Consider the following 144,179-nt stretch of genomic DNA (forward strand, 5'->3'; position numbering starts at 1 on the left):
TGATTTATCCATGGTTGGCCTTTTGGGGGTTAAAAAGCTCAATAAATTGTGTGCCAGTGGATGTCACACGTTGGTGGCTGTGATGCATAGTTTGAGCAACAGGGAGCCACAGCAGAGGGATGAAAGAGCCGCAGGTTGCTGACCCCTGTTCTAGAATGTTTTAATTATGGTTCCCCTTCCTCTTACAGTGAGGATTTGTTTGACAATGAAAGCTGCTTGGGGCGGGGGGATTAATTTACAGAGTGGGATATTATAAATTAGTTTAACCATTCTCTTGACTACAATTTTAATAACTATTAGAACATGCCACTGTTCATGAGAATGCTTTTGTCAGCAGTGTCTGTACACCCTGCCCATTTTTTGGTCCCAGATAACTGCTTCCTTTTACATTCCTTATTCGAAGAACTTATAAAGCCCTTCATGGTATTGGATCTGGGTACTTGAGAGACCGCCTGCTGCCAATTACCTCCCACAGACCCATTAGATCTCACAGGGTTGGCCTCCTCCGGGTGCCATCTACCAGCCAATGCCACCTGGCTATTACCTGGGGGAGGGCCTTCTCTGTGGCAGCTCCGGCCCTCTGGAATGAACTCCCTGCAGGGATTCGGACCCTCACCTCTCTCCAGGCCTTCCAAAAAGCCGTCAAAACCTGGCTTTGCCGGCAGGCCTGGGGGTGATGGGTTCCCTCCCCTCTCGACATGTATGGTTGTGCGACTGTTGTTTACTTTTATTATTTGTATTTTGTCTTTTTATGTTCCCCTTTTTCCCCCTTGAATTGTTCGCCGCCCTGAGTCCTCCCGGAGAAGGGCGGCATACAAATAATAAAATACAAATACAAGTCTTCTACTGCAGAATGCATTTGATGAGGGGGATAACTCAGTTTACTATTTATTGTTGATTTAGGCTGCCCTGGGTTGTGTGCCACTTAGGTAGCTATATAAATGGATTACATAAAATAAACTTTGTTTTTATAGTGTTTCAATGATTAATTCTCCCAATAAGAATAAACTCACTATCCTTGCTAATTAAAGCACAGTTTGAAATAACTATTTTTAATTTTAAATCTCTTTTGGCATATGAATTTCCTTTATTCATAAAATTATAAATTTCATGGCCCAGGAGGGAGGGGAAAATAACCAAAATTGCTTAAGATCTCTTTGTGTGTGTGTATTGCTCAAGGAGGTTTTCTTTAGCCATGATTTGATCTGGGAAAGGAAAAGTTACAAAGAGCAATATGTTGCAGCAATAACAACACCACCACCAAAGTGAAATGTGTTAGCATTTAAAAAGTTTTAGTCAAAGGTTCATCCTGTATTGGCTTTATAATGTAGAGTTGCAAAACTTCCTCATACCTGTGTGCCTTTAAAATGTGGCTGAAATGAACATAAGATTGTAGATTAGTGAAGGTGAATGCCACTTTCTTGTATTAATAACATTGTGTGTGACTAATCAACATGTAAAGTCAGATTAAAATAAGATGTATGAAAATAATTGTACGTTACTTAGCATGCAGAATCAGATTTCCTGTGCTGAATAAAAATTTTCTACCTCTCTTGCTTAAATGTATTTTTTTCACTCTTCACCAAAATGCTTCAGCCTAGTCTAATGTAGAAAATTCTTTTTCCTCACCTTAGTTTTAATTATATTGCTTCAGTTGGCTGTTTTCTACCATTAATTTCTTAACTTCCTTTACCTTTGTTCCTTGCAAAGTCACTATAAACCAGGGGCAAAACCTACTTACCTTCGCTACCGTTTTGCAAATGTGGGTGCACATGCCACCTCTGCACATGTGCAGAGCATCAAAAACGATAAAAATGGACATGGTGGGCGGAGCCTGCTACTGAGCACCCCTGCAAAGGTAAGTAGAAGAGCAAGGGGAGGAATCCGCTGTGCCACACGATTTAGATTAGCTAGAGAGCAGGAAATCCTGCTTTCTAGCTAATATTAATCATGCATCACAGCTGATCATTGGAAATACCAATTCGCCCAAACAGAACGTTGGTCCTTACCTGAATGGGAGGGGCTAAGCATGAGATATCAACACAGCCTGATTGGTCCAGAGACTGAGGGAAATTCTTTGCCATGCCTCCTCCTTCCCTTGGTTCCCCAGTTTCCGTAAGGGTGTGGAAAGGCAGTCCACCTGAAAGGTACAATTGAAACAACCAGGGCACCCCCAGCCCTTCACCTGACTGACTACGTCTTGCTAGGGAGGGATGTAACCCCTCCCACATCCACACAGGAAATTAACGCTCAGGTAAGGACCAACATTCTTTTTCCAATATGAGATGTGGGAGGGGCTATGCATGGGATGTCGTCCCTAGGGAGGGAAACCTAGGACGTAGAAGCTGTGGTGGCTACTACCTGTTGGAGAACCCTGCGACCAAAAGACGGCTCAGCGGATGTGAAGGCATCCAGCTGGTAATGGCGAATAAATGGCAACAGGGCAGACCGCAGGGCCAGCCTGCAAATGTCCTCAAACGAAGCCCTAGTTGAACGGGGGCTGTTGAATTGTCCAGCCCCACCCTAGGTTGTGATTGTTGTTGTAATTTTAAACTGCTGTTTTATTTTTGTATCCCCCTTCCCTTTTTTATTGTAAGCCGCCCGGAGTCTTCCGAGAGTGGGCGGCATACAAAACTAATAAACTAAACTAACTAAACTAGTTGACCACGCTGCTGTTGCCACGCTCCACGTGGAGTGGGCAGTAATCCCTAGGGGAGGGGCCTAACCCAAAACTTCGTAACCATGGCAATGGCCTGTGTAATCCACCTCCCGATGGCTGAAGGGGTAACTCTAGCTTTCAAGGTAGCAGGTAGGAAAGACACAACACCTCAGACCTGCGGGTCGAGGCTGTGCCCTGGAAGTAGATCCAAAGCGCCTGTGAGGGGGACTGGGCCTGCACCACAGTGTCATCAAGGTAGCATTGGAGCCTCACTGGAATAGACCAGTGGTTCCCAAACTTGGCAACTTTAAGACTTGTGGACTTCAACTCCCAGAATTGGTGGCTGGAGAATTCTGGGAGTTGAAGTCCACAAGTCTTAAAGTTGCCAAGTTTGGGAACCACTGGAATAGACCGTAGGTTTCCTCAAGCAGGAGCCAAAACACAATCTGCTTGGACCAAAGACTGAAGGAAACTGGGGAGCCAAGGGAAGAAGGAGGCATGGTGAAGAATTTCCCTCAGTCTCTGGACCCATCAGGCTGTGTTGATATCCCACGGGTAGCCCCTCCCACATCACACACTGGAAAACGGTAGCATTTTTTTACTAACAGTTTGAGCAAAATGGTCTGAGCCAGTTGCATTTCACCTCTGCTATAAACCTTTTAAAAAGAAGCATCTTCCCTTTCCATTTTCTCTGTGGTTACTATCAATCAAATCTTTATTTGGTTATAGAACAGAAATCACAATTTATTAAAATAAAATGGAAAGTGTGTGTGTGTATGTGTGTGCTGTGCAAAAAGTGTTAGGCAGTTGTGCAAAAATACTGTAAATTAAACCTTTTTGAAATAGAAGTGTTAATAGTTTATTTTTAACAATTAGCTAAATGGAAAATACCAGAAGAGAAATCCAAATCAAATCAATATTTGGGGTGACTATCCTTTGCTTTTAATAACTGCATGAATTCATCTAAGTACACTTGCACACAGTTTTTGAAGAAACTTGGCAAGGTTCCTTCAAGGTTGTTCCAAACATCTTGGAGAACCTAACCACAGATCTATGGATGTAGGCCTGGGGTGTCAAATTCAAGGCCTGCGAGCCAGATCCAGCTCACCAGGTGCTTAGATCTGGCCCTCAGGGCTGCCCTGGAAACACCGAAAGACCAATCAACAGTGCCTCTACCAGCGAAAATGGAGTTGGAAGGACTGCGTGCAGCCCCCGTCCTCAGTTTTAGGCTGCGACGACTTCCTGCAACCCTCTGCCAGCGACAACTGAGCTCCAGAGGACCACGAGCGCTCGGGCCACAAGCCCCCAATACAAATTATGTCAAGCTGGCCATGCCCATCCAGGCCATATCCTCCCGGCCTTACAAGGTCAAATACAACCGTGATGTGGCCCTCAATGAAATCAAGTTTGACACCCCTGGTGTAGGCTGTCAAATTCTTGTGTTTCATCATATAATCTCAAACAGACTTGATGTTGAGGTCAGGACTCTAGAGGGGGACAAAACATTACTTCCAGAACTTCTTGATCTTGTTTACATTGAAGATAGTTAATTACATTGGCTATATGTTTGGAGCCATTGTCCTGCTTTAGAATAAATTTGGGGCCAATCAAACGGCTCCCTGATGGATAAGTGCCTGCCTGTATTTCTCAACATTGAGGACACCATGGATCCTGACTCAATCTCCAACTCCATTTGCAGAAATGCAGCCCCAAACTTGCAAGGAACCTCCACCATGCTTCACTGCTGCCTGCAGATACTCATTGTTATACCGCTCTCCAGCCCTTTAGCAAATAAACTGCCTCCTGCTATAGTCAAATATTTCAAATTTGACTCATCTGTCCAGAGCAGGGTGGATAAAAAATGTTTTTTAACGTTTAAGAAAATGATTTATTTTTATCAAATTTATTTTAATAAAATGCTTTTGGAGTAAAAATCTATCTAAAGATAGTTTTCTATTTAAGAGACACTAATAATTGTTTATTCAGCATGAAATGGGGCTTAGTTGTGTAGCATGAGGCTGTTTATTCTGCAATATTTACATTTTTTGTAAACTCATTCAATAAATCCAAGCTCTGCAAGCTGGGAGAACATGAACTGCATTGATTCATTCACACAATTTCACACTAATCATGAGATATAAATCATAAATCAAAGTTCAGGAATATTCCTTTATCCCATTGTTTTGCAAATCTATGTACACTACAAACGGTATGATTGTTCGAAGAGAAATGCACCTGTACCACCAGGCTCTAAGCGTGAGGAGGAAGGGAAAGCAGTAAAAATGAAAGTGAAACCTTCTAAGCAGCTTATAAATGTAATATTAAAGAGCACCTGTCATTTCAGATACATCATGGCAGCACCTGTTAGCAGGCATCCAATCACCTGCTGCCTGCCATGTCCCTTACCTTGTTGTATCACTGCCGCATCACCAGCCGTCCCATTAAAGTGAATGGGATGGTCGGTGAGTCAACAGCAGGTCAGAGAAGGAACTGCCGTGGGACAGAGATGACAGCTGCTCTTTAAAAATTATGATTTAAATCCAGTTGATTTAAATAAAATCCATCCTGGTCCACATCACCTGCTGCCATTTTTCCACACCCCGGTTCCTATCCTATCTTTTTATGCAGCGTCAAGATGCTTAGCCTTGTTTTCACATAGGTATAGCTTTTTGGCCATAATTCTTCCATGACGACCACTTCTGGCCAGAGTTCTTTGGACAGTAGATGGGTGTACCTGGGTCCTACTGGATTCTGATGATTTTCTGCTGATGGCACTGCTGGAAATCATCCAATGTTGAAGGGAAGGAAGCATGATGTGTTGTTCATATACTGCATTAAGTTTCCTTGACCGACCACTGTCAATGGTCCTCAATGTCACCTGTTTCTTTGTGCTTCTTCAAAAGAGATTAAACAGCACATTTTGAAAGCAGAGTCTGCTTTAAAATCTGCCTGAGAGAGAACTTGCTGATGCAGTATAACAATTGTTTTGTTCCTGTGCTGTTTTTCCATGGCGTATGATGTGAACTGGGGACACGGTGGCTCAATGGCTAAGATGCTGAGCTTGTCGATCAGAAAGTTCAGCGGTTCAAATACTTAGCGCCGCGTAATGGAGTGAACTCCCATTACTTGTCCCAGCTTCTGCCAACCTAGCAGTTCGAAAACATATAAAAATGCAAATAGAAAAATAGGAACCACCTTTGGTGGGAAGATAACAGTGTTCCATGCACCTTCAGTGGTTAGTCATGCCGGCCACATGACCATGGAGATCTCTTCAGACAGCACTGGCTCTTCGGCTTAGAAACAGAGATGAGCACTGGACCCTAGAGTTGGGAACGACCAGTACATATGTGCGAGGGGAATCTTTACCTTATGATGTGAATTGATGGTGGTTTGAAGGCAAAGGCACACCAAATATTGATTTGGAATTCTTTTATTCATTTACTATTTTGTTGATTGATTAAACTACTACTATTTCTGAAAACATTCCTAGTTTATAGCATTTTTGCACAATTGCATAATACTTGTACAGTATTTTCTCCCTCTGTGTATTCTGAAATATCTACAAATATTTAAGATGGGTTAGAGCAGGGGTATCAAACTCAAAGCCTGGGAGGTGGAGCCTGCCTGCAGGGTGCTTAGATCTGGCCCGTGGGGCCACCCTGGACTGGAAACAGTGAAGGACCAGCCCACAGTATCTCTGCCAGTGAAAATGAAGCTTAAGAGGGCTGCGTGCAGGCCTTCCAAGCTCTGTTTTTGCTGGCAGACGGTTGCAGAAGGATGTCACAGCTGAAAACGGAGCTTGAGAGCCCGTTTTGCTGGCAGAGTGCTCAGGCCACCACAGGCTCCCCCAACACCAGTGACGTCGAGCTGGCCACACACCCCCAAAGGTCAGAAACAACCAGAGGTGGTATTCATCAGGTTCTGATCAGTTCTGAAAAACCAGTAGCGGAAATTTTGAGTAGTTCAGAGAACCAGTAAATATCACCACTGGCTGGCCCTACCCCCATCTATTCTCTGCCTCCCGAATCCCAGATGATCGGGAGGGAATGGAGATTTTACAGTATCCTTCCCTTGCCATGTGCACCAAACCACGCCCACCAAGCCATGCCATGCCCTTTTTACCGGTAGTAAAAAAAAATTGAATCCCACCACTGAACACAATTCTGATGTGGTCCTCAATGAAATCGAGTTTGACACCCCTATGGCATAAAGTGCAGACTATTCAGCAGTACTTCAGGGTAGAATGAGTCGACAGGTCCAATAATAGCATTTTAAGATAAAATGAATGAGAATGACTTAGGTAGAATGACTTTAAAAATGGAAATGATAGCTTCTGGCATGTTCACATGTCCTGTCAATTCAATCATTCTACTACTGCATGGCATAGTCTTTGTTTGAAGGGATTTTTTTTTTGTAACTTCTTTCAGTAACAGCTGTTGGAAGGGCATTGAATCTGGCTAAAGAGAAGGCCCTTCTTAATTTTGGGACCATCACACAAACAGTATATCATAGGAGTGAATACACCTCTCAGAGTTTGTAAATATTTAAGTACATCTTTTCATGTGACAACACTGAAGAAATGACACTTGGCTACAATGTAAAGTAGTGAGTATACAGCTTGTATAACAGTGTAAATGTGCTGACCCCTCAAAATAACGCAACACACAGCTATTAATGTCTAAGCTGCTGGCAACAAAAGTGAGTACACCTCTAAATGATAATATCCAAAGGTGTACTCACTTCTGTAATATACTGTATATGTGTCTCTTCCCCCCCTTTCTCTCCCTCTTTCCCCTTTCCCACCCTCCCTCTCTTCCCCTCCTTCCCTCCCTCTCTCTTTCTTTCCCTCATTCACCCCTTTCTGTCTCTTTCCCTCCCTCTGTCTCCCCCGCTTTTCCCTCTGCTGGGTGATGGGATCTGGCATCTGGAGGTCGATGAGCCCAGGAGCAGCTCACCAAAGACCAGCAGGGAGGCTGGATCATCACAACATTGGCGGCTCTGCAGGAAAAGCAACTGACATCCTGGAGGCGAGAGCGAGCTAATGATGGTGCTCTGAGAAGAGGGGGACCCCATCTTCCCCATTGGGAAGCACGATGAATTTCACTGTGCAGTGGGCAGGCCATGTAGGCAGCAACAGCAAATGAACCGCGCCGAAAGCAGAATGCTGTTTCGGCAAGTGAATGGGAGCTTTGCTTCTGCAATGGCCATCACCACTCCCACAACAGGGTGACAACTCTTTCATCCCTCTGCTACAACAGGGTGCCAGGAGCCACAGCAGAAGGATGAAAAAGCCATATGCAGCTCTGGAGCCGCAGGTTGCTAACACCCGACTTAGAACAATTGATATTGTTATGAAGGCAAAGAGTGGCCACACCAAATATTGATTTGATTTGGACTTTTTTTCTGTTCATTTACTTTCCGTTTTGTTAATGGTTAAAAGTGAATTATATACACATACATTCGTACTGCAAATTGTCAGACATGAGGTCCTGTAAGATCCAGGACAACAATCTTAGGTTGCCACATAGAGGACTTTGGCATGCTTAAAGGAGACTCCCCTCCACTTAATGTTCCACAAGGAGTTAGATCACAATGAGTACTGTGGCGTGTTCACCCATTTCAGAATCTTGTTACATTTGCTTTCCAACACTGATTTTCTTAGAATACTTCATTCACTTGCTTGATGCCTGAAGAGTATTAACTTTTTATAGAATCATAGGGCTTAAAAGGACTTTGGAAGTCTACTAGTCCAACCCTCTGCCCAAGGGATTTTATTGCATCCCAGACAAAATGGCTGTCTAATCTTTTCTTGAAAACCTCCAGCAATGGAGCACCCACAACTTATGTCAATCAAATAACTGCCCTATGCCACTCTTAAGGATTCTACTATAGGTCCCATAAAGGCCTCCATCATACTATACCCCCAATTTTACAATGGTTCAGATTGGAACTAGAAGGAAGTGGAAATCACACCACTCAAATTCCATGAGAAGTCTCTTCTCTTACAGATTTCTCCTTCAAACAGCTGCAGTTTTATCCCAATTAGTCATCTCTAATAATTACTGCCACATAAAGCCAGCATGTGTAGTATTGAGAAACAGCTTTACACAAGTTCTATCTGTTATGTAGGATATGCATAGACCATGATTGTCATCTGTATTTGGGGTTGCTTAACTGAGTATTGACACAAATTGCCCTCCTTTCCCCTCATACTTTTAAATAATGTACATGTTCTAGCCTAGGCTTCCCCAAATCCCGAAGCAGACTCCTTGTCCCGACAAAACCCCTTTTTATTAAGTTACTATGAATTCCTCTCATTCACATCCAGCAAAGTCTTTCAAAGGTGAATCACAGACCTTATCTGGCTTGGAGAGCTGCCAGGCCGATATCTTCAAAATGCAAAACTGTACTTGGCAAGGAGTCTTTGAGAGTCACGAACCAATTAAGTGAACTAATTGTCTCCTGAAAACTCCACTCCCCTTTCACTCCTCTTTATTCCCTGTGGAAGGGGCCATCTACCGACCACTCCCTAGCCGGCCCTTGTTCCTTAGCTGTTCCCTTCTTCTGGCAGCTCTGAGCATGCACACATCAGGAACAGGCTTCAGCTGTTCTGCCTCACTGATCTCTGACTCCAAAGGCAGTTGATAACTGTTGGATGGCTCTTGTCCTATCTCTGCCTCTGATACAGAGCCCTCATCAGAACCTTCCCCAGACTCCAGGACTGGCCTATGTTCCTCCCCAACCTCCTCACTGTCTGAGTCTGACACTAACTCCGCTGTTGGGTCACACTACAGGAATACATGTAGGAAATAATGGCTTCCCTCAATGCCACCATTAAATCCTTGGCATTACAAGGCTCCAAACGACACTTTTGTGTAAATGACAAAAGCTACATGTGTGAATGCACAACTGATCACAGTTACAAGTAAACAATCAGACCTTTTTATTCGGTGTAAAACATGTAATTCCTGGGTTACATTGCTGGTACCTTGACAAGGAATGGGAATTCTTTTTCTAGGAACCGCCCCACTTTGGGGGGGATTATTAAGGTGTTTTTTCTTAATGGCCATTTCAGAACAAGTGCTTGTGTGCATGTGCATAATCCAGCATCTAAGACAGGCTCTCCAACATCTGAAAGATTTTTGAGAAAAAAATATGGTGCTTTCCACTCATTCATATTGAGGTGGTCAGTTATCTGTGTTTGAATCAGGCAACTGAAGCTGTGGGTCCTGATTTATGGCATTCACAGTAACACATTCTTTATCCTATTTCTGTAATACAGAGTTTGAAGGAGAACTGTAGATATTTGAGCTGGTTTACTTCAGTAACTGAAGAAGAAACTGTAGAAGTAACTGAAGAAGAAACTGTACAATTGGTGTTTTGTTTTTTTTACACTCCGCATAGAACAGAAGAAATCTGACATATTTTCAGATCCAGTACTGGATCTCTGGAAGTGGTGTTTTATCTCTCGGGTATTACCCTGCAATATCCCACCATATAGGTAGTTATACCCCTTCTCCAGAATTTTATGTGGTTTATAGTTCAGCCCCAATGATCAGCTTGGTCCTTTTATCTTTCACGGCATACATAACATTGTCATCAAGCTTTGAGTCGCATCTTAAAAGCCTTTTGAGATTATAAATTAAGGGACCAGATTATCTATACAGCTGTTAGGACCATACTAATGCAACCAATTGTTTGGGAGTTGGGAATGCTCCTGGACATCTGGAATCCCCCCCCCCCCATCCCTCTGAATAGGCCCCCATCAGGCTCAGGCAATAGACTGGCCAGTTTTTCCTACTACATAATCAGCCTATTTTGTTCTGGTCACTCAAATTCATAAATTACTTGCAGAATCTAATTAGGCCTAAGACCAGCAGGCCCACAACGGTGTTTTGCTGTGGAACAGGAGAATGGGAGACAGCCACGAGCCCTGATTTTACCTGTTAATGATAGTTCCTTTGAAGCATATGCAACCTCTGCCGTTTTGTAAGAGGTGAACAACTAGCAGGATAAGTCGTGATCCAGCTTGTGCTGATGAGAAAATAACTGAACCACTCCAAGAGAGCTGCTGGTGGTGGAAGATTTGGGCTTCCAGGAAGAAGGAGCTTCCAACTCCTGCAGGTTGACGGTGCTGCATTGTATCTGCAAGGGAGATGATGAAGAACCTCTGCCCCCAGCATTCTTATGTAAAAGTATTACTCGGCATCATGTCTGTCTTATGCATGCCAAAATTATCTTTTCTACCCCAGTGTGATTCAGCGCTATCCGGTACTAAAAACTGTAAAATATATATCACAAAAATTGTAAGAAAAGGAAAGGAAGTAGTCTCCTTTCTTCCACTTTCCTATCCTTGGTTTTGCAAGAGATAGAAAAAAGTTGGTACAGTGAAGCACTGATTAAGAATGCAGATCTGTTACTTAACCGTGAAGTTTAGTACTTTCATCCATAAACTATAGCCTGATTATACTGGGAAGGCCGTATAATGTAGGACTGTAGTCACATTTTCCCACTGGTAAAGTTGATACAGAATTAGGCCCATTTATAATGTCTTCCCTTCCCTCCTGACCATGAGCAATGACAATTTGCAAATTTCTAGGACAGGAATGCCATTTTCTTTGCCAAGAGCGATCATCTATCATCTTTGTTCTTTACTAGTAGCTTACTGATTGTTGCATTTTATCTTGGAACCTGTGCCAGCTGGCTCCTGGTTCAGGGGAAGGCTGGACTGGGACTCCTTGAAGCTGTCTTCTGAGCTACCCACTGTAACAAACAGGGTGGCTTCCAAAGCGGCCAGATCCTCAGAGCCAGTCTTCAACTTGGTGCGCATTAGTGTAGCATAAATGCCATAGCGTAATTTCTGCAGAAAGCAAGAAACAACAGGTTTGGTGCCCCACTTGGTTGATGTGTTAATTAACAGCTATTGACTAAAGAAAAGGCAAGAAGTAACCCATAATGAGTAATCTGAATAAGATAACATTACGTTTATGTTCTAGGGATAACATGGGCATTGGAGGTAACATGGTAACTTCTGGATGTTTTGGACTACAATGTCTCACAACTGACCATGCTGATTTCAGATTATGAGAACGGAATATCTGGAGGATACAGATTCGATTATAAATGTGTTGCTTTAAATCATAAAATCTTATTTTATTCCCATTAAATCAACAAAAGGGTTACCGTCAGGGGTGAAATTCAGCAGGTTCTGGAGAACCAGTAGCAGAAATTTTCAGTAGTTTGGAGAACTGCCAAATACTTCCTCTGGCTGGCCCCAAAGTGGGGTGGGAATGGAGATTTAGCAGGATCCTTCCCCTGCCACGCCCACAGAACCGGTAGTAAAAAAAATGAATTTCACCAACAGTTACCATGTTTCCCCAAAAATAAGACCCGGTCTTATTTTCTTTGGGGCCCCAAAATAAGCACTCAGGCTTATTTTGGGGGAGATCTTTTTTTTTTCATCACAAGGCCTGGCCAATCCGGGTGCCCTGCCTCCCCATGTGCACACAGGAGGTGCCGACCACGTGGAGGCTACCTACAGCAAGAGGTAGAGGGAGGTAGGCACCCAAAAAGCATAGGCCTGTGCACCTCTGATCAGCTGCAGGCCATGATGGAGAGCATGGCTGGTGCACCGCCATGAGATGAGAGCGAGAGAATAATCTGATCCAACCTCTGTGTGTATGTGTGTGTGTCAGTGGTGAGTTCTGGCCGGTACGCCCAGGTACAGGCATACCGGTGCCTGCTGGGAGCAGTAGGCACCGTACCGGAACCCAACCGGGCCATTTGCGCACTCACACACAGCACACGGCGCCTGTGCGAGGCTCTGCTAAGCAGCGTGGTGGATGCCTGGCCCTGTCGCAGTGTACCGGTTGCGACGGGATCTGGAATCCACCACTAGTGTGTGTGTATGTGTGTGTGTGAGAGAGAGAGAGAGAGAAAGGGAGGGAGGCAGAGGGAGATCTCTCACACACACATATACACACACACAAACACACATATACACACACACAAACACACAGAGAGGTTGAATTAGATTTCTCTCTCCCTCTCCCTCTCTCTCCCTCCCTCCCCCTCTCCCTCCCTCCCTCTCTCTCTCTTGGCAGTGGCACTTCAGTGCCTGGCCGGCGGGGCGTTTGTTACTTGGCCTCTTTCCCTCTTTCTTTTCGCCACTCTTCCTCCTCCTTCAGACAAAAGCTATGCTTTTGTCTGTCCATTACAGCGCAGTGCCTGGGATTTACTTTGGCAGCGGCGGGGGTTGGGGGATAGCCAATCTCTGTTCGTTCGTGGTGTGGCAGAGAAGCCAATTCCCCACCCCCCCACCCCCACCAGACCAGGTGAGCCTGGTGGGGCTGGGGTGGGAAACTGGCACCGAAAGCAACTGAAAGTGTGGCGTTCAAGCCATGAAAGATTGTAGGAAGTGTGTGCTTAGAAGCAGCGAATAATGAGAACTGCAGGGAACGCTGTCCCTTTAAACTATCATATCTTCCAGAGCTTGAGCATTCACCAACTGCTTCTCCAAATATCTTTGGTATCAGCAAATTACTATTGGTGGCTTTAGATCAGTCCTGATGGAAGGGCTGGTAAATGAAAACATTTTCCCTATCACTCTTCCGCTACCATCTCCAACATTGCTTTGCGAATTGTGTTTGGATCTCACTCTTAATGACTTCCTACTTACTTCAAATATCAGATACTCCTCTTTCTGCTTCAGTTCCTCATACTCCTTGCCTTTCACCTTCTTCTCAGGGAGGGAGGAACGATGCTCCAAGAGTTCTGCTGCCATGGCTTTAAATTTGATTTCATGACTCTTCAGTTGCTCTTCCTATGAAAGAAAGGGGGGGGAAAAGCTGCTTGATCTCTATTGTAGGCCCCAACAGGCATTCACAACATGTCTTCATTTTCCTCTTTGCCATCTGTGGTAATGTTACCAATCTTGCCAGCTCTTTGAATCTAGATTTTTGCACAGAAACATAGACACACAACTGCCTCTTCCTGATTTCAAGGCAGTTTATTCATCTCTGGGAGTTTCATTATTTCTGAGCCCTTTCTTTGCATTAGAACTTATGATCTTAACCCCATTCAATTTTTCTCCAGAATAATACTAGAATCACTAAAGAATGAAGAATAAAGATGCCCCACTTACCTGTGATAATCTTGTGGAAGAACTGGGCAGTAACGGGCGAGTGAATTTTTTTTGGGATCCAATGGCTGCTGGAAATGGTGGTGCAGAGAACATAGCTGCTACCACATTAATCCGTGTGATCCAGGAGTGCATTTGTTCTGTGTTCCTGGAGTAAGATGTAAAAGAGATATCATTCTCTAAATCATATCATGGGCCAAAACACTTACCAAAATTATTTCTTTCAAAAAATAACTTGTTCTTATAACTGTACACAAAAGAAATCCCAATTTCTCTGTAGAAAACCATAAAACAATCCCAACCTCTCACCATGCATTGTGTTATTCCTGAAGGCTATATGTTTAAAAATAAAACTTAGAAATGATTAAAACGATACTAAAACAGGAGTGTCAAACTGGATTTCTTTGGAGGACAGGAAGTTCTCCAGCTGGACAGATGTGGGGGATGTGAGCTCTGAAGAGCTTGTCTGGCAAACCAACTCCGTGGATCCTTTTTTGGATCAGAACCCCCTCGAGAGGGGGGGCGAAGAAGGGGCAGCACCTCATCAGACCCAGGGGGAGGCAACAGGTCCCTCATAGGTCAGAGATTTGCCCTTTGAATCGGAGTAGGGGCGGCCGCGGCAGCATGGCAACATGGCTGCACAAGCTGGCTTCTAGCCAAAGCAACTGAACAGGAGTGTGAGGTCAAGATGAAAGACCAGTAAGAAAATTAATTTAACCCACAGTCATAAATCAAAACTTGGAAAAGGCAAAGAATCTTGAGAGTACAAATAATATTAATAGACAGATCTGGATTTTGGCAAAAGGAAAGAAAGAAAGGAAAATAAAGGGTTGAAACACTAGCCCCCACAAAAAGACATTAGTTTGAAACAATTCAGACAGAAAGGGAGAAAGCAGAGAAGTGACAAACTCACTCAAATACAAACTCTAAATTTGGATTTGGATTTGAAATAGAAACCAAACATTCCAAAGGAATTACTTCGTCTGAATGTCTTCCAACTAATATATCTTAAGCAACTCCAATTAATGAAAAGTGGAATGCAACGATGGAGAATGATCAAGAAAAAAGCACTATTTTCTCGCTGACAACTGATAACCTAATCTTGCCTGTGTGGGAAGTTTTAATTAACCAACTGTCATAAATCAGAACTTAGAAAAGCAGGAGGCGAAAGAAACATACCCTGGGTTGTCTGTATGCAAGTGTGTTCCAATTAATATATTTTGAGCAACTGTGGTGAACAAGAGGTGGAGAGTGGCAAGGGAAAAAATAATAACAAGGTCAAGGGCTGGGAAAATACGAAGGTTTTTTTTCTTTTTTTTTCTGCAAAAGATCAAGATAGCTCCAGCTTCTCTTCCATTTTTATGTTAGTTGAATTAGCTAAATTTAAGGTGGACCAGGACTTTGAAATAAGATCTGTATAAGTAACTGTAACTTTGGAACTGGACATCATGGAAAGCCGTGGATTTAAAGAACTACTTGAAATTATAAAAAATATGCATAAATCATTAAAATCAAGCCTAAAAAGAATTCTGAATTCAGAGAAGCAGTTATTTAAAGAAGAAGGGAAGGAAGAAGGGGGGGAGAGATAATGAAGATACGGTTGGAAATATAAAGCAGACAAAAAACTCCATTGGGCTTGCCAGTGATATAGGGAAAATTGAAATGAAAGGATGTGTCCCAACAAAAGAAATAAATAGCAGACAAAAGATGTTTCGGTGGTTGACAGTGACATAAGGAAAACTGAAGAAGGAGGTTACGCTCCAACAAAGGGAAATATAAAAGATTTCTTTGATGGTGTTTTGGGGAAAATTAAAGAGGGTGGACATGTCAAAACAAAGAAAAGGGGGAAGGCAGGAATAGAAAAGTGGGACAAAAGATTTACTAGGAAAAAAATCAGACAACTAGAAATTGTTATATGGGAAAAAACAAAGCTGAGATAAGGGGTTTACTCCTAAATATGACAATAAAATTAAGTTGCTAACTGATTATTATAATGGAAAGATATTAAATAAAGGTTAAAATATATGGAATATGGACAGATATGAAATTGATATGGGGAGATTGTAAAGCAGAGGTTTGTGATTCACTTTTATACATGATAATTAAATGGAGTTGCTAATTGATTGAACATGAGAATAGAAGGACAATTAAGCATGGGTCAAAATATACGAAACATGGGCATATATAGAACTTCTAAGATGATGAATAAAATGAGATATGTACCACTTGTTATTCTATATACTAGATTAAGGGAATTGTAATGAACATTGAACAGTAAGTATTGCCATTTATAGATAATTAAGGGTAAGCTAAACCAAGATATGGAAAAACGGAGAGGTAACATGAAATATACTTACAATGGGAAACTATTGAGATTTAAAGACAGAATCACAAAGTGGGGGGTGTAAGGATGCATAATTATATAAATATAATGATGAAAATAGCTGGGAATTGTAACCAGGTTTACATCTCAGCCAAAATGAGGCTGGGGGGAGGTGGGTGGGTTTAAAAGCACAATAACTATATATGTATACTTTTTTCTCTTTAAAAAAAGGAGGAAGATATATGTTAAAATTAAATATGTATATTGAAAAGGAATTATAAATACCATCAACATAACATGGAGCTCGCTCAGAAGCTGAAATACACCAAATAAATGAGCTGAAGAGTGTGAAGTAGAGGGGAGAGATAAGGGAAGAAGAGAGGGATAGGAGAGAGGGCAGGGGAGAGCAGGAGAGAAAGGAGGAGTGGAAAGGGGAGAGAGAAGGAGAGAGGAAGGGGAAGTAGAGAAGAGAAGGGCGACAGAGGGAAGAAAGGAGATAGGAGGGGGAGGAGAGTGGGAGAAGAAAGGGATGGATAAGGCACAATTATGGTGTATGGAGAGCAGAAGAGCCAATAATTGTTTTTGGGAGTTGATGGCAAGACGAACTGATGTAAACATTTAATAATACAATATGATGTTGACTATGTAATAGTATACATGTGGTAATATGTTAAGAAAATGAAAAAATAAAAAACTTTTTTAAAAACTTAAAAAAAACCTGGATTTCTTTGAAGGCCTGATCAGCTTTGTAGTTGTCCTCTACATGCTTGGCAGAGGTTTGGGTGGGGTAGTGACTGGACGGATGCCTTCTGCAGCACCCTGCCAGCCAAATGGGGCGCGGAAGAGCATGTGCAACCTCTCTGTCTTGTTTTTGGCCTGAAAGGCCTCCTACAGCAATTTACCATCCAAAACAGGGCATGGAGGGCCTGTGCGTGTCTCCCCTATGCCTCGTTTTTGCTCTCCATGGCCTCCTGCTGCACCCTGCTGGCTGAAAATGGGCCAAAAAGGGGGTGCCCATGTGGTCCATTTTCAGCTGGCAGAGGCACCATGGGCCGGTCCTTTGATATTTCCAGGCCAGCCCCGTGGGCCAGATTTAAGCATCCGGCCGACTGAATTCAGCCCGCGGGCCTTGAGTTTGACACCCCCTGAAGTAAGCTAAGGTGAAGAACCAAAGCCAAAATCCATATGATATCCCAACATGTGTAAGGGGTGGCAAAATAATGTATCTTATGCTAATATGCTGCTTACCATAAAGGGTTTTTGGCTATTGTTGCAGTGATCGAGGGAAAATGGTAACGTTCCAAATGGCCCTTAGTATGAATGTGAAGCTTTATATAGTTTTTTGTTCTTAAACCTGGAATTTTAAGGAATATGAAGGAGATGCAGTGCTGCTTTGTTAAAATCTTTTGTTTGAAAGTTGAGAAAGGAAAGGATGTAACCAGGAAGGCTGCATTCATTGATAGCAATAGCAATAGCACTTAGACTTATATACCGCTTTACAGTGCTTTTACAGCCCTCGCTAAGCGGTTTACAAAGTCATCATATTGCCCCAACAATTTGGTTCCTCATTTTACCCACCTCGGGAGGCTGAGTCAACCTTGAGCCAGTGAGATTTGAATGGCTGAACTGCAGCTAGAAGTCAGCTAAAGCAGCCTGCAGTACTGCACTCTAACTACTGCACCACTGGGGCTCATATATAGACAAAACGTAGCTGTATTTCTTTTTCTTTTTCTGATATTACCTATTGTGATATGTCTAAGCAACCAAATATCCTTCTAATAATGTAATAAATAAAATTTCTAATTTTACTTCTAGAATTTTCCTTCTAATGAATAAAATTGATCTGCCGATAAATCACTCTCCGTCCCCCGGCATTAGAGGCATCTGATTTACATTCTGTGCCCTCCTGCTTACTGGGCTTGGAAGAGGAAGACTCTCCAGTCAGCTGTCCTGAGGTAGAAAACGTTGGGTCTTTTGCTGTAATCTGATGCCTGGGTGGCCAGTGAATGATGGATGCTGATGGCATTTTTCAGATCTTCCTCAGCCAGGGCTTGACCAGGTTTATATTCCTCCTGAAATACAGGTAGAGGATACATGTCCGTTATATTGCTTTCCTGATTGGTCCTGTTGTTGCTTTCTGTTATCTATCTATCTATCTATCTATCTATCTATCTATCTATCTATCTATCTATCTATCTATCTATCTATCTATCTATAAATAAATGGCTCGGTGTGTGTGTCTGCAATGCTTCAAGCAATTTCAACCAAACTTGGTACATGGATGACTTATTCTCTCGAAACAAATACTGTGGGGGTAAGACAATCCTAAAACCCCTCGGGGTGTACTGCTAACTAGAGCATACAAAACATTTGCTAGACCAATTCTTGAATACAGCTCATCTGTCTGGAACCCGCATTGCATATCAGACATTAATACAATCAAGCAAGTCCAGAGATATTTCGCAAGAAGAGTCCTCCACTCCTCTGCTTGCAACAGAATAACTTAAGCCACCAGGATTGAAATTTTGGGCTTCGACAACTTCGAGAACTACGCTGCCTTCGGTCTGACCTAAAAGCATACTACATAAAATTATCTGCTACAATGTCCTGCCAGTCAATGACTACTTCAGTTTCAACCACACAATATATGAGCACACAATAGATATAAACAGAAGGTAAACTACTCCAAACTCGATTGCAGAAAATACAACTTCAGCAACAGAGTGGTCAATGCCTGGAATGCACTACCTGACTCTCTGGTTTTCTCCCCAAACCCCCAAAACTTTTAACCTTAGACTGTCTACCGTTGACCTCACCCCATTCCTAAAAGGTCTGTAAGGGGCATGCGTAAGTGTACCAAAGAGCTTACCATCCCTGTCATAATGTCCCCATTTATTCGTATCCATTTCATGTATTCATAATCATATTTATACTTATAGCTGTTATCTTATACATGCTTGACAAATAATAATAAATAAAAATAAATAAAAAATAAAAGATACAGTCTGCTGTGTCTTAAAATGGCTTCTACTGTACTGCCATAAAATGACTTATCATATGCAGCGCAGTGGTGTTGCCATGGTAACAGCTTCACAGTACTCTACAAGGTGGCTCCCTCAGTTAAGGGGGAAAATCCAACATTAGAAATTACGTTTGCTCTGGACATTTCCCCCCTATAAATAAATACAGCTGATCGTCAGAACTACTGGTTCGCCTGAACCAGTAGCATTTTTTTACTACTGGTTCAGGCGAACTGATAGCATTTCACCCCTGCTCGAACTGTGATATTCAGCCATATGTAATCAAATTATTGAGGAATGAACAAAATAAAGAATAACGTGAGGGAATGTATGCCAACATTTTAATAAGGGCTTATTTCAGAAAATGTCAATGGATTTTTTTACTATGATTTGAATGGTTATTTTAAGATCTTTATATATTTTTCCACAGCAGAATTTATATAAATACTGCAATGTGTGAATATTTTAAGGAAGTTGGGTATATCCTTTTCACATAATATGGCAACTGAGATTCCATTCCTTATGATGTGGAAGTGTGTGTATACTTATGAGAGGCAGAGACACAGAATGAGCAAGCAAGCAATACCTTCTGTAGATACAAGATCATTCCCTTTAGTATCCCATGGAAAGTCTTCCATCCACGTTTTCCTCTTGGAGCTGTCAAGCAAAAGAGAATGTTTGGTAAAATTTTACTTTGGCAAACATGATAGATTCTGCTGATACCTGAACTGTCTTTGATGGTGCCAGGGAAAAATATGTTTATAGAATATCCACTCTTATTGTATTCTAGAGCTATGACAGTTGCAAAAGAAAGTTGCTTAAGATTTGTGCTTACTAGTTGGTAGAAGCAGATTTGTAAAAAACAACAACTGTGTATGAACCATATCCCACATATGTTTGAAGAAAAGCAATTATTGCTTCCTCTATTTCCAGCCCATAAGCAGGAAAATGCTATCACTTGGCAGATGAGACATATCCTTTTCCAATTTCCATTTTTCCTTCTACTGCTGACCCTGAAACGGTTGCTCTGGCTTAAGTTTTTATCTGTATTAAGATTCCCCATAGATGCCTGCCCCATAAATAAATAAATATTTTTCTGAATTTTTGTAACTTGAAAATTGAAATCCTTGATATGTTAACAATCTTACTGGGAGATTAATACAATCTTAAAATAAGCCACATCATGTTACATCATTGTAATGTAATGTATTGTTTTCATCAACTGTATTTTTGTCTGTCGTGTCCAGAATAATTTGGCAATCGCTTTGTAGTATTCATTACATGAATCTGCACAGCATGGATCTTACTATAGATAGGTATATCATCTAAATAAACACCACACTTTGACCTAGTAGAATTTTATTCATTAGCCTCCTAATGAATAAAAAGATCGCGTGGGTGCCATGTAGACTAAATGGTAGTTTTTAAAAAAAACAAACAAACTGAAAGAGGTCCTGTGGAGTGGCAAATGCCATATTCTCCCTGGATTGGTGTTCCAATGGGATTTGCCAATATCATTCGTTAAATCCAAAAAGGATGCATACTTGGCTCTCCCTAGCCTAGACCATCCAGGAGGTCATCCATCCTGGGCATCAAGTATCCATCAAACTCAATGAAATTTGCAAGCTCTGGTATGCAAATTTGAGTTTCTCAGCTAGAATGATGGCTAGTTTTTGCAGTCTGCGAAGGAGAAACTCTCTTCCTTTTACACCCTCCTTTTTAACCAAGGCTTCCTTTCTTTTGATAGTGTGTTCACTGAATGGCTTGAGTTAAAGCTATCTCCACATGTGTGGCTGCCCCTTTGTGTAGGGTAGCTCACCTGGTTTTATGAGTAATCCCTCATTTTGGATAGCCATCTTTTTAACTATCCCATGGTTAACATTACTTTGTCATGGGTTCTTTTCTGTATACCCGTTAGTGGGCTCCAAAATTTCAAGAGAGCCAACACAACCCCACCTAATCTCTAGACAACATAAACACACTCAAAGTACTGAAAGACTGGTATTCAGTTTACTATAGCACTCTTCTTCTATTCCACTACAACTTATTTCTTCACTACTTTTCTTTGTGAGCCCAATTTCTTTAGAACAGTAACACTAAAGTAAATTTGCCCTAGGCTGCTGCTGTAGGCTGTTTTAGTTTTCCAAACTAACACAATCCACCTTTCCTGTCACTCCCACGCCAACAACCCAACACCTCCACTCCCAGTTGCTTCTCTGCTCAGCTTTGATAGATAGCAATTAATAGGCTGACTAGGGAGAGGTCTTAAAGAGACAGTACAGGTGCTGGCCATTTTGCAGGCAGCCTGTCCATCCTTTGAGCCAGTGGTTTTCTTCTAAAATACTTGGTTCCCACATTGGGTCTTAATCTTCTATCAGAAGTACAGTTGAAAACACTATCTGTGTTCCTAATTTTTTTTGCCTTCCTGCCTAGCCCTCATAGTCCCATGATTTTTTTTTCAGACTTTCTCCTACCATTCTTTTCAATATGAAAAAAATAGAAGGGATAATAATCGATTGGCTTCATTATTTTGGTAAGCCTCTCTGTCACATCTTTCATTTTTGGATCTGGGAGACAACATACCTCCCTTAAAAGATTGATCACTCTGCTCTTCTGAGAAATGAGACACCAATTACCACCATACCCATTTTTTTCTTTGAGGATCTTAGTGGACTATTCTTCTTTGTGACAGCCTGAGCTATTTTTCTTCCTGTCACTGAGACACTTGAAGAAGACTCTTCTCCAGATGTCTGTCAGGCCTGCAGCCATCTTTTCTTTTGGATCTTTGGCCTGCCACACTTTCTATTATTCTACTCTGCATTTTCTATTGTAGGAAAATGGGAGGGGGAATTGTACTGAGTTAGATGCTTTGTAGCCATAACAAAATTCTTTCTAGAAAGCCAAGGTCATCCTTTCTCTTTGCACCTCTGCACCTGACCGGAACTGGATGGGTGGAACTGCCAGTATGGCAGTGGAGGATTGCACCATGTGATGGACTTGTGGGTGTGCGGGCAAGATCTTGAACTTTCAACTGGGAGGGAAAACCGGGAAGCCTTCAGATTCAGATTTTCCCAGATGTGCCAACATGACTGAATAAATTGGAACTTTGAGGAATGTTTTGCCTCAGACTCTGATTTAATTTTGGATGCTATTTGGAACCCTGACAATGTCTGCATGTTTTCTTCTGTAGAGGGATATGAAATCAATTGTTCAGCTCTAGCATCAGGGACAGTCATCGCAAGTTTTTTGTCCCGACATGCTACCATCCTTTTTCCTGATGATTGTTTTTTCCTTGGTGTGTTCAGTTTGGATACAGACTTCTGCCCTTACCAGGAGTTCCTCATTTTCATGGATGAGTTTCAAAGTGGCTAGTCATGCCTCAAGACCCTCTACTTCTTCCTTCAGCAACCCAATCAGTATGTACTTGATGTAGATATAATTTGAGTCCTCCATGGGCAGGAATATGAAATAGATGCATATTTTGGAACAGAGTAAACCATGCTATACCAGACTTGAAATGCAGATACAGTATCAACCATATTTGTGGAAAAAGAATGCCACAAAATGTCAGAAAAGCCATATTTCCAAGTGCCAGGAGAGATGTATGTAAAATCAATGTAAAACACATAATTTTGTGTGTGTGTGTGGGGGGGTCTGCTAAACATATTTTTTCTGTCTGTCTCTCTCTCCTCTTCTATCTTTATAGCATTCTTTGTCTCTCTCCCCCCCTCTCTTTCCCCTTTCTGTGGCTGCTGCCCTGCATCTTCATCTTACACAGAATCCTGTTCATAGAGAAAGGGCTGCTGTTCTTTTCTTGCATCACAATTTGCAACTGAAGAAAAAGGAGGTCAGTGGAGGCCAGGAGACCTCAGGCCCCCAACTACCATGGGGGTGAAAAAGGCAGAAGTAAAAGGAATCCTGTCTTAAAGCAACTATAGCAATAGCAGTTAGCAATAGCAGTTAGACTTATATACCGCTTCATAGGGCTTTCAGCCCTCTCTAAGCGGTTTACAGAGTCAGCATATTGCCCCCAACAATCCGGGTCTACAGGCTTAAAAGTTGACCCTTGCAAAATAAGCCTCTCCTTCCTTACATTCTAAGTTGCATGCTGGCATAGCAAAGAGGAACTATCCTTCTCGGAGCCTCAAAAGAGCACCCTCCCATGCCCTCCTGCTTCTCTCTCTCATTCACAAACATGCCACCACTCTCACACGTACTCTTTTTGCAATCTGGTTCGGCATGGCTCTTGCGCACCAGGAAACCGTACTTGTACATAGCAATGCTGGGATCCTGTGAGAAGTCCAGGAAAGGGTTGCTGCAGCTGCTGATGCATTTGATAGACTTTGAGTTGGGGTCTGCCAATTCCGAAAGGGACTTTCGCAGCTCTTCTTCATCTCTAGAAGGGCAGAGAAGCATCAGAGATTCACCTCTTTGACATATATCCTATTCATCAATATACAGCCAAGGCTTTGGGGTATTTGAGACTGAGAAAGCGCGTATCTAAAAACCTGTTGAGTACAGTGTCTTTTAAGGGATAGTATTTTAAGGCCTAGATCATCTCCAATTTTCTTAGTAATATGGGAGATTGCTATTCAGAGGTGGTATTCACTTACCTTTCTTACCAGTTCGCAAATGTGAGTGCATGCACGCAAGAGCTCAGCCTTCCATGCATGTGCTTTGGCTTTAAAAATTGCCTAAATGGGATGGCATAGAGCTGGAGTGGGTGGGCAGGCATGCCTGTGATTTCCGCTGCCAGTTTGGGCGAACAGATGTGAACCAGCAGAATACTGCCTCTGTTGCTAATACTGTATATAGGAAAATGCCATGAACAAAAGAGGCAATTGATTTATTCAGCACAGACAACAGAATAGACACCTGAGAATATTTCAATCTTGTCTGAACTTCATTATGTAGAGATGATTACTTTTAAACAGCAAGAGGAACAATAGCAATAGCACTTAAGACTTATATACCGCTTCACAGTGCTTTGCAGCCCTCTCTAAGCAGTTTACAGTCAGCCTATTGCCCCCAACAATCTGGGTCCTCATTTTACCCACCTCAGAAGGATGGAAGGATGAGTCAACCCTGAGCCTGGTGAAATTCGATTTGCCAAACTGCTGGCAGCTGGTGATCAGCAGAAGTAGCCTGCAATACTGCACTCTAACCACTGCGCCACCACAGCTCTCGCTATTCCCTTGATTATTACTTTTGTAGTACCAGAAATCATTCAGGCATCATAGTATGATAATTCTTTAATGTAAGAAAAGATGGAAGGATCCATACTTCCCACTCCAGGCCAGCTTTATTTTTAAAGGATTAAAATGATGGGTCTTTTCCTGTTAAATAGAAAAAAAATTACAAACTGACCTGTTGGACTTTAATTATATAGTGAGTAAAAGGGGCAATTTGTTTCATCTTAAAGAATAAATTTATTATACTTGCTCAACTCTGATGCTAAGGGGAAAAGATATGAAGCTCCTCAACCTCAATATCACTTGAAATCCTATTAGTACATTTAAAATTTAGAGTTGAGCTTATAGTGCTCTTATGAATATGAAGTGAAGTATTGCATATCATTCTCACAAAAAGTAAACTCTCCCTCAAGCTGAGTTCTATTACTTCATGGACACACAATGTCCTTATGGTTTTCTTGATAGATTACAAAACCCACCAGCTAGGTCTACCTGCTATCATCTGTGTACTACTAAAACTCTTTATTTCTGCAATGCTTAACTGGGCAATTTTTTTCAAAAACCAAGGTACTTCAAATGGGCTAACTTACTGAATGCACACAAAAATCTGCAACCCATGACCCCCTTAGAATTAGAATTTGGCAAATTTTATAAATCATTTTAAGACATAGAAATTATCATAAAGCATTTTAGCACATAATACAAAGTGTTGTAAAACGTTCAGTATAAACCAATTCCTGATGTCTATGCTACACTTCAACATGGGCTACTTTCAAGGCAGATACGTCCCTGAATACCTCTCGGAATTTTTAGGAATATTTTAGGGCACTGAGGAAACCTGTAAAGAAATAGCTCTGAAACAATGACCTAAAGGGTTATGAGTTGTCTAGTAACTTAATATTTGTTAACATGTCTCAGGATCAGGTTTACAAAGTACTAGAATGACCAATTCCAGAATTATGAAAACAAAAAATGCAAATGAGAGTTGGACTCTCCATTAAGCTCACTGTCAGATTGAAATAAACAAGCAAAAACCCAAAAATTAAAAATCTGGCTAGATGTCATCACCATATTGATTTTTAAAAATGTTTTATTAGTTTTCTATTTTAAATATACATCAATCTCAATACATGAACAGTGTGGTCCCTGGGTACAGTTCATTTTGATACAAACATCAATAATCATAATCATAATAATTTATATATTAAACATACTTATATAATCCTAGTATGGTCTTTTAAAAATAGTTATTCAATATTTCAATATTCCATTTTAATGCCAATAATGTAAGCATACATTGTAATACCATCTTTCCCTCATGGGCCAATCCAGCCCACAGGCCTTGAGTTTGACACTCCTGCCCTACACTATTTCAGACAAATGGCTATCCAGTCTCTTCTTAAAAGCCTCCAGTCATGAATTGTGATGAACAAGTAGTTGGGAGTAACTTTCAGAAATAAGCTAAATTACTCTCCTGAGTAATTTAGATATGCAAAATATCAACCAAGGGCTCCCAGGGGTTAACTTGACAAAACACTAATTGCCAGGGTCTTTAAAGAATAATAATCTTCAGGAAGAGTTCCAACCTCCCTATCTCACCTTATTATAACTCCTCAATTACAACCCCCAGTAAATGCAAATTAATCAGGGCAGGAACTAGATGAGAATGCCAAAACATCGTATTAACATAATCAATGTAAGACTGTCATAAGCAACAATTTGACTACAAAAAACAAATACAGATATTCAAGGACCTTATGTACTGCTACTAAGTATTGCTATCTAACAACTTAATAGCAGGAATTAAATAGTTGTTCTAGAGAAGAAAAACTTGAAAAGTATGCATATAGAAGAGTATATTAAAAGGTAAAGGTTCCCCTGCACATGCGTGCTAGTCATTCCTGACTCTAGGGGGTGGCGCCCATCTCCATTTCTAAGCTGAAGAGCCAGAGCTGTCTGAAGATGTCTCTGTGGTCATGTGGGCCGGCATGACTAAATGCCAAAGGCACAAAGAACTGTTACCTTCCCACCAAAGGTGGTTCCTATTTTTCTACTTGCATTTTTTATGTGCTTTCGAACTGCAAGGTTGGCAAAAGTTGGGACAAGTAACGGGAGTTCACTCCTTTTCACGGCACTAGGGATTCAAACTGCTGAACTGCCGACCTTCTGATCAACAAGCTCAGCATCTTATTTAAGTCAAGCCAAGTCAGGTTAAGATGGGATATCAAATTCTTGAAAAATATTCTCGCAACGTTTCTCGTTGACAGCAAAAGTGAGTTGGATATCCCTTTTGCAGTGGGATGGTGTTGTGATAGAGATTGGCATGGGATGTAGAGCCCATTTCCGCTGGATAATTAGAAAACTTTGAGATAGTCCATTTGATTCCTTTCACCTCCTCCTTGTGAGTAAACTGCAGGAATAGTCACTTCATATGGGCTGAGGAATTGGGAGTTCAGGGAGGAACCATCTTTGCTTGCGGCCTTTTTTAAGGACTAAAAGTCTAAGTATATTATGTTCACAGTATATCACTGGTCTATTTAGTCATTATGTTGAAGAATGAAAGAAGATTGATTTTGCATGATCTGTTTTTTAACAAACCCATGTTTACTTCTAGTTATTACTTTACTCATTTCTCGATGGTGGCAGATCTGGGTTTTTTGTCGGGGGGGGGGGGGTTGGTTATCTTTTCCTGTATCTTCCTGGGTATTGATGTTAGGCTGATTGGTCTGTAGTTTCCTGGGTCTATTTTTTTTTCTTTTTTGAAGATGAGAACCATATCAGCTCTTTTCCAGTCCTCTGTTAGTTCCCTGGTGCTCTAGGACTTTTGGAAGATGTGGTACAATGGTTCTGAGATGACATCTGCCAGCTCCTTTAGAACTCTGGGATGTAATCCATCAGGTCTCGGTGATTTGTATTCAGGTTCTCTTAAGGTTCTCTTATCAATTTTTTTTTTTGCTAATTTTAACTTTTGTTTCTAGTCTGACTTCTACAGTTATGTTTTTGATAGGTTGGACTATTGTTTCTTTTTGTGGTAAGACTGATGCAAAGAATCATTTAAGCAGCTCTGTTTTCTCTCTGCTGCCTGTTACTTCTTTGCCATCTTCTCTCTTTAGTGGACCAACTGTTTCCTTGATTTTTTTCCTTGTTATTTATATGTTGGAAGAAACTTTTTTATTAACTTTGACTTTTTTTGCAAGTTTTTGTTCATTCTGAGCTTTTGTTTTCCCGACTTCGTCTTTGCATATTCTGGCTATCTGTTGATATTCTGCCTTAGTTATGTGTCCTTCTTTCCATTTTTTGTACTTGTCCTTTTTGTCTTTCAATTTGTCAGAGAGATCTTCGTGCAGCCATACTGATTTGGGTTTCTTGTTTTTCTTTTTCAGCACTATTGTGCTGGACTGGGCTTTTATGATCATATTTTTCAGAGTTTCACAAGCCTCTTGACTTGTTTTCCCATTTAGGATTTTCATCCAAGGAATCTTTCCCAAGTTCTCACTGAGCTTGTTAAAATCAGCTCTTTTAAGTCTAGGACTCTGGTGTTCTATTGTTTGTGTTTGCATTATGTTGAATTCTAGTATGACAAGATCATTCTCACTCAAGGCTCCTGCAGTTTTAACTCCCTCTATCAATTCTTCTCTATTTGTAGGAATTAAGTCCAGTATTGCTGTCCCTCTAGTTCCCTTCTCTACCTTTTGGACAACAAAGTTGTCAGCTAGGTTGGTTAGGAACCTATTTGATTGGAACCTATTTGATTAGGAACCTATTTGATTGGGATGATTTTAAGAGAACTGAAACTCCAACTAACTTAAGTGGGATGGATGACAGATGGACTTTGAATCATATCTTGAATTTTTTGAAATATTTTTTTCTCATGAGAAAGTGGCACTGGCACTTATCCCTTTGCTAGATAAAGCAAGATAATGGGATGTCTATGGAGATTCTCAATCATCCAGGTCATGGTTGTTCCAAAGGTGTTTCCAAAAAGGCAACTAGACTTTATAGTTTTTTTTCCTGAAAATATTTCACTTCTCATCAAAGGAGCTTCTTCGGTTCTTCTCAGAACTAGTTTTCTAGTTCTCAGAATTCAGAATAATTTTGAAAACTCAAAATGTCTTCAGGGGGAAAAAACCCCAAGAAAGTCCAGTTGCCTTTTGAAAAGCATCTTTGGAACAAGATCCTGGGGTTTTAAAAGTTGGATACTAGAATTGGACACTAGAGGGAGGTAAAGGATAACAAAGAATGGAAAAAATACTCTTAACAATGATTTTTTCCCCCAGGGAATGCCAAGAAAAGTTCATGAAAATTTTTGACAAGAGTTCTTGTTTCAAAGAGAGTTGTTTGAAACTCTCAGAAATGATAGATAAAAAGTTAAGGATGCACTGGAAGAAGAACAAGATATTCTGGATAAGTATGAAATTGATAAATGAAATTAATTAATATGTGACAAGGAAGGAGAGGGATGCAGAAAAGGATGTATTGACTTCCAAATGAAAGGATGGTGCAGAAGATATAGAACTATTAAATTATAAAAGAGAGTCTGATTATTATTATTTTTACTAGGTGTATAAAAGAAATAGGCTCTAAGGGCTTTCTGAGAAGTGACAAAATTTGGCTTATTTTACTAGTTACTAATGATTATTTACTAATGATTATTACTAATTATTTACTAGTTGAGAAGTTAGATACAGAGTGAAGAGACTTTAGATTGCAACTTAAGATATGGCAATACATTTAAAATTGTGCATTTTTGTTGGGATGGAGGAATCTTTTTTCTTTTATATTTTTATAGTTTGTACAATTTTTATTCCATATTCCTACTTTAATATTATTTAAAGAAAATCATTCTGAAGTTCTTGCACTACCTAGCATCATGGGATAGCCATAGGAAAAAAAATTCACCAGGTTTTGATGATCACAACAAGTTCTGTGATACTGAGGCAGGGGTGGGCTTCAAAAAAAAAACAGCAACGGGCACTAGGGACCTTCTACCATATGTGGTGGGAGTGCACGAAAGCTAGGGCTTTTTGGCACCAGATAAGAAAGTATTTGGAAGAGATGCTAAATCAAATGATGGAGTTGACGCCAGAATTATTTCTACTAGAGATCACAAAAGAAAAACATGGGAAAGGTGGACTATATTTAATGCTGCATATCTTAACGGCGGCAAGACTGGTTTTTGCACAGAAATGGAAAAATAAGGAGACTCCCTTGGAACAAAAAATAATGAATAAGATACTGACATGTGTAGAAATGACTCTAGAGCTCAAAGACAAGGGTGAGACGGAATATTACGAAATCTGTGACAAATGGTACCAATGGTTAGAAATGAAAAGAAAAGGCCAGGACAGAAAAACACAGGCAAGTAAAGAATTGGAAAATACGGTATTAAGAATGCCTGATATGTAGAAATTGGATATGTATTTGTATGATTAGTAATTATATAAAAGAAAGGTTCAACAGACGGGTAACTTGACTGACTATATACACCTATGGAATGGATATAAATGTAATTGTTATAAGATCTAATCACTATATGGAAATGTTTATGTCAGAAAGGTTGTACTATGTCCAATGTTTTTAATGTTTATCTAATAAAAAACTTTATTTAAAAAAATGAATATAAAAAAAATTGCAGCAATGGGTTCACTGTCCCGTTGCTGGGAGGGCATGGCCATGATGACCATGACTTAGTCCGCCTCCTGCACCATGGTGCCAGGTCAGCGTTTTTTACCCTCCCCAGGCCTCGGAGGTTTTTTTCGAGCCTCCGGGAGGATGAAAACTGCTTCCCCCGGGCTCAGGAGGCTGGAAACAGACCCGTTTTTGGACTTCTGGAACTTCAGGTAGGCCCATTTCCCCCACCCCGCCAGGCCTCTGTGCAGGTCCTGCACTTACCTAATATGATGAATGGGCTGCATGGAGACTCCTGGGTGTGGTGTGGTGGGAGGGGCAGGGTGTGCTGGGCATGGCCAGCCAGGAGTGGGATTTGGGGGTTTGCCAAACCATGCAGAATTTTCGCTAGAGGATCGCCCAAACCTATGCGAACTCCCAGCAGCCCACCCATGTACTGAGGTAACCCAGCAATTCATCTGAGTAATCCAATACTGATTATAAAAGAAAGCTTGAGGAAAGAGAGTTCCAAAGCCCCCTCTTTCACCCCATCAAGGTTCATCTCAAAGAGTACTTCCTTTTATGGCCTGGCTAGCAAAGGAAAGGTTTTGGATATGTAAGATCTGAATGAATAAGAGTGAATGTGAGCTATTACTCGTGGGATGATAACGAAGCCTCATATTTACAATTATAAAATGTGATGATGATAAAGCAGGTCATTGTATGATTAACCCAATTTCTGCAATTTCCCAACACTGCAGGATATACATCCTCATGCTACATAACTAAGCTCCATTTCATCTTGAATAAACCAAATTATTAATGTATCTTAAATAGAAAACTATCTTTGGATAGATTTTTATTCCAGAAGTATTTTATTAAAATAATTTTATAACAATAAAAAAATCCAATTTAAATTTTAAAAATCAGAATTAGGTCTACCCTGAGGGAAACCAAGTCATACTGATCTGGCAATAGGAACTATACATACAATGATAAGAATTTCCTGGGTATTCTACCAGGTAAGTTATGAGTTCAGACCACAATTCCCAGGATCCTCATATGAGTTAAGACTGTCCCTGCAAGAGGTTACTGAAATGACAGCCATGTCCCATTATTACTGTACCTCCTACATATAGGCAGGGGTGGGATTCAGCCAATTCGGACTGGTTTGGGCGAACTGGTAGCTCCAATGATCAGCTGACAACGAACCATTTTGATCCCACAATCAGGTGGGCCCTCCCTCCCTCGTGTTTTACCTACCTATATTCTCTCAGTTGATTAGCGTGGCAGAGCGGATTGCCACGCCTCAGCTGTGTTGCTCCCCAAGAAGTAACGTGGAAGGTAGGTTTTGGTAAAACTGTGCATGCAGCAAAACACGCAATTACTGAACCGGTTGTTAAACCAGGATCCCATCACTGTATGTAGGGTACAGTACTAATGGGGCATGGCTACCATTTCAATAGCCTCTTGCAGGGACAGGACAGTCTTAACTCAGAGAACTTTTTAAAGTTTGCCCTCCAAAACTGCTATGGGGAGAGCATTAAAGCCTATTTAAACTAGTACTCTAACTGGAGACAGTTATTTAACGTGAACATCTCCGTGATTAAAATGGGGACTTGAATGCTCAGAAAAAAACTTTATTGAGGTAAAGCAGTCTGGTTCTGTTGGACTTCTAGTTAAAGGTTCCCCCCACATATATAGCACATATGTCATTCCCGACTCTAGGGGTGGTGCTCATCTCCGTTCAAAGCTGAAGAGCCAGCGAAGTCCAAAGATGTCTCCATGGTCATGTGGCCGGCATGACTAGATGCCGAAGGAGCACAGAACGCTGTTACCTTCCCACCAAAGGTGGTCCCTATTTTTCTACTTGCATTTTTTTACGTGCTTTCGAACTGCTAGGTTGGCAGAAGCTGGGACAAGTAACAGGAATTCACTCCGTTATGCGGTGCTAGGGATTCGAACTAATGAATTGCTGATCTTTCTGATCAACAAGCTCAGCATCTTAGCTACTGAGCCACTGCATCCCTCATGGGACTTTTAGTTAATAATAGTTTAAATGCACGAAGTGCATACTCATGATTAACAACACCTCTGTAGAAAAGCTAAGCTGGGAATTTTTATTAAATTGTCCTGGTCAATTCTGTTTCATAACTATCATCACGGGGGTTGGGGAGGGAGAACTCAAGTTTATGGGGAAGGAAGGAAAAAAAAAAAAAACCCGTAGCTTCAACCAGTATGCTAAGATGCAAATCCATGCACCTTTTGGAATTGTAATCAGTTCCGCATCTCTCCCTGTATTTGGAATGCAAGGAGCTACCTGTATTTTGGGTTTTTTGTGTGTTTTTTGAATTTAGAGTGGATACTTCAAAGAGGAGTAAAGGAAGCACAATGTCCTAGCTGGGCACCAAAAAGTAGTCGAGCGTGAGCCTTAGCTGAATATAGTTTCTGTGTGCTTCTGAGATATGCTTTTTATAGACTTTTTTATAGCAATAGCACTTAAGACTTATATACCGCTTCATAGTGCTTTTACAGTCCTCTCTAAACAGTTTACAGTCAGTGTATTTCCTCCGACTCAATCATCAATGGGCTAATTTACGTACAGTATAGGTCAGTGTTGCCGAACCTTTTCGGCACCGAGTGCTGAAATGGAGCACATGCATGTGTGCCGGAAACCAGAAGAGCAGCCGGAAGATTCCCGTTTCCAGCACGTGCATGCGCAATGGCCAGCTGGTCTTCACGCATGCATGTGCACTAGAAACCAGAAGATTGGGTGGGTGGTGTGCATGTGCATGCCGGAAACTGGAAGATCACCTTCTTGGCGCGCGCATGTACACCGGGCGGCTGCACTTCGGGTTTCCGGTGCTCTCACAGGTGTGAAGACAGCACGCCAGAACCTGGAAGAGCAATGACCAATGGCTCACATGACTGGAGAGCTGGCTCCATAGGTTTGCCATCAAGGGTATAGGTAGCCTCCAAATTACAACATTTGTTTATGGCCATTTGGAGTTATAACAGTACAGAAAAAAGTGTGAAAAATTACAACTGTTGCAATATCCACAAGGTCAAATAATAAAAATTTGGGTGATGGCAACTTTATGACATTTGCAGTGATCAGCAGAAGTAGCCTGCAGTACTGCACTCTAACCACTGCACACCACCATGGGACTGGGTTGTAAATACCTTTTAGGGGGTCTGTTGTAACTTTGCTAGTCACTAAGTGATCAGTTGTAAGTCAAGGACTACCTGTATTCAAAAAAATATTTCACGATTGTTCAATTCAAGATTATTTCAGTTTTCTTTAAGAAAGACATCCACTAAAAAGATGTCCCCCCCCCCCCCCCCATATTTGAAAATGATCTACTTGACAATTACAACAAACCGGAGCAGATGTCTACAGCAGACCAAGATGTTAAAGCAGACAGCAGCACTTTTTATTTTCCTTCTGAGACGTATCTTAGATTTATGTGAAAAATAAACAGGTAGAAATAAAAAATAAATAAAGGACAAAATTATTCTTTAAAAAGGAATATCAGTTTTACTATAGACATTAAACAAGGGTACTCACATGGCCCACTGTAGCTTTTCATTCTTGATAGAGCTATATACAGCCTGCAGAGGTAAAGGAAATAATATTATTTATTTATTAGGGTTATATAACTACAGCATTTGCAGTATAAAGGCGATAGTAAATGTTATTTTTTTCTCCATGTTCTTATGATGTTAGAATTTAAATTAGTATTTTTTTCGGACTTCTTCTCCCCCCTCCCCAAAAGTGGGTGGAAATGTCTGTGCACCTTATAGACCAAATGTTGCTGAAGCACCACCCACCCGCTGGCCCTCACCCTTCGGCCTCTGCCTCCCAGTTATTTGCCTCTTTGCAGCAAACAACAAACAGCTTCAGCACAGCCTGATTTAGCATGAGCAGCTGATTGATGGTTGGACCGGCCTCCTGGAATACCGCCATCCCCAAAGGTTAATGGGACTACCTAAGTAGTTAATAAATGGCTGGGAATCAAAAGAAGGGTGATAAATGTTGGAATGTCATTGATTGGGGTCAGTTTATCTTTTGAGGACCTCTATAGAGCTCCATACTAGTTGTGAAAGAGAAGTGGTTAGTGGTGAGACAGTATTATTCAGGGTTGGATAGTCAGCCACCAGGGAAGTGGTCTTGAGTTTACCTCTTGGTCACACAGTCTGAATGTTTAGACTGGATTTGGTATTTTTCTCTTTCTTATTGATAATTGTTAAGTGGTGGTGTGTTATATGGCAGATACCTGTCCATTTGAATTCTAAAGCACCAGAGCACTTTAGCTTCTTCTCTAGTTTATATGACTTGCTCTATCCAATGCACCATAGTTGCTACTTTGTCATGCAGTAGTTTGTAGTCAACTTGTGTAATCTTCTTGCAGCAGCTAACCAGGTGGGCTACTGTTTCCTTAGCTTCTTTGTAAGGCGTCAGTTGTTGTCTTCTTAATTCTGGCTTTGTAGGCATTCGTTCTTAAGGCTCGATTTTCTGAAGCTAGAATTAGCCACTCTGTTTCTTTTTTCAACTTTCCTGCTCTTAGCTCTTGCCAGTTCTTGCTATCATCTGCTTTTCTAGCTATTTTTTTATGTACTACTGGCCATGTCTTCCCATGCCTCTTTTCTGTTTTTCATCATAGTTTGTCTTGTAGGTCACTTTGTTCTCTCCAGTATTCAGTATTACCATTGTTGTTGTTGGTTGCACAGTCAGCCAAATGTTTCAGACTGGATTTGGCATTTTTGTCTGCCTATTGAGTACTATTAATTAAAGTGTTTTTTTTTTAAATAGTTTCATTCATATAATAAATGTTTGGATTCCAATAAATAATCTGAAACTTTATGAAGGAGTTGATAAACTAAAGATTTTGAGGACCCCTGCTCTAGGGCTATCAGATCTGATCTAGATTTTTTTTAATTTCCACATTGCTATCTAGTGATTTTCTAGTTTATTGTAATACTAGTCACATAGCAAAAGGTAATTAGCAGAAGTTTCATGAATGCTTTACCCTGGTTCAGTTCCAGTTTTTTGAAGAGTTCAGACCAGAGGTGGTGTTAGGTAAGCTCCTCGTTGGGAGAGCGAGTGCGTTCAGAGAAGCGTTGTGAGAGTGGTGTTGGATAACACACAAATCAGCATACAGAGACACTGCAGTTTAAATAGGTTTTTACTTTCGTGGAAACAGAGGTCTGAGAATCCATCGAACAGTCCAATACACATAGTTTGCTAGCAGTTGCAAAACTTACAATAGCTCATGCTGATCACTTTACGGCACCTCTAACAGCCAGCTTACAAACACTCAGATCAGATCAGCATCTAACAGTGATTCTGGCTCCATCTTATGGACGATTGAAGAAACAGCAACCAATCAAATTTTACCGTGACCCGTCAAAACCGCGCTCGACTAAACCGCGCCCGATTAAACCGCATCCCTGACGTCATCAACAGGGCGACAACAGCCAGCACGGAGAAAGAAGGGCGCTTTAAATAGCGCTTTGAAAGCAAGCCGATTCAACTTAAGGTAAGGGTTAGGTTTAGGGTTAGCTTTAGGTTTAGGTTTAGGGTTAGGTTAAGGGTTAGGGTTAGGTTTAGGGTTAGGTTAAGGGTTAGGGTTAGGGTTAGGGTTAGGGTTAGGGTTAGGTTAAGGGTTAGGGTTAGGGTTAGGTTAAGGGTTAGGGTTAGGGTTAGGTTAAGGGTTAGGTTTAGGGTTAGGTTAAGGGTTAGGTTTATGGTTAGGTTTAGGGTTAGGGTTAGGGTTAGGTTTAGGATTAGGTTTAGGGGGGTTAGGTTTAGGTTTAGGGGTTAATTTTAGGTTTAGGGTTTACAGCATGCTTCTGTCTCCACGCTGTTGTCGCCACTGGATAGATCTTAACAGAGGAGTCAAATAAAGAGTATCCATCTCATAAACAATAGTTAATTCCTGAGTTACGACAGTTCACTTACCGACCGTATGAAATTATGACCTAATCCCCCTTCCAAGTACTTACGACACAGAAATGTTGCAGCACTGTAGCAGTCATTCACACAAACAACCACAGAAGCATTGCAACATTTACCCTGCCTATTACACCCAACCACCACCACTGGGTCTCTACAGGCACTAGGCCTGTGTATACTCACCTTGCAAAGATGTTGTTACATCCTCAAACCTCCAAAACATTAATGTTAAACTGTCTACCGTGGAGCTCACCTCATTCCAAAGAGATCTGTAAGGGGGTGTGCATAAGTGCACCAGTATGCCTACTACCCGTCCTACTGCTTCCATTTATTTGTTCTCATTTCTTATGTATATACTTATGCCTGCTTATACTTATATGTTTATATGTAGTATTCATACTTGTACTTGTTTTCTCATACATGCTTGACAAACCAAATAAATAAAAATAAAATAAAGTAGGGAGCCATCTGTTTCTTTGTCTGTTTGGTGCTTCATGCCTCCAGTGCATTTGCAGAGAATGGTGGCCTAAAGTGCCGCAAGATCACACAAGATCAGTAGCATGAGATTTCACGCTACTGATCTCACTTGATCTCACGGTACTTTAGGCCTCTGTTCTCTGCAAACGGAGGCTTGGACGAGATCCACAGCAAAAGGCTTTGCAAATGGAGGGAAGACCTGGAAGCACCAAAGCCTTCCCTCCATTTGCAATGCCTTTTGCTGTATTTGCAAAAACCCTTTGCTGGCAAGAATGGAGGCCAGGAGGGGTGTGTGCATCCTTCCAGGTCTCCATTTTCACCAGCAAAGGCCTCCTCAAGCAAGCAAAAACGGAGACTCAGAGGGACGCGTGCGGCCATCCTGGCCTCTGCTCTCACCAGAAAAGGCTTTTGCAAAAACAACCGGAGCCTATAGGGATGCAATGTCTCATCCCTGTAGGCCTCAACAAGCCTTTGCTCAAGGCAAATCATGGTAGAGAGGCTGGAGAGGTGACAGAACCAGAGAGAACCGGCTGAATACCGCCTCTGGTGTGGTACCTTTTTGCTGTGCTGCTAGACCAGGCTGTGCAGCTACAGCTTCTTTCCCTGCCCCTCCCTGTACTTATAGCACACCGCAGCATCGCCATAACTTGCATGTGACCTGCACTGGGCCTCCCAGCACCTTTCCCAGCCCCTGGAGCATCTCACATTCTACTTAATGACCCACATGGTCATTTAATGCCCATACCTGGGAAAGCCATGATGCAGTTGTAAAATTCAGTAAAGTTCATGTGATTGTTACAATGATCACAATAACTTATGACCAAAACTTTGGGGCTTAATTATGGTCATAAATTGAAAGCTACCTATACTTACAAATAGTGGCAGTGTTTTCTAATCTATTTCTATATGAGCCACGGAGGTGCAATGGTTAGAGTGCAGTACTGCAGGCTACTTCTGCTGACTGCCTGCTGCCTGCAGTTTGGCAGTTCAAATGTCACCAGGCTTAAGGTTGACTCAGCCTTCCATCCTTCTGAGGTGGGTAAAATGAGGACCCAAATTGTTGGGGGCAATATGCTAACTCTGTAAACCGCTTTGAAGAGGGCTGTAAAGTGGTATACAAGTCCAAGTGCTATTGCTGCTATTGCTATTTCTACAAGAAATTCATTTTTGTCTTCATATGAATAATCTCATGGATATTATTTCATTATTAGCCTGCTTATTGGAGAAAATGCTCATGAGTTGCCATTGAAAATAAAGCCTGTTTTGGATTAAAGCCAACTGATTGTTGTTGTTTTTTAAAAAAACTGCTAAACAAACCAAAGTTCAACATTATCTGTAATCTGAATCAAAGGTATACTAAATAGGGGGATTCCATACTTGGGCAAAAATTGTAAGACTTCAAGGTAAGATCTCTAGTTTTATAGTAAACCCATCTAAATATTGTGACCTTCTCACTTTTATTCTGCTGTGACTATAATCTTCTGCCTGTTGATGCAAGCTGGATGATTTAGGCTCTCTCTGAAAACTGAAGGTGTCAAGGGAATTCCTTTAAATTTTTGAAAAAAAATGCCTTGCTTTTTTACAGGTCCGCCACATGTGGTAGTATGTACCTGGAATCTGTTTATATTTCCAACAGTTTGGGGATAAAAAAAGCTTTATGATTTAAAGAGGTTTTGGCTTCCCAAGCATTTGTGGCTTCATTGAGTGGTGGGAACAATGGTTGCTCCATTTCACAGAGTTTCCCAGGTGTTTGGAACTTCCAGGCTTTTAGGTGATTGGTGGGGAAGAGAGGTGTGGCTCCTTTGTTCTATGCCAGGGGTGTCAAACGCAAGGCCCGAATCTGGCCCACGGGGTGCTTAGATCTGGCCTGTGGGGCCACCCTGGAAATGGAAAGGGCTGGCCCACTGTGCCTCTACTACTGAAAACGGAGCTCAGGGAGACAAAGGAAGGAAGGAAGGAAGGAAGGAAGGAAGGAAGGAAGGAAGGAAGGAAGGAAGGAAGGAAGGTTAAATTAAGAGGAAAGTTCTGAAGGAAGCCCTGCCTTAGCACTTGGCCACCACAGGTGCCCCCGACATGATTGATGTCAAGCTGGCCAGGCCCCCCAAGTCCCCCTGAAGTCAAATACAACTCTGGTGCAGTCTTCAATGAAATCCAGTTTGACACTCCTGTTCAGGGCCTAGATGGGAGGGAAATAGGCAGATGGGAGGAGCTGCAGTACCTCTGTGTGGGCAGACTGCCAAGGGTTCAAATTTTGATCATATGACAGCAAGGGCTTGCAATGCCTATAACTTTAGGCACTGGTAATAAATCCTTTCGTTCAGCAGCAGCATAATTTCAAATGGTCACTCAATAAATTGAGGATTACCTGTATTCTAGCTGCTGAAGTCAGATTAGAAGCTGATCAGGGTGATGAATTAATGATGTATTGATAAGGTTAGGGATGATGATCCGTGATGTTTTGGACTTGTAGCAATAGCCACCTCTGATAACTGGCCATTCTGGCTGCTATTCGGAGGACAGAATACAATTTTCATAGTTGGGAATATGGAAGTACACCTCTGAGATCCATTCACAAAAAAAAACCCTCCCAGAAAATGTATTAAAGATATTTGTTTTCACATTTCTTCAGCAGATTCTCGAGATGTCTAATTCTATGTGTATTCCCTTTTTAATCCAGAAAATGCCACTAATCTTTAGTGATAGTACTAATTCTATGTTATGGCGCTGTGATGACTGCCAAAAACATTAAGTGGCAGCAGGGTGGACTTGATTTAAATCACTAGTAAAAAGGCTTGATTTGAATCAACTCGATTTAAATCAATATTTTTAAAGAGCAACTCTCATCTCTGTCCTGCAGCGGCTCCTCCTCTGACCTGCTGTTGACTCACCAACAGTCCCAACATTGCAGAATATACAGCCTCATGCTACATAATGAAGCTCCATTTCATGCTGAATAAACTAGTTAATAATGTATTTAAACAGAAAACTATTTTACATAGATTTACTCCAAAAGCATTTTATTAAAATAAATTTGATAAAAATCAAAAACATCCAATTTAAATTTAAAAAATCCAATTTAAATTTTTATTTTTTTAAAAAAAAAATCATCTATTTTTATCCACCCTGAGTGACAGGCATAACTGTTTCACACCAAATTATACAACAATTGATACTCCTCTTATGGAAAAATAATTGTAATCAACCAGAATATTAACTAAGCAGAAATGTTTATCTTGTGTAATAGAAGATTGCATGGTGGTTTGGACCACTCCTGAGCAGAGATGTTTAAAAATGTCTCTGATTTATAGAACTGGCAAAAACAAAAGGAGTGAAGATTATTTCCCCTATTGTTCTTTTAGTTCAGAAGATATAAACCTTTCTTTTATTTTAGTTTTATTTTTCGCACTGGAATGTGTTTAAGCAATTTCCTTTAAAGTTTCATTCCTGCCTCAAGAAATGAATACATTTCACATATAAGATGAACACACTTTTGATATTAACTTCATCCAAATTGAACCACATAGCCTGTAACTTTCAAGAACTTTCAAAAACTTCTGAATCCTTTCCCAAACACGCTTTAAAGTTTGATAAGAAATTTAAATAGCTGCATCTTTTATCCAGAAAATAAGAGTTGCTGACAAAAATAAGAGAAGCTGCTCTGTTTGTTAAGGCTCCATTTTTCTTTTCACCTCATTGGTTTGGGTTACGAGAAAAATTACACCTAAAAGCCATGTGAAAGAGCATAGAATCAGTGGGGAAATTCTTTTTTTTTTACTACCGGTTCTGTGGGCATGACTTGATGGGTGTGGCAGGGAAAGGATACTGCAAAATCCCCATTCCCTCCCTACTCCTGGGGGAAGGATACTGCAATTCCCCATTCCCTCCCGATCAGCTGGGACTCGGGAGGCAGAGAATAGATGGGGGGCAGGGCCAGCAAGCGCTGGTATTCGCCAGTTCTCCAAACTACTCAAAAAAATTCTGCTACTGGTTCTCCGGATCCGTCCAGAACCTGCTGAATTTCAACCCTGCATAGAATCTATTAGTATTATCAAAGCTAGCTTTTTCTGAACTCAGGCAACACATTTAGAAATCTATACATAATGGAATAATTTGTTCTAGACTGCTTGATCTAGAACAGGCATATGAGATAATTTTAGTAAGTGTGCCCAGTGGGAAGCCATATTGGCAGTTTAGCACCATAGTAAATGGGAGAAGGATGGGTTTATTAGTGGACCATAGACAGAATATTTCCCAACAGTTAATTCAGCTGCAAAAAAGATCAACCACTTCCCAAGTAGATCAAAAGGAATGTAGAGTCCAGGTCACAAAAAGTAACTACAGTGCTCTACTGGGCCTTGGCCAGGCTTAAGTACTATGTTCAATTCTGCAAAAGAGATATTGATAAACTGGAGCTACCCCAGAGAAGGGCTACCAGGTGGTAAAAGAACTGAAATAAAGTTCAATGAGGAACAGTTTAGCTTGCAGAAGAAGTTGAGAGGATATGATAGTTGTCTTCAGATATCTATCTAAATGTCTTGTAATGCTATAAAAGGATTATTGCTACCTGTTCTAAAGATTAAGACTAGAATTAATTGGATTAAACCTCAAGGATGTAGATAAAGATTAGAGATTGAGAATAATTTTTTGAAAGTAAGAATTGTCAATCAGTAGGAAATATCATTGCATATAATGGTTTTCTCCCTTTACTAGAGGTTTTTTTCAAAGACAAGCTGGGTAGGCATCTATTGGAGATGGTATAGTGTAGTGATGGCAAACCTTTTCGACACCAAGTGCCAAAAAGGGAGCATGCATGCTCATGGGCAGGTGAAGGATGTTTATGTGTGTTTTATTTTTATAGTTATAATGTACACTGAAGATGGCATTTAATTTTGTTGTACGAGGTGCAATGACAATGAAGTAAACTAAACTAAACTTATCTCTTGGGTAAAAAAAGACAAAAGGGTCGGTCCTGATTTTTCTAGGATTCAATTTAATGGGAAAATGAGTTTTAGTATTTTGGGAAAGAAAATACTTTTTTTTTGTTTCACTTTATCCACTCCATGTATAATTCTGTACACCTCAATCATGTTCCCTCTGATTTTCCTATTTTTAAAATAAAAAGCCCAAAATGTCATAACATTTCCTCATACAAAGCCGCTCTCGCCCCTTGATCATTTCAGTTGTCCTCCTCTGAAACTTTTCCAGCTCCACAATATCATTTTTGAGGTGCAGCTGCACCTGAGAGACCGCCTCCTGCCGATTACCTCTCTCAGACCAATTAGATCGCACAGGTTGGGTCTCCTCTGGATTCCATCTGCCAGCCAATGTCGGCTGGCGACTCCCCGGGGGAGAGCCTTCTCTGTTGCAGCTCCGGCCCTCTGGAACGAGCTCCCTGTTGAGATCCGGACCCTTACTACCCTCCCGGCCTTCCGCAAAGCCATCAAGTCCTGGCTGTTCCAGCAGGCTGGGGGGAGCTGAGAAGCATCTACCTCCACGGAAATTGTGAATGTTGTTTTGTTTTTAATATGTTGTCTTTGTCTCGTTCCCCCCCTTCCCTTGTCTTTTGTGAGCCGCCCGAGTACTCCAGGAGTGAGCGGCATACAAGACAAACAAACAAATACAAACAAACAAACAAACAAATAAATAAATAATACACACGGTATTTCAGATGCAATCACACCATTGATAATAACAGTATTCTGATATTGGTAGCTGTAATTTCAATGCTGTTTCTTATTATGCTCTTGGTCTTATTTACTTATTTATATTTCTCCTTACATTTTAAAACTAACTTAAGGCATCAAACACTCCTTCCCCTCCTCCTTTTTCCCCTATTTTTTTTTTGCAGCAAATGTACATCCTGTATTTTTTTTTCAGCAAACACACTATAAACTGTTTAATTGTTCACTGAATTGTTTCCATTACTCCAAGTTCATTTCCTCATCTGTTAGCTCAAATTACATAAGACTGTATGAGTAGTTAGGATTTTTGGCACCAATAGTATCATTTTACGCCTTTAGGCTCAACCATCAAAAGGAACAAGCAGTCAAGAAATGCAAGCAGAGTAAAATTTGGTACAGCAGTCATGAATGTCCTTAAAAAGAAATCCAGGTGTTGTGATGTTCCTATACCTACAGAGATCAGAATAATGTGGGCAATGCATATCCTTGTGAACCTCACACCTTGACCAGCAACCGCTCCCCCGCTCACTAGCCAACCCAAGAAAAAGAGACCCCTGGTGAAGTTGAAGAAGATATGTGTGGGACAGCATGTAATTGAGTTCTCTTCTCAGTCAAGCAAGGAGAGAACTCTGACCAACCCCAGAAAGGATCCAATCTTCTACGAGAGTGACAGCGAGGCGGAATATGACCTGATGATAAGTGGCACAATCATCCCCATGATGGCCTGGGTGGAGATTGTGGTGCCCTCTTGGGGGCAAGGGGGACAGCACAGCATTGCTGGACTCAAGTTGCACCCAGTGCATGATCAGCACCCAAGTGGTGAAAAGGCTGGGACTGAGGCTAAGGCAACCCATGGCATTTTCTCAATTAGATAGGTCAATAACAGGGGGTGTGCAAGGTCTGATCGAGCCAGTTAGGCTCAAAGCAGGAACTCATGGAAGCTGTTAGGTTTATTGTGTCCCCACAATGATTGAGCCCATAGTGGTGGAAAAAGTGCAACTGCCCTGTGAGCTGGGATACAGAAAAGTGGCAGATGTGAAGAAGAGCCACCTACACGCCTTTGGCTAGAAAAATGAAAGCGGAAACCACAACTACAGTAGGTTAGAGCCGCTAATTCCAGCAGAGTATCGTGACCTAGCTGAGGTTTTTAGCAAAAAGGAATCAGATGCGCTTCCATCTCACCAACCCACCGATTATATGATAGATATCATGTCAGGAGCTAACCTGCCTAAGCCAAAAATACTCCATGACCTCCCTAGAGAGATGTATGAGCTCTGAGTGTTTATAAACAAGAACCTTGTGTCGGGGTTCATTCAGCCAGCGAAATTGAGAATGGCGGCCCGGCTGCTTTTCAAGGAAAAGAACAGTTCCCTTAGATCAGGATCTTCAAACTTTTTAGGGGGGCAATTCATGGTCCCTCAGACTGTTGAGGGGCCAGACTGGCTGGGTGGGCATGATTAGATGGTCATGTGACTGGGTTGGCATGGCTAGGTCTTGGGATTAGGGAGCATGGCCGATTTAACAGTCCACTGAACAATGCACACAAATTAAACTTTAATTTGTTTTGCTCCTGGGGATTTTTTTCACTTTTGTTTGCATGTTACTCTTTTGATTGCCTTTTCTTTTTACTAGATTATTTTTTCAGTTGTTTAGGAGTCTAGTGGTCCATTTCAGGAAGTTCAGTTTTCCAGCTATTCTTCTCAGCCCCAAGGAACTTGAGAAATCTGTCTCTGTTTCTGCCCTCCTCTCTCTTTCTCTCTCTTTCTGTCTCTCCCCCCCCCCCCAATTTATCAATCTCTCTTTATCTTCTGGAGGTGGAGGAAGTGAAAAATGGGCTGGTTTTACCAGTTTTTTGGCCACTTGGGGTGTCTATGTGCCCTGTTTTTCACACACACACACCCAGAAGCATTCTGCAGGCCAAAGTTGTTGGCCTTACCTTTTGGTTCTAGTCTGAGGTGCTCACGAAGGTAAGTCCTGGCCTTGGGTAAAAGGGGGGGGGGCACGATGTGGGGGTGGGGCAGCCTCATGGTCCTGCACGGGCCAGATTAAAGGGTTCAACAGGCCGCATGCAGCCTGCGGGCCATAGTTTGAGGACCCATGCCTTAGACTGTACATCAACTATATATGTTATGAAGGACATGCTAGGTTATTTGGCAAAGGGAAAAATCTTCACAAAGCTGAACTTGAGGGAGGTATATTACCAAGTGAGGATTAAGGATGAGTGGAAAACAGCATTTAATTGCCCCCTAGGCTGCTCTCAATTCCAAGTAATGTCATTCAGGTTGCAAGAACCCTCTGCCATATTTATGCAACGGATAGCAATAGCAATAGCACTTAGCTTTATATACTGCTTCAAATTGCTTTACAGCCCTCTCTAAGCAGTTTTAGAGTCAGCATATTGCCCCCAACAATCTGGGTCCTCATTTAACCACCTCAGAAGGATGGAAGGATGAGTCAACCTTAAGCCGGTGAGATTTGAACTGCCAAACTGCAGTTAGAAATCAGTTGAACTAGTTTGCAGTACTGCACTCTAACCACTACGCCACCTCAGCTTGACCTTTGATAAATGAGGACCTGCACAAGCACCTGTACAAGGGAGTCTTGGTGTACAAGGGGTCTTGGTGATATATTAGTATACACTGAGACCTCTGAAGAACACATAAAGCTGGTCAGAGGTCTACTCAGGAAACTCCAGGAAGCCCAACTCTACACAAAGCTGTCTAAGTGTGAATTCCACAAGATCCGCTTAGACTACCTGGGATTCTGGATCTCCAATGAGGGACTGGAGATAGATCCTAGTAATCCAGTTTCACCTAATGTGTACCTGTACATTTGATTTTTTTAAAATTCCTTAGTTTTAATTAATTAGTGATTTAATTCCTTAGTTTTTTTCTCCAACTGGCAAATGAAATTGGGCAAACATTTATTATTCTTGCCTGACAAATAAATCACCTGCTCCCTCCCCTGAAGACTCTATTGTCTTGAGAGATACTTTCCCTCCCCCGTTTTGGGCGATAACTCTCTTGAAGGATCACCTGCACTGCTGCCTAACTATTCAACTATATGCTCTCATTTTGGATGACCTGAATGGAATATGCAGCGAATGGAATATGCAGAAGTTCCACTGGGATCAACCTGCAATTCCACATCAACTTAGCAAAAGAATGGAGATGAACAACAGCATTAGATGTTTAATACTTCCACATGCAAATGTTTATGCAGTCCCAGGCAGAGAAAGAGTGCAGAATACACTGCTCACATTCTTTTTTCTTAAGAAAGCATTATGGTTTCCAGGAATTAGTTACCATGAAACAAAACAAAACCTAGCAAATGCCTTCATTTGTTATTGTGCCCTCTCACAATACAAAATACACAGATTAGCTTTATATGTTAAGTTGTGACACTTGTCTCTCTTTGCATCTGCCCAGAAGTGTGCAACTGAAATCTATTCAAGTCAGCCATCACTCCTTCAAATTACAACAATTGTGTAGAACAGAAGGATGAGGATATTGTGTATGCATATATGTGATACACATGTATTACACTATGTAGCATACATGTGCGTTGCAGGTTTTTTTCTTTAAAAAGGTCTTGGTTAACCAATTTAGAATGCTAGAATTTCCTTTTCAGGAAATGTGTAGATTTCTTTAAATAGGTTTTTAATCTTGATTTGGGACTGATTTGTCATAGTCTATATCAGAGAAATTTACAACAATAGATTATACAGAGTAATGCAACTGCATGTCCCAGGAAGTGATCATATAAATGTTTTTTAAATAAAATATCAGCTGTATAATCCAATTTGTATGGCCTCTCACTGTCACAAAAAAGTGATTTTGCATAGCTTATAGTGCTTAATTTAAAAAAATCTAATATATACAAATTTTAAAAAGCCCAACAAGAGAGAATACCTCAAAATCTGCACAAATTCCACTCCTTAATATTTTAAATTTACAATAAACTCTAACATACTATTTATGTTAATAATACCATTAGATTATCTAATCCTAAATTTCCATCTAGTAGTCTAACTTATTTGAGATACATTCTCAAAATAAGATTGATTAAATTGTTAAAACTTGGCATTATTAGTAATCCTACACATTTCGAACATTGAAGTTATGGTGGAACAATGAGCAACTTGTAAAATATTAAATAATAGTATTTAGTAAAGGTAAAGGTTCTGCTCGCAAAGATGTGCTAGTTGTTCCTGAATCTAGGGGGTGCTGCTCATCTCGGTTTCAAAGCCGAAGAGCCAGCGCTGTTTGAAGATGTCGCCATGGTCATGTGGACAGCATGACTAAATGCCGAAGGCACATGTGCTGTTACCTTCCCACCAAAGGTGGTCCCTATTTTTCTACTTGCATTTTTTACGTGCTTTCAAACTGCTAGGTTGGCAGAAGCTGGGACAAGTAATGGGAGCTCACCCTGTTATGCAACAATAGGGATTTGAACCGATGAACTGCTGACCTTCGATCGAGTCTTAGTAACTGAGACATCGTATCCTTTAGTATTTAGTAATTTTTATTTATTTTTTAGTAATTTAGTATTTATTTAGCAGGGGTATAACAAATACAAGGCTTACAGAAATGTTATTTATGTTTAAACGAATTAGTGGGGAAATGATAAAGGATTATATAAAAGGCAATAGTATTGTTGAAGTTGGAAGATTAGAATTACACATACCTATTCGTATTATTATTGTTAACGTTGTTCCAAAAAGACTTGACCCGGTTAATACATTGTCGACAAAATATGTATGGTGAGAAAAGAAAACTGCAAATAAAACATGTTTAAAAAAAGAGAGAATACCTCAAATGATGGGCACTGCTTTCTAGACTCACCCAACCCCACCCCACCCCCAGCTTCCTAGTCTAGCCTTGGGATCTATCCAGTGGTGGGATTCAAATAATTTAACAACTAGTTCTCTGCCATAATGGTTTCTTCCAACAACAAGTCCACCAAACTGCTCCGAAACTTAACAACCGGGTCTTCCAAATTGGTGCGAACTGGCTGAATCCCACCACTGGATCTATCTATTAATGAAGTCTGGCCTGCTTAACTTACCGTATTTTTTGGAGTATAAGACACATGTTTTTTCTTCAAAAAGAGGCTGAAAATCTGAGTGTGTCCCAAACATCCAATACAGCATTTTTTGCCTCCTGAAGCCCCACCCCCTTCACCAAAATGGCCATGCAAGCCCTTATGGAGGCTTTCAGAGAGCTCTTGGGGACTGGCGAGGGCAGAAATGAGCAAAAACCAGGCTGTTTTTTGCCCCCACAGCCCCCAGCAGCACTCTATAAGCCTCCATAAGGCTATGCATGCAATTTTTTTGACAAAAAATGGGCCCGTTTTTGCGAAAAACAGGCAGTTTTTTGCTCGTTTTTGCCTCCCCCCCCCCAGAGCACTCTGCAAGCCTCCCCAAGGCTATTCATGCCTTTTATTTGGGGGGAAAAAGGACCATTTTCATGAAAAACGGGCTGTTTTTGGGAGGTTTACAGAGTGCAAAAACTTTTTTTTTCCCTTTTGGAAAGCTCTTTAGTTAGAGTGATTGATGAGAATTACATTGATCAAGTGCTGTGCCAGCAGAAACCAAGTCTTAGATGCTGCAGATTGTCAGAGATTTCCTTCTCCAGCACATGGATAAATACACCTGGAAACATCTACCTACCTACCTACTCACTCACTCTCTCTCCCTACCTACCTACTGTATTTCTCTCTCTATCCCTCTATCTACCTACCTAACTACTCTCTCTCCCCCTACCTACTGTATTTCTCTCTCTCTCTCTCTCCCTCCCCCACTATCTACCTACCTACTCTCTCCCTCCCTACCTACCTACTGTATTTCTCTCCCCCCACCTCTCTCTATCTACCTACCTACTTTTTTTAAATTTGCCTCTTCAAACCTTGGTGCATCTTATACTCCGATGCATCTTATACTTTGAAAAATATGGTATTTGATAAGCTTATAGGTGCTGCCATCTATTTATGTGCTGAATAAATGGAACTCAAGAATGTGTTACCTGACTCAGTGGTTTCTTCCCCAAACCCCCATAATTTTAACCGTAGACCGTCTACTGTCAACCTCGCCCCTTTCCTAAAAGATCTGTAAGGGGTGTGCATAAGAGCACCAACGTGCCTACTGTTCCTGTCCTAATGTTCTCTTTTATTTGTATCCATTTCATGTATTCATAATCTTGTATGTACTTATATCTATATCTTATACACACTTGACAAAACAAACAAATGACAAATAAATAACAATACTCCTTGGCATGAAGCTTGATGTGAGCCGTACAGGGCTCTATCTAGCCGCTGGACCCATACAACACTATGACAATCATTAAGGGTTGTACCTTATGATTCATAATGAATGTATTTTTTTTTTCTTTTTATGTACACTGAGAGCATAAGACAAATTCCTGTGTGTTCAAATACACTTGGCCAATAAAGAATTCTATCCTATCCTATCCTATTCCATTCCACATATTCTATTCTATTCCACATATTCTATTCTATTCTATCCTATTCTATTCCACATATTCCATTCTATTCTATTCCATTCTACTCTATTCTATCCTATTCCATTCCACATATCCTATCCTATCCTATCCTACATGAAGAGTTGCCCACTCTCTCTTAAACCACCGACCACGATAGAGAAGTGAGCATTGACACAACCACCCCTGTCATTCTGTGCTTACACACGCATAGGCCCGCGGTTCATTCATGCGCAGATTGGGGCCGTGTGCATCCCATGCACCAAAGAGCCCGCTTTTAAATACACAACCAGGTTTCTTTCGCGTCTTCTTGAACCTTGCGGGCTTGTCCATTGGGGAGCATCTCCTTTTTGTGTGCGGGGGGGGGACACCCCTCACGCCCGCCCAAAGCGCAGCCGAGCCCATCTCGTCAGGGCGTTGCTTCGAGAGCAAAGCCTTCTAATTGCCAAGCGGGGTGAGGAACATTCACCTCAGGATTGGGGGGGGACCGAGGCCGGAGCGGCCTACGTACCACGCGACTCTCGTCCCCCTTCAAGCCCACCTTTTTCTCCGCAGCAGGAGAAGGCATAACGTCAGAGCCTCGCCCTGACGTCTTCCTTACCGGTTTTTTCTTCCTGCGGCTCTGCAAGCGGTTGACCACCAGGTCCGTGTAGAGGACGGGCTTGAGGGTCCGCGAGCGCTGCGGCCAGCCGTAGCAGAAGGTCTCCACGCCGCGGCAGTTGCGCCCATAGCGCACCGAGCACATGGAGCGCGGCCGGAGACGCCCGGCGCTGCCGCTGCTGTTGATGCTGTTCACACCGATCATGGCTTTGGCCGAGGCGGCGCTGACCGACCAACCAACCGGCCGGCTGCCTGGCTGCCTGTTGCGAAAAACGCGCCTCCCCGCAACCGCCCTCCGGAATAGGCGTCGAGCTCGTGTGGGCTAACCCTAACCCTCAGGCGCAGCTCTCCCGTTTTGCGTTGTGGGAAGAAAGAAAAAGGGGGGGAAAAAACACGCGCGCCCGCGGACCCCCGCGCGAGCTTCTGGAGGACTGACAACGCACCAGCCTCTCTCTCCGCTTTTCCTCCTCCTCCTCCGCAACAGCGGCTCTCAAAGGGGTGGGGGGCGGCTGGGAAGCCGTTTCTACGCGAGAAGCGCGCTCTGGCGTTTAGCTGTGGAACGCAGAAAGGGCGGGGCGGGGGGGGAAGAGCGCCGGAGCGGTGGCTGTGGGGAGGGCTGAGGGAAGAAGGGCGGCGGGAGTGGCGGGAGATGATGCATGTGCTACACACGGAGAGAGACTCGGACCGTGAAGGATTTGGGGGGGGGGGGGGGGGGGGATGAGATGCAGGTGCTACACACGCAGACCAGGGCGGCGAGGGATTTGGGGGGGGGAATTCATGGGCTACACACAGAGATCCGGACGGCGAAGGATCTGGGGGGAGGGGGCTGAGATTAATGTAGTACACAGAGAGACCTGGACGGCAAAGGATTGGGGAGGGGGGGCGCTGAGATGCATGTGCTACACACAGAGAGAGACCCGGATGGCGAAGGACTGGTGTGTGTGTGTGTGTGTGTGTGGGGGGGGGGGGCGACAAACCCTGGCAAAGGAAATGTCCCGACTTCGACTTGCACCTTTCAAATGTTAGTTTCGGAATACTTGAATTGCCAGATAATTGTTCCCAACCTTAAGTGCGGCAGGCTCGTATTTGGTTCCCACGCTCTGACAGCTCCTCGTTGGTTTTTTTTAAAAATAAATGGTTAAAATGTATCTTGGCGTTTATGTATAAAAAACAAAGCATGAAGCAGGTGGGAGAAAAAAACAACCTTCACAAACGACAGGATGAGGCAATGGGCTGTGCCTTCCATGAATGTAGTATTAACCGCCCCCGCCCCTCCCGTTTTAAAAATACGGAGTGTGGAATGGGGGGGGGAGAAAAGCGGTCGTTAATTAACTTGTATCTATGGCAACCTCTTTTTGCTTTTAGGAAAGTGGGAAGTATGCTCGTGGGTGGGGAAATCACTTTTTTTTGCCTTTCACAAAATGGCTGAAATTAGGTTTATTGGATCTTGGATAAAGGGCCATGATGATGATTTGGAATACAATGGAAGTTTACTTTAATTCTGAATGGGGATGTAGGTAATCCTGCCCTTCTGGGAGGCTATTTATTTTGTCACTGGATGTCCCAAAGGTGCCTTTTTTAAAAAAAAAAGAAGCAACTGGGCTTTCTTGTTTTTTCTTTGAAGATGTTTCTCTTCTCATCCAATAAGCTTCTTCAGCGCTGACTGGATGGTGGGGAATGGAGGGATTTGTACTCCTTCCAGACAGCTGGTCATTTGCATTCTTTTAGAAGGTGGTTAAGGTCATCTGGGGTTTTTTCTGTATCATGAGAGTCATCTGAGTGGTGCAAATGGGTGTGGAGCCTTCTTGGAACTGTTGAAAGAACTGTTGTAGATTGGAGATGATGTCATATCCCCCCATCACTGTTGAGAGAAGAATGTTCAATTTTGACATAAATGACCTCTTTAACCCCTCTTTCAAACCAGCAAATCCTCTGTCCAAAATATGGACTTTGCTGTCTCCAAAAAAAGTGACCTGTGTCTTTCAAATGCAGATGGACTGCAGAATTTAGTCCTGATGTGTTTGTTCTCCTATGTTGTGCCATGCATTTATGAAATGGTTGTTTTGTTCCCCCAAAGTACAGATCAGCACATGGCTTGCTGCATTGTACTGCATTTACCACGTTGCTCAGTGTCTGCTTGGGTGTTAAGTATGTTATGTTGGCCGAAGATCCTCCCAAGCTTTTCCGATAAGACTGCAACATACGGAGTGTCAAGGTTGCTTTGTTTATTGTTCCCGTCACTGTCTGTCACAGAGGAGCTCCTGTAGGGTATTTTCTTGAGATTTGATGAAGGCTCACTTGAGATAGCCACACATTCTGAGGGCTTCCTTGTTATCTTTATGTTCTTTTTCTTTCCATCTTTGCTGGTAGGCAGGCCTTCTGATGAATCCCATTTGTGCTCCAGTGGGAGGTGGGAATCAAAATTTAAATATTGATCTGTATGAGTGGGTTTTCTGTAAACTTCAATGTTAAGGCTTCTGTCTTCCTTAATGTGTACTGCACAGTCCAGGAAGGCTCGACTATTTTCCTTAACATCTTCCCATGTGAATTTAATATATCTGTCCGCTCATTGTAAGATACAATATAAGTTGTAATTTTCCATAATGTAGACTAACATATCACTTATGAATGACACATTATACAATTTATATAGGTTTATTCTTTGTTCAAATTACTTAGTATAGCCACACTACTACGCATCCTACATAGAAATGAAGGGGTAGAGTGCTTAGCAACAAGGCCTTAACTAATTTTAAAACTTTTTAAACAGATTATAAGCAGACTGTTAACATGTGACTAACCTGGGCCTATCAATTGGGTCTGGGAAGGATGGACAAGCGGACGGTGATAGGAATATATGAAATATGCTGCGTTCTGTAACCAGTGTGGTTTCTCTTGCTTGTTTGCTTGGAAATTCACCAGCCTTTGCTAATGCAATAACATTGTTTTGTATTCCAATAACTTTGGAGTTGATTTTTTACTCCTCACATCATAGAACAGTGAGATATTTTGCTTGGTTTTGGATTTTAATTTGAGACTTGAATCCAATTTACCGTGACTTATATTATTTGTTAGCAGATCACTATGATAATCACTCAACTCCAGTTAAAACAAATCATGGATTAATTAAATGCATGAAGCCAATGAGAGTAAAGTCATTCTGATAATGTGGAATTGATCAGACTAATTTAGGAATTATTTGTTTCCAAACACTGGTAACCTCTTAACTGCTCAAACACTACTAAAGTCCTTGATGTAGAACCATTTGTTTAGAAGCCTTTCAAAGTTACAACACCACTAAGAAAAAGGGACATGACCAGTTTCCACACTTACGAATGTTGCATCATCCCAATAGTCATGTGATAAAAATTCAGGTGCTTGACAACTGGCATGTATTTATCCTTCCTGGGGTCATGTGACTGTAACTTTCCCAGCTGCTTACCAACAAGCAAATCAATAGCAGAAGCCAAATATGCTTAATGACCACATTATTATAATTATGGTTTTGTGGCATAGTCAGTCAGATGCTCAGACTGGATTTGGCACTTTTGTCTACCTATCGACCCCTTTCCAAGGACCTGGGATAGGCAGATGTGGATGTTTCATGGTATTAATAGATATTCTCACTCACAGGATGCAAGCTGTTCTGAGTAAAGCTGCCTTTTGCAACTGACTGATGGTGAATTTGTCAATGACGATGGTGTTCAAATGATGCTCCAGTTGTTTTGGGATTGCTCCCCAGGCACCTACTAATTTTGGCACTACTTGGCTTTTGCCACAGTCACTCTATTTCTATTTGCAGGTCTTTGTGTTTTATTATCTTCTCCAGTTTTTCTTCTATTCTGTCTCCAGGTATTGACAGATCTATTAGCCAGACTTTTTGCCTTTTGTATCATCTGTCTTGTAGGCCAGTTTGGTCTCTCCAGTAATCAGTAAACTTTCCTGGAATACTAGCTTCAGGGCATCTTCTTCACTGTCTTTCAGATATTTTTCCACTGCATTCTTTTTCTTCTCCAACCAGAGGTGGGCTCCTACCGGTTCAGACTAGTTTGGCCGAATAGGTAGTAACTCGGCCAGACACATGACCCTACCAGTTCTATCCTTGGCACCATCTTTATTTTCTGTTCTACACATGTGCAGAACAATCTTCATTGAAAATGTTATTTCCCCCTCCTTTTTTTAAATGGTGTGCACATGCCAGTCCCAGAGAGGTCCCAGAGATGGGCCATTTTTTTGCAAAAACAGGCATTTTGCCTTCCCCAGCCTCCAGAAGCACTCTGCCGACTTCAGTAGGCCTGGGGGAAGGCAAAAATGCCTCAGTTTTTGCAAAAAACGGGCTGTTTTCTGCCCATTTTTTGCAAAAATTGAGGTATTTCTGCCTTTCCCCAACCCTTCTAATGCCTGCAGAGTGTTCCTGGGGACCGGGGAGGACAAAAACTTTTTTTCTTAATTTTAAATTTTGAAACCCACCCCTATCTCCAACCATCTGATATCCTTGCAATGTTCCATACCTACCTATTTTCCTGGGTATGTAGAATCCATCAATGTCACTGCAAGGATGAAAGGCATGATTCATTGTCATTATTTTTCTGGTCTTCCTGCCCATGGCTTTTAGTTTTGCTTAAGTTCAGTCCACTATTCCAGTTGTATACCTAATGACTGAAATTGCCCAGGTGTTGATTGCCTTAATGGTATTTCCTCCATTGAGTTTGGACTTTAAGAACATCTTCATTCTCTTGATGTATTTACCTCTAACTTTTTTCTTGACTTCATTGTACTTGATGTTGTCAGCCAGAAGGATACCCAGGTATCTGTAGTTATCATCTTCGTCCAGACTCTTGATATTGTTTCCATAGGAAATCTTCATTCCTTCAGTTTTCACTATTTTTACCTGTTTGATGGTGTGATGCATTTGTCCAGTCCAAACTCCATTGTAATATTTTGGTTGTATATATGAATAGTGTTGAGCAGCAATTCCATTTCAGGTGTTTTTCCAAATAGCTGCAAATTGTCCATGTAAAGGAGGTGGGATAGTCTGGCATTTTTTTTAAAAAAAAATGATAGGTATGGCCCAAATTATTTAGTAAATCAATGCAATGATAAATAATTGTGGTGAATGTGAATCTCCTTGAAATTGTGCTCTCTTGTTATTAACCTCTCCCAGTCTCTCACCATTGACATGCCAACCATGTCTTCCATTGTGCCATCGATCTTTGCACATGCCTTCTGAAGTTTCCATTGACCTCTGATATTTCTAGGCACTTGATTATCCAGTCACATGGCAGAGAGTCAAATGCCTGTTTGTAACCAATCCATGTGACATTCAGGTTGGTCTTCCTTCTCTTAGTTTTCCAAAATCATCTTGTCAATTAGTAGTTGATCTTTTCTTCCTGTGCTGTTGGGGCAGTTTCCTTTCTGCTCAGGTGGAAACACTTTGTTTTCAATGAAATGCTGTTGGATCACATCAGCTACCACACTAGTTAGCAATTTGAGAGTAGTTGGTAAGCAAGGTAATTGGCCTGTGCTGTCCCTTTTGCTGGATCTTTCATTACCAGGTACGTATTGTTAGCCACTCTTCAGTTTCACCTCTTTGCAGTATATGTTAAATTGTTTGGCAACAAGGGGGTGTAGATCAGTCAGATGTTTCAAGGAAAAAACATGCAGTTCATCTTCACTTGGTGCTGACCAATTCTTGATCTTTGTCATTTTTGCTATTATTACCAGTTTTTTCATTTCAGCTTCTTTTTTTATTCTTTTCTACCTTCTTTAACCACACGTCCTTGTTGTATTTCTATGGATTTCCCAAAGGTGCATTTTTTTTCTTCCAAGAGGCAACTAGACTTTTTTGGGGAGGGGGTTGAAGACATTTCACTTCTCATGCAAGAAGCTTCTTCAGTTCTGACGGGATAGTGGGGAATGGAAGGATTTATACTAAATGGCATTTTCAACTTGAATGTAATGCCTTGTGATTGAAATCTAAAAGTTGGAGAAATAAGGGATACTGGAACTTAGTGTGTTAAGGTGAACCTGAGGAATAATAGAATATATATAAAAAATTAAAAAAAAAACACAATTTGAAAGATGAATAGATCTAAGTAGTTTTCAGTGCCAGGTATTAGGAAAGCTTGTTTGGTAGGCACAGAAAGGACAACGTATTATTTCCTTGGGTAATAGAAAGAATACATAATAATGCAGACTTTCAGGATAAAGCAAGAAAAAAACAAGGAAAGCTATGATCTAATAGAAGAACATAGCAAGGAAAGGAAAAATGATATACTTGATTTTATAATTACTCAAATAAAATTAACAACTAATAAATATGATAAAGAAAGATGGAAAGGCTCTACTGAATTGTTTAAAAAAAGGATTACAGAATGTAAGAACCTCCCCCCCCAAAAAAAGATACTATTCAATAACTCCACCAGAAAGAGAAGATGGCAGGCTATAGAGAAACTGTCACAGAGGAAAGTTTAATTATGCACAATTATTTAAAACTTCAGAAGAAAATATTAACTGCTGCATGTTCACAAAAACAGTGATTAGAAAAGATCTGTATATATGCCATGCCAAGAAAGGAAATGTGAAAATTACTAAGTGTTTGGACTAATTCTTCACACAAGCATAGTTTTGCTTAATGATCTCACAAAAAGTTGAGCCATGCATCAGGAAACAAATGAACAAGCAGGTTATAAGAAAGTCAAGATGAATACAAGATCAAACAAGTAACATAAATCATGAAATATAAGATTACCATTTTTTTCACTGACTACAGCAAAAACAGAATGTGGAATGTATTAAGATTAAGGTATTTTCCAGAATATTGGATTATTATCCTGAGAAATCTTTACAATGATGCATGTTGTTCATCATATCTGTTTAATTTAGAAAACAAATGTTTAAAACAAATGATAGCTGGAATCACAACTGGAGCACAAAATGGTAGCAAATTATGCAGGTAACACCAGTTTATTACCTGAAAGAAAACTTAAAAGAGTTTATTATGAACATAAGCACAGGAAATGAAATGTTTGCTTTAATATAAAATATTAAGGAGACCAAGGTCTATCTACATAGTGAAGTTATGGAAGATCATTACTTTTGGTGATCTAAAATAAAGATGGACAGAACTTGGCAGAAATAAAAAATATTAATTATTAGGGAGGAAGGCAATTATAAATCTTATTAATGAGATGTTTATAAAGGATAAGGCTATTTCTTGACAACTAAAGTCAATGATGAATATTAAAATAATGGTTTCTCCATACTGCATCAAAGATACTTTTCAAACTACAGATTTAACTCTAACCATGATATGATCATGATTAGACCAAATCAAAAGTTAGCTTCTCCTTGATGAATAACAAGCAGAAACTAATATATTTAGGATGCATGATGTAAGCAAGTGAAAATCCTTTTTGGTAAGATAAGGGAAATAAATGGAGATTCAAAGTAGATAAATATGCATAGAATCAAAGAGATTACTGCAATGTAACTCAAAAATCTGCAGGTTATTACAATATTAAAAATGGGTCAAGAAGGCATATCCTTGCCCCAGCAGTCAGTAAGATTGGAATCCAACTTGATACAACCTAACCCACTTGGATTTTATACCGTATTTTCACGACCAAAAGCCGCACCGGATTATAAGCCGCAGTATCAATTAATGTTAATTTTTCAAACTTTTTCCACATATAAAGCGCACCGGGTTATAAGCCGCACGTTTCCCGACGCTTCTGGACATCTGTTGCAGTCGCGAGGAGCGGAGAAGAGCGTGAAGGTTCTTGGCGCTCCAGGAAGCCGCAAAGCAGCTGGGAGAGGCGCACGGCTTGGTTTATCCTCCCTGGACGTCGCAGCAGCAGCCCCAAGCGCACCGATCTCTGTGTTTTTCCGCATCGGGGCATGCTCTTGCGCACACCCTGATGCGAAAAACACTGAGATTGGTGAGTTTGGGCTGCTACTGCGACATCCAGGGAGGAGAACCAACCGCGCGCCTCTCCCAGCTGCTTTCGGGGCTTCCTGGAGCGCCAAGAACCTTTGCGCTCTTCTCCGCTCCTCGCGCTGCAATAGATGTCCAGAAGCGGCTTTTGGGGCTATGGGGATTGGATTTCCAGCTCGATAGCCCCTGCCGCTTCTGGACGTCTATGGCAGTTTGTGAGGAGCCGAGGAGAGTGTGGGAGAAGAGCGCGAAGGTTCTTGGCGCTCCGGGAAGCGGGAGAGGCGCGCGGTTTGGGTTTCTCCTCCCTGGACGTCGCAGCAGCAGCCCCAAGCGCACCGATCTCTGTGTTTTTCGCATCGGGGCATGCTCTTGCAGCACGCCCCGATGCGAAAAACACTGAGATCGGTGAGTTTGGGGCTGCTACTGCGACATCCAGGGAGGAGAAACCAAACCGCGTGCCTCTCCCGCTTCCCGGAGCACCAAGAACCTTCGCGCTTCTCCACACTCTCCTCGGCTCCTCACAACTGCCATAGACGTCCAGAAGCGGCAGGGGCTATCGAGCTGGAAATCCAATCCCCATTAGCCCCAAAAGCCGCTTCTGGACATCTATTGCAGTCGCGAGGAGCAAAGCAGCTGGGAGATCTTTTTCCACATATAAAGCGCACCGGGTTATAAGCCGCACTGCCGGTTTTGGATCAAATTTTAGGATTTTCAGTGCGGCTTATAGTCGTGAAAATACGGTACATATGTATATTTGTAAATTCTTCAGATTCAAAATGAAAATGGGTAGTTTATAAAGTTTTAAATTAAAAACAGCAAGACCAATTAAAAGCAGAGTTACAATCCTTAGTTAATCAATATAAGATACTGATTTAATCCCAAATCAGGACAATGTTCTAACTTCCTGGATTTTAAATATGAATAGTCTCTAAAAATATAAGTGCTGATAAGTATTTGGTTAAGTGCAGTAGTGAGATTCAAATAATTTAACAATAGGATCTCTGCCCTAATGATTTCTTCCAGCAACCAGTTCACCAAACTGCTCAGAAAGTTAACAACTGGTTCTCCCGAAGTAGTGCAAACTGGCTGAATCCCACCGTTGGTTAAATGTTGGGAAAGATCCAAACAGCCCTCCATAAAATAATGCTAATATTTTGGAAAAAACTCATTAACTTGTTTAGGTAAACTACTGCACAAAACTTGCTCTGTTGAAATTCCATTGCCCTTTTCAGAGACATGGATATATTTTCAAACAAAACTTTAACAAGGAAACAGATCTTTTTGCTTTGTATTTTTTTAAAAAAAAAAAACCTTTAGCATTTAACAAAAAAGCAATAAATACACAAAAATACCTTTGAGTTAGAACATTTTATCTCCTACAAGCTTCAAGGGGAATAAAGTGGTGTCATTAAGATACAGAATGGTGAATCTGCCTTACCCTACTTCTTTGGATGAAGGCAGTTTTCCTCCAAAACATGAGGTACCAAAGGCAGCTTTCCCAGGGATGGAATACACTTACCTTCTCTACCGGTTCACAAATGTGAGCGTGTGCAGATCCGCACATGCACTTTTGGTGGAAAAAATGGCCTAAATGGGATGCCATAGAGCCAGGGGCTTGTCAGCTAGCCACCTGCGATTTCGGCTACCAGTTTGGACGATCTGATCCGAACCAGTAGAATATCACCTCTGAGCTTTCAAAAATATATCAGATTTGAATATATACACAATCTACCTGTACAAATATTCTATGGAATCACATTGTATCTGCCCCACACCCAGATGCACCCCAAATCTCTTATCCCCCAGCAAAATACATATGTACAGAATATAGCAACAGCAATAGCACTTAGACATATACTGCTTTACAGTACTTTACAGCCCTCTCTAAGCTGTTTACAAAGTCAGCCTATTGCCCCCAACAATTTGGGCCAAATTGCAGGCAGCCGGCAGCAGCAGAAGTAGCCTGCAGTACTGTACTCTAACCACTACACTACCATGGCTCATATATGTAAATACATAAAATTTCTCAATGCACATGCACACACCATACACACCATACCCACACATAGTAGGCTCTTTACTAAAATGAAACAGGGAGCTGCCATAAATAGTATAATGGCAGGTATGGTTGCTCTTGAAAAAGTTGTAGTCCAAGATGGACTGGAATTAAAAAAACACAACTCTCCTGGACTTGCCAGATCTCGGGAACTAGCTTAGTAAAATCGACAAGCAACAATTCCCTTATATTGCCCTGTTTTTCCAGGAAGACCTCTAATTGGATTTACCTTGAGTAGTTCTCTGGGGAAATCACTGCCTTGATTGAGACCTTCCAGATTCCCAATGAAATCCGAGCAGGACATTCGCTTCCCAATATTCTATAAGGAGAAAGCAAGGAAAGAAGGAAAAGTGACTAGATCATAAGTTTTGCAAGACTTTTTCATTAAGTATTCTGGAAAAATAGGTCACAAAATACAGGTAGTATTGTAGTAGTACAGGTAGTAGTGGATGGTGGATGTGGCTTTTTTTAAAAAAAACAAATATAAGTACAGAACTTTATCAGTGATAATTAATGATAGATTAGTAGCTCCTTTCTCTGACAAGTCACTCGAGATCACAGCCCCTAGAAGCTTCCAGTCTCTACACGAAAAGTGATCACGGATAATGGGAGTCTTTGAGGCAGTGTGATTTCACTGCCTCAAAGTGTCCTATTGGCGTGAGAACACTTTTTGCGCAGAGCTGGAAGCTTCTGGTGCCTTGATCTCACAAGATTTCAGGCAACGATCTGCTTTTGCAGAGAATGGGTCTCAAAGTCCCATGAATCACGACATCCAGAAGCTTCCAGTCTCTGTTTGTATGCTGACGGGAGGCTTGAAACAATGCAATTTTGCTGCCTCAAAGCCTCCAGTCGGCAGGCAATGCTTTTCTGCACCAAAACTGGAAGCCTTTGGGGGAGACTTACCAGGCACTCCAAAAGTGGCAGGCAGCCTCGATGTATGATGACCCGGGGCGTGGCACGAAGGCAACACAGCCAGAGAACCGGTATGAGTCCCTTTATTAACACCAACTGTGCCCACAATGTCCCATTCAATTCTCCGGCCTGGAGAAAAGCTCTTCCACAAACTTGCAACAGCCTTTGGCTGAAAATACTCAAGTCCAAATGTTGTAAGCAGAAAATTTCCAATTATAAATCCAACAAGGCAAGATAAGGTAATTAATCTGGCAGGGCACGCAAGATAAGGAGTTCCAGAAGTGAAGTAGCATGGCAGTAAATCAAATCAGTAGAAAGGATGCCAGGAACTCAGATAAGCAGTTGAACTCGGTGTTTGCTCCCACTTCTCCCAATTTCCTCTCCTTTAAACTCCATCCCCAGGTGTGACTTGTGAAGGGAATTCGGGCCCTTTCCTCCCTCGCAACCCATGTTGCTTTCTTTTGCCTTCTTCCCTGTGCACCCTAGGATGAGGAGGGGGTGGACGTTGGTCTTCATCTGAACCCCTTCTTTCCTTGTTCTACCTGTCCCCTACTCTGTCGAGCCTCACTTTGCTCTTCCCCAGTTTTCTTCCACAGCCAATAGATCCACTCTCCTGTTCTCTGTCAACTGTTTATCTTCCTGCTTGGATTCAGACTCCGATGGGGGCATGACACGGTGAGTCAAAGAAGCCAAGCATGGTGCGCTCATCCCTGTCTCCCTCTCCTCTCACTGCTCCACTTTTGGAGCACCTGGAACAGACAAAGAAAACCGCAGCAGAGTGGAAGGAGAGCTAAATCTCCATGCTAAATCTCAACTAGGTAACTGAGTCTCTCCACAGACCCATTGCACATGGATAGCTGGCTGAGAGTGGGGAGTCTAGGCAGGGCAATTGTTTCATTACCCTCTTCAGTCGTTTGTAAGGGTGAACCACTGCCATGGTATTGCAACATTTGTAACCTCAGGGCCAGTGGTGAAATTCAATTTTTTTTACTACTGGTTCTGTGAGCGTGGCTTGGTGGGCATGTCAGGGAAGGATACTGCAAAATCCTCATTCACTCCCCACTCCTGGGGGAAGGATATTGCAACTACTCAAAATTTCACTACCGGTTCTCCAAAATCTGGCAGAACTTGATGAATAAGAGCCGAGGTGGCGCAGTGGTTAGGGTGCAGTACTGCAGGCCACTTTAGCTGACTGCGATCTGCAGTTCAGCGGTTCAAATCTCACCGACTCAGGTCGACTCAGCCTTCCATCCTTCCGAGGTGGGTGAAATGAGACCCGGACTGTGGGGGCAAGTTGCTGACTCAATTTGCTAAAAAATTTGTAAACCGCTTAGAGAGGGCTGAAAGTCCTATGAAGCGGTATATAAGTCTAATTAATAAATAATAATAAATTTCACCCTGCTCAGGACTGTGTTGTAAGTACTTGGGGGGGGGGTGTTATGTTGCAACTTCGAATGGTCGCTAAGTGAAGTGTCATAACTCAAGGATTACCTGTAAAGTGAATCCTCCTCCATGTGAATATTCTGACTGCAGGAGAAGCCAAAGAGAGTTGGCAACCTGCAGGGCTTAAAATGGTCTTCTGGAGACTCCTTACCCACCCAGCCCTGGGATTCTGTGTCTCCATGGTCATTTATCTTTGGCCGAATAGGTAGTAATTCTGGCAGACATGTGACCGTACCAGTTCTATGATCGGCGCACCATCTTGATTTTCTGTTCTGCACATGCACAGAACAATCATCATTTTAAAAATGTAATTTTATTCGTTTGTGCGCATGTGCAGATCATTTTAAATGAAAATGTGCACGAGCACGGAGAGCGCATCTGGCATGCATGTGAGCAAAGTGAGCAATTTTTTTTACTACTGAACCGGTAGTAATGGCGGCTGGAACCAACCCCTGTCCTGGAGAGAAGAGATCCATCCAGCAGCCATTTTTCTTTTTTTCTTTCACTACCCTCATCTCAAATGCACCAGGTTTGATGACTTAAAAGGAATAAGGCACTTACGTATCCATGTAGGTCTGTATTTAAAAGCATCAAGGCACACGCCAGAGTATGGGCTCCATCTGTGGCACAAGCACCAAAGAGAAATAATCAGTTTGGCCACTTCTTATTGTACTTATTGTTAATTAACTTCTAATGTGTAACCCTCACTGGAGAAAAAAAAATCTTATTTACTTTTTTATTATTAATTTTAAAGAAAACACATCTTCATGCATATATAGAAAAATGGAAGTAAAACTGCTAAACCCTTGTTGCACCTATTGCAAGATAATTCACTGTTACAATGAATATTTGGAAGAGAAGATATGTATGCAGTAGTAGCCAAAATTGTGCAAACTTTTTGGGAAAAGTGTATTTTTGAGGCTTGATGGCTAATAACACCACTTTTTTTCCGAGTAGGACCATAAAATTATATATCAATGGAAATATAATTTAATCAAGAATGTAATGCAACAAAGTTTGTTCAATTATCTGTATTCTATGAAAAGTGATACCCAAATATAGCCAGCATTAAAATCCAGTTAACAGAAGCAATCGTTCAATCTTGGTTTCACATTATAACAGCTGCAGAACTAAAAGACTTGGTTCACTCCATGGGAAGATGTTGCAAGGCCATAATTCATGCTAAACGCTACTCAACTAAGTATTAACTGACATGGTGATAATTTTTGTATATCTTGATTTTTCTATGGTAATAATTTTTGTATGTCATTTTCCTATATGTTTCACTTTTCTTCTTTATAACTGCTATTCTAATAGCAAATCCTTCATCATAAAAGCTATTGCATTACATTCTTGATTAAATTATCTTTCCACTGATATATAAATTTATGGTACTACTCCCAGAAAAGTGGTGTTATTAGCCATCAAACCTCAAAAATACTGTACATTTTTCCTAAAAGGTTTCCACAATTTTGGCCATTACTGTATATATTTCACAAAAACAATTCCTAAGAAATGATTTCAAGATTCTTTGAAGGGAAATTTTCATTTATATTAAAACTGAGCTAGACATTGCCTTTCTAAATTTTCTCACCAAAATGTGCATGGCTAGTTTCAGTTTTAAAGCACTCTGGTTCTAGAATGATGGGACCACCAAATATAAGATTCCTTGTTGTGGTGCTTGTTGCCATCACTTATATTCTGCTTGTAAGTTACCACTTTTGCAGACATTTAAAGGCATTATAAACGTCCAGTGTTCTTTTCCGAAGGAAGCGGATATAATGAAGCAAGATGTTTTTAGCTTCATATGCACAGAGCAAAGCTTAAATAATTTTTAGAATCCAGCCTCTTCCTCATGTATCTTCCTGAAATCAGAAGGAATCGCCTTGATAAAGGTAAAGGTAAAGCTTCCCCTCGCACATATATGCTAGTCATTGCTGACTCTAGGGGACGGTGCTCATCTGTTTCAAAGCTGAAGACCCAACGCTGTCCGAAGATGTCTCCGTGGTCATGTGGCCGACATGACTAAACACCGAAGGCGCACGGAACACTGTTACCTTCCCACCAAAGGTGGTTCTTATTTTTCTACTTGCATTTTACATGCTTTCGAACTGGTAGGTTGGCAGAAGCGGGGACAAGTAACAGGAGCTCACTCCATTACACAGCACTAGGGATTTGAACCGTCGAACTGCTGACTTTTCTGATCGACATCTTAGCTCAGCATCTTAGCCACTGAGCATCCCCTTACAGCCTTGATACATGGTGCTAACTGTAGACAAAGGCAAGACCCTCTATCTGCCAGTGTTTTGTTGATGAGCTTCCAGTCTTCTACTTATTTATTTATTTTGTATAACTGCCTAATTGACTCTGGATGGCTAGCGTCCAGTTATAAACAAACAGCAACCAGAATGAAATGGAATAGTATAGAATAGAATAGAAGCTGGAAGGGACCTTGGAGGTCTTCTAGTCCAACCCCCTGCTTAGGCAGGAAACACTACACCACTTCAGACAAATGGTTATCCAATCTCTTCTTAAAAACTTCCAGTGTTGGAGCATTTACAACTTCTAGAGGCAAGTCGTTCCACTGATTAATTGTTCTAATTAATTGTCAGGAAAACCACTAGTAGGAATTACAACACATGGTTGAGGCAGCTTGTGCATTTATTCCAATAACTGCTAAAATAGATCCACTTAACTTCCTGGCCCAGTCATCAAAGGGGAAAAAACCCAGATTTTAGCATGTTATAAAAAGCTGCTAGCATTGGGGTCATCCAGGTCTCTGTTCTACCAGGCAAATCATCTTACTATGCTTGTGCATTCCTGGCAATGCTTTATTCCATCTCAGCCAAGGTGCTGGGACTGAGTGACAGTGCTCCAGTGCAGGGGTCTCTAACCTTGGTGACTTTGTACTTCAACTCCCAGAATTCCTCAGCCAGCTTTGCTAGCTGAGGAACTCTGGGAGTTGAAGTCCACAAGTCTAAAAGTCGCCAAGGTTGGAGACCTCTGCTCTAGTGAAAGCCGCAGGACAGTGTCTGCCTAAGTAGAAGACGTTTACACAACGAGAAGTAATAAGTTGAAAGGCCTTATCTACTCCTTTATGTTTTTAATTCATTTTATATCACCTTCAGAAGGGATGGTTTTGGGATTGCACTCGTAATAGCGTTGTGAAAAGTGAGCTAGGATCCGCTCCCGTTCTTGAGTTTCTCCCATCAGGGCCAGCTCCTTCAGAAAAGACCTGAAGAGAAAAGGAAGACAAGTGCAGAGGTGTCAAACTCAATTTCATTGAGTGCTGCACCAGGGTTGTGTTTGACCTCAGGGTGGCTATGGCCAGGATGGGCATGGCCTGCTCGATGTCACTCGTGTTGGGGTGCCTGTGGTGGTTCAAGAAATCTTCCAGAGAAAATGGCCTCCCAAGCTCCGTTTTCTGCTGTGACAGCCTCCTGCAATCCTCTGCCAGCAAAAATGACCCTCCAGAGTTCCATTTTCGCTGGCAGAGGCATTGCAGGCCAATCCTTCACTGTTTCCAGGGCAGCTCCACAGGCCAGATTTAAGCACCCCGCGGGCCAGATCCAGCTCAGGCCTTGAGTTTGACATCCCTGCTCAAGTGTAATAGCCACTGCTCTAGGACTTCCTGCTTTTACTCTGGAACAGTGAAGCTTTCCCATCTTAGTCCCATCAACACCATAGCAACAGCTCCTTGCCAAAGGCTACAATTCCAAAACACTCTCGCACAGGTCACCAACAAGCTGTGCCATCTCACCATGCCAGAAATGTAGCAGGGGATAGCTGAAGCAGAGACACAGAGGTCTAGAATCAGGATATTCATAGTAAAATCTAATTTTGGAATAATCGAATAATTGTTCCTGAACACTTCCCAACCATGCTGGTTGTAATAAAACTCTTGTAATATTGAGAAATTATTTTTATTTTGTTCCTTTTATTTTTTTCCCCAACCCAATGGAAAGAAATTGTGTAAAAGTTCAGGGGAATCACACTCTCAAAACAGAATCAAATTTAATATAATAAATATCTGAGTTAAGATATTAGAATTAATATGAATTATATTTGATGACAGTGAAAGAGATGCACAAAAGCCTTTTGTAACCAACTGATACACTTTCTACAGTATGTAAAGAAGGAGGATTTGTATGTTTGTTTTGAAAATAAAAAAAAATTATTAAAAAAAAAAACAGAATCAAATTTAGTGTGGTAAGGAGAAGCTGGCAAGGAAAAATTTAGTGTGAAAATTGGCCAGATCCAGCCAGGAGCTATGGATTAAAAAAACACCACCACCAAACAAACAGGAAATAAATCTTCTGCCAATTTATGGGAAAAGTAGCCAACAAGTTGCTGCTACTCTACTTGAAGCGCCTTGCTCCCTCCTGAATCATGGGATTCGGCACTAAAGAGAAAGAGTCCCAGGAGTTTATGCTACCTGGTTTTTTTGTAAAGGGCATTGGCTCCAGTAGTGGGATTCAAATAATTTAACAACTGGTTCTCTGCCCTAATGTCTGGCTGAGTGGGCATGGCCATGATGGCATGGCCAGGAGGTGTGATAGGCAGCACGTGGCCTCCTGCACCCCCCTGGGACAAAAACAGGTTGGAGGGGGTATTGCTGTCCCCCACACCCCATTTTGGGCCTAGTAGGCCTCCCTGCAGCCTCCTGGGAGTAAAAATGGGCCATGGGGGGGGTGTCCCATGTCCCACACCCCTGTGCCCCATTTTGGGCCTAAATAAAGAACTACTCTGCACCTTGTTTTTGGAATTGATCTGTAAGATCCTTTTTAAACAAAAATGTGGAAAAATGATTTACATAAATGGACATCTTTTATATTGAAACGGGGAACATATTTGGAAGCCCTTTCTCCATTTAAATGTTAAACAGGAGAGGAGAGAGAGCACCACGTCCTACAGCACTCCACATAGAATGTAGTGGCTGGGCTTCTCCTGTCCTATGAACCCTGGCTGGAAGCAGATTTAGAAGGAAGGAGAAGGGCCAGCACAATATGGAGCTGCCTACTCTCAACCACTGAAGCTGGCCAGAAAAAGACCATTATTTATAGTATCAAAAGCTGCTGAGCGGTCTAGAAGAGCAAGGTCAAGTGCACCACTTACATCCTACTCCCACTGGTCCTTAGAGGTCTAGCCATCCCAGAATTCTCGTGATCACTTGATCATAAACTAGGTGTTCAGCCAATTATCAAATCTCCCACAATCATGTGATCACAATTTTGCAATTTGCAACCTTCTCTGTTGGCTTCCCCAAAAAGTCAGTGGGGAGGATGCTTGTGCTTTGTGCTTCTACTGCGCCAGCCACTTGTACCCCTGCAGACCCTCCCCAGCCCATGCAGCACTTCTTGGCACCCCCTCACACCCTTTCTGTACCCTCCCTTGCATCCCCACACACCCCCTTGCTCTCTCCCACACCAAACAGCAGTCACCTGCCTGTGGGCCTGGGATGTGCAACTTCCTGCCAATTTCTCCAACAACTTTGGTTGTAGCAACCTAGCAGAAAGTTCCCTTGCCTAACAATATCTGCCATTGCTAATCAATATAAGGTAAAGGTAAGGATTCCCTTCACACTTATGTGCTAGTCGTTCCTGACTCTAGGGGACAGTACTCATCTCTGTTTCAAAGCCGAAGGGCCAGCATGTCCGAAGATGTCTCTGTAGTCATGTGGCCGACATAACTAAACACCAAAGGGGCATGGAGCGCTGTTACCTTCCCACCAAAGTGGTCCCTATTTTTCTACTTGCACTTTTTATGTGCTTTCAAACTGCTAGGTTGGCAAAAGCTGGGACAAGTAACAGGAGCTCACTCTGTTACACGGTGCTAGGGTTTCGAATCGTCAAACTGCTGACCTTCTGATCGACAAGCCACTGAGCCACCGCATCTCATGCTAATCAATATAGTTGCAAAACTGCATCATTTAGTGATGGCAATTCAAGTTTCAATTGCCATGTAAGTTGAGGACTGCCCATACTGTAGGCAGCACAAATAGATTAAGCAAAATCTGGTGAGCTGCTATGGCTAAAGAAATACATGAAATCTGATAAGTCTTACTAAATCAATGTAAATAAAAGTTAAACTTGAAAACTACTGCAGCTACGTTAATTTATCCCTGAAACTTTGTTAAACTCAATCTTTCTGAAAACTTCAGAGGTCCCTCCTTGGATACTTACCTAAGAGCTTGGTCCAGAGTCATTCCAGTGAATTCAAAGAACTTGAGATACTCCCCTGCTACTGTCTTACTGAAATCGTTACTGGAAATGAAAGAAATATCTTGTTTATAGAATTGCTACATGAGATGGATTAACAACTGAAGAATAGATCATGACAAACAGTAAGGAGAAGAAAAGCGCCCAGATTTGTTATTTTTCGATTACACTTCCCCATCCTGTGTTCTAATACAACTAGACTGTAGCAACCATAGTATATTTGCACTTGTGGGAATATTGCTAAGGTAAAAGTTCTCTTTGCACATATGTTCTAGTTGTTCCCGACTCTAGGGGGTGGTTCTCATCTCTGTTTCAAAGCTGAAGAGCCAGCGCTGTCCGAAGACATCTCCGTGGTCATGTGGCCAGCATGACTGAACACCGAAGACATATGGAGCAGAGCACTGTTACCTTCCCACCAAAGGTGGTTCCTATCTTTCTACTTGCAATTTTTACGTGCTTTTCGAACTGCTAGGTTGGCAGAAACTGGGACAAGTAACGGGAGCTCACTCCGTTACATGGCACTAGGGATTTGAACTGCCAAGTGCCGACCTTTCTGATCAACGAGCTAGGCATCTTAGCCACTGAGCCACCACATCCCTATTGCTACCAAGCTAGAAAAGAAAAGAGGATAAGCCACCCTGTGTCCATAAGCTATACAGGCCATAGCAACAACATTACCAACAATGTTTGTGAAACGAAACAAGAGCTTCCTCCATTGTTTCTATTATGAAAGTTATGGCATACCTACTGGAGCCATAATCATTTTCTCTTAAGAGAGCTACCATATTTTTTGGATTATAAGATGCACCGGAATATAAGACAGACCAAGATTTTGAAGAGGTAAATTAAAAAAAAGTTTTTGCACTCTGCAGGCCTCCCAAACCCTCTGCACGCCTTTTTTTTTTTTTTTTTTTGGTGAAAAATAGCAATAGCAGTTAGACTTATATACCGCTTCATAGGGCTTTCAGCCCTCTCTAAGCGGTTTACAGAGTCAGCATATCGCCCCCACAATCTGGGTCCTCATTTTACCCACCTCGCAAGGATGGAAGGCTGAGTCAACCCTGAGCCGGTGAGATTTGAACCGCTGAACTGCAGATAGCAGTCAGCTGAAGTGGCCTGCAGTACTGCACTCTACCCACTGTGCCACCTCAGCAAACAGGGCATGCAGAGTTTGAGAGGCCTGCAAAGGGCTCCTGGAGGCTAGGGCGGGGGCAAAAATGGGCTCGTTTTTTTGCAAAAAAACAGGGCATGCATAGGCTTTGGGAGGCTTGTAGAGTGCTCCTGGGGGCTGGGGGGAGGGGGCAAAAACAAGGAAAAAACAGCCCACTTTTTGCTCATTTTTGCCCTCTCCAACCTGCAGGAGCACTTTGCAGGCCTCCCAAACCCTCTGCACATCCATTTTTACAAAGGGGATGGGGTTTCAGGAGGTCAAAAATGCTGCATTCAGTGTATAAGACACACCCAGCTTTCACCCTCTTTTTTGGGGGAAAAGGTGTGTCTTATACTCTGAAAAATACGGTATGTAGGACAACACCAGGCAGCCATATTTCTTTATCGAGTGAATAAAATAAAATCTGAATAAAATCTGGATGAGGAAACTTTTTCAAAATACCTACGCATACTTACTTCTTCCCCAGATGACGAGCTACGTCTGCCTTTTTGAAACCATCCAAGTTGTACAGCCTTTTTGCAAGGCGTTTGGCAGCCTCTAGATCAGCATTATGTCCACTAGAAAGTGTGTCCGTGCTACCCAGGGCTAGTTGCTCTGTGCTGTCCATTTCAGAATCTGAGTCAGAGACCAGCTGACTGAGATGATGCTTGCTAGGACAAAAAACATAGAGGTTGTCACGTTAGCCATGTTACCTAGTTACTTTTTCCATAAAATGTTGCTGTTGTGGCCCGCCAACTGCCAGCAGAGCTGGCGGCAGAGTCAGATGATGAGGAGGTTGGGGAGGAACTTGGGCCAGCTCTGGAGTCTGGGGAAGGTTCTGATGGATGCTCTGCTCTGCCTTTGGAAGCTGAGATAAGTGGGGAGGAATAACAGCTGGGGCCTGTTCCAGATGCACATATGCACAGAGCTGTTAGGAGAGGTGAACAATGGAGGACAAGGAGTCCACTTGGGAAGCAAGGCACACATGGACATTGAATGGCCCTTCCCTGGCTGGGGAATAAATAGAAGGAAAGGAGAGTGGTTGTTGTAGGAGACAACAGTTCATAGTTCTGAGGATTTTGGCTCATTGTGTTTCATGCCACAAAGACTGCTTGCCAGAACTTGCTTTGCAGCTTTTCATCTGGAGCTCATAGCCTTGCAATCATCTCAAGGAACTGATAAGGTCTGTACTGCAGTTAACTCCTTGAAGGACTAATGCCTGGACCTTTTGGTGGGTGAATGCCATTAATTCACATGAGGAAAATAAAGAGGGGTTTTTCGTGACGAGGAGTCTGTTTCTTGTTTCTGCTAAGGCTGGGGTCAGAACAGTTGTTTCTACAGGAGGAAGGATTATTGGTGTTTCCAAGTGAGGAACTGTAGTGGACTAGTTGTGTGACGTTGCAGGGACAGCATTGCAATGGATGGCACATTCTGGCTGGTGCTACCTTTCTCAATAAGGGAGAAATTGTGAGATTGTGAGTTTGCTCATTTGCACTCCCAGCAGCTGCTCCTTATGACTGGACTAGACTGCAAGTATTGAGGGTTCTGTGCCTTGAACAGCTTGGAGTTGAGGGAATTCAATCAAACTCATAACGATGGTGGGGATACAAGATTCACACAAAGACTTTCTGAAACTATTGGATGCAATTAATTTACAGCTAAAGAGAGATTTTCTGAAAGGCAGCTTATGAGTCAATATTCTTTCTGGACTAAAAAGGTTTAAAGATTTTTTCAAAAGCTTTTGGCGAACAGCTTAACAAGGAGTGGATGTAAGAAAATTTAAAATGATTACAAAGAGAAGAGATCTTTGTTTAAAAGGTTAAAGAATGGTGAAAGTGCTTTTGAATAAATTGGAATTAAAATAGATAAATGAACCAGACTTTCATGGAAATGTTTTTTTGTTTACTATTAAAGAGTATAGGCCAGGGGTCAGCAACTCACGGCTCTGCAGCCACATGTGGCTCTTTCATCCCTCTGTTGCAGCTCCCTGTTGCTCAAAATATGTGTCACAACCACCAATATGCGACACCTACTGGCATGCAATTTATTGAGCTTTTCAACCCCCAGTAGGCCAACCATGGATAAATCCAAGAAAAGAGTCCTTCGGGATTGGGCGGCCTATAAATTTAATAAATAATAGAAATAAATAGAAATAGAAATAGAAATAGAAATAGAAGAAATAGAAACAGAAACAGAAACAGAAACAGAAATAGAAATAGAAATAGAAATAGAAGAAGTTTCAGAAGGAAACAGAATATTAAATTCAACTACATATGCTAGTTTTATGGTCTCTCAGGAAATAGTCAGGCATGGGAAGGATTTTGTGGCTCCCAGTGTTTTCTTTTCTGTGGGAAATAGTTCCAAATGGCTTTTTGAGTGTTTAAGATTGCAATTGGTGGATTTTTCAGAACAAAAGATCAGCCAAACTGTGATGCTGAGTGTAACTATAGAGTGTATGGAGTGCCATTTGAGATGAAAGTATTAAGGGCATACAGTGACAAAACGGGGGGAAAGGAAAAGCTTGCCTTTTATTCTATCCCTTGTAAGCGAGACACTTTCTTTTTTGGATTACAATTTTATGATTGGAAACCATTGGCGAAAGCAGTAAAACTAACTGAGGGAGGAGAAGATCATTAGAGCAATATACAGAGAGGGGAATTACGCTAGATTTACTTCAGAACATTGAGAATTGGGCAATAGGTTAGCCAATCAGTTGACACTAAATTGACTAACATAACTGGCTACTAAATTGTCATCTTTTGGGGGGGAAAATAAAGTATCAAAAAGATGTAAAGACGACAGAGGAGATTAAAGAAGTGAAGAAGAAGCTTTGTAATTGTCTAGAGCGATACAACAAGTTATGGAACAAATGAATGGCTAAGTGGAAGTTCTGGAAAATATGAAGTTATAAATAAAAAACTGAAAAGAGAATTAGATAATTTGGCAGCAGTTACTTGGAATGGAGAGATGAAAATTCGTTTGAGATTTAGAGCAATCTCAGAAGATTCTGATGATGATATTAGGAAAAGGTTATTAAAACTTTACCAAATTGAAACTTTTGGATTGGAATGAAGAGGATACAAAGGAAGAGATTGATAAGGTGTGTAGAATAAATACAAGATTTATTTCTGAAGAAGATGAGTGGTTATAAACATGAAGGTCAGGGGTGAAATCCAGCAGGTTCTGACAGGTTCTGAAGAACCGGTAGAGGAAATTTTGAGTAGTTCAGAGAACTGACAAATGCCACCTCTGGCTGCCCCCAGAGTGGGGTGGGAATAGAGATTTTGCAATATCCTTCCTCTGCCACGGCACCAGGCCATGGCCACCAAGCCACACTGAGCCCACCAAGCCACGCCCACAGAACCGGTAGTAAACAATTTTGAATTTCACCACTGATGAAGGTGGTGCGCACACTCACATTTGCGAACTGGTAGCGAAGGTAAGTAGATTTCATCCCTGGGTTCTATCGATGTCTCGCATGATACATGTGCATGTGCAGTGCAATAAAAATTGTTCTGTGCATGTGCAGAAGCAAAAAACAAGATTTCAGTGTCTATGGCACCACCTGGAGATCCAGTTCAGGAGTGTGGCAGGCCAGCCAAACCATTACCAGTCCGAACTGGTAGGAACCCACCATTGCCACCCAGTCAGGTGTGTGTGTGTGTGTTTGTGTGTGTGTGTGTTTGTTTGTTTTATGTCAAAGCACCTGGTATGTCCAAATATGGGAGGGAGCATACTGCTTCCCTTTTTGCCTTTCAGCTCCATCCTAGGAGCCTTCCAGGCAGGAAACCATTTTTGTGTTGCATTTGTGCTGATAAATGAAGTCTCCCTTTATTCATTAGCAGCACAAATGCAACACACACACACACACACACACACACACACTATATATATATATATATATATATATGTGTGTGTGTGTGTGTGTGTGTGTGTATACACACATACACACACACACACACACACACACACACTGATTTGTTTTCTCCCTCTCTTCTAGGCAACCATTTAATATGTTTGTTAAGATTTTTGCCTTTCCTGATTCAAGCTTACTAAGATTTATGATGAGAATGACCAGGATGTGTGAACCTGAGATTTCTGCTGTCCTTTTCTCTTCTCTTTCCCTTATCTATGCGTGTGTATGTGTGTCTTTGTGTGTTAGGTAATTATAACTGTTACATGTCTCTGATCCCTAAAGACAAGAATTTTAAATAGTAAGAAAATAATGTTGAATGAAAAGAAAAGAAAAATACATTTGCCCTAGTTTGCCTGGCCAGAAAAACTGGATGCAGAAAACTGTGCCCCATTTTATTTTCCTCCCTGTAATGTTAAAAAAATAGCCTGGGTTTGTCAGGAGTGAAAGTTTAAGCTCATCTAGAAGAAAAGTTTTGTTCATTTGCTTGTTTTATTTGTGCATTTTCTGTATTTGTTGTAAATAGGTTTTACCTGTCTATCCTACCATATTTTCCCCAAAATAAGACAGGGTCTTATTTTCTTTTGACCCTCAAAACAAGCACGTGGCCTTCATTTTGGGGAGGTCTTATTATTTTTGAAGTGCAGGAGGCAGTGAGCATGGTCACCTCATAGCTGCTGCTGTGTTGCAATATTTTCAGGGGGGGGCTTATTTTGGGGGATGATTTTTTAGCACATGTGCTCAAAAGCCTGATTGGGCTTATTATCCGGGGAGATCTTATTTTCAGGAGAGAGCATCAGTAATCAGAAAAACTGCTATGGAACTAATCCTGAAACACATAATCATTTTTTCAGACTCTAAAATAATGTGGTCTATTGAAAAGCAAATGTTAAAGGTAGATTCTGTGTGCCCATCACAGGTTTTATACAGTAAAAATTTCAGCATTCTCAAGCTGCTCAGCAATCTCAAGCTATAGCAATAGCAATAGCAGTTAGACTTATATACTGCTTCATAGGGCTTTCAGCCCTCTCTAAGCGGTTTACAGAGTCAGCATATCGCCCCCACAGTCTGGGTCCTCATTTCACCCACCTCAGAAGGATGGAAGGCTGAGTGAACCTTGAGCCGGTAAGATTTGAACCGCTGAACTGCAGATAGCAGTCAGCTGAAGTGGCCTGCAGTACTGCACTCTAATCACTGCGCCACCTCGGCTCAGTTCTTAAGTCCTCTTTAATATGTGCTTTACTAAATTTATGCATTTGTTCATTTTCAGAGGTGGGACCCTTCATCTCTTCATGTTCTCTTTCATCACTAGACAAAGTTTACCTTATTACCAGAATCCAGCTTCTCTCTCTTTTTTTCACCTGTGGTGTCCCCATTTTTGTGGTGAGTGGTTTATATGTTTCTTTAACAACTGCAGTATTTTTTTTCAAATCCTGCCTGCAAGGCAGAGGTGGGCTCCTACCGGTTCAGACAGGTTCGGGTGAGAAGGTAGTAACTCGGCCAGCCACACCCCTGAACCGGTTCTCTACGCTGCACTATAGACACCACCATCTTGTTTTTTGCTTTGGCACATGCGCAGAACCATTTTTTTAGTACTGCACATGCGCATGTGCACGGCACATGTCTGAGCAAACTGGCAGTAGCAGCAGCCAGAACCCACCCCTGCTATAAGCTATCCACCCCCACTATACCTCTCAATCTCTTATCCTCTGTTCTCCATTCCTGTGTCAGGCCAAAAATGCCTTTTCTGGGAGGGTCACTCACAAAGGTTATGTGATCACTTCTTGCAACCTCAAATTTGGGTCAATTTGGGTCTGACTCAGTGGTGAAATTCAAACATTTTTACTACCGGTTCTGTGGGCGTGGCTTGGTGGGCGTGGTGTGACTTGGTGGGCATGGCTTGGTGGGCATGGCAGGGGAAGGATACTGCAAAATCTCCATTCTCACCCCACTCCAGGGGAAGGATAGTGCAAAATCTCCATTCTCTCCCCACTCTGGGGCCAGCCAGAGGTGGTATTTGCCGGTTCTCCAAACTACTCAAAATTTTCGCTACTGGTTCTCCAAAATCTGTCAGAACCTGCTGGATTTCACCCCTGTTCTGACAGAATTAGGCAGAGAAAGAACCTGAGTTTGACGTGGTCATTTCTAAGAAAGGAGGCAAAAGGCCTTTATTCTGATGGTTGAAATAGCAGGAAATACTCTGATTGCTATATCACATTACTTATTAGACCAGTAAACAATGAAAAGAAAATGCCATTAAGCCTATATTTTCAAGCAATTTCTTTCCAATAACACATATTCAAAAGAAAAAAGATGATTATCTAAACAATCACAAGATATTTCACTACATGCACTACCAGGAATTCACTTACCTTATGATGGAGGCCAGGGGAAATCCTAAACTGTCCTTGGAATGGCAGGGACTCTGCAAGCTATTTTTCCATTTTTGTCTTGCTTCCTCTTCCCGTTCAGTCCAAGGAACATCTGTGGCAGAACTGGTTCCAGAATCTGGATCCAGAAGAGCCAGAGGGGCAAAATTCTGCTCAATGGTTTTAGTGCTGTCTTGAATTTCCTCCTGAATTTCTGGCGTAAGAGTAGGAAGATCAAAGGTGAAGACAGTTCCATTTTGTATCTGAGTGGGAGAAGACAAGATATCTATGGAATCTAGGCTGGTATAAGAAGTTCCTTTGGCTCGATGTGACTCCATGATGCTCTCAAAATGCTTGCTGAATGAATCCATACTATCCTTGGAAATGTTCTGCCCAAAGAGGAAGGGTACAGGGGACTTGATTAATTGAGAATTTCTGTTGATGACCCTGGTGATGATATGTGGCAGTAAAGAGAAAAGAAAGAAAAGTTATATTCGCCTTTCTCAACCTTGTTTCCAAGTTTCAATGAACTCCTGCATAAAAATTGCATTTAAAAAAATAAATAAAACCTCACAATATAGTTCACTTCTAACCTGCATCACCCACGTTTTACACAGGGGTGGGTTTCAGCTGGTTCAGACCGGTTCGGGTGAACTGAATGTTAATTTTAATTTGGTTTGCTGAACTGGTAGTTCTGATGATCAGCTGGCCACGCCCCTCCCAGGAGTCTCTACACAGCCTGTTTTGGATGCCAGGTAAGTACAAGGCTCGCGCGGTGGGTCTGGGAGGGTGAAAAATGGGCCTACCAGAAGTACTGGAAGTCAAGAAACAAGCCAGTTTCCAACCTCCGGAGGGTCTCTGGAGCCTGGAAGAGGCCATTTTTGCCCTCCCAGAGGCTTGAGGAAAGCCTCTGAAGCCTTGGAAAGGCAAAAAACAAGCTTACAGAAAGTACTGGAAGTCCAGAAATGGGCCTTCAGAGCCCAGGGCAGGCTGTTTTCACCCTCCCGGAGGCTCAAGAAAAGCCTCCAGAGCCTGGGGAGGGCGAAAATGCCCCTCCACCATGGTGCAGGAAACTGAATAGGCCACACCCACCCAGAAACTGGGCAGAGAACTAGTTGCTAAAAAAATTTCAATCCAACCTCTGATTTTACAGCAATGTGGCAAGTCAGTCAGTTATTCAAAAAGCTGTGCATAAAAATTGCTATCACTGGGAATTCTAGTGTTGTGTAGCACATTAAATTCAAACAGCAATGCAGCAATTAAAGAGAATGCTTATTTAATTATCCACATATTAACTGCAGCTAGAATTGTATTTGCACAACATTGGAAGAGTGAACAGATTTCTATTGATGAGAAAGTGATCAGGAAAATATTAGAACGTGCAGAAATGAATAGATTAACATTAATAATCAAAGAGAAGGAACAAATGGAATATTATGAGATATGAGAAGTATTCTATCAATGGTTAGAGAAAAAAGGGAAATTGGAAATGAGGGAAGAAGACTAAAGGAGAGATTCAGAAATCATCACCTGTCCTGCTGATGTACCATGGCTTCAGATATTTCACAAACTTTATTCCGCTGGTTCTTGTGGTCTAAAGCTTTGCTATCCTCTTCCATGGCATGCTGAAAAAAGAGGTCATTTGGAACAACGTTTGCTTTCCTTGGCATTCCCGCAGAACTAAAATTGCTCTCGCTGTCCTTCTGGCTCTCAATGGCTGAATCCACTTCTTCCTTCTCAGCCAAAATATCATCAATGTTTGTCTCGTGGTAGCATCTCAAGGGGATAGAGTCCAGGTCAGTCTCTGAATACTTCACTGTTCTGCGGATTATTCCAGTTTCACAATTTTCAAACGTCGTGTTACCTGGTGGCGTCATCTCAATTTCTACCTCTACGTGACACAGACTGTGTTCTGGCCTCATCAGCTCTGGTTTTTGTTGCACTGACAGTTTGGATTTCTCAAGTGAAGGATCAAGAGCATTCTGAGACGGCATTCCTAGAATACAGAGATTCCATATTACAAACAAAATATACTTATGGTTCCTAAGTGATTCTGGCTCTTTGTGTATAACATTTGCTCAGTACATCTATAACGAACATGTCAAACTCAAGGCCCACAGGCGAGATCCAGCACATGATGTGGTTCGATCTGGCTCATGGGGCCTCCTTGGAAAAAGCAAGGGGTAGGCTTCCATTGCCTGAGTACTGGCCCAGCACTACCTGGCCTGGCCTTTTATCTGGGCACGTGTATAGAGGCGGCAAGTGTGTGTGTGGGGGGGGGGGCTGGCATTCCCAATAAAAGGGAGGCACTCAGAATGTGGTCAGCCTGTGGGGTAAGATGGTCACTGGGGATGCCAGCCCCCTTGTACTCACTACCTCCTATGCACACACTCAGGGGGACAACCAGGCTGAGCTGAGCTGGGCCAGCCCTTTGCTGTCTCCAAGATGGCCCTGTAGGCCAGAACTAAGGTTGATTGAATTCCAGTCTGGGTGGCCACCATGAAATTGTTGTAGATCAGCTCCTAGAGCCCCAGCAGCAGTGCTGCAGCCACCACCGGTGCCTCCCTGCTCCTATGATCCCACAGCCCATGAGTGCTTCCCTTTCACCAGGATTGCCCCTGCCCCATCTCCCACCCTGCATGTGAAAGCCATGGCCAGCAGCAATGCTGCCATCCTCTCCTCTGAAGAAATATATTTTCCAAAACAAGTAGTGGCAGGGATGGGATTCAGCCGGTTCGGATCAGTTCAGGCAAACCGGGTGATAATTTTACATCTGGTTCGCTGAACCAGTAGTTGCAAGGACTGGCTGGCCCATCCAACCCTGCTCCTCCCAGGAGTCTCCATGTCACCCAATTTGGATGCCAGTAAGTGCAGGGCCAGTGGTGAGATTCAGCCAGTTCGCACCTATTCGTGAGAACCAGCTGTTAACTTTCTAAGCAGTTCAGAGCAGCAGTTGTTGAAATAAATTTTATTTTGTTTTTTTCCACTTTACAGGTTGTTTCTAGCCTAATCTTTATTGCCCTGCTTACAGAAACTGCCTCTCCGCTTAACCCTTATTACATTGTAACAGCTCAGGTGAAGCGCCCATTGACCTGAGTGACGTTGAGTTCACCACGCCCACCCAGTCACATGACCACTGAGCCACACCTATAGCTGGTCATTAGGTCTGAGAACCGGTTGTTACATTATTTGAATCCCACCACTGTGCAGGGCCCACGTGAAGGCTTTGGGAGTTTTGGAAACGGGCTCATTTTCATCCTTTGGAGGGCCTCCGGAGCCTGGGAGAGGACGTTTTCACCTCCCAGTGGCTCGAGGAAAGTCTCCAAAGTCTGGAGAGGCCCAAAAATGGGCCTCCTGGAAGTTCTGGGTGTCCAGAAACAGGCCCATTTCTGTCCCCCAGAGGGCCTCCAGAGCCGTTTCCCCCCTCCCAGGGGCTCAAGGAAAACCTCTGAAGCTTCTGGAGGGGAAAAATTCTCCCCTGCCATGGCGCAGGAGGCTGAGTAGGTCACGCACACCATGGCCACACCTACCCAGCGACCGGGTAGAGAAATGGTTGCTAAACTTTTTGAATCCCACCCCTGAGTAGAGATTATATCAGTTGCTCCTCTGAGACATAACAAGGGTTAGGGCTAAGGTTAGTTCCATAAGAGGAATAGTTCTACAACATAATACTGTGAAAATACGTTCAGTCTTTCTACTTCTTAGGCTCCCATATTGATCTTCCTTGAGAGAGATTCATCTGAAATGATGCATTTTAATAAGCTGCTGATTTTAACCAAATATTCAAATATATTGAAATGAAATAACATCATTTAAGTAGAGATTAGCTTTGACTGGATTATGCCACATGTAGCATTCTTTATGCATCACGAGGCTTGAATACATTCAATAGAAGCTTCATCTCTGGATCTCAAGTAAAAAAATAAGTACTACTACTACTCAGAAGCAGCTGCAATAAAGAACTGAGTGAAGACCCTTTTAAACAAGTCTTAGTATAGCTAAATACCTTATTTTTTACTCATGCTTCTGATTTTTGCTACTGAATTTCAGGTTAGTATTTTTTGCTGACATTCAGCAAAAGGAAGACATTGTTCTTTATTGTTAGCGTATTTTGTAAAACAGTGTTCTTTCTATCTTGCATTTTCAACATATGAGTAGATAGGCATTCCACAATACTTACATTATCTATAGCAATAGCACTTAGACTGACAGTATATATTGCTCCATAGTGCTTTTACAGCCCACTCTAACCAGTTTACAGAGTCAGCATATTGCCCCCAATAATCTGGGCCCTCATTTTACCCACCTCAGAAGAATGGAAGGCTGAGTCAATCCTGAGCCGATGAGAATTGAACTGCTGAATGGCAGCTAGCAGTCAGCTGAAATAGCCTGCAATACTGCATCTTAACCACTGTGCCACCTTAAACATAAGCTCAGAACATCATTTCAAGGTGATGGATCATGGAGGTGCAAGAAAGAGGTTGGAATATATAAACATATGTAGTGAGATTGTGATAGTGCACAAAAAATATGTGACATGGTGCTTAGAGAAATTAGAGCACTGTTGAATGTAAATCTAGAGATGTCACCGAGGATTGCATTATTGTTGCTGGTGGAAAAATGGGATACAAATGAAACAAAAAAGGAATTGTTTGTAAAATTGATAATGGCAGCTAGATTAGTGATGGCTAAATATTGGGGACGAAATTGGGATATGCAAAGAAATGAGTGGTATAATGAAATTTGGAGTATGGCAACAAATGATAAATTAACAACAGAAATTAAACTTTTAAAAGGGATGATCAAAGTAAAGAATTATAATGAAATATGGGGGGGATTTTATAAAATCAGTGTTGGTGGAAGATAACGGGAAAAAATCTACTCAAGAATATATGTTGTTTTGGAGGGGATAAGGGCACAATTGGAATATATTGTATATCTAAGAAATATAGGGGGGAAAGGTCTCCAGGGGATGGGGGTACACTGTAATATGTGGTTTCCCCCTTTTTTCTTTTTTCTTTCTTTTTTCCCAGTTATATATGTACTGTTTGTATTATTTGTGTTTTTAAAAAATTATTTTAAAAAAGGTGGATCATAAAGAAATGTTTGTTACAATTCAGTTACAAGACACACCAAACTATAGGAAGCAAGTGAGTTACCTGTCTTAGGAGATTCCACGGAGCCGTAGAAAAATTCCCATTTGGCCTTGGCAACACGCTGGGCATGGGCTGAGCTTTCATGTGAATATGCCCACAAGTTTCGCTGCAAAAAGGACAGAGAATTTTATTTAGGAGGATCCAGCTTTATAACATTTTGGCCCGAAAATATTTGGTCTAACTAAGTACCTGGTACAGAGGTAGTATTCAGCCGGTTCTGACCAGTTCTGTAGAACCGGTAGCAGAAATTTTGAGTAGTCCGGAGAACCGGTAAATACCACCTCTGGCTGGCCCTGCTCCCATCTATTCTTTGCCTCCGGAGTCCCAGCTGATTGGGAGGAAATTGGGATTTTGCAGTATCCTTCCTCTGGAATGGGAATTTTGCAGTATCCTTCCCCTGGAGTGGGGAGGGAATGGGGATTTTGCAGTATCCTTCCCCTGCCACACCCACAAAGCCACGCCCACTGATCCATGCCACACCCATCAAGCCACATACACAGAACCAGTAGTAAAACATTTTGAATCCCACCACTCACCTGGTACTGTGGTTCCTTGCTCTGTGGGTGTCTTCGATGGCACAAGAGATCATTTGACAGACTGCTCATCTCACCAGTGAGGGAACTGGGAGGGGACCTGGCACCAAGAGGAAGTGGGGTTCCATTACCCCAACTCAAAGTGGGCTGTGTATTTAAAAGAAACCTGTTTCCAGCAAGAAGTGGATCTGAAGCAGATATTTCTGGTTTTGGCTTAAACCCAAGACTCTCCTGCTTACTACTGAGAACCCCTGAGTCCTGTTCACCTGTAGTGGTCAAAGAGGATTTATCTTTCTGTACTTTGCAGCTCATCCCGTTATCCAGAATGACAGGATTGAGGGATGCTGTGACTTTGTGCTGTAAGGAAGGCTGCATCTGAACATTTGTCTTTTGGCTCCTTTGCTTATTGGCCTCAAAGTGAAAATCCTCTCCGGATTCCAAACTTCTGCTCAAACCATTTTCCTTTCCGGATTCTATCAGAGGGAAGCCATTTAAAGTTTTCACACTGGCCTTCTCAATAAAGCGGAAGGTCACCACAGAACTTTGACCCACAGTGGCTGGGACAGCCAAGGGGACTTGATTGCCTGAGGGACAGGGGGAACTTCTCAACGGAGTACATGGAGCAGTTACCCTTCCTGAGATGGGACAGCTGCCGCTTCCAAAGTTGCTCATCTTGATTATCTTCTGGGTTAGGGAGCCCGTGCTGTTATATATGCCAAGCTGAGATCGCAGGGGTTCGGACGTCAGTCCTTTGCGGAAGAGGTGGATCCTGCCAGCATTGGGTGAGAGATCGTGATAAGGATGAAAAGAAACAGGCATCACATTCTTGGATGCAGGAAGCTGTGGTGTCTTCTCCATTGCTTGGACGTAGTGTTGGCATGGCATCGCATGGTTAGGATGGAAGCCCATAACTGCTCCATCCTGGGACATTTTGGAAGAACGAGTTGGAGCAAAAAGGGAAAAGAACCAGCAACAGAAGCTATTTTTCAAATGTCAAGTTGGTAAAGGAGAAGTCGCAGCATCACATGGCCCTGAAACAGACAAAGAGAGAGAGCAAGATCTCATAAACATTTTGGTACAAGACACACCAAACCAAAGGTGGGTTCCGACCGGTTCGGACCGGTTCAGCCAAACTGATAGTAACCTGGCAGCCTGGGTCGTTTGAACCAACAGTGACCCAGGCCTGCCACAATCCTGAACTGGTTCTCCTATGGAGCTGTGCCATCTTGATTTCTGGTTCTGTGCAAAAGGTTTTGTGTGCTGAACTGGCAGTAATGCCGGAAGCAACTCACCCCTCAACCAGACCAAAGGAAGCAGGTCGTACCGCATATTCAGTGGTGAAATTCAATTTTTTTACTACGGGTTCTGTGGGCGTGGCTTGGTGGGCATGGCAGGGGAAGGATACTGCAAAATCTCCATTCCCACCCCACTCTGTGGCCAGCCATAGGTGGCATTTAACAGTTCTCCCAACTACTCAAAATTCTTGTTATCGGTTCTCCAGAACCAGTCAGAACCGGCTGAATTTCACCCCTGCCCGTATCATGTAGAAACAAGAGTATAAAAGATGACATTTGATATCCATTTCAACACTATATTTTATTGTGAGACTCCCCCCTCCCTTTATCTTGTTTTTTTTTCTTACTAATAGCATAAAATTATAGAAATATTGAATTGGAAGAAATTGTTTACACCATCAAGCTCAACCCATAGCCAGTGTAGGAATCCAAATTAAAATAACCTAGACAGGTATCTGTGTAGCTTCTATTTGAATATATCCAATGAATACATTTGTTTGCTCTCTGGATAACCATTTCCATAATTAAACTACTTTTAATGCTAAGATTCTCTCTCCCCTGCACCCCTGGAATTCTGTTACAAACTGCCTTCCTGTTAGGTCTACAGGGCGGGGCATAACCTTTTCCTAGGGGGTCACAGCAAGATCGACAGCAGTTTACAACTTCCGCGACACCTCATTTTAAAGCCCATAAAAAACTGAATTGAATGAGCTATTAAATGTTAAATTTGCTTTAAGAATGGCTGGAAAATTCGATTCGGAAGAACAAAGGATCATTGACAGAATAAAATGCATTGCCTTTCGAGAGGCTCGCGATGCTGGGGCGACGTTTATCAATCGAAAATGGATTGCAAACAAATTGAAACGTCATCTGGATTGGGTTACTGATAATTGGAACAAAACAGCCCAAGAATGTTTCACAAAATTTGGAGAAGGGCGTCCTCTGCAACTGTCCCAAGAAAGCAAAGCCATCATTGCAACTGGCAGTCGCAAACAACGAAAAGGAAACCGAAAAGTGGCCCAAGAAATCCTTCAAATTCGTGGAAAACGAGTTGATCAAAGGACAATCGGCCGATATCGAGAACGAGAAGGTTTGAAGCCATTCCACGTCATTTGCAAACCATTGAAAACTCAAACACACGTTCAAGATCGGCTTTGGTTGTGCGATTGGTTGTCTGAATGGACCGAGGAAGATTTTCTTCATTTGGCGCCATCTGACGAATTCTTCGTTTATGCCATTCGAAAACCGAATTTCCAGAACGATCGAATTTGGGCTAAAGACGTCGACGACATCGCCAAACATGAACGATATCGACAAATCGTTCGCAATCTGACTTGCATCGGGATTTTCGTCATTTTCACAGCCAAGAAACTGCATTGGGTTTTGAAGGATAAAGGGGAATCCTGGGATGGCAGTTATTTCCGTGAGAAAATTTTATTGGAGAATGTCATTCCATTTCTCAGTGATCCAGACAATGTCTTGGTGGTTGGTGAGGCTGTCTTTCTTCATGACAAAGCTCCTTGCATGCGTGCAAATGCGACTCAGCAATTGTTAAAGGAAAACAATGTCGAATTTTGGGGCAATGACGTCTGGCCGGGAAATTCGCCAGATCTCAATCCGGCAGAGAACATTGGGGCCATAATTAAGGATGAAGTGGAAGCTCTGATGATTCAGGAGCAAGGTCAAAATCGATATTCGGTTGAAACTTTGAGAATGAATTTGGAAACTGTGTTGAAAAATCTGGAAAATCGAACGGAACTGTTTGAAGATTTGTTGTGTTCTTATCCACCTCGTTTGAATGCTGTTCGAAGGGCTAATGGTGGTCATACTGACTATTAAATCGTGTCAATAAACTCAGTTTTTGATGGGCTTTCGAATGGTGTATGAATTATTTGTGTTGTTATTACAAGTGTTGCTGTGACCCCCTAGGAAAAGGTTATGCCCCGCCCTGTACTATTTTATATCCAATGCTCCAGAACTAGAGAAAGCAGGGCTGCCAGTTGCACAGTGGCAGATAGGACAGCACTCCACAGGGTCAACATCATTGCCCAGAGGATCATTGGTTGCCCTCTCCCCTCTTTGGGAGAGCTTTATAGCTCCCGCTGCCTTAAGAAAGTACAAAACATTCTTAAAGATCCATCTCATTCTGGGCACCTTTTTTTTGAACTATTACCATCTGGCAGACGGTACAGGATAATAAAAACAAGGACAAATAGGCTGAAAAACAGCTTCTATCCCAGAGCAGTAACTATATTGAATTCTATTATATAGTGCAATATTGGGTTTTCAATTTCAATTATATAGAAATGTTTGTGTTTTTATTTTTATAGTTATAATGTACACTGAAGATGGCATTTATTTTTGTTGTACCATGTGAAATGACAATAAACTAAACTAAACTAAACTTAATTTTCTCTATGACATTCTTGCAGGTATCTAAACAATACAATGAGGTGTAATCTGTCCATAACAGAATAAAATGAAATAATTACTTCTTGTGATTAGAAATTAACTTCTATTGTAGCCTAACAATTCCTTTAACTTCACTTTTTGCAACCATACAACACTACTGTCTCTTATTCAGTCTGTAATAAACTGCAATTCCTAGATCATTTTGCAGGTGTACTTACACAACCAGAATTCACCCATTCGTTATACCAATGACTTTGGTTTCCTGACTGAAAAATATATATATATTTGTTAAAGTTGATCTTGTTACCATTTTTTCAACATTTTATTTGCCTTCTCTTAAGTATCCCACACAATTTTGGGTCATTTCCAAATCTGATAAAAAATTCCCTCCACCTACATATCAGAGGCATTGTTTACATTACAGGATTGAAATGTAGGGGGAAATATGACTGATACTTGCTTCTAGTTTAATGAAGAACCGTTGATCAATGCTCTGAATCATTTCTGAAACAACTATCATATTTTTCGCTCTATAAGAGGCACTTTCCTCCCCCAAAAGTGGGTGGAAAGTCTGTGCGTCTTATAGAGTAAATGTTGCCAAAGCCCTGCGCACCCACCGGCCCCCACCCTTCGGCCTCTGCCTCCCAGCAATTTGCCTCCTTGCAGCACACAGCAAACAGCCTGGTCAGCTTCAGCACGGCCTGATTTAGCATGAGCAGCTGATTGGTGGTTGGATCAACCACCCAGAATACCACCAATCAGCTGTTCTAGGCTGTGGGGATCGCTGCTACCCACCACTGCCTCCGCATGCCCCATTTTTGGCCTCCACACGTCCTGTTTTTGGCCCATTCCAGGCACCATTCCAGAAACTGCTCAACATTCTGGTCATGAGATTCATCCCACCAAGTTTCATTAATGACATCTATCATATCTGCTTACATGTACTAATGCTTCAATTTCACCCTGTTTGTTCCCTAAACTTTGAACATTAGTATATAGGCATTTGAGACTTTTATGGGTCTTGGGTATGGTTCTTGTATTTCCTATTTTGTAACTGGGATTTCCATCCTTTCCATCATTCTCTACTTCATTAAGTTTTTCTTTTTTTATTTGTTGTTTTTCTTTACTCCCTTCCTCCTTATGTGATTGGTTAAGTGGTTTTTGCTTGGAATTAGGTTCTAAGGTTTGCGAAGATTGCCACCCTTCCCCCATCAATTTTAGTTTAAAGCCGTTTTGATAAGATGAGCCAGTCATTTTCTAAATATATTCTTTCCAGTTCTTGTGAGGTACAGTCCATCCCTTGCCAGTAGCCCTTCATGTAGGTTTTGCAGACCATGATCTAGGAAGCTAAAGTTCTGTTGACAACGCCAGTCTTTAAGCCATTGGTTCAGTTCTAAAATCCTTTGGTCCCTCATTGGATGTTGGCCTTTTGTTGGAAGTATAGATGAAAATATCACTTGTGCTCCTAATTCTTTAACTTTCTGCCCTAGCTGTTTGTAATCTCTTGTTATTTCCAGATTCATTGCTGTGTCATTAGTCCCCATGTGTAGGAGAAGAAAGAGGTAGTAATCCATAGGGTTGATTATTTTAGTAAGGTACCCAATTACATCTTTTATTTTTGCTCTAGGGAGACCATATAAATCCCTAGATTGATTGACTGGTTTGCAGACTATACTTTCTGTTCCCCTAAGAATTGAATCTCCTATCACCAATATTTGTCTTTTGTCCCCCTAGGGATACTTTTCTTCTTGTTAGAGGAATGCTGGGTTGTGCCTCTTTTTAAAAAAACTATTGATGAATGCTCTTTTGTGGGTGTCTGTATATTTTCTTCCCGGGGGAGGTTATGAAAGCAATTCTTCAGTTCCAGAGGGACTTCATTGGAGTGCGCCAGGGTAGATAGTAGGGGCTTTGCTCTTGGTTGTTGTTTTCTTCTACCATGTTTCCCCGAAAATAAGACAAGGTCTTATTTTCTTTTAACCCCCAAAATATTTAGGGGAGGTCTTATTATTTTTGAGGTGTAGGAAGTGGAGAGCGTGATCACCTCATGGCTGCTGTTGTCTTGCAATATTTTTGGGGAGGGCTTATTTTAAGGGGAGGGCTTATTTGAGCGCATGCGCACAAAAAGCCCGACTGGGTTTATTATCTGGGGAGGTCTTATTTTCAGGGAAATGGGGTAAAAGTGACATGTTTCCATGGGTCTTGCTCTTTAGGTACCTACGTAGCCTAGCTTTTTTAATAGAAGCTGCTTGTTCTCTATTGTGTTCAATTTGGGTGTATTGGTTTTCCTTTTTATGTTCATATATGGGTTCATTTTTTTTAAAGAAGATGTTTGTTCCCTATTGTGTTTTATTTTGGTGTAGTTTTCTTGTTTAGATGTTTAAGATGCTAGAAAGAGTGCAGAGAAGAGCAACAAAATGGTTAGGGGATAAGAGAGTAAAATATGAATGATTGCAGGGATTGGGTAGTTTAATGAAAAAGAAGAACTGGGAGTGACATGACAGCAGTGCTACAATATCTAGGGGGCTGCCATAAAGGTAAACCTGTTCTCCAAAGCCCCTAATGCCAGGACAAGAAGCAATGCATGGAAACTAATCAAGGAGAGAACTGACTTAGAAATAAGAAGACATTTATTAACAGAACAATTAATCAGCGGGATGGCTTACCTTCAGAGGTTGTGTGTGCTCCAATGCTGGAAATTTTAAAGACAAAATTGGACAGCCATTTGTGTGAAATGGTGTAGGGTCTCCTGCTTGAGCAGGAATTTGGATTAGAAGACCTCTAATGTCCCTTCCAACCTTTATTCTGTTACATGCACAGCATAAATACTCTTGGTTAATCTACAAAAAAAGGGGGGGAGTAGGGAGGATGTTGCCACCTATCCACACCTGAGGAATTCACTTGAGTTAACAGAGATGCTTTCTTTGGGTGGGGGAGTAGAGAGCCTCTCTAGGATAGCAATAGGAACAGCACTTAGAGTTATATACCACTTCACAGTGCTTTACAGCACTCTCTAAGTGGTGTACAGAGTCAGCATATTAGCCCCAACAATGTGGGTCCTTATTTCACTGATCTCAAAAGGATGGAAGGTTGAGTGAACCTTGAGCCGATCAGGACCGAACTCGTGGCAATGGGCTGAATTAGCCTGCAATACTGCATTCTAACCACTGTGCCACAAGAGCTCCCTCCCGCCCTTCCTTCCAACACAAAAACAGATATGTGGGTAGATTAAATAGAATAAATAGATAGATAGATAGATAGATAGATAGATAGATAGATAGATAGATAGATAGATAGATAGGTAGGTAGGTAGGTAGGTAGGTAGGTAGGTAGGTAGGTAGGTAGGTAGGTAGGTAGGTAGGTAGATAGGCAGGCAGGCAGGCAGGCAGGCAGGCAGGCAGGCAGGCAGGCAGGCAGGCAGAGCACTTATACATACACTACTGTACAGTGCTTTTACAGCCCTCTCTAAGTGGTTTACAGAGTCAGCCTCTTGCCCCCAACAATCTGGGTCCTCATTTTACCCACCTCAAAAGGATGGAAGACTGATTCAATAGCAATAGCACTTAGACCTATATACGATTTCACAGTGCTTCACGGCCCTCTCTAAGCAGTTTACAGAGTCAGCCTATTTCCCCCAACAATCTGGGTCCTCATTTTACTGACCTCAGAAGGCTGGAAGGCTGAGTCAACCTTGAGCCTGGTGAGATTTGAATTGCCAAATTGCAGGCAGCCGGCAGTCAGCAGAAGTAGCCTGCAGTACTGCACTCTAACTATTGCGCCATGGCGACTCAGTGAGGCTAGTGAGAGGATGCAATATTTTGGGTGAAGGCTCATGAATCCAAAGAACTCGACCCATCATATTCCCAGGATGTCTACTTTGTCAAATGCTTTACAGAAGTCAACATTCAGACAATATTCACAGCACTTCCATCATTTATAAAGAGAGATAACCTGATCAAAAATGAAATCAGGTTTGTTTGGTAAAAATTTGTTCTTGGCATTATCCATGCTTGATGGTATTGCATGTTTTCAAGGTTCTTACAGAACAATCTTTATATTCTGTTCTAGATAGTTCCAGGTAGATAGCAATAGCACTTACATTTATATACTACTTCATAGTGCTTTTACAGCCCTCTCTATGCCGTTTACACAGTCAGCCTCTTGCCCCCAACAGTCTGGGTCCTCATTTTACCCACCTCGGAAGGATGGAAGGCTGAGTCAACCTTGAGCCTGGTAAGATTTGAACTGCCAAATTGCAGCTAGCAGTCAGCTGAAGTAGCCTGCAGTGCTGCACTCTAAGCACTGCGCCATCTTAGATTGGTCTGCAGTTTGCTGGAAATTCCATTCTCCATTTTGGAAATAGAGATGTTTATTCTCCACTAGTCATCCGGTGCTTCACCAGTTTTCCAGAATTTCTCAGTGATAACACATAAGAACGTGGCCAGGCCAGCTAATTTTCCAGTATTTTAAGGTTAATTGAATGGTAAAGGTTTCTCTCAAACTCAAATTTCAATATTCGTAGAACACATTTATGTTGTTAGGAAACGAATCTAAATAGAACATAAACAACTATGACTTTTCTTGGTTAGTTCTTACTATTTTGTCATCTTCACTGAAGATGTCGCATTGAGATTCTTTTCCTTTTATTATGAATATATTGAAAAGAAACCATTCTTAGTTTTTTGTTCTGAGTTTTAATTTCCTGACATAACTCTGTTGTTTCAAATTATATATTTGTATTCTACTTTTATGACCTTTCTGCCCTTTCCATTTCCCAGATTTTTTTGTGTGTGTTTTCAGTTCTTAAATTAGCTTTCAGTATTGCCTCCTTCTATGGTGCTGCATTTTTTTTTCTTACTAGAATTGTTTGCAAATATACTTTTATTATCTCATTGTTTAGAAATGTCAATTTAGCCTCTGAACTTTAGCTCTTTCTCCCTTCATAATTTTCTGCCATGGGATCTTATTTGCTCTGAGTCTATTAGAAGTCCAAGATACACATTATGCTCAGCTTTAGTTTCCCCAACTATCTATCTATCTATCTATCTATCTATCTATCTATCTATCTATCTATCTATCTATCTTTCTTTCTTTCTTTCTTTCTTTCTTTCTTTCTTTCTTTCTTTCCTGCCTACCTACCTACCTACCTACCTACCTACCTACCTACCTACCAGGGGTGGGTTTCTCACCCCGTTCCAACCGGATCGGTTAGAACGAGGCCGGCGGCGTCCTCGCGCACGCACGCGGCGTCCTCGCGCACGCACGCAGCACGCGCATGTGTACTAGCGTCTGCGCGATGCTCCAGCTGCTCCTGGAGGATCGCGCAGGCGCTGTATGCGTTCTGCGCATGCGTGGAAAGCGCAGAATTCGTAAAAACCGGGTAAGGAGCGGGCGCGGGTGTGTGGGCGCGCGCGGGCGCGGGGGGGGGCTTCGCCATTCCCGGAAGTTACTTACTTCCGGGTTCGGCGACCAACCGGATCGCAGGGACCGGTGCGAACCGGTCGAAACCCACCCCTGCTACCTACCTACCTACCTACCTACCTAATATATATATGTATGTATGTATATGTATATGTATATGTATATGTATATGTATATGTATATGTATATGTATATGTATATGTATATGTATATGTATATGTATATGTATATGTATATGTATATGTATATATAACCTAGAACTATGCCGCCTATGTTCCAACCTAAGCATAGTACACAAAATTATCTGCTATAATGTCCTACCTATCAAGGACTACTTCAGCTTCAACCACAATAATACATGGGTAAACAATATATACAAACTCAAAGTAAACCGCTCCAAACTCGAATGCAGAAAATACGACTTCAGCAATAGAGTGGTTAATGCCTGGAACACTCTACCTGATTCTGTTGTTAGTTCCTCAAACCCCCATATCTTTAACCTTAAACTGTCCACCGTAGACCTCACACATTTCCTAAGAGGTCCCTAAGGGGACATGCATAAGCACACCAACGTGCCTACCGTCCCTGTCCTACTGTCCCCATTGATATGTACTCATTTTATGTGCTCATGGCCATGTTGTACTTATTTATATCCATCTATTTGTACCAAGACATGGATAATGTCCATGTCTATACTAATACCTGTTATCTTGCACATGTTGACAAACAAAAACAACAAATAAAACAAATAAAACAAATAAAACAAATAAAACAAATAAAACAAATAAAACAAATAAAACAAATAAAACAAATAAAACAAATAAAACAAATAAAACAAATAAAACAAATAAAACAAATAAAACAAATAAAACAAATAAAACAAATAAAACAAATAAAACAAATAAAACAAATAAAACAAATAAAACAAATAAAACAAATAAAACAAATAAAACAAATAAAACAAATAAAACAAATAAAACAAATAAAACAAATAAAACAAATAAAACAAATAAAACAAATAAAACAAACAAAAAGAGAGCTCAGCAGGGCCATATGCAGTCCTCCCGAGCTCTGCTTTCACTGGCAGAGGCACTGCGGCAGGGGTGAAATCCAGCTGTTTCTGACAGTACTGGAGAACCAGTAGCGGAAATTTTGAGTAGTTTGGAGAACCAGCAAATGTCACCTCTGGCTCGCCCCTGAGTGGGATGGGAATGGAGATTTCGCAGTATCCTTCCTCTGCCATGCCCACCAAGCCCTGCCCACCAAGCCACGCCCACAGAACAAATTGAATTTCACCACTGCACTGAGGGCCAGTCCTTCACTGTTTCAGGGTGGCCCCGCAGGCCTTATCTAAGCACCCCACGGGCCATATCTGGCCCTCCGGACTTTGGCAAAACTTTGACACCCCTGTTCTAAAGGGAATTTTTTTTAACATTCATGCAACAACAGTGAGAATTTCAGATGGAGTGATACTATCTTTCTACATACAATATTGTAAATAAGCAGAAAACAACAATGCTGATCAAGAATATGCCTTCTCAGGATAGTGATATATTGAACAAAAAAAATGGGTTTTAGGGTTGAGAAAAAGGTAAAATACTTTGGGGTTATGTTGACAAATACAAATATAAACCTGTTTCAAAACAACTATGTCCTACTTTGGAGAGATATTAAACAGGTTTTACAAAGATAGGATAAATTGCATTTATCACTATTGGGTAGAATCTCTGTAATCCAGATGAATATTTTACCAAAGATACTTTTTTATTTCAGATGTTACTAATGTTTACAACTGATAATCCATTTAAACAATGGTAGAAGGACCTAAACCTAAGTTCATATGGCAAGGGAAAAAAACCCAAGAATTAAATATAAGCTACTGCAAGATACTAAGGAAAGTGGAGGGTTGGGTCTACCAGATATGAAATTGTATTTTGATGCATGCTGTTTGACCTGGACAAAAGAATGGGTGAGCCTCCAGAATAAGAGGTTACTTGAATTAGATGGACGTGAATTAAGGTTTGGATGGCACGGCTACTTGTGGTATGATAAATGCAAAATTAATGTTGATTTTAATAACCATTTTGTTGTATGTGCCATACTAAGAGTTTGGAATAAATATAAAACAAGGCTTCTACAAAGCTGCCCCTTTGGGTGTCACCTGTTGTGGCCTGCCAGTGGCAAGCAGAGCTGGTAGCAGATTTGGACAGTGAGGAGGTTGGGGAGGAACATGGGCCAGTCATGGAGTCTGGGGAAGGCTCTGATATGGGCTCTGTGTCAGAGGCAGAGAGGAGGCCAGAGCCATATGCCAGTTATCAGCTGCCTTCAGAGGCAGATGTCAGTGAGGCAGATGAACAGCTGGAGCCTGTTCCCAGTGTGCGCATGTGCAGAGTTGCCAGATTAAGGGAACAGCTAAAGATAAGGGGTTGACTTGGGAATAAGGGCACAGGTGGAAGATGAATGGCCCCTCCCAGAGGAAATAAAAGAGGAGGGAAAGGGGAGTGGCGTTTTCAGGAGGCAATTAGTTCGCTTAATTGGTTCATAACTCTCTGACACTCCTTGTCAAGTTTTGCAGATGTTGGCCTGTCAGCTCTCCAAGCCAGATAAGGTCTGTGACAGTAAATCCTCCCTTGAAAGATTTTGCTGGCTATGAGCAGAATTCATAGTAAATTAATAAAAGTGGGGGTTTTTTTTGGTCAGGACAAGGAGTTTGCCTCATGCTCTTGGGAAGCCTCAGTCAGAACATCCCCATAGGAAGTTTTTTTAAAGAAAAGAAATGGTGGCAAAGCCAGACTGGTTGACGTATGGTAAAATTTTATCTCTCAACTCTGGTGACCCAATATTAAAGTTGAGGGAAGATCTTGAATCAGAAGGTTATGTTTGTCATTGGTTTACTTATCTGGTTTACTTAACTGAAAGGAAGATTTAAACTGGATAAAAAGTGTTATAGATTTGACTTTGTTAAAAGTGAATTGGAAATTTCATTATGTGGCAATGATCAACCTATTATTGCTAAGATCTATAAAATGGTATTGAAGTTGAATTTGGAAAATGAACATTGCATTATTCAGTGGGCAAGGAATTTTGGATATAATGTGGTGCTTGAACAATGAGAAAATATGTGGACGAAGGGCTTAAAATTTACACTAAATTATAATCTAAAAGAAAATTTCTATAAGATGATATATCATTAGTATTTAACACCAGCTAAGTTATCTAAGATGTATAAAGGTATATCAAATGAATGTTGGAAGTGTAAAAGTAAAGAAGGGACTTTATCATCTATGATGAACATGTGATAAAACCGAAAAAAAGTGGAGTATAATTCATATTTTAATACAGAAATTTTCAAAATGGAGATAAAAATGAAACCAGAACTTTCCCTTTTGGGCCTAATGGAAAAAGAACAGGAGAAAAAATGTGGAACTTTGATATTATATATGTTGACAGAAGCAAGACTATTGTATCAGAGGTGAAATCCAGCAGGTTCTCACAGATTCTGGAGAATCGGTAGCGGAAATTTTGAGTAGTTCAAAGAACTGGCAAATGCCAGCTTTGGCTGTCCCCAGAGTGGGGTGGGAATGGAGATTTTACAGTATGCTTTCCCTGCCACGCCCACCAAGCCATGCCCACCAAGCCACACTACGCTCACCAAGCCACACCCACAGAACCAGTAGTAAAAAAATTGAATTTCACCACTGTATTGTATGCACAAAAATGGAAGGACACTTCGATTCCTACTATGGAAGAATTTGACGGAGTTGGCTGAAATGGCAAAACTGACCATTTTGATTAAAGAAAAGAACATAAGTACTTTTGTTTCCATGTGGAGACCGCTTCTGAACTTCTTGCCTGATGTGGAAAAGAATGAAATTCTGATTTTGGGTTTTACCAAGTAGATTGATAGATCTTTATAGAAAAGGCTTGATACTTCATACTATTATGGAAAACAAAAAGTTGTGATTTGACGCTAATGCCTTATTTTACTATAACAGAGAAAGTCGGAAGTCAATGCTTCTTTTTCTTTTCTTTTTTTTTCCTTATCTCTCCGCACTTCTGTTCCCGCTCCCCCCCCCTGCTTTTCTATTTACTTTTGTATTTTACAACATTTTGTAAAACTCAGTAAAAATGTTAAACTGGAATATTGTAATTTGTCTCTAGAAATGCAACCTTGAAAATAAATGATGGAAAGGCTCAGAAATATATGGCAGCCAGATTTCAGCAAGTGAGTTCACCTGAGCTAGTGAATAGGAGAGGTGAGAGAATCTCCATGTGACAGTTTAATTGCTTCTAACAATTTTTCTTTTGGTTGAGACTTTGTACTTGACTCATATAAAAGTCTGAGAAGAATTAGAAGTGTTTTTATTACTGACTGCCTGAGTCTTTATTTATAGGGGAAAAATGTCTGGACCAAATGTAATGTCTAATGTTGGATATTCCCCCTTACCAGAGGGAGCCACCTTGTGGAGTTTATTCCAGTTTCACACCTCTGGTTCCTGTCAGCTTGTTGCTCCCTTCATCTGTCTCCTTCTCTCCAGCCAAGGTTTTCCCAAATCCTTTCCCTTCCCTTCTTCCTTTTATGGCAGGATGCCAATGAAGCAAAGCAAAACAGCTGAAGATGGCAGATCTGAGTTCTGTGAAGCCGTTACCATGGCAACTCCACTGTGCTCTACAGTAGAATCCATTTTACAGCAGTACAGTAGAAGCCATTTAACAGCACAACAGGGTGTATCTTAACAGAACAAATGGTGATTGCGACAGTACTACGGAACGGCACTGCAACAACCACAACTTTGCTAGTACAATTGCTGTGAGGAACCTTGAGATTTCAATCCTATGGAATTAATGGATTCTAGATTTTGGATGCCTTCTTTAAATTAGTCCATTTGAAGTACCTTGATTCAAAAATTGGTGTCCTATGAGATATTGTTTCGCCCAATGGAAGATGACAAAAGGAATGGAAGATGGGATGGCGGACTCATAAATTGCAAACAAGATGCCGCTATGCCCTTGTCAGACCTGCCCCAGTTAGATCCCTAGGAAAAAAAGACCCTCAACTCAATTTGGTTCAAGTGACAAGTTCTTTTACTAAACATCAGTGGTTGCAATGAAAGAAAAGCTAGATCTGAATATTTCCATGCAAGGGGTTACATTTCCCCCCTTTCCATGGCCCTCCCCTCTTGACCAGTTCAACAGTGTCCAGCAGCATCCTGGTTTGGTGTTTTGGGAACCACTTTCAAGTTGGGCACTTCTCAAAATGGTTTCACATTCCGTTCCTAGACCACGTATCCTTAGAAGCTGATTTATTCCAGTTTCACACCTCTGGTTCCTGTCAGCTTGTTGCTCCCTTCATCTGTCTCCTTCTCTCCAGCCAAGGTTTTCCCAAATCCTTTCCCTTCCCTTCTTCCTTTTATGGCAGGATGCCAATGAAGCAAAGCAAAACAGCTGAAGATGGCAGATCTGACATTCCCCCTCCCCTTGACAGGGGCGTTAGTCCTGCAAGAAAAGAAACAGAGACAAAACATGAAGGGAATAATTAGTTTGGTTTCAATGGGACTTGTTTGGATATTTGCTGCGCAATCTGTGAAGAAGTTTGGGGCTTGGACATGCTGTGTGTTCACCCCACTAATGGTTTCTTCACTACCGGTTCGGTAGTGGGAGCGCTCGCTAAGCTTGCGCGCAACACATCTGGGCATGTGCAAAACCTTCTGCACATGTGCAGAAGATCTGTGATGACATCTGGATGAGTGGGGCGGAGCCTCGCACCACTCCCACTACTGGTTCGCCCGAACTGATGCAAACTAGGAGAATACCACCTCTGGTTCATCCACTCTATCTCTGATGGGAGAAAGTGTTTCCATGCAATTCCATTCCATTGGATTTTTCCTCTGTTTGTGAGAGCCCAAGATTTCTTTAATTTCAAAGCATGGTTCGCCCATGATTAAAATGGGGTGAGGGTGGTGGTTTTGTTGCCAGACTTAGGGGAGAAGTGATTGCTGGTTTCAAAAGGCTACAGTGGAAAACTGTACTTGGGTGGGCGCATCTAAGAGATTTCAGTAGGTCTAATTGAATGGTGACTGGGTTAATAATCTTGGTGATAGGGAAAGGACCAATGTAGTTGGGACCCATTTTTTTCGATTTCTGCCTGGACTGCAACTATATAGTGGAATGGTAGACTGTCACCTACATTAAAGTCTTTGTGTCTGGAGCATTTTTATCCATTTTTTAAATATATTTCCTGCACCTCTTCTGGCACTTTGCAAACCACTGGCCAGGTGCTCTATAGTTGGGTGACCCATTCAGCTAGTGATGACATTTATGGTTTGATTTGAGACATTTTGGGCATAGCTACGAAGTACTGCCCAGATGAAATTTTAAAAGGGGTGAAACTAGTGGTGCAATGCACTAAATTATTGCAGGTTGCATCTGAGAAAGGGGAGAAGTCAACCCAATTGTCTTGTTGGTAGCTAATGTAGCATCTTAGCTACTGTGTTGTGGTCTGCTGGTGGCCTGCGGAGCTGGCAGCAGAGTCAGACAGTGAGGAGGTTGGGGAGGAACATAGACCAGTTCTGGAGTCTGGGGAAGGCTCAGATGACGCTCTGCATCAGAGGCAGAGAGGGGGCCAGGGCCATCTGGTAGTTATGGGCTCCCTCGAGAACCTCTGGAGTCTGACATCAGCGAGGCAGAGGAGCAGAAGGAGCCTGTTCCCAGTGTATGCTTGCGCAGAGCTGCCAGAAGGCAAGAACAGTTAAGACAAAAGGGGCAACTCGGGAGTAAGGCTTAGAGATGAACATGGGACATAAAGGAGAACCAAAATGATGTGAGCCTTTTCAGGAAGCAATTTTGTTCATTCTGGTCAGTTTGAACTCTGAAGCTCCGTTTTGACTCTGTGCTCCATTTGGCCTTGCAAAACTAATTGGAAAGCATTTCAAGGGAGATAAAGGTGGATCCTTATCAGCCTTACCCTGAAAGACTGTGGCAGACTTTCGTCAGACTCTTCACAAACTGTTTGTGAATCTTTACGGACTGTGAATTAACTTAATTCACAGCTGTTTAAATAAAAAAGGGGTTTTGGGGACTAAGTGAGTGATTTTTACTATCTCAGAAAGCCTAGTGCTCCAGGATCCCATTTGCGCCTTCACTCCCCCCCCCCCCAGCAAACTGTGAAGTGAATTGAACTCTGTGGTCTGATATGATGCCTTCTGGGACTCCATGGAATCTATATGTCAACTTTGAAATGGATCAGGCCCGTCACAGCCATTTTTCTCAATTTCTGGCACACTTGGGGGGGAGGGGGAGCTCTGGAATGTCAGACCAGACATCAACAACTTACTATCTCATGGGAACCAAGGTCATCCCAACAGGTACTGGCCAGAGAGTAGAAGAGGTTACCAAGGAGATATCAGAATTTACAGGTTCAAGAGGGTTGCCATTCCAGGGTGGCTTTTACTTTTCCAGGATCCAAATCCTCCCTCTCACTCAATAGCCTAGGTCAGTGATGGCAAACCTTTTCCAGTGCCCAAACTGGAACGTGCATGCATGCACGTGTAAGTGTGAGTGCTGAAAATCCAAAGACCAGCTGGCCAGTGCGCACATGCCTGTTTTTTGGATGTTTTCAAGCTGTTTTTAAAAATGGCCAAAAAAGACCCCCCAAAATTCCCCCAAAATGGCATGGAAAATGGCCTGTTTTTTGGCTATTTCCGGCCATTTTCAGACTGTTTTCTAGCACTCTGGCAAAGACCAACTGGCTGGCGCACACATGCCTGATTTGTGGTCATATTCAAGCTATTTTTGGGTTGTTTTCAGGTGCTCCATTTCCAAAAAATGGCCTCAAAACAGCCTGGAAAATGGTCTGGAAAATGGCCTGTTTTTTGACCACTTCAGGCTGTTTTTTGAGCCATTTTCAGGCTGTTTTCTGGCGCTCTGGCAAAGACCAGCTGGCCGGCATGCATGTGCGTGGCGGAAACCAAAAGAGCAACTGGCGACAGTGCGCTCACAGCGAGGGCTCTGCATGCCACCTCTGGCACGTGTGCCATAGTTTCGCCATCACGGGCCTAGGTAGTAAAAGTGGTTCTTCCTGTTTCCCCCCTTTCCACCAGATCATCGGGCCCCATTTGTCTAGCCAAGACAGCCCCAGGATTACTACTTCAGTCATTTTCGGAACTATCTACAAATTGGATAGTCTCCCAATGTTGGCCCAACCCTAGCCACACTGGTAAGTTGCAGGGGACCTTCCTATCATTGCTCCATCAACCTGCTCAAACCTCATGGCTTTAGGCAGTTTTTTTTGCTTGGATTCCTAGCTTCAGCACCATGGAGAGGTTAATTTAGGCAGCAGGTGCAGCCTGAGTCTATTAGGGCATCCACCTCTCCCCGAATTCCTGTCTTTGGCACCACAATTTTAGCGGGGATGGCAAAGGGGTGGATGGCTTCACTTACCATCAGGTCACTTTCGCACTCATCTTCACTGTCGTAAGAGCAGGATGCTGATCCTTTTCAGTCGGAGTTCCTTCTCTCTCACTTGAGGGAGAGGAGACCTCAATGGCCTGGCATGCCAAGCTTCACTTTTCCCGGGCTTTCTGCAGCAGCTTTTTTGGTCTGGTCAATGTGGCAGGGGTTGCTTTTGTCTGGGGCGAGTGCCAGGCATTCAGTGGCTCTATGGCCTTGCTGGCTGCCCCTGAAGCATTTAATGGGGGCTCTGAGCAGGGTAGAGGGAGGGCTGGTGGGTGGAGTAATTCATCGACCAAACTGGTGGCTTTCTTGGTTTCTCTTGGGTTTTGGTTCAGGTGTGCTGTGCTTCTTGCACTGCTTCAGTTTGAGGTATAGTGCTGCAGTCATCTGGTACCACTCATGGGTTCGTTCGGGGACTCCCCAGCAAAGGGAGGCCCGCAGTAGCTTTTGGTCCAAACCTTCTTTAAAGTGTTAGACCAACAGTCAGCCCAACCACTACCTCATTTTGCCAGTTACTCTGTGGAACTCCTGAACATATTCTTTCACGGGCTGCCCCCTCTGCTTCACGTCTCGGATTTCTGCTTCAACTTTTAAGGCTTGTGAGTTATCTTCAAATCTAGTTCTCAGGTCCTCTAGGAATGCACCGATGTTCCCCAGCTCTGGTGCATCTTCATCATGTAGTTGTGTCACTTACACCATGGAGTCTCCCTCCAGGTTTGCGGCTATGGCATTCACCATCACCATGTCCAATGGGTAGGCAGGGGCATAGTGCCATCTGGAGGGGAGTTGAAGTTGGCCCGCTGGACTCGTTGTTCACTGGTATCGTGGGCGGTTTCACCTTTGGGCTGGACTCCCTGCTGCTTGTAGTCAGGGAGTGCGACTGGCCACTTGGGCTAGCGAGGTTGGGCTCGGGCTTCAGCAGGCTAAGAGGGGTTGAGTTGCCCAAGCCGCTGTCCCCATAGGTGGGCCTGGTCGGTGCATTGGCTCCACTCCTCAGACCTCCATATTGTTGATCCTCTCCCTCAACTGCTTGACCGATGGTCTGTGAAGGGTGGTTAGGTACTTCCATTCCCTCTGCACATCTCGAGGCGATCTCAGGGGGAACTCAGCACCCCCCCTGCATCAGGCCTCCCTCTCCTCTCAGTAGAGGTGCTCTGTGGCTAGGGCATCCTCATGCTTTGCTGGCCTTTTGATCCTCTCCAAATGAATCTTCAGTCTAGTTGTCAGTGGGAGGATTGACTCCCTGATGGCACAGCCCCGGCCAGGGTTGTGCTGGAGTTGGTAGTCATCTTCCCCATCTTTTCCATCTCCAATTCTTCCCTGAGTCATTGCTGTCCTCCCAGTGCTGTTGTGTGGGTAGCTGGGGCTCAAGACCCTGGAAGGTTGCCCCTTTTTTGGGGCAGATTTAAGAGAGTTGGTTTAATGTCAATGTTCTGACTAATGAACCCAAACAAATTAGAACTCTGAGACTTGAATCCACCTCAAAGGACTTCTTGATTGAGTACACCATATCAACACTGCTTCATAGGAAAACCAACTTTAAATAATTCCCATTGTTTCAGTATAATTAAAAGAGGAAATAAACCCATCCCCAAGTGTCTCCAGTCACATTGGCCAATTAGGTCAATTGGTGGGCCCCTCCAGGCACTCCTTCCCCGACCTTATCCATTCCCCATGGAGATGACCTTGGTTCTCACGAGAAAGCTCTCTGTTGTGTCAAGCAAGGTATTCCAACCTCCTTCCCCCCTTCCCCTTCTGTGTGGCAACTGAGGAACAGTAAAATGGCTTCTGCCAGGTTTGGTTCAAAGTTGACACTTGCTTGGAAAAGATACAATCTGTACATTCCTAAAACCCTATGGATTCAGGTCCTACAGAGGCCTCCCTCTCACCCATGCACTTTGCTCTTTCTGGCCAAGGAGAGTGAGTACAGCAGCAGCAGCCTTGAGCAGGAAGTAAGCATAGTCAGGCACACCCTCAGTGATACCCATTGTCACTGGGGTACTTGGTACCATGTCCAAGAATTTTCCAAAATACATCAAGAAATTGCAGCTTCCTGCAATAACACCAGTGGAATTGCAAAAAACCGCGCTACTCAAAACATTGTATATTTTAAGAAGGTACTTGGTTGATACCCAGGATGCTGGCGGCAACCTGTATCAACCATCAGCACTAGTCAATGGTATTGTGATACATTTTTAAATGTTCAGTTGACTAAGTTTCATGTTTAATGAATACAAGATAATGATAATAACCCCAAAACAACTGAAGCACCACTTGAACACCATAGGCATTGACAAATTTGCCAGTCAATTGCAGAAGGTGGCTTTACTTGGACAGTTTCCATCCTGTGATGAGATCTGTAACACCATCAAACATCCAGATCTGCCTATCCTAGGTCCTTGCTAAGGACTCATTAGGTAGACAAAAATGCCAAACCCAAACTGAATTATGGCTGACTGTGATGATGATGATGATGATGATGATAATGATGATAATAATGAGAAAGTGAAGACCTTGTGGGACTTTCGAATACAGATAGATCATCATTTGGAACTCAACACACCAGATATCATAGTTGTAGAGGGCCGAAACGTACAATTTATTGACATAGCAGTACCAGGAGATACTGCGTTGAAGAGAGTCGAAGAAAAGGTACTGGAAAAAATCATGAAATACCATGACCTGGCCATCGAAACTACCTGATTATGGATGAAACATGTAAAAGTGATATTCATTGTCATCGGGGCACTTGGTACCATGCCCAAGAATTTTATGATATATATCAACAAATTGCAGCTTCCTGCAATTGCAGCTTCCTGCAATTTGCAATAAAAAATTGCAGCTAGGAAGCTTCCTGCAATTTTTGCGAAACTGCAAAAAACTGTGCTGCTTGGAACATCTTATATTTTAAGAAGGTACATGGTTGATACCTTGGATGCTGGCAGAAACCTGTATCAACCATTAGCACCAGTCAATGGTATTTGTGATGCATTTTTAAATGTTCAGTTGATTGAGTTTCATGTTTAATGAATAAAATATATAATAATAATAATACAAATGCAACCCCAAAGGAATTTTACCTTGTTGGGAGGGGGGGGGGGGCTTCTGTGCTCGGTTGAAGAGTCAAAATAAGCTTGCTCCAAACCCATTTAATCTATAGTGAAAACAAGTCAAGGGAATTCTATGCTGGATTGAATATTGCCTGGATCAACAAGACTCACATTGAATACTATGGCTCTTGAGTTTTCAGTGAAAAATATGCCACAGGGCTCAGCTCCCTCTGCTAGGCAACCAGGGCATGGAGTTGACAGGCAACTGGAAGATGAACAAAAAAATTAAAACTCTGGACAAAGGAAGACAATTACTCAATTATGGAAGCTTATTATTGATCTGGGGACACGGTGGCTCAGTGGCTAAGACGCTGAGCTTGACAATCAGTGAGGTCGGCAGTTCAGTGGTTCGAATCCCTAGTGCTGCATAGTGGAGTGAGCTCCTGTTACTTGTCCCAGCTTCTGCCAACCTAGCAGTTCGAAAGCACATAAAAATGAAAGTAGAAAAACAGGAACCACCTTTGGTGGGAAGGTAACAGCATTCAGTGCACCTTCAGCATTTAGTCATGCCAGCCACATGACCACGGAGATGTCTTCAGACAGCGCTGGCTCTTCGGCTTTGAAACAGAGATGAGCACCACCCCCTAGAATCAGGAATGACCAGCACTTATCTGTGAGGGAAACCTTTACCTTTACCTTTACCTTATTATTGATCTGGGCCAATAAAATGTGGATTTCAAAAACACATGTTCAAGATTTGGAAGGCGAATCACTCAGCTATGGAAATCAATGAAGAAAGACTTATGAACCAGGGGCATGTAATTTTTGAAGTAGAAGCTCTTGAATAATATGACTGAGTGGCTTTGGATGTTGCCCCCAAAGGACTACTTGGACAGTCCATCCTTAACCCTGGGGGGGTGAAAATTTATGCCCCTCAGAGAGGGCTCGCAATTTGGGAGTCCTCCTGGATTCGCAGCTGAAATTGGAACATCATCTGTCGGCTGTGACCAGGGGGGCCTTTGCCCAAGTTCGTCTGGTGCACCAATTGTGGCCCTATTTGGACCGGGATGCGCTTCTAACGGTCACTCATGCCCTTGTCACCTCGAGTCTGGATTATTGTAACACGCTCTACTTGGGGCTACCCTTGAAAAGCGTTCAGAGACTGCAGTTAGTTCAGAATGCGGCCACATGGGCAATATTGGGTGTGCCGAGGTACACCCACGTTACACCTATCCTCCGTGAGCTGCACTGGCTACCAATTGGTCTCCGGACTCAATTCAAGGTGTTGGTTATTACCTTTAAAGCCCTACATGGCTTAGGGCCAGGATACCTTCAAGACCGCCTACTGACACATACCTCCCAGAGGCCAGTAAGATCCCACAGATTGGGCCTCCTTCAGATGCCGTCGGCCAAACAATGTCGGCTGGCGGGGCCTCGGAGGAGAGCCTTCTCTGTGGCTGCTCCGACTCTTTGGAACCAGCTCCCCCCGGAAATCCGGATTATACCCACTCTCATGGCCTTCAGGAAAGCTGTAAAAACTTGGCTGTTCCGGCAGGCCTGGAGCTGTTGACCTCACTGTGGAGGTCCAGCCCCAACTAGAATGAATGTATGAGGGGTGTCTGTTGTTTTTAAATTGTTTTGTCGTTATGTGTTTTTTATATTTCTTGTAAGCCGCCCAGAGTCCTTTGGGATTGGGCGGCATATAAAAACCCCAAGTAAATAAATAAATAAATAAAAGCTGTGCAGACTATTCCAACAGAAACATGAGCAAAAACAAATCAGCTAAATGTAAACAGCAGTTTATGTTACTACTGAAGAATTGGGCTTGAAAATTGGAAAGAATAAAGCAATGAAGAAGGGAAAAACAAAGGGGAAAATCCACTTTTGCCGCTGGATGGTCCATTGAGACCTAAACCATTCCATAGAGACAGTGATCAGGAAGACAAAGCCTTGCTGGTCTCAGGGACATCGCAAAGTCCCTGATTGACCCAAGGGAAGCGCTTCAAGCCAGCGGTAAACAGGCAGTCCCCAGGCTGATGGTAATCGGGATGCTCTGGAAGGAAGGAAGTGAAAAGAGAAAGTGAGTCCATCTGGTGAGGTACTTTTTCTATTTTGCGAAAGACTGCCCAAAGAAAATTTTCTTTAAAGCCAAATTAGATCCTTAAGCAAAAGAACTGAGCAGCGAAATTAACCCTAATTGGATTGCTGTGGAAAGTTTTTTTTCTTTGTAACTATTCTTTGTGAAGTGCTCGCAACATTTCTTATTTCTCCTCTTAAAGTGAACGGATTTATTTTTTCTTCTTCTGCTTTTTGTTGCTTTATTTTTTGACTTCTGGATTAAAACCTTCCTTCTTATTTTAACAAACTTTGTTTTCTATAAGCCAGAAATAAATATTAGAAAGTGAAAAGTAGCACACTGCCCCTTGGAGATCAGAGCCTGGGGTTTTTGAAACAATGTATCTCTTTTCTTTCCTTCTTTGACTTCACTGATTTTGTAGCTGAAGGGTTTGCAACTTGTTTACAGAAACTGATAAAGAGCCAAGGTCACGAATTGTTTCACAGGTGCCTTTGAGAACTCTGTTGGCAGGGGAAAGAAAGGGGGGAACAGAACCCTTCTTCTTTGAAGAGCATAAAAGAACTTGTGTTCAAGTCAATCTAAAATAAAAAATAGAAGAGGCCTGGAAGGCTAGAATGGCAGTGGCTATTAGTTTTTATTCTTTCTTTCTTTTGTTTTGGAAACATGGATCAATATTCAGATGAGGAAACCTTAAAATTCCAAAATATCTTGGCTGGAATTCAAAATCTATTGGAAGGATATGAGAGAATTGAGAAGAAGTTGGAAAGACTAGTCTTCCTCACAGCAAAAGATGATGGGGTTGGAGCCCCCAAAATTAAAGGGGAGAATGAAGATATAGAAGATAAAGATAAGACAATAGATGAATTTATTAATGGAGCAAATGTGGGTGAAAGTGGAAAGAAGGGAATATGGAAAAGGGAATTCGATGAATTGGATCTCTACCCCAGATTCTAGGACACAGAAGAAAAAAAATAGTAATGATGATGGACTTAAGAAGAGAATTTTTTTCAGAAGCAAGATTGACAACCAAAGACAAGCTAATTTTAGTAGCAGCTGATGGGCAACGAGATTACCTGAGAGATCCTTCAAGCAACAAAGTGCAGAGAGAAATCTATAAAAACCTTATAAAGGAGATAAAAAGAAGACTGACACCACAATTGGCAAGAGAGATAAGACTGTTTTGTTACTAGAAAGATACAGGTTGACAATGAAAGTTCAGCAACAGAACGATCAATGCCTGGAATGCTCCACCTGACTCAGTTGTTACATCCTCAAACCCACATAGCTTCAACCTTAAACTGTCTACCGTGGACCTCAACCCATTCCTAAGAGATCTGTAAAGGGGGTGTGCATAAGCCCACCAGTTTGCCTTCTATCCCTGTCCTACTGTCCCCATTTATTTGTACCCATTTCCTGTGTTAATGTTCATCTTTATACTTATAACTGTTATCTTGTACATGTTTGACAAACTAAATAAAATTTAAAAATTCACAATTTCAAGTGCATTTCAAGTGCATCAAGCATTATTTCTCTAAGACCCATGAAAGTGGATATGGTGCTGCCACAAGTGAAAAACCTAAGAAAATACCCTGAAATTGTGGAAGCACATGTGGGAAAACAACAAGAAGCACAATGGGAATGCAAAGTGGATCAAGCAGATTGAAAGTTCTGTAAAAGTGACTAGAATAGAAGCGTGACCCGTCAAAAGCGCGTTCCACAAAAGCGCGGTCGACGAAATCGCGTATGTGACGTCATCACAACGCGACGAAAAAGATCGAAAAATTGAAATAAAAATTAAATTACAGCAAGCCGATTCACATAAAGGTAAGGGTTAGGTTAAGGGTTAGGGTAAGGGTTAGGTTAAGGGTTAGGGTTAGGGTTAGAGCGTTAGCGTTACGTTTAGCGTTAGGTTAAGGGTTAGCGTTAGGTTTTTCGTTACGTTAAGGGTTAGGTTTAGGGTTAGGTTTAGGGTTAGGTTTAGGGTTAGGTTTGGGGGGGGTTAGGGGAAGGTTTTAGCTTTATTTTTACATTTTTCGATCTTTTTCGATCTTTTTCGGCGCACTGTGATGACGTCACATACACGCTTTCGTCGACCGCGATTTTGTTGTCCGCGGTTTTGTGGTAGAACCGAATAGAAGATGTTCACATAACAAAAAAAATGGTGCAAAAAGAAGCAAAGAAGGTCAAGAACTGGAGTGTCCATGATTTAGATGAGCTGCATGGATTCTGGTTAAAATCATTAACATGTTTGCATCAGGGGTGAAATCCACTTTGCTACCTGTTCGATAGCAATGTAAGAGCGCCTGCAAAGGTAAGTAAACAGCAAGGGGGAGAATTCACTGTGCTATGCGATTTAGATTAGCTAGAAAACAGGAGATCCTACTTTCTACCTAATATAAACTGTGTGCCACAGCAGATCCCCCCCCCCTCGCATTTTTTTACTACTGGTTCAGGGGAACAGGTAGCATTTTTACTACCGCTTTGGGTGAACTGGTCCGAATTGGTAGCATTTCACCCCTGGTTTGCATGCAAGATTAGCAAACCAGATGAATCAGGTTCTGGAAACACTGGAAAATGAAAATGGCTAACAACTGGAAGAACTTTTTTGATTCAGAATGGTGCGGAAAAGGGAAATAGATCTGAAAATTACAGGCCAATGACTTGCCTGCCAACAGAATACAAATTACTTGGAGGCATTATTGCAAACATAATTTATGAATGAAACAAGGATTTGTTACCTGTAGAACAGAAAAGATGCTGCAAAAACTCAAGAGGAACAAAAGACCAACTGAAAAGATAAACTGATTTTGAAGAATTTAAGGACAAACAAATCTGTTCATGGCCTCGATTAATTATAAGAAAACATTTGATTCTGTTCCACAAAGCTGGATTGAGAAATGCTTATACATTTTTGAAACTAGCAGCTACATCCAGAAATTACCAAAGACTTTTTCAAGAACTTGGATCAAAAGAAAAGAAAACGAATGACAATGCACCATGCTCTGCACCCAAAAAGTGATATTGATCGATTGTACTTGCCAAGATTTCAGGTTGGCAGAGGACTCTTACAGGTGAAATAAAGATGTGGAAGAGGAAAAACAAGTTTTAAATGACAACACACAAAAAAGCAAAAGAGCCTTTGCTGAAGGATGTGAACAAGGGAAACCTCTTGTAAACAACAAGTTTGAAAGCAAAATATCAAATGGAAACAATTGAGCATTGAGTTTCTAACTGGAAAAAGAAACCTATGCATAGGTAAAGGTTCCTCTCGGACATCTGTGCTAGTCATTCCTGAATCTCTCATCTCTGTTACAAAGCCGAAGAGCCAGCGCTGTCTGAAAATGTCTCTGTAGTCATGTGGCCGGCATGACTAAACACCAAAGGAGCACGGAATACTGTTACCTTCCTACCAAAGGTGGTTCCTATTTTTCTACTTGCATTTTTACATGCTTTTGAACTGCTAGGTTGGCAGAAGCTGGGACAAATAATGGAAGCTCACTCCATTACATGGTGCTAGGGATTCAAACTGCTGAACTGCCAACCTTCTGATCAAGAAGCTCAGTATCTTAGCCTCTGAGCCACCACGTCCCTCTAACCTATGCATAGTCAATACCTGAAGGACATTGAAGGAAAGGCAGATACAAAATTAACACAGCTGGTTTAGATCAAGAATGCTAAAGAAAGAAACTGAAGGCTTCATTTTGACTGCTGAAGAACAAGCTTTGCAGACTAATTCCATGAAAGCAAAAATTCAACATGTCAGTAACAACATCAAATGTCACTTATGCAATGAGAAAGATGAAACAGTAGATCACCTTATCAGTGACTGCAGCAAAATTTCACAGACTATCTACAATAATCATGATTGAGTTGCCAAAATCATACACTGGAAACTTTGCCTGAAGTTTGAGTTCAAATACAGTAAAAACCATTGGAACATCAAGTTGACAAATTTTCTTGAAAATGAACAGGTCAAGATCCTGTGGAACTTTTGGATCCAAAGAGACAGACATCTGGCCCACAGCACACCTGACATCAATATTGTGGAAATGGAAAAAAATCTGGTTTATTTCAAATCCCACGACTTGAAATGGACATCTAATATCAGAACTATCATAAAAAAGCACAGCAAAGAATGTTCCTCTTGCATCAACTCCGAAAGCTCAAACTTCCCAAGGATCTGTTGATACAGTTCTACAGAGGAATTATTGAGTCTGTCATTTCTACCTCAATAACTGTCTGGTTTGGCACAGCAACCTAACAGGACAAGTCCAGACTTCAACAGATAATTAGGACTGCAGAAAAAACAATTGCAACCAGCCTGCCTTCCATTGAAGATCTGTGTACTTGCACGAAAGAGAAAGAGGTCTGAAAAAATAACAGCAGCCCCCTAACTTCCTGGACATAATCTATTTCAATTTCTCCCCTCAGGCGCTGCTATAGAGCATTGCATATCAAAACAACCAGACATAAAGATATTTTCTCCTCATGCCATCACTCTGCTGAACACTGAATTCCTGCAGCACTGTCCCATTTCTCAAGAGCTAGAAATAGCTTGACAAATTTGAACATTGAGCCTTATCCAACAAATGTAATTTAGTGGTGAGAAAAACAAGTTCTTAGGCAAGAAAAACCAAATGCACACATGTGAGAAGGATCTAAGATCACAGAACAAAACAGAATAACAAGAGTTGGGGCTTTGGAGACCTTCTAGTGCAACCCCCTGCTCAAGCAAGAGACCCTTTATGATTCCCAAGGAATTGAAATTTGACAAATTTTATAGAACATTTGATGACGTAAACATTACCATAGCCTATGATGTAATATAAAATGTCTTAAAACATCTCCTGTGGTGGTGTTTGACTATATTATACAATTCAACATGAGCTATTTTCAAGGTAGATACATCCCTCTATATTTAGCAATAGCAATAGCACTTAGACTTATGTACCCTTTTGCAGTGCTTTACAGCCCTCTCTAAGCATTTAGTATTTAGTATTTATTGGGATTTATAGGCCGCCCTTTTCCCTGAGGGGACTCAGGGTGGCTTACATTCGTAGGGAAAGGGGGAGTGCAATATAAAACAAAAACAGTATGTGACTAAATAAACAGTAAAAAACACAACTTTCATTCAGCATTCAACACTCGGGCGGGGTGAATTAGAAACTTATCCCCAGGCCTGACGGGATAGGCAGGTCTTGAGGGCTGTGCGGAAGGTCTGGACGGTGGTGAGGGTGCGAATCTCAATGGGGAGGTCGTTCCACAGGGTCGGAGCTGCTACTGAAAAGGCTCTCCTCCGGGTAGTCGCCAGTCGGCATTGACTGGCGGATGGGATTCGGAGGAGGCCCAATCTGTGTGATCTAATTGGTCGGAGGGAGGTAATCGGCAGGAGGCGGTCTCTCAAGTACCCAGATCCACTACCATGGAGGGCTTTAAAGGTGGTAAGTAATACCCTGAAGCGTACCCGGAAATCGACAGGTAGCCAGTGCAGCTCGCGGAGGATGGGTGTTATGTGGGCGAACCGCGGTGCGCCCACTATCACTCGCGCGGCTGCATTCTGGACTAACTGCAGTCGCCGAATGCACTTCAAAGGCAGCCCCATGTAGAGCACATTGCAGTATTCCAGCCTAGAGTTCACAAGGGCTCGAGTGACTGTTGCGAGGGCCTCCCGATTCAGGTAGGGTCGCAACTGGCGGACCAGGCGAACCTGGGCAAATGCCCTCCTGGTCACAGCTGACAAATGATGGTCAAAAGTCAGCTGTGGGTCCAGGAGGACTCCCAAGTTGCGAACCCTATCTGAGGGGTGTAAAATTTGACCCCCCAGCCTGAGCGATGGAACACTGGCCAAATTGTTGGGAGGGAAACACAACAGCCACTCGGTCTTGTCTGGGTTGAGTACCAGTTTGTTAACACTCATCCAGTTCTTAACAGCCTCAAGACCCCGGTTCATCACGTCCACCGCTTCATTGAGTTGGCACGGGGCGGACAGATACAATTGAGTATCGTCCGCGTAGTGATGGTATTTTATCCCGTGCCTCCGAATGATCTCGCCCAGCGGTTTCATGTATATGTTAAATAGTAGGGGGGATAAGACCGAACCCTGTGGCACCCCATATGTTAGGGTCCTCAGGGACGATCTCTGCCCCCCGACCAACACTGACTGCGGCCTGTCCGAGAGGTAGGAGGAGAACCACTGCAAAACAGTGCCTCCCACCCCCACCTCCCGCAGTCGTCGCAGAAGGATACCATGGTCGATGGTATCGAAAGCCGCCGAGAGGTCAAGGAGAACCAGGATGGACGCATGGCCTCCATCTCTGGCTCTCCAGAGATCATCGGTCAATGTGACCAAAGCGGTTTCTGTGCTGTAACCAGGTCTGAAGCCGGACTGGAAGGGGTCAAGGTAACTAGCTTCCTCCAAGGACCGTTGAAGCTGGAAGGCCACCACCTTCTCGACAACCTTCCCAACAAAGGGGAGGTTGGAGACTGGACGGTAGTTGTTAAAAATGGCTGGATCCAAGGATGGTTTCTTCAGGAGGGGTCTCACCACCGCCGTTTTAAGCGCAGCGGGGAAGTGCCCCTCCCGAAGGGAGGCGGTCACGACCGCCTGGATCCAGCCGCGTGTCACCTCACTGCTGTTGGCAACCAGCCAGGAGGGACACGGGTCCAGTATACAGGTGGAGGCACTCACAGCTCGTATGGCCTTGTCCACATCTGTAAGCAGTTTACAGAGTCAGCCTAATGCCCCCAACAATCTGGATTCTCATTTTACCCACCTCGGAAGGATGGAAGGCTGAGTCAACCTTGAGCCTGGTGAGGTTCAAACTGCCAAATTACAGACAGGCAGCAGGCAGCAGAAGTAGCCTGCAGTACTGCACACTAACAATGCACCACCGTGGCTCAGAATTGTCCTAGTGTTTTATTCTGTCACTCTTGAAGGCATTGAGGAATCTGGTAAAGAAATGTCTCTGAAATGTTGACACACACAAGGTCCCACAAGAACATTAAAGACAGCACAGCAGTTTTGCTTATACTAGAATTCTGCCAAATTATTTTCACAGGTACACTTAATAATCATATTGGACTATTGTTTCTCTTTTTGCACATGGAAAATGTTACTGCATTGTTCTAATTGTCAGGGCAAATGTAATGTGCATATATGATAAAGAAATTTCGGTGCCACTCCATAAGCAACCATAATCTTTATTTTTTAAAAAAATCTCTATTTACCCGCAGCGTTATCATTTTTTTTAACATTCTCAGAATATATGATTTCCATTTTATTAGTCTAAAAAACTGGCATTTATATTCATATCATCAATTTCAATTCTTCTGAAAATATCTACAGATCCCTCACATCCTAGACATAAATTGTTTCAACTTCTACCCTCAAAATGATGCTGTATGGCACAGCACATCAGAACAATTAGACACAAGGACATCCCCGCACCCCAATGCCATCACTCTGCTAAACAACTACCAGTAATTCCCACAACATTGTCAAATTATTTACTAAGACCGTGTTACTATTATTCTTCTCATCCTTCCTATTACCTATCTCCTCCCACTTATAACTATAACCTTGTTGCTTGTATCTTTACAATTTATATAGTTTTATTTAGTTTCCTAGTATGATTTGATTGCTTATTTAGTATCCTATGACTATCGCTAAGTGTTGTAACTTATGATTCTTGATTAATGTATTTTTATACATTAATTAATTTTATATGCTGAGAGCTTATGCACCAAAGACAAATTCCTTGTGTGTCCAATCACACTTGGTCAGTAAAGAATCCCATCCCATCCCCGTCCCGGTCCCCATTCCATTCCATTCCATTCCATTCCATTCTATTCTATTCTATTCTATTCTATTCTATTCTATTCTATTCTATTCTATTCTTTGTTCTATTTTCTATTCTGTTTTCTATTGGTTAAGATGTCATTATTCACATTCAAATCCCTGAAATTCCTCCTCCAAAATTCCCCATTTTAGTTTTATTTCATTCATCCTGCTTGCAGCTCTTTGGTTAGCATAGTTTATTGATTCCCAAAACAGTTGTCTACTTCAATCAAAACCAGTCTGTCAATCATGGCATTGTCAAATGAGGTTTTCACATAATGCTTTTTAGTAAGTTTAGCATACACAAGGTGACTATCTTCAGTACCTAGGCAATATGCAGCATTTCTCTTTAATGTTAAGGGCATAACATCAATCCTATTTAGGCAGTGTGCCACAAATGCAACCAATAGCCAGCCATGCTCACATTATATGCAAGCTAACTTGTCTAACCTAGAGATTACGTTGCGAACCCACATGCCATATCTCACCAATTGGCTGGTATGTACTGATACTGTCATGATAAAACAAAATTTCATGATTTCATTGACTAGGGCAAACCAAGAAAAAGACAGAATATAGTTCCCGTAGCCTTTTTTCCTGTCTTATTGCCTAGTTTTCTAGTTTCACTCTTAGTACAGTCATAACTATATTTTCAGTTCTTACCCTCCCCCCCTCCTGCCTATCAGAGTAAAATCAGATAATCCTCACAATGGATCAGCTCTTAATAGATATGACATCCATCTGGATCAGCAAGGAAACAGTTTCCTGGAAGATCAAATACAGTAAACAAGTTCTAGTAAAAGCAGGAAGCTTATGCTGCTTCTAATGAACTGATTTTTTGGTCAATTTTAGGTTGGGAAAGAATGACATCACTAATTCTTGTAGGTAACATCTGAGCTCATTAGGAGCTTGTATAGCTATTAAATCGTCAGCAAGACTTGTCTTCACAACTGTCTTTTTCAGTTCTGCCTTCAGCATTTCTAAAGATGGAAATTCATGAATAAATACACAGTCCAATCCACTACACAGAGTAAAGGGTGAACAGTGGAAATGCCTCTCTTCCTTCTGGACTCACTCAAGGTGCACCTGACGTTAATAAGGGGGAATCAGCCACTGTGTTTGTCTGTGTTCTTATATTCCAACTTAGAGGGCTTATCTCTCTCTCTCCCTCCTCAGAATACATACTAATCTTTACTGATCAGCACATTAGATGTCCACTTGCTGTTCGCCTTATCCTGTGCTGCATTTGTCAAATAGGCTACCTTGATTGCTAAAAGCACTGCAGGAGAATGCATTGAATTCAATGTATTTTCATGCCTTATTGTAAAAAGCATGGTTTTTTTTCCCCTTTTCATGTTTTTCAGCACCTTCTAACAAAGGAAAGGCAGAAGGCCTCATTTTCACCTCTTGCATTGCATTCACTGGAAACCTTCCAAACCAACTACCTGGCGACCCATCTCTCTTTTTGTCTGTCTCTCTATCTCTGTCTCTCTCTCTTTCTGTCTTTCATATCTATCTATTTCATTTCTCTCTGTCTGTCTATCTATCTGTCTATATCTTTCTATCTTTATGTCTCTCATCTCTCTCACTCTCTCTCTTTCTCTCTTCCCCCCTCCCCCCAAGCAGGGAAAGTCTGGCCCGACAGATAGCTTAAATTAACCTCTCTCAGCTGGGAACCGCCCTCCTCCCGTGCACTGGCTCTGGACCCCCACCTCAATGAAGAAGCCCCCCCCCACTTTTGGCACTGCCTTTGCCAAGCTCGAGCTGGCTTTACTCACCCGGGGACGCCGCAACCCGGCCGCCTCCTCCTTCCTTCTCCAGCCTAGCCCCGAGCAGCTGCTCCGCCCCCACCCCGCCCCAACCGAGCAGCTGCCGAGCAGCCGCTCACGCCGCGCTCAGATTGCGGCAGGCATCCCCGCACTCTCATGCCGGGTTTGACCCCAGCGGCTGGAGGTTCCCCGTGGCGGACGAAGGGAGGCCGAGGGCACCACGTCGCGTCGCGATCCTTTCGGCAAGGCCCAAGGGGAGCGGCGGCGGGACAAGATGGGGCGCGGGGGAGGATGTACCGGCTTGGGACCCTCGCAGCCAGGTGACGCGGCGGGCGTCACCCCGGCCAGATCCGTAGAGGCTCCCGCGGGGAGTCCTGCGCTTCGTTCTCGGCGTGCGAGGTGATGGATGAAGCCACCGGCAGTCCTAGCCGCAGGGTTGGCACTCGGGCCCCGCGTGGGGTACGGATCGCCGCCTCCGTGTATATACAGCTTATTTAATTGAGATGTTCATGTTTTATCTTTGATACTATAAAAACCCTGCAGCGTTTGCTCGTAACATGTTTCGCATTAGAGGTGAAGCCCCAGCAAACTCACCTGCCTTTCCTCGATATTCCTTCCCACTTATAATCGTGTTGCTTGTATCTTTATAATTTGTATTGGTTTATTAGTTTCCTAGTACGATTTGATTGCTTATTAGTAACCTATGACTATCACTAAGTGTTGTACCTTATGATTCTTGATGAATGTATTCTATTTTATTTTTCTTTATGTATACTGGGAGCATAAGCACCCAAGACAAATTCCATGTGTCTATTCACATTTGGCCAATAAAGAATTCTATTCTATTCTATTCTATTCTATTCTATTCTATTCTATTCTATATACTTCTATCTATGTGCATTGTCAGTATCTGATGGATTGTTTTTTTTTATTTCTGATGTAAGAATACACAAATATATGAATTACTGCCAGAGATTAAGGTAGTTGCTTTCTGGTTTAGATGGATATTATGCAAAATTAGCATGTTTACCTTTCAAATAAACAGACAGGTTTTTAGCAGCCTATTAGTGAGAGGGTAAAGTAGATTCAGTTGCATCAATGGCAGTTTCATTAAAGAAGTGAACAACTTACGGTATATACTTAACCCTAAATATATAAGGGAAAGCAAAGAACCAGCCTTGGGATTGTGACGTGGTGCTGAAAGAACAGCTCCACTACTTCCCAATAAACGTGTGTTTAGAGGCAGTCTTAAACAGCCCTATTTTCCCTGTCCTTCCTTCTTCTGCCTTCCTCCTTCTGTCTCCCTCCCTTCCTCCTCCTGACAATATTTCCCCAGTATTAAAACATGATTTCTCTCTGCTCTTTTCATATTGTTTTGGAATGTGATTGCATATTATTGCAAGAACACAAAAAAATACGCCTTTACTAACATAGTAGATGGCTGAAGAATCACTTTCGCATCTCCATATTTGACATTTTAAAAACATTTAGAATAGAATAGAGTAGAGTAGAACAGAATAGAATTCTTTATTGGCCAAGTGTGATTGGACAAACAAGGAATTTTTCTTTGGTGCATATGCTCTTACTGTACATAAAAGAAAAGAACAAATCATAAGGTAAAACACTTAATGATAGTCATAGGGTACAAATAAGCAATCAAATCATATTAGGAAACCATCAACATAAATCATAAGGATACAGGCCACAAAGTTACAGTCATACAATCATAAGTGGGAGGAGATGGGTGATAGGAACAATGAGAAGATTAATAGTAATGCAGCCTTAGTAAATAGCTTGACAATATTGAGGGAGTTATTTGTTTAGCAGAGTGATGGCATTTGTTCTTGTAAATCTTTGTTCTACTATAAACTTCAGGGAAAATTCTATTATCTTGTACAGGTAGTCTTTGATTTACAACAATTCACTTAGTGACAATTTTAAGTTACAATAGCACTGAAAAAAGTGACATGACAATTTTGCAAACTTATGACTGTTGCAGCATCCCCATGGCCATGTAATTTAAATTTAGATCCTTGACAACTGACTCACATTTATGACAATTGCAGTGTTGCTGAATCCTATGATCACCTTTTGCAACCTTCTGACAAGCAAAGTCAATGGGGAAGCAAGATTCACTTAACAACTGAGTTACTAATTCGCTTAACAACTGTGGCAAAAAAGGCATAAAATGGGGCAAAACTCACTTAACAAATTTTTCACTTAGTAACATAAATTTTGGGCTCAATTGTGGTTGAAAGCTGTGGACCGCCTGTATATCACATGTTGAGGGATGCTAAGCTTTGGAAATGCTTTAGCTATGCTTTATTCAGACCAATTTCCTGGAATCATACACCACACTACCATAAATTAATAAAAAAAACCTGCTACATTCAATAACATGTGTTATGCATCTGGTTAGTTCGTACTTATATGGGTTGCCAAAGTTATACTATATTGCCAAAAGTATTCGTTCACCTGCCTTTACTCACATATGAACTTACTGTAAGTGACATCCCATTCCTAATCCATAGGGTTCAATATGATGTTGGTCCACCCTTTGCAGCTATAACAGCTTCAACTCTTCTGGGAAGGCTGTCCACAAGGTTCAGGAGTGTCTTTATGGGAATTTTTGACCATTCTTCCAGAAGCGCATTTGTGAGGTCACACACTGACGTTGGACGAGTTTACATGGCCTACCTCTTTGTGACTGAGTTGCTGTCATTCCCAAACACTTCCACGTTCTTATAATGCAGCTGACAGTTGACTGTGGAATATTTAGGAGCGAGGAAATTTCACGACTGGATTTGTTGCACAGCTGGCATCCTATCACAGTTCCACGCTGGAATTCAATGAGCTCCCGAGCGACCCATTCTTTCACAAATGTTTGTAACAACAGTCTGCATGCCTAGGTACTTGATTTTATACACCTGTGGCCATGGAAGTGATTGGAACACCTGATTCTGATTATTTGGATGGGTGAGCGAATACTTTGGGCAATATAGTGCAGTCTTGATGCCTTGCTACTGAATTTCTGTAATGTGGTTTGGGGATAGAGGAAAGACATCAGCACATGTTCTGTTAGTTCTTGTCCTTTCAATTTTACATCAATTTAAAATGCAAATGTTATAGCTCCACAATGGTGAACTATGACATGCGTGGCAGAGGCATGCAGAGCCCTCTCTGCTGGCATGCATGCCATCACCCCAGGTCAGATCTCCATGGTGTTTCTTTCATGAACTTTTGTTTCCCTGCAAACTGCAAAATGGAAGCTTATGAAAGAAAAATATCTTACTTTTTTCCACGCTGCTGGTGTTGGGATGCCCTGCCTCCCACCAGCCAGCTGGTCTTTGGGTCTCTGCTGCGCATGCGCACGCACATGCCCATGCATGCACACACACACACGCACCAGAAGTGGGTTCCTACTGGTTTGGACCAGTTCAGCCAAACCAGTAGTGGTTTGGCAGCCAGGGTCGCTGGAACTGGCAGCAATCCAGGCCTGCCACACCCCCAAACTGGTTCTCCTACAGGGCCACCATCTTGATTTTCGGTTCTGCGTATGCATAGAACAATTGTAATTGCACAAATTTAATTTGTTTTCTTTTTTTTTAACATTTTGCGCAGGCACAGACCTATTTTTGTGCAAATGCACACACGCGCAGAGCAACATTTTTGCATGCACCAAACCGGTAGTAATGCCGGGAGCAACCCACCCATAGCCAATACCTTTCTGTTTGCGCCTGTATGTGTGCGCAGTTTGGGCACTCGGTCGATACATGTTTTGTATCACTGTTCTAGTTACTTTTGCTTCTTTTAGTTAATTTATAGTTATAATATAAAATTTATTTATTTAGTCAATGACCAGTAACATCAAACAACAAAATGAACGATAAAACACAGAAAACACAACCAGGATCAAGAAAGAGAAGCAGGTGTAAGCTACATACCAGAAACTACAAAATAAATCAAATATGGTACACTCCAAACACTCCATCCAAACAATACCCTGTCTCCCCATCCCCAACACTGATAAAACTAATAGAATAAAAGTATACAATAAAATATAAGCTCCATAAAATTGTTAGTAAATAACTAAGCAAAGTATTAATACAAATAAGGATTGTTCATTCCTTAACTGTTTTTCTTTATTATCATTGCAGCAGCACAAAATTAAAGGATACAAGCAGGAGAGAGGCAGCTCAACAATGGAAGAAAGAAGACACAGAGATTTCTGTAGTGACAGCAACTAGCAAAGATACTGAAAACATTTGGTTGTTGGACAGCGGAGCAAGTGAGCATATTGTAAATAAGCCAAAGCTTTTTTCCAGTCTGAGACCAGCTGTCCAGGAATATGTAAGCCAGACAAATAATCATTGGTGTGTATGTGTGTGTGTGTGTGTGTGTGTGTATTTGTCAGAGAATTTGTCAAATAAAAATGAGAACAAGAATAAAAGAAAAAAATACAATGACAGGGACGATAGGCACATTAGTACATTCATGCACGCCCCTCTACTGACCACTTAAGTCTGAAGTAAGGTCCACAGAAGTCCATTTGCCACTGAAACTGTGAATATTTGTAACTGAGACAACTGGATCAGATTTTGACAACTCTATTATAGAAATCATATTTTTTTACAATCAAGTTTAGAATGATTTACGTTGAGTTTAAAGCAATTAAAGTTTAAAGGTTTGTACAGGGACAAGGAACAGTATATGTACCATGTATATGAAGGTCATTTTATAAGGTTTCTGTGTACCAGATTTAGATCACTATTTGCTGAGTCTGTCTCGCTTAGACAATAAACAGGTTGTGTGCCCAAGGTTTGAAACTGAACAGTTTGTATGTTTTGAACCACAAAGTAGTGTGCAGACCAGGGGTGGGTTCCTACCAGTTCTAACCTCTTCTATAGAAGAGTTTCCACAAATCTACTGTGCTGTTTAGAACCTGTTCCAGCTCCCTCCCCCCACCCGCACGCTTGCCCCACCCACTGCTCACTGATTGGTGGGCTCACCAATCGCCCCGCCCACCTCTAAGAGTCCTATCTAAACCTTAAAGTCTTAAAGCTGCCAACTTTGAACATCCCTGGGGGTTTTTTTCTAGAGGGTTAGGGGTGCGAGGGTCTTGTAACTTTTTTTTTTTCAGTGCTGTTGTGTCTTCAAACAGAACTTTTTTATTTTTCTTTAAAAAAAAAACCACAAATATGTCATCATTTGTCAATCATTAAGACATTGAAATACAATTTTTTTTTGTTGTGTGTACCCCTCCCTCCCTCCACCCCCCCACCCCCCCTCCTCCTTCCCCCCCCCCCCGACTTCCCAGAACCCGTACACGGTATGGATTTTTAACTAACACAGTCTAAAATCTATTGAGAAAAAAGAAATAAAGAAATTAATGACATTCTAGATTGACCTTAGCTTCTTCTTACTGAACTGACTTTTAACAGTTTAAATCATTTCTGATCTTAAGCATAGGCTAACTGGAATTTCTTAGTCCTGTATTTATTTTGTATATAGTCAATCCATTTTATCCAGTCTCGTTTATATATCTCATTTGAATGATCTTTGAGATATGCCAATATTTTAGCCATTTCGGCTAAGTTTGTTACATTCAATGTCCATTCTTGGATTGTAGGCAAGTCTTCCTTCTTCCAATATTGCGCCACCAACAGTCTTGCTGCAGTTATCAGGTGCAGAATCAAATTGGTCTCTACCACTGTAAAGTCAGTACATATACCTAGTAAAAATAACTGAGGAATAAACTTTATCTTTCTTTTAAAAACATTTTGCATGACCCACCATATTTTTATCCAAAATGCCTTAACCTTTTGGCAGGTCCACCATATATGATAATATGTAGCGTCGAGAGAACCACACCTCCAACATTTAGGCTGTACATTCGGATACATAGAAGCCAACTTTTTAGGATCTAAATGCCATCTATAGAACATCTTGTAAAAATTTTCTCTCAGATTTTGAGCTTGTGTAAATTTCACATTTCTTACCCAGATTCTTTCCCATGTATCTAACATTATTGGTTCCTCAATATTTTGAGCCCATTTTATCATACAATCTTTAACTAATTCTGTTTCCGAATCCATCTGTATTAATACATTATATATCCTCTTTATATGCATTAAGCTTTGATCTCTTATTTGTTTAAACAGATTATCCTCAACTTGGATAAAACCAATTTTTTGGTCTATTTTCCACCTAGCCTGTAATTGCCCATACTGGAACCATGTTTGAACTACCTTCTCCTCTTTTAATACCTCTAAAGATTTTAATTGTAATACCCCCCTTTCCGAGGTAAGAAGCTGTCTGTAAGTAATTCTGTCCTGTTTTTGTGCTGTATTCATATTTTCAATTGCGTGTCTAGGAATTGCCCACATGGGTATCTTGTCATTTAATTTATATTGGTATTTCTTCCAAACCCGCAATAAAGCATTTCTTAAAATATGACTTTTAAAATTCTTATCCAATTTTTTGTTGAATAACAGGTAAGCATGCCAACCAAATACCAGATCGTGTCCCTCAATATTCAATATTCTATCATTGGTTAAATGAGTCCAATCACTAATTACAGATAATGCCACTGCATCATAATATAGTTTTAAATTAGGTAGTTTCAATCCTCCTCTCTCACGTACATCTTGCATTATTTTCATCTTTACCCTCGGCTTCTTTCCTGCCCACACAAATTTGTTGATACCCTTCTGCCATTCTAAAAGGTTCGCATCTTTTTTAAGTATAGGTAACATTTGGAAAAGAAATAAAAATTTTGGTAAAATGTTCATTTTCACTGCCGCTATCCTACCCAGCAAAGATAAGTGCAATTTCTCCCATTTTTTCATCTCTGTCTGTATGCTATGCCAAAGTGGTTCATAATTATGCTTATATAATTTCCCATTTGAAGTTAAAATGTTAACTCCAAGATATTTGACTTTTTAACTACCTCACATCCTAGCATCACTCCTAATTCTTCCTTTTGTTTAATATTCATATTTATAGCTAATATTTTGGTTTTTCCTAAGTTTATTTTAAAGCCCGACACTTGACCATATTGATTAATCGTATTCATTAAAACCATACTGGATTCCTGCGGTTGTTCCAATATTATGACCAAATCATCCGCAAAAGCGCAGACTCTATATTCTTGCTGCCTAATCTTGATCCCTTTTAAACCATCCAAGCCCCGTATTTTATTCAACAATACTTCCAAAGTTATAATAAACAATAATGGGGACAAAGGACAGCCCTGTCTTGTACCTTTTCCAATTTGAAAAGAGTCTGTTAAACTTCCATTGACTATGATTTGTGCTGTTTGCTGTTGGTATATTGCTTTAATTGACTGTAAAAAATTATCTCCTATCTGCATTTTTTGCAGTATCTTCAGCAGAAATTGCCAGTTAACTCGATCAAAGGCCTTCTCAGCATCCAAAAATATAAACGCAGCAGGGATCTGGTTGTTCTTTCCCAAATATTCTAATAGCAATAGCAATAGCAATAGCAGTAGACTTATATACCGCTTCATAGGCCTTTCAGGCCTCTCTAAGCGGTTTACAGAGAGTCAGCATATTGCCCCCAACAATCTGGGTCCTCATTTTACCCACCTCGGAAGGATGGAAGGCTGAGTCAACCCTGAGCCGGTGAGATTTGAACCGCTGACCTGCTGATCTAGCAGTAGCCTGCAGTGCTGCATTTAACCACTGCACCACCTAATGCATTAATAATTAATCTAACATTACTTTTCATCTGTCTCCCTTGTATAAAACCTGTTTGGTCCGTATGTATCAATTGTTGAATGACCAACATTAACCTATTTGCTAATATTTTAGTAAAAATTTTATAATCTACATTCAGTAATGAAATAGGTCTATAATTTTTGGGTTGAGTAGTATCTTGATCTTCTTTGGGTATCAAAGATATAAACGCTGTCTTCCAAGATGGAGGGACTTTACCTTCCGTTTGAATCATATTAAATAATTCTCTAAGAGGTTCTACCATTTCTAACTGTAAGTTTTTATAGTAAACCGCTGTCAAGCCATCTGTACCTGGTGCTTTCCCTGACTTTAATTGCTTAATTACCTGCAGGATTTCCCCGAGGTTATTGGTTGATTCAATTTTTGCCTGTGTTCTTCTCTAACTGAAGGTATTTTCTCTTTGTCTAAATATTTGTCTATGTCTAAACCATTAATTTTATCCCCTTTATACAGTTCTGTAAAAAATTCCCAGAAAGCCTTTTGAATCTCTTCCTGTTGAAACACCTCCTTCCCTCTATAAATCAGTTTAGATATATTTCAAGTTTTCCTTTTTTTCCTAATCTGATAAGCTAACCATCTGCCAGGTTTGTTTGCATTACAAAAAGTATTGTGTTTTGCATATAATAAATTAGTAGCTACCTGGTCAGAGATCAACATGTCAAATTGAGATTTTAATATGTTAATAGCTTCCTTAACCTTTGTATCGTCTGGGTTCATTGTTAACTCCAGCTCTTTTCTCTTAATTTCCTCTTCCAGTTCTGTTCGTTTTAACCCTTGCTTATTTCTATGTGTTTTATTTATATTCATCAAAACTCCTCTCATATACGCTTTGCTTGCGTCCCATACAAATTCCATAGATGTACCCTTATTCATATTCAAAACAAAATATTCAGATAGTAATTTTTTACAATCATTAATATACTTTTCATATCTAAATAAGTTTTCATTCAATCTCCAAGACCTTCTTGCCTGCACTACCCTTCCCAACTCCATCCAAACTGGGTTATGGTCCGAAAGGACCCTAGCTGCAATCTTTGTTTTCTTGACCCTAGAAAGCAAATCATTAGTGGTTAGAATAAAATCAATCCTTGAGAGGGATTGATGCCTGTCCGAGAAAAAAGTGAAGTCATATTCCTCTGCATTTCTTTCTCGCCAAATATCTCTCAATTCAAAATCATCCATAATGTCAAAGAAAGATTTGGGTAACTTTGCTCGCATCTTGGTATTTAGGCGGGAAATCTTCTTATCTCTCTTAGTGTCTATCACTCCATTCCAGTCACCCAATAGTATACAGGAACTATAGTCCCACTGTACTAATTTAGCATGAAGATTTCTATAGAATCTATCTTGCTGTTGATTTGGAGCATAAATTCCCAAAAGTAATGTCTTTTTCCCTTCTAAGATTAAGTCTAAAGCAATATATCTTCCGAAGGGATCTGCTTCTATTAATTCAGCTTTCATATCTTTTCTTAAGTATACAACTATACCATTCTTCTTTTCCATAGCAGAAGCTGCAAAATGTTGACCAAGTTTTGAGTTGATCAAATATTTTGATCAGTTGACTTGATATGAGTTTCTTGCAAACAAATTACATCGTTCTTAAACTGTTTGAGATAATGAAATATTTTCTTCCTCTTCTGTGGAGAGTTCAGTCCGTTGACATTCCATGTTAAAATCTTAGTTGTCATCTTTGGTTGGTTGAAGCATTTTTAGAGCTTCCTGCACGGCCTGTTTAACCTTAGGTCTAGCTCCTCCCACTGCTTCCAGATTTGTTATTGTAGTTCCTTGATCGATGGCCGATGATTGTTGATGCTGTTGCTTTTTAGCTTGTTTCTCCATACGTCTAGTAGTCATGCGGCTAGGTCTTGGTTCCATAGCACCTTGCACTTCTAGAGAAGAGAGATGCTCCATCTTGTCTGGTGGTTGTGTAGTTTGCTGTCTATCCTGTCCTTCTTGTGGTCTTTCTCTAGGTCCAGATGGTGCAGGGTGTCCGGCCTTCAATATATTATAATAAAAATCTCGGGCTTTCCATACAGAGTTGAGGCGGTACCTTTGCTTATCAAATGTAAATATGATGCCAAATGGTGCATCCCATCTATACTGTATCTGACGATTTCTGAGTTCTTCGACCAAAAAAAGCGTAGTCTCTCCTGGCTCTTAACATTTGAGGTGGTATCTCTTTCAAAACAGCCAGGTCTTGACCGCCAATTTGAAGCTTAGTGTTATAAGACGCTTGCAGTACCATATTTCTAAGCTCTCTTGTAGTAAAATATATAACGATGTCTCGAGGAAGCTGCTTCTGCTTTGCCAGCCAGGAGTTAACGCGGTAAGTTTTGTCAATTTGCCAGTCTTGGTTGGTCCCTGGTCTTCCCATCAGGTGGTCAAAAGCTTCCGATAGGATCTGTTTCAGGTTCTCCTGTTTCTCCTCACGCAGCCCCCTTACTCTTAATGCGAACTCCATTTGTCGGTACTGTATCATAATAATTTCTTTTTCAGCATTTTCCACTTTTTGTTCCACCACCTCTGTTTTCAATGTCAAGTTAGCATTGGCATCATTAAGAACCTCTAGAGTATCTTCCACTCCAGAAATATGTTCTGTTAATACAGTTACAAGACTCAGCATGTCGTCTCTAATTTTATCAACCTTAGCCTCAAATTTCTCATACAGCTCCTGTTTAAGTCCTTTTATTTCACTTTTAATTTCTTCTTTCATTTCTTTTCTTTCCTCTTTTCTATCCTCTCTATTATCTCTAAATTTATCTTCCATTTTAATTGTCTGTGCATTAAGAGCCTCGCTTAGATTACTCAGGAAAAATTCTTTCGTTAACACATCCCCAGCAGGGGGCGTAGGAAGCGGAGGCTGCAGCTTTGTGCCAGGCACTGAGGATGTGCCCCTGGAAGTAGAGGGTGATGACTTCAAGTTAATATTTGGTTTTGAGGCCATTTCAAAATTTATCTGCCTGCAGTTAATAAAACTCTATTGCCTGAATATGCAGCTTTAAGTAAAGAGGCTTTTATTTTGAAGTTTAAGGCTTGGCAAAACTTTCAGTGAGTAAACATTGTAACAAGACCGTTCAGCAGATTCATCACCATTTAACTTCCAGATAAGCAAGGTTAATGAAGGAGTAAAATTCTTCTATTGTGAAACCAAAACATATGATAAGCAATCTCTTTTGTTTTGAATTCTTGTGAGGATTAGCAAAAAGTGTTCGTTATTACCGGAGAAACCAGCCTGCTCGCGCCATTTTAAAAGCCTCTAAGTAAATAATTTTTCGGAGGAGAAAAAGAAAAGAAGCTAAAATGTTGATAAACAATTATTGTCCACGCAGTAAACGGATTCAGCTCGTGATAAGATTAAATCAAACAAAACTTTGAGCAGAGTGGGGGAGACCTACTTTGTCCTGCACAAGGCAGTTTGAAGTTCCCAGCACGGACAGCCGTTCTGCCTTGGGCTAGCCCCCCTTTCCTTGCAAGCACAAAGCTGCAAAAATCGAAGAGCATTTGCCAGCAAAACAGTTTCTTCTTTCCTTCTTGCCTGAAGGATAAGAAAACCTGATAAGACGTCAGATGGAAGATCCTCTAAACAGGTACGTAGCCAGGAATTCGGAGGCAGCTGATTTTTTGCTGCCACCACCAGCAGGCTCCTCCCAGGAAGTCCTACGAGGGTCTTGTAACTTGACAGCTTTAAGACTTGCACATTTTGGTGCCAGAGTTCCTGAGCCAACATTTTGGTTGCTAAGCAAGAGCGTTGTTAAGTATGTTTCACCACATTTTACAAGTTGGCCATGCCCACCCAGTCACATGACTGACAAGCCACTCCCACCCTGTCACATGACCAGTAAGTCACTCCCACAAAGCATGCCACACCTACAGAAGAAGTTCTAAAAAATTTTGAAACCCATCACTGGTGCAGACAATCATTTCTAATTAACCAAAGCATAATGAGTGTACACATTTATTACCAAGAAGGCTGGGTCATGCAAGGTTTAAAGTCTCACAGAAAATACCTGACCTGTTTTCAATTTTAATATAAAAGATTGTGACAACTATTTGGATCGTGCTATTTGCAAAGAGGCCAAATCGAAAGTATATTCTGCCAGCAAAAGAAGCGAGAGAAAATCTGAAAGAATTTTTCAGTTAGTGCATGCTGATTTAATCGGCCCTCTATCTCCATCAATGGGAGGGGCTACGTTTGCCTTGGTAATTGTTGATGATTTCTCAAGATATGGGTTTTGTTACTTACTAAAAATAGAAGTGCTTCAACAATTTAAGCAGTGGGTAATATTTGTAGAGAGGAGGTATAATCTCCGTGTATGTCAACTACAAATACACACATCATTCCAAGCTTGGAGATTTTCACCCACAGCTGAGCTGTTGCAGTCATGCCTGGACTTGGGGAGAAGGCCCTCTTGCCTGTGGATAAAAGTCCCCAAACTTGGAATGCAGGGTGTGTGTGTGCCTGAATGCATGTGCTTGGCTACCAGCAGTTTGGGTAGGCAAGAAGCTTGTGGGGCACCAAATTGTCCCCATGACGAGTTACAGCTGTTGAGACTTATTCTGTCCTGTTTCCACAGTCCCAAGTCAACTGCGTGCAGTAAGCAGCAATACCCACCCAGCCATGCCCATCTAGGCGAAGACAGCAGAGTCCACATTCTGGATAGAGAAGACCACTGGTTTGAAAGACAGATAAAAGAGGACGTCTGTTAAAATTGAACAGCCCTCTTTCACCAACTATCTCCTGTCCTTTCAGCAGTTCCAAGAAGATTCCACACCCATTTGCATGCTGATTGAGATGACCCTGAGGACACAGATAAACCTCCAAGGGGCTTCAATGGCTCTCAGAGAACTAATGACCTCAAAGTACTAACAACCAGATGACTACAAGGAATATAAATCTTTCCATTCCCCAGCATTTAATCAGAACTGAGGATGCTCTTTGGATAAGAAGCAAACTATCTTCAAAAAAAAAAAACCCAAAGAAAGTCCACTTGCCTTTTCAAAAAGCACCACGGGGACAAAATGGCTGACTGCTATGACCCTGGGAATGAGGTAACTGCAGTTTAGGAGAGCATTAAGAGAAAGCTAATAAAGGGGATGCAGTGGCTCAGTGGCTAAAATGCTGAACTTGTCAATCAGAAGGTTGGCAGTTTAGTGGTTCAAATCCAGAGGTGGGTTCCTACCAGTTCACACCAGTTCGGTAGAACCGGTTCGTCAAATCTACCGAACCAGTTAGAAGAGGTTCAACCAGTGGACCCGGAAAGCAGGCCACACCTACAGAAGAGGTTCCAAAAAATTTTGAAACCCACCACTGTTCAAATCCCTAACACCGTGTAATGGAGGGAGCTCCCTTTACTTGTCCCAGGTTCTGCCAACCTAGCAGTTCGAAAGCAGGTAAAAATGCAAGTAGAAAAATAGGAACCACTTTGGTGAGAAGGTAACAGTGTTCCGTGGGCCTTCGGCGTTTAGTCATGCCAGCCACATGACCATGGGGAAGTCTTTGGACAGCGCTGGCTCTTTGGCTTTGAAATGGAGATGAACACCGCCCCCTAGATTCGGGAATGACTTTCACATACCGTATATACTCGAGTATAGGCCGACCCGAATATAAGCCGAGGCACCTAATTTTACCACAAAAAACTGGAAAAGTTATTGACTCGAGTATAAGCCTAGGGTGGGAAATGCAGCAGCTACCGGTAAATTTCAAAAATAAAAATAGATACCAATAATGTTTTTGAATATTTATTTCAAAGAAAAACAGTAAACTAGCGGTGTATTCAATGAACTACTTCACTCACCTCATGATGCTGATGTCCCGCTGTGATGATGATGTCCCGTGCAGCCGCGGGAGCGATGTCCCGCCTCCTATGACACACGGCACAGTGATTCCTATCATTGGATCACTGTACCAGAGGAGGTGGGACATCGCTATGTGGCTGCTTGCCATAACAAGGAGGAGGTGGGACATCGTTGCAGAGCGGCAGGAGGGGGAGGAAGGGGAATCGTAAGACAGCCCTGCATTACATTAGAACGTGAGGAGGGGGGATGGTGCGGTGCGCGTTGCGCGGCAAACTGACACAGAGGGAGGGGAAACTCACAGGGGCACTGGGCCATTCACGAGTGTCACCCAGCGGCATGGCCCCGCCCCTTTTTCTCCTCCATTTCGGGCAAATTTTTCACTGACTCGAGTATAAGCCGAGGCGGCTTTTTTCAGCCCAAAAAGTGGGCTGAAAAACTAGGCTTATACTCGAGTATATACAGTATGTGGGAGGGGAATCTTTACCTTTAATTTAAACAAACTCAAGCGAGATCAAAATTATTGAGTTTGTTACTGTGACAGTTGCATGGCACATTGTACATAAAGAAACACATTTTGTTTCTATTATGTGCAAACACAAATGTGTTTCTATATGTGCAATGTGGTTTGATGATTTGCAATGTGGTTTGATGGTTTGCAATGTGCAATGTGGATGTTTGATATGCTGTCATGTAAAAACCCGCGAAATCAGAAGGATCTGAGTTTTGAACCCATGGTCTGCCTACATAGTTGATCTACGATTATATAGTGTATACTCTGTGCGGGCTTACAAATTTAATATTTGTAATAAATCAGCTGAACATGTTTGTTTCCAGGGCTTCATTTTATTTGGATTTTGGCTTTATTCCATGGTCTTTGGTCCAGTTTTTTTAAAGGGAACATCCAGTGAATTGGAATTGAAATGTTTTGTGGATAGTGATTAGCCCTAATGATGCTAATAGATAGTCAATGTTAGGATTTGTTGTAATGTTTGCCAACACACTAGTTGGTCAGAAATCTAGAAAACAGACTTCAGTTGCCATTTCCACACCTGAAGCAGAATTCATAGTATTGTCAGAGTTGTGTTCAGAGATAACACGATATACAAATTGTTAAAGGCTTTGGAGATTGAAGTGAAAGGAGATACACCAGTATTGGAAGATAACACAACATGTATACAAATGGCAACAGGTGAGAGAGTAAAGGCCGGAAGCAAACATGTTGATGTAAAATATTGTAATGTCAGAGAAGCAGTGAAAGAAAATGTAATAGACCTAATGTATTGCCCACTGGAAGAAAATTTGGCTGACTTCATGACAAAGCCATTGAGTCTACAGAAATACAAGGATATTGTGAAACAATTTGGTTTAAATGCTGTCCAGCTATAAATTGGAGGAGTGTGAAGATATTTAAATTTAGTGGCTGGAGCAGTGGTGTTGTGCAGTAAGCCAGAACACACAGTTGTAGTTGATGGGTACCAGAGTGAGGCAATTCACACTGTGATTGATTGCTATAGGTGTGGAGGGGAGTTTCCCTTCCCCTGCCACCTTTTTCTTCTGTGTGCCCTATGATTTATCTCATGATGCTCCTGTTTGCCTATCTTGTTTGGTGTATATATAGTTGTAAAATATATTTATTTATATAAAACTAAATAAGTTCGTGTAGGAGGGACGTGGTGGCACAGTGGCTAAGACACTGAGCTTGTCGATCAGAAAGGTTGGCAGTTCGCCGGTTCAAATCCCTAGTGCCATGTAACAGAGTGAGCTCCTGTTACTTGTCCCAGCTTCTGCCAACCTAGCAGTTCGAAAGCAGGTAAAAAATGCAAGTAGAAAAATAGGGACCACCTTTGGTGGGAAGGTAACAGCATTCCACGCGCCTTTGCCGTTTAGTCATGTCGGCCACATGACCACAGACATCTTTGGACAGGGCTGGCTCTTCAGCTTTGAAACAGAGATGAGCACCGCCACCTAGAGTCAGGAACGACTAGCACGTATGTGCAAGGGGAACCTTTACCTTTATCTTTTTATAAGTTCGTGTCAGCATCTCTGACTCCATTTGGACACCAGCTGCGCAATTCCCTTACAAAAGTCAAATATGATTTTGATGCTATCTCTGTGTTGATACATCCTCGGATTACATTGATTTTTTTGGCAGCTGCACACACTTCTGGTTCATATATAAGTAGTGACCCAGGAAACCCTACACCACTTCAAACAAATGGCTATCCAACATCTTCTTAAAAGCGTCCAGTGTTGGAGCATTCACAACTTCTGGAGGCAAGTTGCTCCATTGATTAATTGTTGTAACTGTCAGGAAATTTCTCCTTAGTTCTAAATTTCTTAGCTCCTTGATTAATTTCCACCTATCGCTTTTGTCCTACCCTCAGGTGCTTTGGAGAATAGCTTGACTCCCTCTTCTTTGTGGCAACCCCTTGATATATTGGAACACTGCTATCATGTCTCACCTAGTCCTTCTTTTCATTACACTAGCCATATGCAGTTCCATCAATCGTTCTTCATATGTTTTAGCCTCCAGTCCCCTAATCATCCTCGTTGCTCTTCTCTGCACTCTTTCTAGAGTCTCAACATCTTTTTTTACATGGTGGCGACCAAAACCAAATGCAGTAATCCAAGTGTGGCTTTACCAAGGCATTATAATATACACTATATTGCCAAAAGTATTCGCTCACAACTGAGTCTGATTATGTGGATGGGTGAGCAAATACTTTTGGCAATATAGTGTATATTATAATACACACACACACACAAACATGTGTATGTGTATATACACACACAGTGTATGTATGTATGTGTGTGTGTGTGTGTGTGTGTGTATTATAGTATATAATATATACTATATATATCTTATATCTGCGCTGGCCCACAAATTTAATATTTGTTGGCGTTTTCAAGCTGATTCCAAGTAATAAATCAGCAAGACTCCGTTTTATTAGGATTTTTTTTGGCTTCATTCCACGGTCTTTGATCCAGTTTTTTGGCGACTCAAAGCTTGTCCTTTTACAAGGGAACCCTTTTGCTTCCTTCCCAGCCATATTTCGAAGCTCGATCTGACTTCCGGGCCCAATGCTGCAGGTTGTTTTCTTTCACCCTCCCCAAAACCGGTTTCACACAACTTCGCTGGGGCTGTTTTGCCGGCATTTCCCCTTTCCCACGCCTTATCTCTACGAACTCCTTCTGCTCGTTGCCGTTTCCGTCCCTCTGCCCAACGTAATTTCCGCGGAAGGTGTGGCGGCGGCGGCGGCGGGTGTTGGAGGATGGCTGCCCTTTCGGCATCGGCGAGGTTGGCGAAGGCAGAGTCGGGGAGGGCTGGGCTGGACAGCGGGAGGTTGGCGCAGGGCGGCGATGATGATGATGATGTTGGTGTCGTTTTGTCGGAGTGGATTCTGCGCCCACGGCGGTTTCCAGGTTCTTTCTGCGGCCTTGCACTGCCATGGGTCTCTCCCGCCCGAGTCACCGGCTCGGTTAAATGCCGGCCACCCTGAATGGAGGAGGCGCAGAGTGAGGGGTTTGGGTTTGGGAAGGGGTGCTTCTCTCGCCTCTCCTGCGCCCCCGGAGAAGAGAGTGCATTTTTGCCTTCTGCCCTGCAGGATTTAAATGCTTGTTGCAAAAAAAGGGGGGAGGATGAGCGTAACCGGGTGGCGGACTTGCACGCTGCAGATATGGCTTGGTTTTCGGGGCTAAAAGATGATAGGGACTTTGTGACGTTTTGAAAGCAGGGTATGACCTCTGCTCTGTCGAATAGAATAGAATAGGAATTGAAATTGGAGTAGAATATAGAACATTGAACATAGAATGGAATGTGATGGGAAAGGGATAGAATAGAGAGTAGAGAGAAGAGGAGAGAAGAGAAGGATAGAGATAGGGATAGAAAATAGAATAGAATAGAATAGAACATAGGGATGTCTCTGTGGTCATGTGGTCAATAAGAATAGAATATAGAATATGGGATGGGGATAGGGATAGAATATATAGAATAAAAGAGAGAAGAGAGGGATAGGGATGGAAAATAGAATAGAATAAGGATATAGAATAGAATATAAAATAGGGATAGGAATAGAATAGAATATAGAATATAGGATGGGGATAGATATATAGAATAGAGAAGAGAAGAGAGGGATAGGGATAGAAAATTAGAATAGAATAGAACAGAACGAATACAAAATAGGGATAGGAATAGGAATAGGAAATGAATAGAAGAGAAGAGGAGAATGGAATGGAATAGGAATAGGATAATTGGAAGGGACCTTGGAGGTCTTCTGGTCCAACCCCCTGCTTAGGCAGGAAACCTTACACCACTTCAGAAAAAATGGTTATCCAATCTCTTCTTAAAAGCGTCCAGTGTTGGAGCATTCACAACTTCTGGAGGCAAGTTGCTCCATTGATTAATTGTTCTAACTGTCAGGAAATTTCTCCTTAGTTCTAGGTTGCTTGGTGTAAACAGATTTCTTTCTTGCTTGTTTCTTTTCTCCTTTTTATTCCAGGAAACATTTCTTGGATTTGCCTTGGGAAGACATCTTATTCCCTCATATTCTTTCACATCTCCCTCTGCGACAGCTCTTGAGCCTGCAAAGAGTCAGCAAGGGTTTCCGGAATCTAATCCAGCTTTACCTTACCAACCTCCGATGTTTTGATTCTAGTCAGGTATTAGAAATTTTTAAAAAGTTCTCTCATTACAGATTCTCTGGACGTAAGATTAGAGGTCGAATTATAGCGACTGCTCAAATTTCAAAGAGGGGATTTTCAGATTAATGTCAGAAATGACAAAACAGAATGAGATATAATTTACTGGCTGAATTAACGTCTCCGATTGCTAAGCCTTTTAAAATCAAGTGGTGATTTTATTAGAAAAATAAAAACACAGATGCAAAGTAAATGATTTCGTTAAGAAAAATAAATCAGATCATCTTTGTTTCTGTTGAATTTTTTAGTTGAAACAGATTGAAAATATTTTTTTAGTTGAAACATAGGTTGAAAATAAACTATGTCTTAACCCGAATAGCATTTAGGCTTCTCTAGTTAGAATTTACATGACTCAGTTTATCACTGATAAAGTCTGGATAACATTTGTTTTTGTTCTATTTTTCTAAAGTTCATAGACTTTTCTTTATTTAACAATATCTTCGACATAGATTGGTAATGCTGAGATGATTTTGATGTATTCCTTTTTTTTCTTACATTGCTAAACTTCAGTGGCCAAAATTGTGGAAACCTTTTGGGAAATGTGTATTTTTGAAGTTTGATGGCTAATAGCACCACTTTTTTTTGGGAGTTTCAAAATAATCAGATTCCACTGCTGGAATGGCCTGGGAATAGCCCAAACCTTAACTACCAAATTGAAAATCTATGGAACCGACTAAAGAAACTTGTTAGTCAGAAGCGACCCAGCAATAAAACCCAGTTAATAGAAGCAACCATTCAATCTTGGTTTCACGTTATAACAGCTGCAGAGCTAAAAGACTTGGTTCACTCCATGGGAAGTCATGGTAAGCCATAATTCATGCTAAAGGTTACCCAACTAAGAATTAACTGACATGGTGATAATTTTTGTATATCTCGTTTTTTTCTATGGTGATAATTTTTGTATATCTCATTTCACTTTTCTTCTTTATAACTGCTATTCTAATAGCAAATCCTTCATAAAAGTTACTGCATTACATTCTTGATTAAATTATCTTTCCATCGATGTTTTATGGCACTACTCCAAAAAATGTGATATTATTAGCTAGTTTTAGAAAATACACTTTTCCCAAAAGGTTTCCACAATTTTGGCCACTACTGTAAGACTTCAAAAGGCATATAGTACAGGATATAATGGTTTGTTTTCTTGCCTATAATTAGGTTGGGCCTCATATCCCAAAACCTGCATTCTGTGTCCTATTAAAAGACAATAAAGTGCTGCAGCAACTAGCCTTGCAAAACTGCTCTGATTGGTTATCTGACAAGGAACTGCTTCCTGTGATTGGTCAAAACCACCAGTTGCAACAGATTGAATTGAACGGCTGCCTACAGCTGAGCCGCCACGCTTTGGTGGCCATCTCTTTGGGCTGCCCCAACTTACGGCAACTTTCTTTGGCCCATTGCGAATGGGTGGATGGACTTTCCTTGCGGAGTCTCGCTGACCACTGCAAAGAGCTTGAATCTCTGGATCTCACAGCCTGCCGGCAGCTGAAAGACGAGGCCATTTCCTACCTCGCTCAAAGATGCCACAAATTAAAATCCCTTTCGCTGGCTGTTAATGCGAATGTTGGCGATACGGCCGTAGAAGAAGTTGCCAAAGCCTGTTCTGATCTGGAGCATTTGGACCTCACAGGCTGCCTGCGAGTTAAGAATAACTCCATCAGGTAATTTGTGCATAAGTAGAGTAAAAATATCTTTTTTTTTTTTTTTTTTTTGCAGTACGTTTATGTTTCATCTTTTCTTCAAAGGCCTCAGGATGGCAGGCAAGATTTGTCCTCTCAACAGTCTAATGAAGTAGGCTCTAGGCTGGTAGATTGTTACGGTAACCTGGCTGAATGAAGAAGGAGACTTGATCTTTTTAGTTTTAGGCCAGCAGTCACCAATTGGTGATCCGTGGACCACAATTGGTCCGCGAGAAAATTTTGGGGGTCCGCAGAAAAATTATTTGCATTTTTTTATATTGCACTAAATTAGGGGTCCTCAAACTACGGCCCCTGGGCTGGATACATGCAATGAACGTTTATGTTGATGCAGAGAGTCTCCGCCTTTGGGGTCTTTTTGTGAGAGTCGAGGGGGGGGGGCAGAAATTCCAACTTGGGGTCTGCTTCAGCCTCCTGGTGCGGGGCTTTGGGCGAAGAGCCGGAGGGCCTTGTTCCAGTGTAACTGCATCATGGCTCAGCCTCCAGGCATCAGGACCTGGCCTTGCACTCCCACATGTCTTCCCTCTGCTTGGAAAGCCTATGCTCGTAGTCCTCAGTGAGGTGCTTCTGCTGAGCCTCCTTCTTGGTTAGATCCAATTTGAACTGAGCCAGCTGTTTTGTCAACTCTTTCTCATGGTGGCTGCTTATCTCCAACAACTGCTTCCTGTTGGAGCCCTAAGGAGCTTGAATGGGGAGGCGAGAAATAGCTGGGAGGGGAAGGGCTAGTAAATACCAGCAAGGTGCCCCTAGACATGAGTGACATCAAGTTGGCCACACCCACTCTTTCTCCACTCTTGACCATCTGGTTAGGTCACGTGATGACCTAGTTAGACTCACCCAGCCAATCATTAGGCAGATCGTATTAGTGGTCCCTGAGATCTGAAAGGTGGTTACCCCTGTTTTAGGCTATGATGGTGGCCACGACAAGGAAGCAGTCTCTGAATATTTTGCAGTGACAGAACCTCTCCTGATTTTGTGGCCGGAATTTGGATCTGGTGCCAATTTTTAGCATTAGAATACCCAAAATTGACATGTGGTATTCAATTACTTGAAGAGTATTTTTTAGTGGTTTGTACGCTTAACCAAGAGAGAAGAATGGAAGGCTGAGTCAACCTTGAGCCTGGTGAATTTGAACTGTCAAATTGCAGGCAGCCGGCAGGCAGCAGAAATAGCCTGCAGTACTGCACTCTGACTGCACCACCGTGGCTCATGGAACACTTACTCACACTCGGCCATAAGAAGCAGGCAAGGGCAAACCACTTCTGAAATCTTGCCAAGAAAACTACAGGGACCTGTTCAGGCAGGTGCCAGGAGTCTACACTGACTTAAAGACACAAAAAAGGTATTTACAGGTATTCAAAGATCCACTTTATAAATCAAAGAAATATTACATCTCTTTCCTCTGAAACTTACTCTTGTTTAAGAAATGTTTAAGAAATCTATAGGGGCTGGTGGGTATTACTATCTTCCATGCACATCACATAGGCATGCAGACATAAAGAAAGGAAAGTAATTTTATTATTAAAATGAAGATTGAAATCCAGAGTCAACAATAACACTAATAATAAAGTATTTAATCCAATACTTCACAGTAGTCTATATATGTGGTACCTATGCTACACTCCCTGAAGATTCTTATTTAAGAAAAGAATTTTGAACAAATGAGTCTACAGTCTTGCATGGTTGTTTGCAGTGATGGATATTAAATATTTCAACTGCAATAGCATGGGAACTGAAATTCTTGAATTTATATTTTGGTATTTAGTGTTTTGTCAGAGTATGTTCATAGACTGGAATAGACATGGCAACAGATCAGCCAATGGGGCTGTTTGGAAACTGAAACAGTATTTGCTGTATAAGCAACAAGGAGATAGCTAGGAGTCTGGCCATGGCTTAATACTATAGCTGTGAGTCTGTGCTAAAGCTAAAACTAGTCTGTCTTCTCACTGAAACTGAAACCGAAACCGAAAACCAATCTCTCCTTTCTACCACGTTGGAAGAACCATTCTTGTTATTGTATATATGTCTCATGAGTTATATTATATATCTGTGATGGTGAACCTTTTTCTTATGGTGTGCCAAAATTCTGTGTGCGCGCACTATCACATGCTCACACATGCCCACACCAATTCAATCCTCCCCTCCCACGAGCGCATACATGCGTGACACACACACATCCGTGCATGCATGCACGACCCCTCCCCAGGTTCCGGAGGCTTTCCTGAAGCCTGGGGAGGGTGAAAATATTTCCAATGAGTCAACCGGACGTTCGGGAACAAGCTTCGAGTTGGCCCGTTGGGTCTCTTTTTCACCTTCCCCAGCCTCCGAAGGCTTTCCAGAAGCCTGGGGAGGGTGAAAATGGTCATCCTCAGCCTTCCAGAAGGCCAAAAATCAGATGGCTGGCGCACTGGAGCTGACTGCTGGCATGCCAGCAAATATGGCTCTGCGTGCCACCTGTGGCACACATGCCATAGGTTCGCCATCACGGTTGCATATAAAGAGAAGTTAATGAATCCTGCTGAATCAGTTACCTTTGTGTGCTTTCTGGATTTGATTGCCGCAACAAACTCTGACATGTTTGGTTCCAGTTCCAGTAGCAGAAATTTCTGCTGAATGATGGGTTCCACCACAAAACCGCAGTCAACTAAAGCGCGCTCGACGAAACCGCGTACCTGACTTCATCACAGCGCTGTGATGCGGTAAAGCTAAAATTAACGCGTAAACCTAAACCTAACCCCCCCAAACCTAACCCTAAACCTAACCCTTAACCTAACCCTAAAACTAATCCTAAACCTAACCCTTAACCTAACGCTAAACCTAACGCTAACCCTTAATCTAACCCTAACCCTAACGCTTAACGTAACCCTAAACCTAACCCTAACCCTTAACCTAACCCTAACTCTAAACCTAACCCTTACCTTTACGTGAATCGGCTTGCTTTAAAAGCGCTTTTTAAAGTGCCCTTTTTTCTCCGCGGTCGTTGTTGTCGCGCTGCTGATGACGTCAGCGACGCGCTTTAATCGGGCGCGCTTTAGTGGACCGCGGTTTTGTCGTGCCACGGAATGATGATGTGTCAGTTCCTCTCCGCTTACACTGGTTTCCTACTTTATTTTAAACTGATTATATAAAAAAGTATATATTAAAATAAAACCCAGTTGGAGCTTGAAAAGTTTAGGCACAGGTAATCATGGTGAAAAACAGCCTTTTGTGATTTGCTGAGTGGAATATAGCACAGTTTGTCCTAAAAATATTTTTCTACATTAGAACTTTGCACTCATTTTAACCGAACGTAAGGAATCTGCCTTATTTCTATACCAAACCTATACCTAAAGGATATTTGCATACTGGAGAAAATAGTCTTAATGATTACGAAAATCAGATCAATGAAAAGTAATTCTCAAAAGTCTACTTTGTATTAAGAATATTGATTAAAATCAAGGTTTCTATAAAAATAAAATCTATACTTATGACATGACAGATAAGACCTATTTTTAAAATCCTACATTAAGAATAATCCAAATTTTAGATATGATAGGTATGCAGAATTAATATCCATAAATTATTTAAATTCTGTATCAGACGTGTTTTTTCCAATATGAAGTTATTTTTGAAATTGAGGCATATTCACACAAAGTGGTCTGCCCTTCTTAAGAATGGATTATGTATGATTTTCAGTAAAAAGGCATAAAGTATCTCGGTAGCTATTATATATAGTGTCAGGTTCCAAATAGCATCCAAAATTAAATCAGAGTCCAAGGCAAAGTATTGCTCAAAGTTCCAATTTATTAAGAGAGCCATGTTGGCACATCTGAGAAAACCCAAATCTGAAAGCTTCCCGGTTTCCCCCACCCAATTGAAAGTTCAAGATTGTGCCCTCACACCCACAAGTCCATCACATGGTTCAATCTTCTACTGCCATGCTGGTAGCTTCCATCTATCCAGTTCTGGTCAGGTGCAGAGACAAAGGATGACCTTGGCTTTCTAGAAAGAATTTTGTTATGGCTACATAGCATCTAACTCCATACAATCCCCTTCCCATTTTCCCACAATACAAAATGCATAGTAGAATAATAGAATAGGCCAGAGATCCACAAGCAAATATGGCTGCTGGACTGACATATAGTGCATATACTTTGTAGGAATATAAGGCTTGGGAATGCTGAAGCAGCTAAAAAGCCATCCAGAAAGGCAATCCAGACTTAAATTTTCCTTCCATAATAAATCACCTTTCAAAATTGTTCAGTGTTATAACATTTTTATTAAGTACATTATAGGCCAGTGATTCCCAATATGGGCCCCACGCTCCACAGGAGGGCAATTTGATTTTTAATGGAGGCAATTCGAAAATGAGCTATTAACTGAATTTTTGAAAGCCCGCTAAGTGTTCTTATATATTTGTGATGAAACAGCTGTGTTTCATTTACCTATTGTTGTCTTTGTTAAAGTGCATTTCCTAGATCAGTGATGGTGAAACTTTTTGGCACCGAGTGCCCAAACCGGAATGTACGTGTGTGCATGTGCATGCGCGTGCTGGAGCACCGGAAACCTGAAGACCAGCTGGCTGGTGCACATATATCTGTTTTGGGGGCATTTTGGGGCCATTTTTAGGTCATTTGTCTGCTGTTTTTGGCCCCAAAGCAGCCCGAAAAATGGTGTGAAAATGCCCCACTAAACTGCCTGTTTTGGGCTGTTTTTCAGGCCATTTTCTAGCGCTTCAACACTCGTGAAGACCAGCTGGCCAGCTCGCATGTGTGTGCCAGAAACCAGAAGAGCAGCTTGCGATGGTGCTCATGCCCATAGAGAAGGTCCTGTGTGCCACCTATGGCACACGTGCCATAGGTTCGGCATCACGGTCCTAGGCCCTGGTCTGAAAAGGATATCCCAGCTGGGGGGAGGAGGGAGCAACTGCCAGCCAATCAGATGTGTTCCCACTAAGGATCATGGGACTGGCAGAGTCTCTCTGTCCTGTGGGTTTTGCTTCTGGGTGGCTGCAGGGAGAGCTCCTCTGAGGGGAGACAGCGTGGATGGCTGCTGGGGGAAGCCCGGCAGTGAGACTACAGAACCAGGACCCCCAAGTTTGTTCTTTTATTTTTCACTTTCATGGATGCCATGTTCTTTGGAACCTTGTTTAAACCAAGTTAACGGCCTTTTAGGCTTTCTCCATGTGAGTAGTTCACTTTTTGAGTAGTAAGAATTACCGTATTTTTTGGAGTATAAGACACACCTTTTCTCCTTAAAAAAGAGGGTGAAAATCTGAGTGTGTCTTATACACTGAATACAGCATTTTTGGCCTCTGGAAACCCCGCCCTCTTTGCAAAAATAGCTGTGCGGAGGGTTTGGGAGGCTTCCAGAGTGCTCCTGGGGGCTGGAGAGGGGAAAAATGAGCAAAAAATGGGCCCTTTTTTGGCTTATTTTTTCCTCCTAGCCCCCAGGAGCACTCTATAAGGCTCCTAAAGTCTACGCAAGCCCTTTTTATTTTTGATAAAAAACAGGGGTTTGGGGGGAGGTCTCGGGGGGGGGGGGAATCGGACATAGAGATGCTTAGGTGTAAAGGTAAAGGTTCCCCTCAGACATATGTGCTAGTTGTTCCCAATTCTAGGGGGCGGTGCTCATCTCTGTTTCAAAGCCGAAGAGCCAGCGATGTCCACAGACGTCTCTGTGGTCATCTGGTCAGCATGACTAAATGCCGAAGGCGCACTGAACGCTGTTACCTTCCCATCAAAATGGTTCCTATTTTTCGAGCATTTTTACATGCTTTCGAACTGCTAGGTTGGCAGAAGCTGGGACAAGTAACGGGAGCTGACTCTGTTATGCGGCTCTAGGGATTCGAACTGCCGACTCTTTCTGATTGACAAGCTCAGCATCTTAGCCACTGAGACACCGTGTTCCTATGCTTACATGGGGCATGGCCAAAAAGAGGTTGGAGAAAGGGGGAGAAGAAGAAAAAGAATTAAAAGTGGAATTTTTGAGAGCCAAAGAGAAAATGGTTAAAAGAGAAAGAAAGGGGGAAAGAGTTACATTAGTAGACCAAAGAGAATACTAGTAAGATTGTTATTGTTATGTAATTAATTAAGAAAATAAAGAAATTATAGTATATTGTTAATTGTAAGAAATGCTCTCTATGTTTAAATTGAATTAGTAGTATGTTGTTTATAATAAAATATATAAATGAAGAAAATAAGAAATGAAAATTTGGTGTAATTTTGAAGGGGCATTGTTTATGTATTAAGAAAAATAAGTAGTAAGATGAAAACAACAGAAGAGAATAATTTGACTGAAAACAAAACTATGATGTAAATAGGACTATGTAAATGAGAGGTTCAGAGGTTCTAATCTCACCGGCTCAAGGTTGACTCAGCCTTCCATCCTTCCGAGGTGGGTGAAGTGAGGACCCAGACTGTGGGGGCAATTTGCTGACTCAATTTGCTAAAAATCTGTAAACCGCTTAGAGAGGGCTGAAAGCCCTATGAAGCGGTATATAAGTCTAATAAATAAATAAATGATAGATTGATAGATAGATAGATAGATAGATAGATGATAGATAGATAGATAAATAGATAAATAGATAGTTAAAAAAATACCCAGACAACACTTTGTTCCTATAATATGTATAATTTGTATTAAAAAATAAAAAAATCTAGAATTATTTAAAAAAAAAAGATTGGGAACCTCTGTTATAGACAAATGATTTAACTTCATTGATCTCCAAGTGTAACACTATTCATTTTCAAATAGACTCATTCCTGGTAGATGACTGTGATCTTGATGTTTTGTGCCTTCTCTCTTGATAGGACCTTGGCTGAGTACTGCCCTAAGCTTCGTGCCTTGAAGGTGAAGCACTGTCACGATGTGGCGGAATCCAGCCTGAGTGTATTGCGTAGTCGTGGAGTGGAGTTGGATGTTGAACCTCCATTTCAGCGTGCCCTAGTTCTCTTACAGGATGTCGTGGGCTTTGCCCCATTCATTAATCTTCAGATCTAATGAAAATACTGGAATCTGTTTCCGGGTGATCCCACAAAGTTTAGAAGTCTAAGCTTCCATCTTTTTCATTATGAACTGGGCCTGTTTTGAGCCATTAATTCCTCATGTGGAAGTTTGTGTTGAAAAAAACAAACTATGTGTTCTGAGCAAGGCTTCCCAAGAGCATGAAGCAAATTCCTTGTCCCAACAAAAAACCCTTTTATTAATTTACTGTGAATTCTGCTCATTCACATCCAGCAAAGTCTTTCAAGGGAGGATTTACAGTCACAGAACTTATCTGGCTTGGAGAGCTGCCAGGCCGATATCTGCAAAACTTGACAAGGAGTCTCGGAGAGTCATGAACCAATTAAGCGGACTAATTGCCTCCTGCAAACTCCACTCCCCTTTCACTCCTCTTTTATTTCCTCTGGGAGGGGGCCTTCATTGTTCACCTGTGACCTTACTCCCAAGTCGACCCCTGCTCTTTAGCTGTTCCCTTCATCTGGCAACTCTGCACATGCGCACACTGGGAACAGGCTCCAGCTGTTCATCTGCCTCACTGATGTCTGATTCTAAAGGCAGCTGATAACTGTCAGACGGCCATGGCCCCTCTCTGCCTCCAACACAGAGCCCTCATCAGAGCCTTGCCCAGACTCCAGGACTGGCCCATGTTCCTCCCCAACCTCCTTCCTGTCTGAATCTGCTGCCGGGCCACAACATTATGCATTTGCATGAAAAGTATAATTTCCAGCTCCCGTTTATTGCTGCTTCTCATTCATTGCTCTACCTGTCTATTATTAAAAATATTCTAGAGATTGATTTGAACTGTAAAGTAGCTCCAATTATGGCATTGTTGAATCTGTTATCCAGTGACTTTTTCATATGGAACTTGACAAATCAGTATGGAAATACTGTGGGAAGATTAAAAAGCTCTCTGGAGGCCAAGAGATAAACAATAGCACTATAATTTTCTGTTGTTTTGAACGGAATGCTTGAGAAATACTGCATCTATTTAGAGTTGCTATTATTTTTTTAGTTTTGCAGTTCTTTTTAGGGTTAAAGGAAAGACACTTTTAAATCTAGCTTGAAGTCTTGGTGATTGTGTCGACACAGCCACACAGTTTTAGTATATAAGTATTGTGGTGGATTGCCATTGTCTTTTGGGACATTTTGACCTTCCAGTCATATCTATAGTCCTAATGGTGATTCAAGTATTAATCAGACTCAATTTTGGTAGTAGAACTGTGCAAAACATTTCCTGCAGAAATTGTTCGTCATTCGAAAATGGTGGATTTGATTTAAATCACGATTTAAATCACTAATAAAAAGGCTTGATTTAAATCAAGTCAACTTATATCATAATTTTTAAAGAGCAACTGTCATCTCTCCTTCTCTGACCTGCAGTTGACTCACCGACAGTCCCGATATTGCAGAATATAGAGCCTCATGCTATGTAACTACCGTATTTTTGGAGTATAAGATGCACTAAGGTTTTGAAGAAGCAAATTAAAGTGTTTGCACAATGCAAATCTCCCAAAAACGGTCCGTTTTTCGTGAAAACAGGCCCATTTCTTTCAAAGAAAAGGGCATGAATAGCCCTTAGGAGGCTTGTAGAGTGTTTGTGGGAGGGGAGTTAGAGTTAGAGTGAGGGTTTCAGGCGGTGAAAAATGCTGTATTCAGTGTATAAGATGCACCCAGATCTTCACCCTCTTTTTTGAGGGAAAAAGGTGCGTCTTATACTCTGAAAAATACGGTAAGTGCCGTTTCTTGCTGAGTAAACCAAATTATTAATGTATCTTAAATAGAAAACTATCTTTAGATAGATTTTTACTCCAAAAGCATTTTAAGATAAATTTGATTAAAAAAAATTAAAAATCTGATTTAAATAAAAAAATCCAATTGGTTTGACTTTTAAAAAAAAAAACGAGTTTCGAGTTTAATAACATTTATATGCCGCCCAATCCCGGAGGACTCCGTGCGGCTTACAATACAGAAATAAAATCAAAAAAATAAAATACAAGGAAAAAGAAAAGATAAAAAACAACACCCCATACACTCCGTTCTAAATGGAGCTGGACCGTATTTTAGGGTCAACAGCCCCAGGCCTGCCACATGCTGTACATATCGATTGTCTTGAATGAGAAACACCTAATCTGAGTAATTTGGAAGTGTTTCAAGCTCAAAACAGTTGTGTTCCATGCAGGGGTGAAATCAACTTACCTTCGCTACCAGTTCGCAAATGTGAGCATGCGCACATGTGCAGAGCATCAAAAATGGGACGGGATGAAATCCAGGTGGGTGGGTGAAGCCTCCCACTGCTACCAGTTCATCTGAACCGGCTGAATTGCACCACTGGTTCCACGTGTGATTCTGTTTTGCCAAGATAGTTCAGTTCAAAATGTTCTATATATCCTTGCTTAATTTCTGAGCCTAAACATGGTCAGAATTACCGAACCAATGGATTATAATACTGGCATCCATAAAATTGTCTCCTTTGAAAGACAAAGATGGTAATTATGTGCAGAGAAAAGAATTACTATAACTAATATTCAAATGGCTGAAAAACCATTGGAAAGTTCATGTCTGAAAGAAAGCATATTTCATAGTAATTTACGTGAATATGATTAAGTTATACCCAAAGCCTTGTAGATCAGCAAATGTACTCTGTTAGCAATTGTAGGTCTTCTGTGTGCAAAAATAGGTTTTAAAGATTGTATATATAAACTAAGGAAATCCTAATATCTTAGATAAGTAAGGAGTTTACTGTCTCACTTCTTGGCCAATAACTAATAAATCAAGTACTTCCTTGAGAATACACAGGGCTAAGTCAAATAATTCACTGTAGCTTGCTATTCTTGTCTGGCTCAATACTGATCTATGTTACATCCCTCTTTTTATTTTTAACATCCTTCTTTTAAATTAACCGGTTTCTCGGTAAAATATCACGAATTTTGTGGATTATAACCATAAAGGGCTGATTATAATAAATCTCAAACTATGTATATAGTCTATGTTAAGATGGCTGACTTATATTATTCTTGGGAAATTTGTAAGAATATTTTTTCTAGTAAGAGTTACTGAACCTGTCAATTGAAAGCAAATTTTATTTCTCTCCCCTTAACAAGAGGCATAGAGTCAGTACTGTGGTATACAGTTGTGTAATTCAAACATGCATGAGGTGTGCTTCCAATTTAAATACTGTGCAGAAAATAGTATATATTTCAATTCTCAAAAAATTGGGAACTAATAGAATACACCTATGTCATTGCCTCAAACCTGCACTATCTGACTCAATGTAGATGCACTGCTGCTTTTTATTTAATGGATATTATAAAAGTTCTATAAAAAGAGACCTATTAAAGGAGAATTGCACACTCTTTAGATAAGGATATATTACGCTATGAAGAAGGATTTTTTGTCAGCTAGTTGCAGCTTGTTAAATTGCACATGTGATGTTGCTTAATGTTACCTTCTTTGCTGTTATAAGTCTCAGGTTGGTGATCATGGATAACAATTCATGAAAGTGAAATTGGACAAGTTGGAGTATGTTAGATCCGATTTTTTGGGGGAGAGATACTAAAGTGGCTTAGTGGTTAAGACGCTGAGCTTGTCATTCAGAAAGTTTGGCGGTTCAAATTCCTAGTGCTATGTAACGTAGTGAGCTCCCATTACTTGTCCCAGCTTCTGCCAACCTAGCAGTTTGAAAGCACGTAAAAAATCCAAGTAGAAAAATAGGAACCACCTTTGGTGGGAAGGTAACCTTGGCACCTTTGGCATTTAGTCATGATGGCCACATTACCACGGAGAGGTCTTCAGACAGAGCTGGCTCTTCGGCTTTGAAACGGGAGATGAGCACTGCCCCTAGAGCCAGAAATGACTAGCACTCATGTGCTGGGGAACCTTTATATTTACCTTTTAAAGACTTCTATTTCCCCCACACTATCAATGATATTTGAAAGACTGAATTGAATCATGAAATTTAAGACATTATTAGAAAACAAACTTTTGTTTTAAATCAAATGTACATATGGTACTGATTGATCTTGCTGCTTAGGAGAATTCATTATGAAATAGAAATGTCTAATGAAGTTGTGTTGTTGGTAGAAATGAAAAGACCCAGT

General features: G+C 41.7%; 2 protein-coding genes across 2 annotated transcripts; one reads left to right on the forward strand and one right to left on the reverse strand.

The window, feature by feature from the left end:
• Positions 1–11,321: 11,321 nt before the first annotated feature.
• Positions 11,322–81,771, reverse strand: PSD (pleckstrin and Sec7 domain containing). The gene is made up of 16 exons (XM_032232155.1): positions 80,845–81,771; positions 80,312–80,414; positions 76,683–77,148; positions 75,156–75,599; positions 69,344–69,541; positions 67,685–67,768; positions 64,625–64,737; positions 62,064–62,122; positions 59,377–59,466; positions 33,510–33,553; positions 23,360–23,538; positions 19,729–19,799; positions 18,037–18,194; positions 13,803–13,947; positions 13,338–13,481; positions 11,322–11,519 (listed from the first exon to the last, which is right to left on the reverse strand). Exons 1-16 carry the CDS (start codon positions 81,769–81,771, stop codon positions 11,322–11,324), a joined length of 3,423 nt encoding a protein of 1,140 aa, XP_032088046.1.
• Positions 81,772–129,942: 48,171 nt separating this feature from the next.
• FBXL15 (F-box and leucine rich repeat protein 15) lies at positions 129,943–140,296 on the forward strand. The gene is made up of 4 exons (XM_032232025.1): positions 129,943–130,001; positions 131,203–131,362; positions 132,560–133,062; positions 139,890–140,296. Exons 1-4 carry the CDS (start codon positions 129,976–129,978, stop codon positions 140,077–140,079), a joined length of 879 nt encoding a protein of 292 aa, XP_032087916.1. The 5' UTR covers positions 129,943–129,975; the 3' UTR covers positions 140,080–140,296.
• Positions 140,297–144,179: the final 3,883 nt, after the last annotated feature.

This window comes from Thamnophis elegans, chromosome 15 (assembly GCF_009769535.1).
Source record: "Thamnophis elegans isolate rThaEle1 chromosome 15, rThaEle1.pri, whole genome shotgun sequence".
Classification (NCBI taxonomy): Eukaryota; Metazoa; Chordata; class Lepidosauria; order Squamata; family Colubridae; genus Thamnophis; species Thamnophis elegans.

Bases quoted from the DNA above. Each gene is read 5' to 3' on its own strand.
- FBXL15 (XM_032232025.1), top strand. From the start codon at position 129,976: ATGGCTGCCCTTTCGGCATCGGCGAG. The intron at 130,002-131,202 runs GTTGGCGAAGGC...TTTTTATTCCAG, and splicing joins GCCCTTTCGGCATCGGCGAG to GAAACATTTCTTGGATTTGC. The intron at 131,363-132,559 runs GTATTAGAAATT...GCCTATAATTAG, and splicing joins GATGTTTTGATTCTAGTCAG to GTTGGGCCTCATATCCCAAA.
- PSD (XM_032232155.1), bottom strand. From the start codon at position 81,771: ATGTCCCAGGATGGAGCAGTTATGGGCTTCCATCCTAACCATGCGATG. The intron at 23,539-33,509 runs GTGAGTACCCTT...CTGCCCTTCTAG, and splicing joins GAAAAGCTACAGTGGGCCAT to AGATGAAGAAGAGCTGCGAA. The intron at 11,520-13,337 runs GTAAGTAGGAAG...TGCTTTCTGCAG, and splicing joins AGGAGTATCTGATATTTGAA to AAATTACGCTATGGCATTTA.